Here is a 144,179-nt window from a genome sequence, read left to right on the forward strand (position 1 = left end):
ACGAGATAAAGGTGTACATGGAAACAATTTTTATTATTATTTATAATCGCCGTTTCCTCAGCAATGTTGTTTTTGAAGAGGTGATAACGAGATAAAGGTGAACATGGAGACAATTTTTATTGTTATTTATAATCGCCGTTTCCTCAGAAATGTTGTTTATGAAGAGGTGATAACGAGATAAAGGTGTGTACATGGAGACAATTTTTATTATTATTTATAATCGCCGTTTCCTCAGCAATGTTGTTTATGAAGAGGTGCTAACGAGATAAAGGTGTGTACATGGAGACAATTTTTATTATTATTTATAATCGCCGTTTCCTCAGCAATGTTGTTTATGAAGAGGTGTTCACGAGATAAAGGTGTGTACAGTGTACATGGAGACAATTTTTATTATTATTTATAAGCGCCGTTTCCTCAGCAATGTTGTTTATGAAGAGGTGCTAACGAGATAAAGGTGTGTACATGGAGACAATTTTTATTATTTATAATCGCCGTTTCCTCAGCAATGTTGTTTTTGAAGAGGTGATAACGAGATAAAGGTGAACATGGAGACAATTTTTATTGTTATTTATAATCGCCGTTTCCTCAGAAATGTTGTTTATGAAGAGGTGATAACGAGATAAAGGTGTGTACAGTGTACATGGAGACAATTTTTATTATTATTTATAAGCGCCGTTTCCTCAGCAATGTTGTTTATGAAGAGGTGCTGACGAGATAAAGGTGTGTACAGTGTACATGGAGACAATTTTTATTATTATTTATAAGCGCCGTTTCCTCAGCAATGTTGTTTATGAAGAGGTGTTAACGAGATAAAGGTGTGTAGATGGAGACAATTTTTATTATTATTTATAAGCGCCGTTTCCTCAGCAATGTTGTTTATGAAGAGGTGTTCACGAGATAAAGGTGTGTACAGTGTACATGGAGACAATTTTTATTATTATTTATAAGCGCCGTTTCCTCAGCAATGTTGTTTATGAAGAGGTGCTGACGAGATAAAGGTGTGTACAGTGCACATGGAGACAATTTTTATTATTATTTATAAGCGCCGTTTCCTCAGCAATGTTGTTTATGAAGAGGTGTTCACGAGATAAAGGTGTGTACAATGTACATGGAGACAATTTTTTATTATTATTTATTTATTGAAGAAAAATTGTTCCGAAAATAATTTATCAAAACGTTGGCAGATCCAGCAGCCTCCGCATTCTTGCCCTGGACGAGGAAACAAAGAAGAAGCGCGGTTTCCTCAGCAATGTTGTTTATGAAGAGGTGTTAACGAGATAAAGGTGTGTACAGTGTACATGGAGACAATTTTTATTATTATTTATAAGCGCCGTTTCCTCAGCAATGTTGTTTATGAAGAGGTGCTGACGAGATAAAGGTGTGTACAGTGTACATGGAGACAATTTTTATTATTATTTATAAGCGCCGTTTCCTCAGCAATGTTGTTTATGAAGAGGTGCTGACGAGATAAAGGTGTGTACAGTGCACATGGAGACAATTTTTATTATTATTTATAAGCGCCGTTTCCTCAGCAATGTTGTTTATGAAGAGGTGTTCACGAGATAAAGGTGTGTACAATGTACATGTAGACAATTTTTATTATTATTTATTTATTGAAGAAAAATTGTTCCGATAATTTATCAAAAAAAGTGCACAACTTTTTTTTTGTTTCCAATTGTCAAAACGTTGTGGCCTTTGGAAGTGTTAAGGAATTCAACTCTACTCAACATACTTGGCGCTTGCCAACGAAGTACATCTCAATTTGGTGGTAAAAACGATTCACGACGGGTTTCCTTACTCATTGCTTTGCAGTCTGCATTCAACCCCTTCATTTGTCATCTCATTGACCTCATTTCATCTATCTATAATTCCAGCAGTGTGTGTGTGTGTGTGTGTGTGTGTGTGTGTGTGTGTGTGTGTGTGTGTGTGTGTGTGTGTGTGTGTGTGTGTGTGTGTGTGTGTGTGTGTGTGTGTGTGTGTCGTCTAGCTATAATTCCAGCAATGTGTGTGTGTGTGTGTGTGTGTGTGTGTCGTCTAGCTATAATTCCAGCAATGTGTGTGTGTCGTCTAGCTATAATTCCAGCAATGTGTGTGTGTCGTCTAGCTATAATTCCAGCAATGTGTGTGTGTCGTCTAGCTATAATTCCAGCAATGTGTGTGTGTCGTCTAGCTATAATTCCAGCAATGTGTGTGTGTCGTCTATCTATAATTCCAGCAGTGTGTGTGTGTGTGTGTGTGTGTGTGTGTGTGTGTGTGTGTGTGTGTGTGTGTGTGTGTGTGTGTGTGTGTGTGTGTGTCGTTTACTAGAGCGAAGGAATGGCCTGTGTGGTTGTTGTTTCTGGCACGCGGTTTGAAAGGTTTTTTTTTGTTTGTTTGCATGTACGGCCACGCACGTACAGGCATGCACTAGTATACTTAAAGATCCTATTGTTTTTGTTGAATTACCCTTTTTGCTAAATTAGCACACCTTGGTGAGTGAGTGAGAGTATTATTTTGTTAATAACGTGGTTTTGTCATTTTTGTTCACAAAGGGTATAACAAGCTGGTAGGGGACATGGTTGCTCGCTCTAGATGGAAAGCTGGCAGACGCGACTAGCCGATATTCATGTACATGCTATCAATCAATTTTGCACAATAAATATGATTATCACAGCCCTCTTAGTTTGCGCCCAGAAACCCGCCTTGTGAAATTTCAGGCATGTTTCCAAAGAGACTCTAACAAATGGCAGCCCTGGTAGTTTATCTATTCGCTAAAGATTTTATTTTTTTTATATGATGCTGTAAGACATCTTCCTTGGGCACAAAAAACAGGTCCCTCGGAGGTCCAGTTTCGGAGGTATTGATTTTTTTTGTATAGTCCACAATAAGTGTACGATGTACGATAAAGTATTTTAGCTGTTGCTAAGCAACGGAGGTGTGCATAGCAACCATTCATTTTTGTGTACATGCCCGCCACATTGTACACATTTCACCCAAGTTTCATCAAAATCAGACTCTTTCTCTGAGAGATATTCGCAATTAACCGTTTCTGAAATGCTCGACATGTACTCGCCCAAAACCTATCTCCTCCTACAAATATTTTTTGTTAGGGCTGCAAGTTGGCATGAAGGGAGTGAGATAGATTGCGCACAGAACTGTAAGTTTCGATTTTTCGATTTATTTATTTTAGATTTTTTTTCGATTTTTTTGACCACTTTAAAGGGCCGTTGCTCGGGCCCGGGGTCCCATATTCGAAAGCACACGATTCCCAGAAATATTGGTCCTACCTACCAAATTTCATTGGAATCAGTTGAGTGGTTTAGCCCCTCGGCTTGACCAAAGTTGACAGACAGACAGATGGAAATGTCCAGAATAAGGGTGCTCTAAGAGCAGCCAATTATTTATTAATCATGCCTATGAAACAAGAATGGGCTAAAGTCGCTACTGCCACTCCTGGTGCAGGCGCAAACAGCATCGTGCACCCATTTCCATCTTTGACAAGGAAACATGGTGGGAGATGCAAGTTGCGGCAATTTACCCAAATAGGAGTGTGTTGGTGAAATAGCTAATGTTGTTGGTTCATCAACAACAGTTGCAGCCTTGAAAATGTCTGGAAAGAACTGTGTTTTTCCTTAAATTTGAGGCTGGTGCAAATAAGGTGATTGACAAAGGCATTGTTCTCGGAGGGTTATCCCTTTGAACCCTGAGCTCCTTGGACTTTCGGCTCCCCCACCCTGAGCTCCCTGGCGAAAAATCTGTCCACTTGGGTAGATGGAGGTTTGAATAGCAGCTGGTAAAATGGCCACTAGGGTTCAAAGGGTTAACGTATGAATTATAAGGTTTCTCAAATGATGACTAATGAACGTTGTTGTTATGTATGTAAAGCTATAGCTGCTGTGGTTCGGCCGTGAAATAATAACACACAAACACATAAACACTTGAAAATATTTACAAGATAATGGATCATGTTTTGCCTTGGATCAATGAATGTTCATGGCTACAAAGATGCGTTCCACGTGAATAAAATCTTGGCTTTGTTGAACGAAAATCCTGGGTTAGTTTTTTTTATTTATTTATTTTTTACAGGACATGCATATGATCCAGGAGGATGCTTTCCCTTTGGAAACCCATTGGGAGGGATCAGTTTTTTTTTTTCAGTCAATTCACTGACATCTTGTGGGGTGGCCTTCCTTTTTCATCATGTTTAAATGAGGTCAATTTTGGTCGTTTGCTGCATGTTAATGTGCAGTCTGAAAATATTGTTATTAACTTTGTCAATGTTTATTCTCCATGTGTTGGTGCTGAGAGATTGTGGTTATTCTGCCGTATGCAGAGATTTATGCGCACCTTGCCTGGTAAAGACTGTGTATTCCTTGGAGGTGACTTTAAATTTACTTTCAATGCCTCCCTTGATCAAATGGGTCAGGAAACACATCGTCAGTCGTTCTGCTATGGAATACAGCAGTCAGCAGGTGACAATACTGTTAAACCTGAGAGACATTTGGCATGTACAGCACCCCACAAACACCTCATTTGCATGTACTGTGCCAGTATCAGGGGTGGCTACATCTCGCAATCCTGTCTTGATAGAATTAATATGTCTCACCATTGGTTTAGGAAGGACTATTATTGTGGCATCAAATTTTATGCATTTTAGAGATAATAATCTGGCGTGGATAAAGTTTTCCCTGGCTGAGAAGTTACGGTGCTGACTTTTGGCACTTTAACAATGCCTTAGCCCAGGATGAGGGTTTTTCAGCATTTCTTAAATTTTTGTGATGTTGGATGAGGAAGAAGGGAGACTTTGATTCGTTTGGCCTCTGGTGGGATGTGGGGAAGGTGTGGTTGAAGTTATTATGCCAGGAATAGTCATGGGTTGAGTAAAGCGCTTGGGATGTAGATTGTGTGGCTTCAAGAAGAATCGTTAGGAATAGTCACATGGATTGAGTGAAGAGCTTGGGATGTAGATTGTGTGGCTTTAAGAAGAATCATTGCATCTCAAGCGGTGCCTGACCACACTTACCACTGCTAAATTGCATAGGTACGACAAAAATCAGAATACCCCAAAGGTGCGATGTACTGTGAATGAAGGTCCAAGAGGAATATATGTGCACTCTCGAGTGCAGTCACCCTTTGAGGTTGACTATGCCCTGAGCTATCTCAAAGCTTCAGAAAAATGCAAAGGTCAGTTCAAGGCTACATCCTGTGTTTTGCCAGAAGGCTCTTTGGTCAATGATTTCGAGAGGATTTATGAGTGGATTGAAGCTTTTTTTTTTTGTGCTGTTTTCTGTTTCTTCCTCTTTATCTATCTCAGCTTTATTCAGTTAGAATGTCGATGTGGAGGAATGTGGCTCTCATGGAACAGTCTCTCCATGGCTGTCCCACAGTATCAGGAGTGTCTAGAGGTTCTGGATGAACTGACAGCTACCCTGCATAGTCTCTTACTTGATAAGTCTCCTGGAAATGATGGTTTATCTTGTGAATATAATAACAGGATATGGGACCTAATTGGACCCAATCACCAGTGTCGTCCAGGAAGCTCGTGAAACAGACCAAATGCCACTCTCTTGGTGCCAGGCAATTTGACTTTGATCCCCCAGGCAGATTTGAGGGACGACAACGTTTGGATGAACTGACAACAACCTAGAACGGCATTTGGTAGAGTTAATACCTCCACCAGGCTGAACAGTTTACATTTTGTATTACACTAATCGGCCGGATCTGAATCTGGACTGGAACCAAAATCGAATCCGCTTGTTCTTGTCACCGAACCAACTCATCAACCTGCTTTTGTCATAACTCGTCCACAACTTTTTTCGATATCATACTATACATAGATTTTATTCTCATCTCTCAATGGTGAAGAATCGCATATTAAAAAATGATTGTATCCGGATCTGGATTTGGATATTCACCAAAATTTGAATCGATTCATCCTTGAAATGCACCCAACCTCTTCACCAAATGTCGTCCGAATCCGTCCACAACTTTTTGAGATATTCTGTTCACAGACAAACAAACTAGAAATCACTCAGAGAGTGACACTTGGCAAAGTAGAAAGAACTAGAATATTGCTGAATTGCAGGATACGTGCTGCATAGGCGTGGCCAATGCGCCATTTAGTTACCAATCACAGGACACGTTGCTGCGTGGGAGTGGCTGCATAGGCCGGTGCTAACGAGATAAAGGTGTGTACAATGTACATGGAGACGAGAGCGCATACTTCCACCAGGCTAAACAGGAATGTTTTGTGATCGGCCCCGCAATCCCACTGATTTCCGGATCTGAAACCAGACCTGAACAAAAATGGAATTTACTTGTTCTTATCACCTAGCCTGGTGTTGGCGCAGTGGTTAGGGCAGCGGCTTGGGATCCAAAAGGTCACGAGTTCAAGCCCCGTTGGGCCACTGAATTAATACACCAGGGGGTTGACTCAGCCTGTCATCCTTCCGAGGTTGGCGAAATGAGTACCAGTGCACTGGGCCGGTGTATACCCCGGTTAAAATAGGTGTACCATATCCCTGTGTCGTAAGAGGCGATCAGGGTTGCGTCAGGAAGGGCATCCGGCGTAAAACATGTGCCAAATCACCATGCGGATCATACGGATGATCCGCCGTGGCGACCCCGAACGGGAGTAGCCGAAAGAAGAAGAAGAAGAAGACTTGTTCTTATCACCTAACCCACTCATTCACCGAGTTTTGTCATAACTCGTCCACAACTTTTTGAGATATCGTGATATACTGTCCATAGTTTTTGGCCCCATCTCTCAATGGCCAAGTGTCACTTAAATAAATTAAAAAGTTCTCGTATCCGGCTCCGGATTCGGATCTTCATCAAAATCGAATTGATTTGTCCTTGTCACACACCCAACTTATCCACGAGGTTCCATCCGAATCCGTCCGCAACCTTTTGAGATATCATTCTAAATATCGTTCTCGCCCGATCTCTCAATGGTGAAGAATCACTTATTAATTGTAAGATTTGGATCCAGATACAGATCTTCAACAAAATTGAATAGATTCAACCTTGTCACACACTCAACCTGTCCACCAAGTTTCGTCCGAATCCGTGCATGACCTTTTGAGACATCGTGTTGGATATAATTTTGGCCCTATTTCTCAAAGGTGAAGAATCACTGAAAATTCTAGTGTGTGGATCCTGACTAAAAACGTTTTTTTGGTTTCCATTGTCGAGGCTCGTATAAGAGTGAACACACAGCACAAATAACACGTGGAGCAGAAGAAAAGAGGGACGAGAGAGGGAAGCACAAAATAGTGGGGAACAGAGACATTAGGAGATCTGTGGAAGGGAGAGGGATGTGGTGCGGAACATGGGGAATACAAGATGGACATTACAGGGACTTTCAGGAAGGAAAGCAGGGAATTTTAAGGAGGTGGGTTTGGGGTGGATTAAAGGGGGTAGAAAAGATCGAGGATTTGGATGGGGGGGGGGGCGATAAGAGGTGGTGGTGAACAGCTGTTTTGAAGGCCTGGAGGGAAGAATGGGCCCGAATGGAATTTTGAAGGCCCGTACCATCGAACCCCAACAGCTCTTGCACCTTCTTGCGAAGTGGTCACCACAGCTACCAAGTTTGGTGAATTTCTACCCAACCATTTATGAGGCGATAGCATGACGGATGGACAGTTGGACAGATCGACAGACAGACGAAGCCTATTAAAATATCCTCCATTTGTTTTCAAAAAGGGGGCGGGGGGGGGTAATAAGGCAAGGGTGTCCCCTGTTTGGTGATTGCTACTCCTATGCACTGAACCTTTTCTCCGTTTGCTGAGGCGAAGATTAAGTGGCGTTGTGCTGTCACACAATAATGTTCCTTTCATGCTCTCCACATATGTGGATGATGATCTCATGTTTTCAGGAAGTCTGAGGGATATGCCAACAGTTTATGACTGTCAGCAGGTCTACTCAGCGGCATCTTCTGCTATGATCAATCGGCGAAAGAGCTCTGCGCTTCTGGTTGGCCCTATGCAGATTGAAGAATTCCCCACGCTGTTTCATCAATTAACATGGAGTCATCGTCGTCTGAAATATTTGGGGGCTTATCTTTCTATCTCTCGCAAGGCTTCATCACATGATAACTGGAGTGCTCTGGAGGAAGGAATCTCAGCTAGTTTGAGAGACTGGGTGGGTTGCTGCATGGAAGAACATATTTGATCAAGTAGTTATCACTCCTAAGCTGTTGTTCAAGCTTTCAAGGAGGAGAAGTATTGCAGACCAGTTTTACCTCATGTGCAAAGGAAGATTTTGGATTGTCTTTGGAATGGTAAATGATGGTGCCCTTGGATGTTCTGAGCTTGCCTTATGGAGATAGAGATAGAGAGAGAAAGAGAGAGGAGAGAAGAGGAGAGAAGAGGAGAGGTTTTCTCTGCCTTTGTTGCAATCTATCTATAATTCCAGCAGTGTGTGGTGTGTGGTGTGTGGTGTGTGGTGTGTGGTGTGTGGTGTGTGTGTGTGTGTGTGTGTGTGTGTGTGTGTGTGTGTGTGTGTGTGTGTGTGTGTGTGTGTGTGTGTGTGTGTGTGTGTGTGTGTGTGTGTGTGTGATCGCTGTTTCTCAACAACCGCTGGTCCGATCTAATTGAAACTTGCCAGATATATTGCTGGGGACCTGAGGATGTGCTTTTTCAAGGTTTGATATTAATCGGACAAGTGCTTCCCAAGTTATGGCCATTTATTTACCAACCAATGACAGGAACCGTTGCTGCGGCCATTTTTTTATCAACCAATGACAGGAAGCGTTGCTACGTAGCCGTGGTCGATGGGGAAGAGAAGCTCAGCCGCGTTCGTCATTACGGGTCTTCTCTTCTCTTCTCTTCTCTTCTTCTCTTCTCTTCTCTTCTCTTCTCTTCTCTTCTCTTCTCTTCTCTTCTCTTCTCTTCTCTTCTCTTCTCTTCTCTTCTCTTCTCTTCTCTTCCTGTTTTTCATTGCGAAAAGGCAAAATACGTTGGCGCTAATTGAATAATTGGCTATTAAAAGCCTCCATATTCTTGCCCTGGACGAGGAAAAAAGAAGCGCCGTTTCCTCAGCGATGTTGGTTATGAAGAGGTGCTAACGAGATAAAGGTGTGTACAATGTACATGGAGACGATTTTTATTATTATTTATTTATTGAAGAAAAATTGTTCCAAAAATAATTTATCAAAAAAAGTGCACAACTTCTTTTTGTTTCCAATTGTCAAAACGTTGTGGCCTTTGGAAGTGTTAAGGAATTCAGCTCCACTCAACATACTTGCAAACGAAATACATCTCAATTTGGTGGTAAAAACGATTCACAACGAGGGGTTTCCTTACTCATTGCTCTGCAGTCTGCATTCAACCCCTTCATTTGTCATCTCATTGACCTCATTTCATCTATCTATAATTCCAGCAGTGTGTGTCTGTCTGTCTCTGTGTCTGTCTCTGTGTCTGTCTCTGTGTCTGTCTCTGTGTCTGTCTCTGTGTCTGTCTCTGTGTCTGTCTCTGTGTCTGTCTCTGTGTCTGTCTCTGTGTCTGTCTCTGTGTCTGTCTCTGTGTGTGTCTCTGTGTCTCTGTGTCTCTGTGTCTCTGTGTCTCTGTGTCTCTGTGTCTCTTTGTGTCTGTGACCGCTGTTTCCCGACAACCACTGGTCCGATCTAATTGAAACTTGCCAGCTATATTGCTGGGGACCTGAGGATGTGCCTTTTCAAGATTTCATATTAATCGGACAAGTGATTCCCAAGTTATGGCCATTTATTTACCAACCAATGACAGGATACATGCTGCATAGGCGTGGCCAATGCGCCATTTAGTTACCAATCACAGGACACGTTGCTGCGTGGGCGTGGCTGCATAGGCCGGTGCACGGCCGGCCGACGATGACGTCACGTGCCGTGCTGGTTACGATGGGGATCGATCGGTGCCTTAGTTACCGTGGGGTAGGAGTGCCAATGGTAAACGGCAGCGAATGTCATGGCAAGCAATAACAGGGAGGTAACCTTGATTTTAATTAACTCTGTGTGTAAGTATCACAGCAGTTGTTACTTCAATGCAAGCGATAATTTGTGGAATGATGTGAACATTCCGTACGGGCACGCACTACTTTTGGATAGTGATGACTTACTGTAATCGAATAATTTCTCGATTTCTTATCCGCATTTATAGATAAACATAATGCCCCAATCCAGTCGTCGTTTATGAGAGCGAAGGAATGGCCTGTGTGTTTGTTTGAAAGTTTTTTTTGCATGTACGGCCACGCACATATGGGCACGCGAGAGTGAGGGAACGGCCTGTGTGGTTGTTGTTTCTGGCACGCGGTTTGAAAGTTAAAAAAAAAAAAATTTTGCACGTACGGACACGCACGTACGGCCACGCGAGAGCGAAGGAACGGCCTGTGTGGTTGTTTCTGGCAAGCGGTTTTAAAGTATATATATATATATATATATTTTTTTTTTTTTTTGCACGTACAGCCACGCACCTACGGGCACGTGAAAGCGAAGGAACGACTTGTGTGGTTGTTGTTTATGGCACACGGTTTGAGTTTTTTTGCAAGGGGGGGGGGGAGGGTTTGCACGTACGGCCACGCATCTACGGGCATGCACTAGTATTTATACATTCAGGCAATGGACTATCCAAAGGTATATTTACGCACACCTAATGCTGCCACATAGATGCACAATGGCTTCATAATTTCTTCAGACAAGCGCTCAGTTTGGGGTACAAAAGGCAGGTTGTCCTTATCGCCTCACAAAGCCTTGGTCATGACACATTGCCTTCCTTCTCTCAGGAAGTGCTGAAGGCTTGGAATGTAGGTAATATGGAGAGAGAGAAAATGATCCTCACCCCTGTTTTTAAAAAAAAAAAACTGTTGGAAGAGCCCCTTTTTACAACTAATTTTTGCAGGCTACAACGTTAGCCTCTTACTCGATTGGGAAGAAAATTGGTTTCTTGAGGTATAATGACGGTTGGAGATCTCTTCGATGATGGGAAGAAAGTGCCTCTGTCACCCGAGACGCTTGAAACAATGATAAGGCTAAGGACAGTTTGAATTCCTTCCAGGAAGTAAGAAACTCCTTGCCTCCTCATGATGGCCTGGTTAAAAAACCTGTTCAGGATAGCCCTGACACCTTTCTGGCTTTTGTAATCAGTCCATGGGGTTGTGATCTCTCCTAGTCACCTCCCGTGCATAATATGAGCAAAGTCCCTGTTGCATCTGCTGTGTCCTTTTGTGGACTGCTGCAGATGGTGATATTCCTCCTCGCCATTCATTTTGCTATACTTCGGTTTGACACTCCCTGGCGAGGGTTTCTTCTACCTCCTTTGCCCGTTCCATCACAGTGGGAGTCCTATCTTCCACAAATACCCAGAATGCGGTGGGTGACCTTAAATGGACGGTACTTCAAGAAGCAAGGAGTTCTCGGCACCATTGCAACATTTTTCCGATTCCTGGTGGATGTTGCTTCTGTGTTACATTGGAAACTTTTTTTTTAATGCATACATGCAATGCCCTCACCTTCAACCATTTCTATTTTGCTTGTTAAGAATCTATTATTACATTTCTGGCTTCATTTCTCACTCACACTTTTGATTTTCCGTTATCTTGTCTGAAAAGAAAGGAAGTCGTGGGACCTTCTTGTAAATTTTATTTTGGCCTCGACAATACTGGCAATTTATAAAGCGAGGAAGGCAAAGATTGACAATATAGAGTTACAAGATAGTTCTGCATGCCTGAAAGCTTTGTTGCGCTCATGGATCATTTCGGAGTTCAAGGCGGTGCAATACTCTTGGAATATTGAGAGGTTCGGAGCAATTTGGACTCGTAATGATGTGCTTAGCCTTATTTCTCCTTGCGGCGCTTTGCTTTTCCCAGTATGATTATTAATTTTGTCCTTGTATTTGGTGTCTGTGTTTCCTGTTTCTTCCTCTTTATCTATCTTGGTGGTGCTTTATTTCTTAAATTGCGGTCCACTGCGGTTCTGCTACGGACATGCAGCGACACTAAACAGATAGTTTCTGACTGCCCGGGGTTTCTTGTGCCTTGCGTGCAGACCTACTACTACTACTGCTGCTACTGCTACTACTATAATGGCCACAGTTATTCCCACCTCCTTGTGGGGTTGACCGGGGAAAGTGTTCCATCCAAGTCTTTCACGAACTGGCTGGGAAGGCCTGACGTTTGAAAGAAGGTGATTCAGGTGGGAATGTGTAATTTATTAACCTCTGCCATCGAAGATCGGAGGTTACTGTTTTCACCCCTTTCTGTTTGTTTGTTTGTTTGTTTGTGAACAGTATTACGGAAAAACTCCTTGACGGATTTCGACGAAACTTGGTGGGGGGGGGGGTTAGGTATGGTCCAAGGATCATGCCATTAGATTTTGGACTTGGTCCCCCCCGCCAAAAAAAATTGTTAGAGAAAAAACCATTTTTTTTTTGCATTTCTACATGTTTTAAGTGATTTCCAACCCTCCCCCCCCCCCCCAAAAAAAAAAATTGTTAGAGAAAAAAAAATTTTGGAACTTTTTTCAACAAAATTTAGATTTCTTTTTTTTTGCATTTCTACATGTTTTAAGTGATTTCCAACCCCCCCACCCCCAAAAAAATGTTAGAGAAAAGAACTATAACTCTGTCAGCACTGTTGACATATTTAATGAATAAGATATAAGGTTCACTTGAGTGACCCAGCAGTATTGGCGGCAGAGGTTTTGCACTCTCCCGAGTACTCCCCCTCTAGTTTTGAGTGCCGAGGATAACTTGCTCACTTTTCATGAAAGGCACTCTGGGATCCTTGACGTCCACCAACGACCAGGGATGGTAGATTTGTTCTCCGGCTTGACGTCTTTCTGATGAATGGAACACACATTAATGAGCACCTTGCCTAACATGTGAAACACCAGGGTGGCAGTTCATATCTGGGTAGGGATTCAAACCCAGGCAAGACAGCTCAAAGGTGGGTGCGCATACCTCCAGCCTATCCTGCCAGCCAAAGAAGGAAGGAAATTTCAAATCTACGAATTAAATCCTTGGAGACGATCGAGGTTTTTTAGTCATGCTTAAAGCAGGATGAGTGGGAGTCGGGGACTCCAGAGGAGTGAGATTTCCTCTTTGGGAAGTAAATCTCTAAGTGTAATGCACAAAGGAAACACCGAGTTCACACACGTGTGCGGTGAGTTAATAGATGAAACCCCCCGAGAATAATAAGAAACGCATTGCTCATTTTGCAGTTTGTTATGATAAGGTGCGTTCTTTGTAAAGAGAGAAAGTGACTTGTGAAGGTGGACACAGTAAAGGGGAGATTTGTAAAACTCAAAGTGAAAACAATTCGGTAATCTTAAAAAAAAAAAAACCTGTAGAATTAAAATGAAAAGGAATGACACAGGAGGTCAATATTGGAGGAGGAGAAGGAGGAGAAGGAGATTTAGTAAAGAGTCATTTGTGAGTTTCAATTAGATGACCTATGAGGGGAGTTCTAAAAGTTCTACAAATGAGGTACAATAGTCCAAGATGAGCCAACTTTTTCATTTAAATATAAACAAAAACAAATAAATACATAGATGTTTCCTCATAAATTATTACCACTGCTACCAGAGGTGGAAGTTATGTTTTCACCCGTCTTTTTGTTACTTGGCAAAAAATATATATATATAAAATTTGACAAATATGTTGAGTGTGTGTGTGTGTGTGTGTGTGTGTGTGTGTGTGTGTGTGTGTGTGTGTGTGTGTGTGTGTGTGTGTGTGTGTGTGTGTGTGTGTGTGTGTGTGTGTGTGTGTGTGTGTGTGTGTGTGTGTTTTGTAACATTTTCCTTGATATTCTATCCATGTATATAAATGAGATATTTTGTATTAATATGTCGATTCTTGTGTTGCATTTTGGAGGCGATGATGGTTTTGAAAGTGTTACCATGATATTGAATGAAAATGCAACGTGCTCTCACAGAACAGATTCTCTCTCTCTCTCTCTCTCTCTCTCTCTCTCTCTCTCTCTCTCTCTCTCTCTCTCTCTCTCTCTCTCTCTCTCTCTCTCTCTCTCTCTCTCTCTCTCTCTCTCTCTCTCTCTCTCTCTCTCTCTCTCTCTCTCTCTCTCTCTCTCTCTCTCTCTCTCTCTCTCTCTCTCTCTCTCTCTCTCTCTCTGTCTCTGTCTCTGTCTCTGTCTCTGTCTCTGTCTCTGTCTCTGTCTCTGTCTCTGTCTCTGTCTCTGTCTCTGTCTCTGTCTCTGTCTCTGTCTCTGTCTCTGTCTCTGTCTCTCTCTCCTGTTTGTCCTTTTTTTCCTCCATATAGTTTTATGATTTTTAATCTGGAGATCCCAGACAGCCATCTCCCATCACTCACTGCCACCCACCCCTTCCCCCTACCTTTCATGAAACGTGCCGCTTGTCCGCCTCGCCTGAGAGCTCGCGCATATGAACTTCTAGATCGATCAGTTCATGTCGTCGTTCTTGGTCGTTCCTGCACTGCAATCGACCAGTTCGGTCCCTGTAGGCAGCAGGACTTCCCACAGTTTTTGCTTCTCTTTTCTGGAATATGCAATAAATAGATATCGCCTAATTCTGTATTGGGGCCGACACTTTCAGTTCTTACTTCTCTTGTCGATTTCCCCATTTTTAATTTTTTTTACTTGTCTGTCTTTCAGTTTTAATTATTTTGTGACCTGGCTTGAGAATATCCTTTGAGTTGGATGACCCATAAGTAAACAACATCAACAACAACAAGAATTAGCCTTCTGTCCCATTGTAGTACTGTGCTTTCACAATCTTGTCCCATTGTAGTATGGAGGCTATCTCTCACCATCCCATCCCATTGTAGGATTGTTATGTGTTTGGGGAAGAGGGTAGTTTTTTTATTTTAATGTAAGGCTATAGTATAGACTGTGTGCTTGTGTAGGACAGATTATTTTCCCCTGAAGCAACCATCTTGTCTGTACCTGTTTGTGGTGAGGATGTTGAGGTCACGGAGAGATTCACTTACCTTGGCAGTGATTTTCATGTCTCCGCTGGCTGTGAGCCAGAGGTCAACAGACGTCTAAGTCGGGTCTGGGGAGTCATGGATTCACTGAATCATGGGGTGTGGCCCTGCCCGTACCTAGTCAAGAGGGTGAAAGTCCGAGTCTTCAGGTCCTTGGTGCTTCCAGTCTTTCTCTACGGATGTGAGACTTGGACTCTGACAAATGATCTGAGATGAAGACTTAACTCCTTCGGTACCAGGCCTCTTCGGAAAATCCTTGGCTATTGCTGGTCGGACTTTGTGTCCAATGTGTAGTTGCTGAGAGAGACTCAAATGAGATTTGTGACCTGTATAGTCTGTGAGTGTCAGCTTCAGCTGTATAGACATGTCGCTCGCTTTCCTGACACTGATCCTGCTCACTAGATTTTCTCAGTGAGGGAGCCTCATGAATGGAGAAGGCCAATGGGATGACCGCGTGCCTCGTGGTTGCAGCAGGTTGATCATCTCAAGGAGATGGGGATGGGCCAGGCATCATGCCTGGGGGATGGCTAGACGGAGGCCCCTGGAGTACCGGCAAAAGTGTACGCAGTGACACACTGCTATGGCGCATGCTCCCATACCTGACCTAACCTGATGAATTTGTTTGGGTTAAGTTGTTCTGTTATTGTATGCCAATGGAAGGTGTTGCTGTTTGAGATGGAGAGCTTATCTAGGTCAAGGACATTGCATGATCTGTCCTTCCTGTCTGAACCACTAAGCACCCAGGCAAGGTAAGGTGAGAGGACCCCCAAGAGGGTCATTAATATGAGGGGGCCCCAGCATGCATAAGGATATTGTCACTCTCTTATTCACCCCCTCCCCCTTCCCTCCAGCTTCAGAGCAGTGCTTGATGTCACTGCTGCAGTCAATATTGGTGGACCAAAATGAGGTTAATATCCTGATTTATTAGTGATGGGGTTTAGATCTCTTTCAGCATGCTTGCACATTCTCCACTCAGGTGTGTTAGCAACCAGAATTGGCATTAGGCCGGCCATCTGATACAGTGACTGCTTACAGCATTTTGCAATTCCACACCCGATTGGTTAATTTTAATAGTGAGGGGCTGTAAATGCAACAGCAGGTACGCCATCTCTCATCATGCCGTCTCTTGATAGTATCGGGACTATTTCACCATGCTGTCTGATTGTGGAATAGAAGCAACCTCTCAACATCCTGTCCCATTGTAGTACGTACAGTATCTTTCAGTTTAAATTATTTTGTGAGCTGGCTTGAGAATATCCTTTGAGTTGGATGACCCATTAGTAGACAACATCATCAACAACAATAAATTAGCCTCCTGTCCCATTGTAGTACTGTGCTTTCACAATCTTGTACCACTGTAGTAGTGAGCCTCCCTCTCACCATCCCTTCCTATTAGCATACATCTTCTATCTCTCACCATTCTGTTTCATTTAGTGCACTATTCTATCCATCACCATCCTGTCCGATTGTAGTTGGGGATGTTGTTTGCATTTTTGACACCATCCCATCCCATTGTAGTGCTTCTCCAATACAGCATAATAATTTTGTTACAGTCATTTTCTGGAAAGAAAAAACCTCAGAATCGTGTTCTGAATGCTTCGTATGCTTTAATCCGAACAGTGCAGATTGAAATGGAGGATATTTTAATTCCAACATGAACTTAATATGGGTGGTGGAGTCTACAACTTCAATACTAATAATCTTATAAATATTTTCAAGTGTTTGCATGTTTCTTTGTGCGTTTGTACGTTACTCTTCAATGGCTGAACCGTAGCACCTAGAGACCCAAAATTTTGGATGTTGGAACTTCAGAATCTGGGCAAGGTTCTAAGCTTCCACGCATTGGCTTTCAAGGCCATTTTGAGCCTCACAAAGGTCGCTATAAAGTGTATATTGAGATGTAGGGTCAGACAGGGCTGCTGTTTTACAGCAGCCAAAAGGTAACCACCAGGAGGTCAATAACTCCACAGCTTTTCAATGTCCAACATGTCCCAAATCCACTGCTGGGAAAAGCTCACCCAGCCGGGCAGCACCGTGTACCCCTCCCTTTCTAGTATGTAACAAATAAATGGCTCCGCAAACAGAATGCAATTCTAAGGTACTATGTATGTTTGGATTTGATCAATTGAACAGGCTCCTGTAGAATAATTTTATAGCCTTGTGCCATTCCAAATCAGTGCACAAGCTGGATTTATCAGGGGATAGGAAGAGGGGGTTGGGGGTTTCACCTTGCTTGAGAAATGACAGAAAACGAAGAGTATATAGAGGGCAGAGGGGTCTGTACTCTGTCCAAGGTGGAAATTCAGAAGCATGAGCCCTTCCCACCCCAACCCCAAGTTGTCCACCTGATTCTAACATTGCAACATGCAGCCAGTCGATCAAATCAACACCTCAGATCCAGACCCATAAACCAACCAAATTCTACCTGAATTGTGGTTAAAAATCCACAACATCCATGGAGCCAGGCTAAATGCCCAGCAATAGGGTCTCTGCATGTTAATACTACAAAAAGCCCAACAATTTGTTGGCAGTGTGTCGTCGCTGCCTGAAAGTAGGCACGTGTTCAATGGATGTCGAGTTCGACAGTGAGCCAGAAGAAAACAAAGTCCTCAGCATACATGCAGCACAGATTGTCAATAATTCAGTGTCAGGTGACCAATGGATACAGATAATTGATGTATGGAAAAATCACAAAGTGAAATTCCATATTGACACTGGAGCTCGTTGCAATACACACTCTTTCTGACTATCAAAAACTAACACATACAAGCAGGAGAGCTCTGAATATCAACAAAAATTATTAGAACCTACTCCATGCTCCAAATCCGACTTGCAGAAGTTGTCGATTTACCTGTGAAATGCAATGGCAACACATGTCTCACGACCTTTGAAATCATCAAGTTCAATCAAGAAAATGAGGCTCTTTGCTTCACAGTGCGGCTGTCATCCGTTGAGACTGGAGTACTCCCAGAAGGACTAGACAAGTTCCCAGAACTTATCAAAACAACCGGTACACTAACTGATGCCTCCACCATCAACTTGAAACCCAATGTCAGCCAGCATCTATGGAAAAAAAAAGGATCATCAAGGAATTGAATTAAATGACTGAAAAGGGGTACATCACAAAAGTAATCAAACGAGAGCAATATAAGATGAGAACAATAGAAGAGATAGTAGCATGGCTTATGCCAAAGTATTCCAAGCCAAGAGTCTGTTCTTGCAAGTAAAGATGGATGACAACTCATTGTTTCTCACAATGTTCAACACTCCCCATTGGGAGGTTCTGATGATTGCGGTTTCGATTTGGCCTGAAGTGCTCACCAGAGGTATTTCAACACATGATGGATCAAATGTAAGAGCATGTTGATGGTGCCACTGCTATCATGAAGGCCATCTTGATATTAGGTCGAGACAATGATCACATGACAAAAATCTGCAAAAAGTTGTCAACAGAGCTACAAACTACAACTTGCAACTTAACATGCAAAAATGCAAGATCTGACATCCTGAATCTCCATATGTGGGACATTTGTTAACTGTGGATGGCCTCAAACTGGACCCATTCATAGTGGAAGTTTGCAATCTGCCTCCACCCTAAGACAAGGAAGGCATGAAATGCTTTGTGGGTTTTGTGATACATCTGTCTAAATTCACTCCTAATGTCAAAGAAATAGATGCTGCTCAATCTGTGAGAGCTGTTCAAAACAGATGCCATATTTAAGTGGAAACCTGCTCAGGTGTGTGGCCTTCGACAACCTGAAAGAGTTATGCTGCACTACTCCTGTCTTGAAATATGACGTGAAGCGAACCAGAGGTGGTACACTGTAAGGCAAGTCAGAACGGTCTTGGCATTGTCCTCGTGGAGGAAGGTGGGCCTGTGGCATACAGTTCTCGTTTTTAAAGTAATGTGGAAACCTGCTATGTGCAAATTGAAAAGGAAATTTTGTCAAACCTGCATGCTTGCAAAAAGCTTCATTGCTGCATCTATGGGAAATAAAATACAGTCCACAATGATCACAAACCTTTGGAAGAGATCTTCAAAAAACAATTGGCAGCGGCTGCAATGCGTCCGCAAATAAAGCTGTTAATAATCCAGTCATACTATGCTGAAATATGGCCGAACCTAAAACAAATTGCAATCGCAATGAAGTCAGTCTCATTTCATTTATTAATACTCATGGCACGTTATATCAAAAATTGAGAAATATATATTCAGTGCAACCCATTTTATTTGACATAAAGTAGCGTGTGAGGCACAAAAATGCTTTTTTAGAGTTTTGTTAGCTTTTTCATGCCAATTTTTCTTGGCATGTGGGTGGCACATCATAACCAAAACCTCAGATTGCATAAAGATGTTCCCCGTCTTCTTCGTCTCGGAATATGGGTCGTTAACTCGTGTCGCATAAATAAACAAAAAAAAAAACGGCTCAACTCCAGCAGTTCATACTATCACCACCAGACAACATGTGATCATACTTTCGCCAACGTTCGCCACCAGACAATGTGTGATCTGTGATTGAGATGAATGTTGCGCTGACAGGACAACGTGTGATCAGTATACCCAGCAGTCACTTCGGCCGATACGCTGCAGACAATGTTGACCATAATATCAAGACGCTTGACAGCAATAACACTTTCCACGGGATGAGAATCATTGCATGTGTTACACTGAGCATCACTGAATCAGCGAAAGTCCCCAGAGAAATTATCGCTGAAGGAGATAAAATCTATCGGGCGTATTCAGATCAAACACTTCAAATTGTCAGCAGATGTCTTGCAATCAATTTATTTTGATGCTCAGATGAAGTTGAATGATGACACCAAATCACCTAATGTGGACTTACTATGGAAAACATCATGAACTGTCAGATCACTGTGCCCCGTCTAGTAAGGCATGATACAGTTGATCCACAAGGGAGATCATCCCAGTGAGGTGTCAATCGTCTTCCTCCCCGAGATTGATTTGGATCCAACTGACCTGACCTGTATCAATTCGACACTACATTACATGTGCAACAAAAGTGAACAGAGTTGAGTCACTCCGTTCATGACGTTCGATCAACTGCTCTGGTGGAAAGTTCACAATCATTGAAAGTTAACCCAAGAATAGCCGGTTGAAAATGATTGTGCTACAGCTCAATGTTTTCACACTCTAACGAGTTTTCTCAGGAGCATCGGTCACTTGATTGTCTGGGTCTGGACTTCATGAATTGTTAGAATGTTTTTACACATTTTACACACATCACATACCGTCCCACATATGTTAACCGGGAAAGCCTTTGCCCGTGCGGTCAGGGGACACTTCCTTGTTGATGCAGCGCTGCATAGCATTGTCGTATTGGAGGCATCTGATCCATTAATATCCCTTCCCCCCAGTAAGAAAATCCGGATAGAGAAGACTCCGCTGCCAAACCAAAAAGAGTCGATAAAGTAGATGATTCAGGGATCGGCCACATACCAATTAACTTACAGGGTGTTGCTCACATATATGATGAAATGGTGACTGGTAAATTAGCCCTATCGGATGTTGAGTCGAACGTCATGCAGGAAAAACTGCAGAAAGAAATTGATTCCATGGAGGGCTCTCGCATGGCTCAGCTCTGGCTCCAATCCATGGCCATGTTAGACATTGTGAAGAAATTCCTGCGATGAGTGGACTGGGAACTGGAAAGAACATCTTTAGGCTAAATATGAGATGTAACCTTCCCTAACAGCTTCTGGTCGCAACATGTGCACAAAAATCGCTTTATTTGTACCTTCAATGTGTGATGAAATTACAGGGGGAGCGTCCTGATGTCGATCAGAGGTACCAGGACGGGCTGCACGTAGTGCGAAGAATGGAAAGCTATTGGGCCGGTCTCTCAGCAGACTTGGTGATAGAGCAAGTATGAATGAGAAGTTTGAAGACAACAGGCAGTCTCGCTGGAGGACGTGGGATGTCAGAAGCTCAGTTTTCTGTGTGCTTGTTGTCCAGAACCATATGTTTCTGAAATGAACATTGCTCTCCAACAGTTCACCTCGGTGCTGTATGAGACACGTGAACAGCACAATGATCTCTTGATGTCCCTACAAATGAAAGGCTTCAACAACACGAAATAACTTCTGTCATTCCTTGCTGCAAGAAATCCATTCAACGGCAAACTTGACTTATGCAGCATTGAAAGTGGGGTCGGAGCCTGGAAAGAAGTGAACGTTGATCACGCGAAGGAAATCTGAGAGACTATCGTTAACTGTATGAGGGGACAAGCCATTAAACAATTTGTATTCTGAAAAAAACACCGAGCGGTGAGTCTGGTAACTAAATCATCCATCAAGATCAGTAATGAAGAAGTGCAGATCAATTAAATCCACAGCTTCTGGTTCAGAGATTGATTTTAGTTGCGAACAAGTTTGCTGAACTCACGGATGCCTCAAATATGAACTCTGTTGTTATCCATCGGTACTCTTCAAAGCCAAGGACATAATGCTCCCTGCTGACAAGCCAAAGTTGGCCAAAGCTCGATGGGACTCCAATCCTTTGATCGAAAATCTCTATGACGAAGGAATTCAGAATGTATTGGATGGCGGTGCCTTGGTATGCAGAATTCCATGGGACAGGCGTTCAAAGTTTGAGTAGATTTTGCAACAATACTGGTGCAATGTGCAGAGGAAGTATGTCAGGGCAACCATTATATTTGATGGGTATCTTGATGGACCATCACCAAAGGACTATCCACACATTGTGAGATCTGCCAGCCAAATGGGTAGAAGGGTCAACTTCACCGAGGAAACAACCATGAAAATGAAAGAAGAGGAACTCGTGTTGAACATTGATAATAATAAGCAGCGCTTTATTGATTTCGTCAGTGCCAGATTACAGCTTGTGGGCTGTAGCGTCTCATGCGGAGAGTGACGCTGATTTACTGATTGTGAAGATGGCTGTTGAGGCAGCAAATGCAACTGACATTGTTCTAGTTTGAGATAACATGGACCCGATAGTGCATCTCTGCTATCAGGCAAATGAACAAGCTCATCGGATATATTGTTGTGGGCTGGGGGTCGGTGGCGAGGACGACCACGAGATGGAGCAGTTAGGCCGTCTCCCACCGAACGCCGGAATGGAAAGTCGTTAACCCGGACAACTCCGGAGTCGACGGGTCGCTTAAAGGACCGTGGTCGCCAATATTTTAACGGCGTGAGGTGGGGTCCACTTGTCTAATTCCAATTTACCTAAGTACCCACGCCATCTAACTACCGGGGAAGCCACACCCTCTGCCGACTGTCCGAACTGAGTCGCTGTTACCGACTCGGATCCGGCGTAACCGAACGGAAGTTACCAAAGCTGCGCTGGACCAAATGAACAATTTACGGCACAAACGGCCTCCCTAATTCTCAATAAGCACCGTGCTAAGCCAATGAAAGAAAGCACAGACAACGAGCTGGTACATTTAACAATTGGGGCTTATTTTTAATGGGGAGGGGAGCACAAGGAGCAGAGTTAAACCGACTAAAAGAAATGTAATCAATGTACAAGCAAACACTTAACGGTTTCTACTTGCAGGACTGGGCCCACGGACACACACACACATACACACACACACACACACACACACACACACACACACACACACACACACACACACACGAAATGGACCTCGTCGGGTCTTTATTGGACCCTCCAGCCGAGGAGGATAGGTCAGCTGGGGATCAGAGTCCGGCTGTGCACCTGTTCGCCTCGTGCGGTTTGGTCGGTCTTGTTCAGTGGGACTCAAATCCACAGCTTTGACGCATCACCAAGCACCAGGGGTGAGGGATATGTGACAGACGTCAGCCAGCATGAAGGCGGACGAGACGAAAGAGACCCCTGCTCTGCGAGGACGACCAGAAAACCAGACCAGACGAATGGATCACCAACCGGCCAGGTGAGAGCAGACCAGCGCCAGCGCAGACAGAACGCGCCGAACACTCTCTCTCCCCCTCACGTGCTGGGGCCAGAGGGACCGCCTCTGACGTCACCTCATCCCTCATTGGATGTGGGGGTGTGTCGGTTGCCTCGGTGGCGGCCTTCATTGGGCAGAGGGCATGTCGATGTCTAAGCCCCCCCCCCTTGAAGAGGCTGCGCAATAGTATATGGCGTTCTGGCTTCCCATTGGCTGGCGAGCGTCGGCCGATGTTCGCTCCTCACTGAATGGACAAGAGGGACTCCAGGCCCTTTTATGGAATGAAAACCAGAGCGCCAGTGACCGATGAAACCCTGCCTACGCACGTGTTCGGCACGCCAGCACGCAAGCACGCAAAGAATGCGAATAGTGCTGAAAGCAGAGGGGGGCTGTTGCCGTCGACTACTTTGGAGGGTTGTTGGGGGATTTAAGATGTAAAAAGACCTGACTATAAAATAACCCGCAGCACACACATGAAATTCCCATTAAACACGGGGAGGAATCTAACTATACACATACTTATCGAAATAACTAAGCTTAGGGACTGCTGTCTGTTTGTGTGCAAAAGGCTTCCAAATCCGTAACAATATGTCACGCCTGAACCGAAAACAAATTCCGCAAGTGGTCGATGGTATCTAGATATCACATCACTGAAAGTTGCTCTGGGTAGTGTGACACACCAGAATATACTGTTCATTCATGCGATACAGTGGTGCGATACGACGTTGAGGATCTTCAACCTGGCAAAGGCACCGCACTGAAGCCTGTCGGTGAAAATAATGCCTTCAGGGATGCAGCTCAGGCATTCAACAATCTGCAATCCATCCAGTCAGAAGTTATATTGGCTGGAGAGAGGGCTCTTGTGATAAAATACATTAGAAAGTCTACTGATAATCTGGATCCTCGACTTCTGAACGGATGAGACACCAGAATTATATCTACCTGATCGTGGGGTCAAAGGCTTCAATTCAACCACATATGCTGCCCCCGACTACCGCATCATGCAAGTACCATGGTCTCCGCATTTACCACCAGGTTAAAATATGGAAAGGTCGCTCCATTGATGCAGATGAATGGGGATGAAGATGCAAAGGCGATGTAATGGTACCGATAATGACTGACCTCGAGCCCACGTCTCGATCGCTTCTGGAGCTAACACCCTGTGCTTGCGAATGTAGCTGTACGAACATGAGGTGCAAATGGTGGCAACAAGGTTTGGAGTGGACAGTCGTTTGTTCTGAGTGTGGCAGAGTTTGTCACAATTGTAGTGTGGAAGAGGACATATAGCAACAGTGAGGTAATTACTGTATTTCCGTAAATCAAAGGCTAATCCAGTGGTTGCTCTTTATGAAATCATCGTGGCGGTTTGATGTCATGATAACGTCATAGCTGACCAAGAACATGCCTGGTGTTGGCTTAATGGTTAGTATGGTGGGCTTGGGATCCTAGGGTCCTGAATTCAAATTCTGCTCTACTGTTGAATTAATACCAGGTGGGGTTGACTCGGCCTGCCATCATTCTGAGGTCGGTAAAATGAGTACCAGCTTGCTGGGATGATTGAGCCATTCGAGTATCTGTCGGGGTGGCGACCCATCCAGGATTGTGCCCAATAGCCCAGGAAACTGCTTTGGCAGCACCAGTGCTCTGTACAGAGTATGGTCCCAATGGATTTGGATTTGGATTGACCAAGAATGCAATATTTGAATTCTGCCGGGTTAGTTTCCTACATGAATTGTTAAAATGTCTCACTAGACATATTGCTTGCTCATCTTGGGAATTCTGACTTGCGAATAAGTGTATGTCAAACATTCAGTGCAGGTGTGGATTTGTGCCGTTGTTCTATAAACACTTATGTACGGATGTGAATGTTGGACACCCTATTGTCGGCATATCAAACGCCTCGATCAATTCCATATGCAATGCCTTTGTAAGATTCTTGGCATCACCTCGCGAGACAGAATACCCAACACCTCAATCCTAGACTGCTGTCGCTTCCAAGGAATTGAGTATTTCCTGATGCAAGCCCAGCTTCGCTGGTCGGGGCACCTCACACGTATGGAAGACCTCAGAATCCCGAAAGTGCTTTTCTATGGCAAACTTAAATTTGGTACAGTCATGTGGTGGACCAAGGAAGCATTGTAAGGATGTATTTAAGTCTACACTCAAGTCATGTGCCATTCCAGTTGCCACCTGGGAACATCAGGCCACAAGCAGGTCAGCTTGGCATAACATTTTCGCAAAGGCTTGGACCACTTTGAATGTGGGAAACTTGCTATCAAGAGACAGCGGAGGCAAGAAAGGAAAACCTGCCAATGCCCACCTCCACAAGGAACAGCCTATACCTGCAATGTTTGCAGTCGACGCTGTGGGTCTCGCATTGGACTACACAGCCATCGCGCAACACACAATGCTCGGTGAGCACACCAACGAAGGGGAGAGATTTGAAGAAAGCGACGACTCGTATCATTGTTGTCAATGCATTTATGGGATCTCCACTTTGCAACAATAATTTTTGAGATATCGCAATCTTGATTCCACATTGGAAACCATTTTGAATTTATGTTAATTAGGTCTCTTTCACTAATTATTTCTTTCTAGATTTTTGATATGTTATTACCAAGGCTCTGCTGAATGTGCTGCACTACAAATCATCTCTATTGCAATTTGTTTTAGGTTGAACCATAAATTGACAGAATATAAGCCTTCCGAGGAATGACCTGACTGTTCATTGCAGAAGGGGCACAGAGGTGTACTTATCTGATAAAATATCTCGGGCATATTTTCATAGTAACCAATCTGAAATCGACAACCTGGAGCATGTTTGTGCACTTGATTTCCTGTCAATGACAAAGGAATGGTATCCATAACTACTCGATGCAGAACTAGATTCATAGATATCCAGAACTGTACTCGATGCAGAACTGTACTCGCCGATATCCAGAAATACTCACAGATACCCGATGCAAACTCTAACTGCTAAAAGTAATGATACTCTCTGGACAGCCAGATGGTAGATAGGAGGTACCAATGGCAATCCAGCAATTCTGGGATCCCAGGAGTGAGCTTATAGTGGCAGAGGGGATAATCTATAAAGGCTTGAAGATTGTTGTACCCTCCCATTCTTCAAAGACATATGTTGGAACTCATCCATGAATCACACTTGGGTGTCATAAAATGCAAACAACATGTGTGCAAGTGAAGTGCTGTATTGATCTGCAATGAACTCAGGTATAGAAGGAACTATCAGTCATTGCTCAAAATATGCTGACTTCCAGAATAAACTACTGGCTGAACCACTTAAACCAACCCAAACCCCAGACCTCCCTTTCAGGGTGGTGGGTACAGATATCTTTGAGTTTGAATCAGACATATTTGCTGACTGTGGACTCCTGTTCAAAATCTGTAAAGGTGGATGAATTCAAGGATATATGCAGCCAAACTACAATAGAAACACTGAAATCTCACTTTAGCCAACATGGCATTCCCAGAACTATCCGAAGTGACAACGGTTCTCAGTTCTCATCGGAATAATTCACCAAAAAAAATTCTGAGGATGGAATCAAAATACCGCACTGCAATATGGTCCTTACTCCATGCTGTAATGGAGAGGTGGAGAAAGCTGTGCAAACAGGAAAGAAACTGTGGAAGAAATGTGCAGACAAGTATCGAGCACTCCTTGACTGCAGAACAACTTCACTGCAGGGCATCAATAGGTCTCCATCACACGTCCTTATGGGTCGGCACTCAAGGAATACTTTATCTGCCTCGAGTGGAAATTTTGCCCTGGCCAACTACAACTGTCGTGATGCAAACACCACGTTGATCAGGAAAAATCCAGACAAAAGTTTTTTATATATATATATATATATATATATATATATATATATATATATATATATATATATATATATATATATATATATATATATAATCATGATCAGCCTTCTCAGGCAACACTTGCATCATTGCGAACAGGAAATCCTCATCAGATGCCATGTTTCTCTGGATCTAAACAGTGATCTCCAGCAGTGGTTATGATACATCATCATTTACCACATTCATATGTCATTCAGTCTAGTGACCGCAAATACCGACGCTATCAGAAACAGTTGCAGCACATGACCATTGAGGCTTCCAATCGTAAGAGCTGCTCAGCTACAGAAGATCTGTATATAAATGACTCAAGTAATGCAGAAACGGATAACCTAACTAGCCAGTGGGTCATGATTATCAGCAACCACCTGGGAGTCCTGAGACCAGTGTAGCTCCTACAGGCGTGCACAACCCCCATTCAGTCTCCTTCCCACCAGCAGCTACTTGCACAACCCAAAGAGGTCGAACAGTGCGACCCCGGCCCCTCTCACAGAGGCTGAACGTCTAGAGAACGTTTGACCCCATGGACATCAGCCTGCACTGAATGTATGGACCAATGAGTTGTAAACCTTCAAGTTTATTTGAGTTGTTCAATATTAATGTTTCAATCAGGAATTATTGTGTCTGCTAATAATTGGCCAATCGCTTTGGTCTATTACTTGCCAAATCGAAGATTTTTCAAGTGTATTGGTTAGTCGATTTTGTTATCCTGTCTGTTTGTCAATCGCCTACAGGTCACAATTTTAAACCGATCTTCACGAAACTTCATGACATGGTAGAGTTTGTCATAAGGAAGAGGCCTATTGTTTTTAGGTCAAAAGGTCAACATAGGCCAAAAGGTCAACATAGGCCGAATTTCTAAGATTGTCAATTTTCATCCAATTGACTTGAAATTTGAAGAGGATTTATATTTCAGGTCACTGAATTCAACTAGCCAATTATTTTTGAGGTCAACATCGAGTAAAAGGTCAATAGAGGCCGAAGGTCAACAACGAAGGAGGCATTTCTAAAATCCTAAATTTTCATCTCATTGACCTGAAATTGGAAGAGGATTTGCATATCAGTTCACTGAATTCAACCACCAATTATTTTCGAGGTCAGCATAGGCCAAACTGACAACATAGGCCGAATTTCTAAGATTGTCAGTTTTCATCCGATTGACTTTAAATTTGAAGAGGATTTGCATATTTAGTCGTTGAATTCAACCACCAATTATTTTTGAGGTCAAATTTGTTTTATGCATTTCGCACGTATCATGCTCTGCACGACGTCTTCTTCTTGTTTGTCTGTTTGTCAATCGCCTGCAGTTCGCAATTCTAAACTGACCATCATGAAACTTTACCAAATTGAAGAGGCAGCCTCAACTGAGAATCCTATTGATTTGTGGTTAAAGTTCAAAGGTCATGAGGACAAATTTCTAAAGTCATCATTTTTCATCTGATTGACTTGAAAGTTGAACAGATTTGCATGTTTGTAACTGAATTGGGAAACCAACTATTTGAGGTCAAAAGTTTAAAGGTCAACTCAAGGTCAAACTTCTAAAATCATCAATGTTTATCTGAAAAATTCGTCAATTTTCATCTAATTGACTTGAGAAGTAAACAGCAATTGCATAGTCCATCACTGAATTGGAAAACCAACTGTTTTTGAGGTCAAAGGTCAACTCAAGGTCAAACTTCTAAAAATCATAAATTTCAATCTGCAAAATAATCAATTTTCATCCGATTGACCTGAGCTTTGATTAAGATTGTCAATTTTAATATTAATGAAATGGGCAATTTGATGTATCCATGGCAAACTTTGGAGAGGGGGTGGATTATGCAAGTATCGTGTTCTGGAAGACGTCTTTTTCTTGTTTAATTGCTTATGGTTTATATGTTCCAACTCATGTAAGACCGACGTGAGAGTTGTTCTTTTGTATAGGATAAGACTGTTTTCAGTCACTGTTTTGGTAGGCCCATTATCCTTGGAGACAGCGTTATTAAGTTATATCTTCAATGGCTGACGACAAGACTGAACCGTTCATAAGTAAAGGCCCTGTCACACCTTGACGTTTTAGCCAGCATATCAAAATGTATGTAAAACGCTGGCGTACGCTGAACTATTGATGTTTTTTTTCCAGTTTTGGACGTATTCATAACGAGTTGGACGTATGCATAATGTATTAGTAGCGTACACAGAACGTCTCGATAACTTGTATCAACGAATGCTGAGCGTGTTGGCGGCGTTCACAACCTATGCCCAACGATAGTCTAACTTATGCATAGCGCGGCAGCGTATCGCCGACGATCACGTGGCGTAGCCTATTAAAAGGCTGCGGCTCGACGATTCAAATCATAACCACACTCGACATCGAAGTGTCAAGCCGCTGTCACACATTGACGTTTTAGCCAGTGTATGCCAACATATGAAAAATTTGCCGAATATGCTGGCACACATCGAATACGTTGTGGGTAAGTTTTGTATACGTTAAGAGCACGCTGAAGAACGCTGGCATACGTTGTAGTACGTCGACAAATTTTCAGTATGTTGAAAATTTCTCGACGTACTTGGCGTATGACACACGTTCCGCATACGCTGGCCATAAGTTGTAGGCCCGTTACGCGATCGTTGACACATGTCGACACACATTACTTGTAAGTTACTCATAAGTCGAAACACGTCGATGTAATGTTTAGCATCAGTGTTCCAGACTCCGTTTTTTTTTTTTTCTTCGGCATGACGGTGATGTTGACACTTCGATTTCTAGTGCGGTTATGATTTAAATCGTTGAGCGGCAGCCTATTAATTATATTATGTTATAACCGCACTAGAAATCGAAGTGTCAATATCACCGTCATACTGAAGAAAAAAAAAAAACAGGGAGTCTGGAACACTGATGCTAAACATTACATCGACGTGTTTCGACTTATGAGTAACTTACAAGTAACGTGTGTCGACGTGTGTCAACGATCGCGTAATGTGCCTACAACACATTACTCATAGGTTAGAAATAAGTTTCGGGTACGCTAATCATTACCTCGACGTGTTTCGACTTATGAGTAACTTACAAGTAACGTGTGTCGACGTGTGTCAATAATCGCGTAACGTGCCTACAACTTATGGCCAGCGTATGTGGAATGTGTGAGTCATACGCTGGCATACGTCGAAAAATTTCAAGCATGCTAAAATTTGTCGACGAGCTCGGCATACTACGACGTATGCCAGCATACTACGACGTATGGCAGCGTGCTCTTAACGTATACAAAACTTACCCATAACGTATTCGACGTGTGCCAGCGTTTTAGACAAATTTTTCATACGTCAGCATTTGCTGGCTAAATCGTGAAGGTGTGACAGGGCCTTAACCTTCGTCACCGAGATAATTTCATCGTATTAAGATTCACTACGATTGATAAAGTATGGCTGAAGATGATATGTATGTGCATCAAAAGCTGTTATATAGGCCAACTGACTCACAGTGACATCTCCGCTGGGTAGGCTATTAAAGCTCGCCATCTCCATGTACTATATTTAAACTACAGTTTTATACTTCTATCTCCAGTGAGTGTTTCTTTCAGAAATGTGAAAACTGAAAGGGAGATACAGTGTATGCTCAATTTGTGAATGATGTATGTGACTTATGCACTGTGGATGATATGTAACTTGCATTAATCAAAACACTTCCTGTTCCACCATCTTGAAATCCATGTTATGTTAATGTATGTGACTGCACTGCGGATGATATGTGACAAGAGGCGGCGTTAAGGGCATGCAACCCATGCAATTGCACGGAGCCCCGAGAGAACAAGGGGCCCCTAGATAACAATGGATGCATAATCTTTCCAGACGGGGCACCCGAGGTTGGGCTCTCATTTTTCCAACAAAACATATCTTGTGAGTGGTGATAAATACAGTGCAAAGGAAATGCTCCATTTCAAGGAAGGAAAGCACTGTGACGTAATGAACCAGTTAAAAATGTTTTCCCTGATGTTTAACTCGACAGAACGACAAGAACATTTGTGGGTGAGGTGAGGTGAGCAGAGAAAGAAAGTGGAATAATAACAAAGTTGAATGTATACAAATGCAACCATAAAATTTATATAATTCCTCATGTTAATACATATCAATATTGGTTAACAAATCCACACTACAATTTATTTTATGATCACAAAACAACTCATTAGTAAATGGACTAACCCATGCACAGGGCAGAACATTGCGATATGTTTTATTTAAATCAGAGATGTGTCAAAGTACCTGTCCCGAGGATGAAACTAAACAACCCAAGCAGTGCTGAAAAGCAGAAATAGGTCAACAACAGGGGAAAAGGTTTGGAAATCACTTTCTTCATTACATAAGTGGCAGAACCAGACAAGGATCCTCGGTATCGCACATGTGCTAAGTTATGTTCTATTACCGATCAGCTTGTACAGTGCTCACCAAGTCGCTTAAGCACTCAAGAAAGCACTCCAACGAAACAGTTGATAAGAAACGGCTGGCTAGGCAAGCGATAGCAAGCTGATTGGTAATGGAACACACCCCATGGATCAGCTTTTTGTGTGAGTTTGTGTTTACACCTTGCAGTGTCGGGTGAGATTAGGAGGTTACTGTTATTATAATCGCATAAAATAATTTGAAATTTATCTCTGGGAATGGTCAGAGGGCTTGGGGTACCGTCCATTGTTCCAGAGGTCCTAATCAACGTGCTCAGGAGACTAATACGTACCCCATGTGCATTCGTGCCATGGAGGCAGTGAGATGTGACCGTGCAAAGTTAACATCCTACTACTGATGCCAATTCACACCCCACTCTTCAACACACAGTATCGTAGCAAATCCAATAACGCAAAATTCAAAACAAGAGGGACAAATGCAAATGTTTTACTCAGAAAAAAGAAACACAGGATATACCACGAAGCAATGAATAAATCATGTCACAAAAAAAGGAATTAATAAAATATATGCAGTGATAATAATAAACTAGAGTAATTTGACTGCGTGCAGTCGACGGGTATGCCTCCGCTCTCCTGCACAAACACTTGAGTATTGACATATTTGACCCTTGACCTTTACCATATCTGGCCCAAAATCTAATCACTTAATTGCCCTGTATAACTTTACCTTTGTACCAAGTTTGATGAAATTCTGTCCAAATTTCTTGAGTTAGGGCGTAAACAGTAAAATTTCAGAGTTTGACCTTGACCTTTGACCCTTGACCTTTATCACATCTGTCCCAAAATCTAATCACTTAATTGCCCTGTCTTACTTCACCTTTTAACCAAGCTTGATGAAATTCTACAATTTGCTTCTTGAGTTATCGCGTAAACGAAAATCCGGACGGATGGACGGACAACCCGGAAGCATAATGCCTCCGGCACCCTTGGTGCGGAGGAATAAAAAACATAAAGGACAGAACAGGTGCCAAGACAAAATGAAAAAGACAATTTCACGGCCCACTAGGTATCCCTAGCTAATCCAAAGGGGGGGGGGGCAGAATATCACGAACGAACCGGAGCAATTCCTGCAACACCTTGAAGCCACATGTTGCTTCAGGTCGGCTCAGGTGACACTCAGGAGGAGGAAACGCTTCTGCTCCCTCTTCGATCAACGTGCCCCAATGAGGCTCTCCTCAGCCTCAGTGTCTTCAACACAGATGGTGCCTCCAACAGGTGGCCCTCGGAGGGGTCACTCCAATCCTCAACGAGGTCTGACAGGCCAGGTCTCTCATCACACAGGCCAGACGCGTGTCCTCTGTTCATTCCCACCTCTCTCCCTCTCTCTCTCCCTCTCTCCCTCTCTCTCCCTCTCACCAGTCTTCCCACCTGCCGCAACAGCTCTCGCTTATTCTTCATCACCTCCTTTTTTACTTTTCTTGAAAATCCACACAATACCGCCACACGAGATAATGTGGAGGCCTTAAAAAGAGAATAGAAAGAGAAGGGGAAGGAAGGTCCTGCAGCAGAAGAACCGAAACAAAACAAACTAGCATCCGTTGAAGACAAAGTCTTCGATGTCCCCCTCCATAGTAAATGAGGACAAGTAGCAAAAGGCACCAGTTCAACTTATTCTTGATGTGTGTACCAAATTTCATTAAAAAAAATAGTTAATAGTTTTGCAACTATGCTCTGGAAACAAAGGTTAACCTCAATTATTTGTTAATACCCAACTTGTTTCCATGGAAAGTGACTGAAATTTTTTGGGGGGAAATCTCTAAATATCAAAAGGCACCAGTTCACCACTTGCTTGATATGTGTACCAAATTTCATAAATATATCTTGAGGGTATTTGTAGTTAAGCTCCGGAAACGAAATGTGACGGAGGTATGGATGGCCATACGGACGGACAGACGGACGGAACCCATTTCTATATCCCCTGCCAACTTCGTTGGTTGGCGGGGGATAAAAATAAAATGTAAGAAAGAAACCCATCTTGAGAACCACAGCACAGCAACACCAATGCAATACCGCCCCCACCCCATGAACGTAACACAGAGAGGGGATCACATTAATATTTATATTACTGCCAATTATTGCACTATTGTTTATATTATTTTGCAATACTGTAATGTTAATATTGTTAATACGCTATTATCATTATACTTGTTTTTAATTTTGATATTCGAAGAGGCCTTGTAAAAATTCCACGATAAGGTGGAACGACGCTCAAGCTGCTATATATATATATATATATATATATATATATATATATATATATATATATATATATATATATATATATATATATATATATACACACCTTTCCAATGCGGTAAAAGGTAATAAAACGGGAATACCTCAAGATTTTTTGCAATCGAGTCGAAAGCAACAAAGGCGAAGCGAGTGTGAAAAATAACAAGGAGTCCTCTTATTCGTTTGAGGGTTCTGAAACGTGACTCGGAATACCCTCTTCCACCACCACTATGAATGGCGCTACATGGTACACATTTACGAAGAGAATTTGCCTCACCTCATCTTCGGAACTCCTGGTGAGAGTGGGTGAGGTGGGGGGGGGGGTGGAAATGAAGTCGCTGCAACCTTTTCCATCGTACAGAGTCAGCTTGTCAAGTTTATTTGGTTGAGATTGCTTAAGTAATGACCGAATACTGTCCATAGACGTCAGACAGCTGGACACCACATTGTGCATTTTCGTGTGATGAGAGATTGACAGGGCAGGGCTCCACTGGGCCACGTTTGCATTTTGCAAGGGGCCCCTAAATGACAAACGCCAACTCTGTATGTGACTTGCATTAATTAAAACACTTCCGGTTCCGCCATCTTGAAATCCGTGTTACGTTAGTACGTGTGACTGCACTGAAGATGATATGTGACTTGCATTAATTAAAAACACTTTCGGTTCCGCCATCTTGAAATCCGCGTTACGTTAGTACCTGTGACTGCACTGAAGATGATATGTGACTTGCATTAATTAAAACACTTCCGGTTCCACCATCTTGAAATCCGCGTTACGTTAGTATATGTGACTGCACTGAAGATGATATGTGACTTGCATTAATTAAAACACTTCCGGTTCCACCATCTTGAAATCCGCGTTACGTCAGTATATGTGACTGCACTGAAGATGTTATGTGACTTGCATTAATTAAAAACACTTCCGGTTCCACCATCTTGAAATCCGTGTTACGATAGTACATGTGACTGCACTGAAGATGTTATGTGACTTGCATTAATTAAAAACACTTCCGGTTCCGCCATCTTGAAATCCGCGTTACGTTAGTATATGTGACTGCACTGAAGATGATATGTGACTTGCATTAATTAAAACACTTCTGGTTCCACCATTTTGAAATCCGTGTTACGTTAGTACATGTGACTGCACTGAAGATGTTATGTGACTTGCATTAATTAAAAACACTTCCGGTTCTGCCATCTTGAAATCCGTGTTACGTTAGTATATGTGACTGCACTGAAGATGATATGTGACTTGCATTAATTAAAACACTTCTGGTTCCACCATCTTGAAATCCGTGTTACGTTAGTACATGTGACTGCACTGAAGATGTTATGTGACTTGCATTAATTAAAAACACTTCCGGTTCTGCCATCTTGAAATCCGTGTTACGTTAGTATATGTGACTGCACTGAAGATGATATGTGACTTGCATTAATTAAAACACTTCTGGTTCCACCATTTTGAAATCCGTGTTACGTTAGTACATGTGACTGCACTGAAGATGTTATGTGACTTGCATTAATTAAAAACACTTCCGGTTCTGCCATCTTGAAATCCGCGTTACGTTAGTATATGTGACTGCACTGAAGATGATATGTGACTTGCATTAATTAAAACACTTCCGGTTCCACCATCTTGAAATCCGCGTTACGTCAGTATATGTGACTGCACTGAAGATGATATGTGACTTGCATTAATTAAAACACTTCCGGTTCCACCATCTTGAAATCCGCGTTACGTTAGTATATGTGACTGCACTGAAGATGATATGTGACTTGCATTAATTAAAACACTTCCGGTTCCACCATCTTGAAATCCGCGTTACGTCAGTATATGTGACTGCACTGAAGATGTTATGTGACTTGCATTAATTAAAAACACTTCCGGTTCCACCATCTTGAAATCCGTGTTACGATAGTACATGTGACTGCACTGAAGATGTTATGTGACTTGCATTAATTAAAAACACTTCCGGTTCCGCCATCTTGAAATCCGCGTTACGTTAGTATATGTGACTGCACTGAAGATGATATGTGACTTGCATTAATTAAAACACTTCTGGTTCCACCATTTTGAAATCCGTGTTACGTTAGTACATGTGACTGCACTGAAGATGTTATGTGACTTGCATTAATTAAAAACACTTCCGGTTCTGCCATCTTGAAATCCGTGTTACGTTAGTATATGTGACTGCACTGAAGATGATATGTGACTTGCATTAATTAAAACACTTCTGGTTCCACCATCTTGAAATCCGTGTTACGTTAGTACATGTGACTGCACTGAAGATGTTATGTGACTTGCATTAATTAAAAACACTTCCGGTTCTGCCATCTTGAAATCCGTGTTACGTTAGTATATGTGACTGCACTGAAGATGATATGTGACTTGCATTAATTAAAACACTTCTGGTTCCACCATCTTGAAATCCGTGTTACGTTAGTACATGTGACTGCACTGAAGATGTTATGTGACTTGCATTAATTAAAAACACTTCCAGTTCCGCCATCTTGAAATCCGCGTTACGTTAGTATATATATATATATATATATATATATATATATATATATATATATATATATATATATATATATATATATGTGACTGCACTGAAGATGTTATGTGACTTGCATTAATTAAAAACACTTCCAGTTCCGCCATCTTGAAATCCGCGTTACGTTACGCAGGGCTGCTGAGCAGAACAGAGATCTCTGATGCCAGAGCTGACAATGGCAGGAAAGAATGTCCTGGGGCCCTTTATGAAGAGTTGCCTGCAGACGGGCCAAAGAGTGCTGGGTGTGGCTGCTGGGCCGTTCGACATTCCAGGGAAAATCTCACCCAAGTGCCCAATGTAGAGACGAGTACATCATTCAAGGCTGAAAGTTGTTATTATCCGTGGCCTGTACAAACACACACTTTCAACTCCCTGGTCTCCCCTGCTATGGTGCCGTGCGCCCCGCAGCGAGAGAATTAAAGCGAGAGCGAGTAATGTTACATGGCCCACCGTACCCCCTCTGGGTAAACACGCTTCAATTCCCCTTCTTTCATTCACTCCCTCCGTACGTGCCACTTGATAGCCCAATCGATAGTTAGTATTTGCCAGGAAAGGGGTTGGGGGGGATCATGTCAACCAGAGCCTTAAGTCATACAGCTGCCGGGTGAAAACCTCCTCGAACATACACTTATAAAACACGGGGGACAACTAGTGAAGCTCCATCATCTGGGGACATCATTACGATGTCCATCGGAAATGTACTTCGTGTTCACTTCACACTCGGAGTGACCTTTCAAAATCCTTGGAGCCATTTATTACGTATACTTAATACGGAGGGAGAAGGGGTGATATAAAATTGAAAAAGCCAGAGATTTTAGAAAAATTAGGTGGACAAATCAGGGTGGGGAGTGAGAGGAGGGAACGAAGTTTGGGAGGAGAGAGGATTCAAGGGGAGGAAGGAATAGGTGGGGTGGCGTCACAATTGAGCATTATGTGCATATGTAATAAATCGATGGGCCCTCGTCCACATTGTGCCGGAGCTGTTTCATGATAATACATAAGGAATGTTTCTCCAGTGTTTCACTGACTATTCTGACATCTCAATTGGATCATGGGGTTTTTGACCCGTGCAAACCATTACTTTCCTGAGATCCAAAGGTCAAAGGGCACAAGTAATGCCCAATCGATGGAACATTGTACACGAGTGGTTTATATTTAAGCTTTATCACAATAACATTTTTAAACATCGCCGGAATTATAAAGTTACCATAACACTCCCCCACCACATTCGAACTACGTCTTGGTGGTCAGAGGTTGTTGGTGCACCTTAACTATCCCACCGTTTCTTTCATGAAGAGTAGGAGAGTTATCACCGGCATGATGAACAAATTATGCATTCCTTCCAAAATCACCTTCGTCAGACGGTCAGGCCTGGCCAGCCAGTTCATGAAAGACTTGGGTCAGAATCGTTCCCCCCCCCCGAGGGGGGGGGTGTTTTAGGGTGAGCTTTAAAGAAGTTGAGAAACGTCAAACCATCGTTATCACACTTCTATTTTCCAAGTTTGATTGGAAGAGTTTGCCTACTTTGATGCAGCGTCATGATGCATGGTGACGTCAGAGCTCCATCATATAACAGTCCCAAAATTGATTGCATATTGCAAGTTCTGGTTAGCAAAAAATAGATAATCATGATTGGTCAAAAATGAAATTGATGGGCAAGGGTAATTGGTGGGGGGGGGGGAGGGACATGGAAAATATTTTGGTTATTCAAACGGAGGTTTTAACTTTTCCCAACTACACAACGAGCACGTGACCCCGACTGTTCTGGGGGTAAAAACATCAAAGCGAGTGCTTTGTTTGCGTTGACAAGTCACATGTGAATAGTTCCCATTTTCATGAACAGCATTTTTGCACCATCTCAGTTATGCAGTCTTCCTTCCAGCACCATTGTGTCCCTCGAATGAAGCCTTATCAGATGCAAATTGCCATTACCTAGAGAGTCAGCAGGCCAGGCCTTTCATCGAGCTGGAAAAGTATGAAAATAATAGTTTCCCATGAAAGTAATCCTTCCTTACCGTTGATTCACACGCTCTTGGAACGTTGGTTCCAGGTGGTGATGTTTGTGCGTTACTTGCACTCAACGCTCCAATCATGATATTTATCTTGAACCCTCTATGGATGTTTTGAACCCGTCAATACGCCATCTCTTTATTATGTACTTAAATACATGTAATGCAGAATTATGTATCCTGCACCCCCCCCCCCCCACACACACACACCCTTTGACTCCTCTCTCTCCTCAAACTTAAACTTATTTCCCTTTTAACCCCACTCTCCCAAAGTACTCTACCCTTCTTTACCTCCACCATCCAAGGTGGACGGATGTTATGTTTTCACCCCTGTTTGTCTATCTGTGAGCACGATATCTCAAAAGGTCGTGGATGGATTGGGACGAAATTTGGTGGACAGGTTGGGTGTGCGACGAGGACAAATTGATTCAATTATGGTGATGGTCCGGATCCAGATCCAGCCTATCAGGAGGATACAACTCTTAAAGTGTTCAACCTGGCAGAGGTATGCACTCTGCCGAGTAACGTTCTAGTTCGGTGTGTTTCACCAAGTGTCGCTCTCTGAGTGGTTTCTAGTAGTTCTGTCATTGCTGGATTGAATGATTAAAATACGTTGTAATAACAGATAGCCTTGTGAATACTAATTACAAACAGTCCTTAACAATACAAAATGCAGTCTGTGTTACTTTGACACCGAACACACACACACACACACACACACACACACACACACACACACACACACACACACACACACACACACCTCGGCACACCCTCAACTTTCCTCAAACCCCTATGCACATAACATGTACGTAATATGTAAACGGCTCATTCACGGAAGTTTGTGCATTCACTAAGTTTCCAAAAGTATTGGCACAGCATATTCAGAATGAAATGAGACCTCATAACGTTTACTGTGTGCTTTATATAGGTGTGTAGCAGCAGGTACTGGCACTCAGTTATAATCAAGATGTCACGGGGTAAAGAGTTGACCGACATTCAACGTGGAATGGGCATTGGGTGCCAGAGATTCATGATTTTTCCAGCGTATTGGATCTTCCCAAGTCATCTGTTGCTGATATCCGAGGGAATTGGAAGAAAGTTCGCACTCATATTGAAAATAGGACAGACTAATATTGACAGGTCATGGCAGTGTAACCTTCAAACGGGAAGGGACAACATTATGTGTGACACCTTCTCTCCCAACAATGGGAACAAAGTATTTGTGACAAGGTCAGAGTGCTTGTCGCCAAAGGCAGACCAATACTCCATTGGAAATCAATAACCGGACGTGAATTAATAACTCTGATTGCAAACCCCACGTTGACCTGCTTGGCATTGAAATCTAAGGAGGTGTTCAGTCAGCTGTGATACCAGATTCAAATCATATGCGTATAATCGTATACACTAGCACTGTGTAAAAGTTTGGGTTATTCCAATGATATTCATACTTCAGTGTAAGTTCATCAAATTATCAGCCATATGTGTTTTTATTGTAAACTCGCAAATAAGACCCCTTCTCTTCACTGACGGGAATGTTAAGAGAGGGGTGGGCGGGTGGGAGAGAGGAGGGAGGAGAGAGTGAAAAGTTGGAGGGGTAGAGAGGAGAGAGGAGGAGGGAAGAGAGAGGAGGAAGGAGTGAGGATGGGTGGGAGAGCGAGGAAAGGGGGAGGGGGAGAGAGAGATGGGAGGGGAAGAGAGAGTAGGGAGCCAGACAAGGGGAGGGAGGGAGGGGAGTGTGAGAGAGGAGGGGGGGCAAAGGAGAGTGATGAAAGGGGGTGGGGGGAGGGAGAATTGGTTTGGTCCATCCATCTGTCCATCCCTTTTATCTATCCCTTCCCTCAACCCCCATCCCATCCATTCATCCATCCATTCCCTCCATCCCTTCCTTCCATCCCAGCCCTCTGTCCCATCCCTCCATTCCATCCATTCCTTTCCTACATTCCTTCCTTACATACAACCATTAATAAGGAACAACACTGTGGGGCACAACACAGGCAGGTGATCGTGCAGAGGGACAGTGTGACTTGCATTGCGGCCAAGTTGCTTAAGCACTCAAACAAGCGCTCCAACAAAACAGTTGATAAGGAATGGCTGGCTTGGCAAGTGATTATCGATCGCTGATCCATCATATTAAACACCTCCCGGAGACGCCCAAAATGTCAAACTATGTCCGAATTGAACAAATGAGCACATTTTTAGCAGTTGGAACTGCTGCTAAGTTCAATTCTGGAGTTTAAATTTTGTAATTCGGCTTAGTTTGGAGATTCTAGACATTATGGAGTGTGTGGAAATGAAATAAAGCCAAGAACTCTGGCATCTCCAGGCATTTATAAGCATTGCAATGTTTCCAGCAATTTGTATGATGAACAGGCATTCGATGATATGAGTGAGGAAAGTTTAAAAATAAAAATAAAACTTTATCATTAAGAAACCATTGTGGCCTTTTCAATGTCAAATCATTGTTATGAGGGCCAAAAAAAATGGCAAATTAAGAACCCAGTGAGAGAGAGCAGGCTGAACAAGAATGAGCATTGATAAAGGATAATTAACTAAAGCTGTTAATTATATTCAAAAGGGATGTTTACATTAACCCAAACATCCAATTTTCACTCTTGCACTTTCTTGGAGTCCCTTAGTATGCATGCAAAGTTTCAGGCTGCTAAGTTTCATGGTTTTGGAGTTATGGAGGACACACACACACACACACACACACACACACACACACACACACACACACACACACACACACACACACACACACACACACACACACACACACACACACACACACTGACATTTATTCGTATAGATTAACAGTACAGTTTTTGTAAGTGCGTGTGAACAAAACGGCTTCAGTAAATAACAAGAACAGTGTCATTTCATAGTATGAGTCAATACTTTGTGTGTCCACCCTTTGCCTTCTTGAGTGCCATCACTATTTTACCCATGCTTGCTGTAATCAGTAATCACAAATGGAATCAATGGAACTCATGTCCAGACTCTGGGGTGGCCATTCTAACACTTGGAGCACACCAGTTGTAATCTTGTTCTCCAAATACTGTTTTACTCTGGAAGTGTGTTTTTTATCATTATCTTGTTGGAAAATGAATCCTTTTCTGATGAAACGATTTCCATAAGCAACTGCATGGTGCTGCAGTATCTGCTTGTACTTCTCTTTTGTTCGCGTCACATCGATTTTAAGAAGTTTTCCTGCAATAAAAACTAAGACAACCCCAGAGAGTAAAAAAAAAAATCTCTACTCATGGACTAGCAAGGAGACAGAGGGGGTAAAGGCAATGTCCTGACGGCAGGACAATGTTGGACTCAACAAACAAGGGAATGAATTAGAGAGAGAGAGAGAGAGAGAGAGAGAGAGAGAGAGAGAGAGAGAGAGAGAGAGAGAGAGAGAGAGAGAGAGAGAGAGAGAGAGAGAGAGAGAGAGAGAGAGAGAGAGAGAGAGAGAGAGAGAGAGAATGAATTAAAAAAAAAAAAAAAAAACTAACCTGCAAGCAAGAGGATTGGGTTAATGGAGATACAAAACATTGATGCTAGTGATGAGGGATGACATCAGATGGAGGTGTGCGACTTGCTTGAAGCCAAGGAAGGGAGTTTGCGATTGAAACATTGTTGAAAGGAAGTTCCCCAAATGGAAGAAAAAAGGAGCAAAAGAATGGAGGTGGACAGAAAGCCTGGAATTGTGTGCTTAATCAAGAGCGGGGGGGGGGGTTATTGGAAGAACATGTGCATGCTGAAAGAGCTGGGAAAGGTTAAAAGCTTGATATAGTAGAAGGAGCAAGACAAGAGAAGGTCAGTCTTTGGACTGCCAATGGTAGCATGTAACCCAGTGCTACCTGCCGCATGGTCTGGTTGTCAGCGACTAAACCGACACCCCTTACTGGCTTGTCAGTGGGGAGGGTGACTGACACCCTGCAGGACTAAAAACAACACCTGACAAAGGGCTCCCTTTGCCATCCAGTCAGGAGATGGTCTCTCCTAAAAATACAACACCCATGACCTGGTCAGACCAGATCATGGCAACTCAGGTACCCTAAAAGGGGTAGTGGAACCCTTGATGGAGTAAATGCCATTAAAAGGCAGATGAGCTAGTATTATTCAATGGCAACCAAAAAAACTACACCTGCGGGCAAGAGGATGGGTATGCTGTGTCGCTAAAGCCGTTGCAGGCATGTTCCTCGCCCGGTGGATGACACTGCAGTCCGATTCTACCCCAATTACTTTTGTACCATTTTCATGGTAAAAGTGGGCACTGATTTCTGTTTTTCACTGATTATTCTTAGCAAAAAAAGAAGAAGAAGAAAAAAAGAAACGAAGTGGCAGTAAAAAAAAAACAAAGAACACAAAAGCAACCGATCTTTCTGTAATGTGAGAGCAACAGGACTTATGCTGCAGCTACCTGTCAGTGACATGGGGTATGTAGAGTCATCTGCAAAAAGAGAGGGCTTAACAGAGCATAGGAGAAGGTGTTTATGTCGATGTGGAACAACTCTCTGACTCCTGATGAACAACACCATGGGATTTTTAACCCTGTCCTGACTGGGCTATTTTGGTGGCTGTTTGGAAGTTATCGCAAAAATCGACAAGGGGGGTGGGGGGAGAGGCTTAGCTTCCACTATAGCTATTGTAGCAGATGGGACACCCAGTTCAATGTTCGCTTAAGGGATGGTGGACCTTGTGAACAAATGGCTTACTTGCAAAGCACCAATCAACAGTTTTTAGTCAGGTTCGGAATCAAACCCAGATCAGGCTGATCGAAGGCAAGTGTGCTACATTTACTCCATCAGGTCATACAAATTACCCAAAAGAATGTTATAAAATATATGGCCCTATTAAAATGGATGGTGTGCTGTATCTTCTATGAAGGTTGGGCCTTATTACCAACAACATCTAACCAGATATATTTTGTTTGATTTCCACAATAACATTCAGCAGGTATTCGGAACACAGTTTTTGTTAATACTCCATCGGGTAGTTCTCCAATCAGCTGGAGATGTTGAGATTACTGGAAGTCTGGTTTCCATTACAGCCATTCTTTCTACATCCTCATTCACCAATCGCACAACATCACGTGATATGCATCATATTGCTTCCTCTTGAGGAGCTGAGGACGCGTTCCGATGGCAGCAATCCATCACCACCTTCAGCAAATTTCAATTCAACTGATTATGAATGAAACAGTTCATTATTGCCAATTTTAAACCAACACCACCTCGCAAACTTCCACGTGTATTTCTTGCATCCAACAGTTTGTACGTGCAAATTTCCCATGTTTTGGCTGAAAATTTCATCTCTACCGTTCCATCGTGCATCTATCTTATCTTGGAAGATCAGTTAAATTGAGTTGGCCTTTTTTGTAAATAAAGTCAAGGCTAGTGGAAGAGCTAGAACACTAAATATATCATGACACAACAGAACAAAAGGAACAGCAGTAAGAGGGGAGAAACACCAACATCTGGATTGAAGGATAAAATAGAGGAAGACTTGGACAAACAAGGGAAGTGGGGAGGAAATAGGGGTAGGTGAGGATGTACAGTGTAGTGTGGATAAGATGGATACAGATAATGGGGCAGATAACAGCAATTTTTTGAGAGGAATCGTACAAATGATGCAAGCATCAAATTTGGCACATTTGTTCTCCAGGGGATTCTAATCAAATCTGCCTGATTGGCCATTTGAAAATCCAAATTTTGAAAAATTTGGATTTTCAAATGGCCAATCGGGCAGATGTGATCAGAAAGCCCTGCAGAACAGACATGCAAAATTTGATGCTTGTATCATAATTTGCACGATTTTTCTACTATCTACTACACTAATAAGGAAACTGTCAGGAAGGAAAAACTGGAAGTTTGGAAGGAGGTGGGCTGGGGAGTTAACGAGGGTAGAAAAGATCATAGATCATAGTTTGAGATGGAGGATGATCTGAGATGGTGGTGTGGTTGTGATTGTTGTTTTGTATGCAGCCTTTGGCTGCTGGTTACATAATCTTCTGGAAGCATGGCTGTGCCGCTGTTGCAGTGCTCCTGTTACCAATAAGCTGGTACTCATTTTGCTGACCTCGTAAGGATGACAAGCTGAGTCAACCCACCTGGTGTTATTTCATTTGAGCGACAGGGGCTCAGACTCAAGACCCTAAGATCTTAAGCCAGCCACCTTAACTGTCAAGCCGACACAAGGAATGAGATGGTGGTAAACAGCTATTTTGTACACCTGGAGGGAAGAATAAGATTGAAGAGAATATGGAAGTTGATTCCAGAGGCAGGAAAACAAAAAAGAGAAACAAATGAGTGGAGTTGAGTGTTTTATCAGGGTTGGGTGATGCTGATGTCTTCTACTTGAAACTCTTGTCTTCTGTTTTGTTTTTGGATGCTTTACGAAAAGCAGAAAAGAGAATAACTTAATCAAATTAAATCCCATTGATTTATTTTAGGTTTTAATTTTGCTTCAATCTTCTCATCATTCTTCTCCATTTCCTTCTCTCACCCCTTTGAGAGAACATTCTTCTTTAACTATATGATTAATTATCATAGTCTTCAATCCTTCAGCTCCAATCAGCAATGCTTCAACTCCATTATTACCAACACTTCTATTCTTCCTGCATTTTTCCACTGGTTATACCCACTGCTTCACCCCTCGCTTCCACCTCTCTGCTTTCTTGTTCAATTTTACTGCTGTTGACCCTCCTAGCACAACACTGCATGCCACAGTCATATTATGTAGACTTTGATTATCTTTTAATTATGTTACCTTTTCTGAGTTACTTGGTCAATAACTTTACTTGGTTCAGCTGACAGGTCACTCTGAAAGACTTGCAACAGCCCCCAAACCAGTCCCATCTTTGGAAAGATCTTATTCCAGGGGATATTTCACTAATCCGTATCTTATTCCAGGGGATATTTCACTAATCCGTATCTTATTCCAGGGGATATTTCACTAATCCGTATTTTATTCAAGGGGACTTTTAACTAATCTATCTTATTCCAGGGGATATTTAACTAAACCGTATTTTATTCCACGGGACATTTAACGAAACCGTATCTTATTCCAGGGGACTTTTAACAAAACCGTATTTTATTCCAGGGGATATTTCACGAATCCGTATCTTATTCCAGGGGATATTTCACTCATCCGTATCTTATTCCAGGGGATATTTAACTAAACCATAGTTTATTCCAAGGGATATTTAACTAAACCAGATTTTATTCCAAGGGGTATTTAACTAAATCATATTCTATTCCAGGGGATATTTAACGAAACGGTATCTTATTCCAGGGGACTTTTAACGAAACCGTATTTTATTCCAGGGGATATTTCACTCATCCTGATCTTATTCCAGGGGATATTTCAGTAATCCGTATCTTATTCCAGGGGATATTTAACTAATCCGTATTTTATTCAAGGGGACTTTTAACTAATCTATCTTATTCCAGGGGATATTTAACTAAACCGTATCTTATTCCAGGGGATATTTAACTAATCCGTATTTTATTCAAGGGGACTTTTGACTAATCTATCTTATTCCAGGGGATATTTAACTAAACCGTATCTTATTCCAGGGGATATTTCACTAATCCTTGTCTTATTCCAGGCGATATTTCAGTAATCCGTATCTTATTCAAGGTGATATTTAACTAATCCGTATTTTATTGAATGAGACTTTAACTAATCTGTATCTTATTCCAGGGGGATATTTAACTAAACCGTGTGTTATTCCAGGGGATACTTGACTAATCCGTATCTTATTCAAGGGGACTTTTAACTAATCCGTATCTTATTCCAGGGGATATTTAACTTGACCGTATTTTATTCCCGGGGATATTTAACTAAACTGTATTTTATTCCAGGGGATATTTAACTAAACCATATTTTATTCCAAGGGATATTTAACTAAACCAGATTTTATTCCAAGGGATATTTAACTAAACCATATTCTATTCCAGGGGATATTTAACGAAATCGTATTTTATTCCAGGGGATATTTAACTAACCATATTTTATTCCAGGGGATATTTAACTAAACCATATTTTATTCCAAGGGATATTTAACTCAACCAGATTTATTCCAAGGGGTATTTAACTAAACCATATTATTATCCAGGGGATATTTAACGAAATCGTATTTTATTCCAGGGGATAATTAACTAAACCGTATTTTATTCCAGGGGATATTTAACAAAACCGTATTTTATTCCAGGCGATATTTAACAAAACCGTATTTTGTTCCAGGAGATATTTAACTAAACCGTATTTTATTCCAGGGGATATTTAACAAAACCGTATTTTATTCCAGGCGATATTTAACAAAACCACATTTTATTCCAGGGGTATTTAACTAAATTGTATTTTATTCCAGGGGGTATTTAACTAAACCATATTCTATTCCAGGGGGTATTTAACTAAACCGTATTTTATTCCAGGGGATATTTACCTAAACCATATTTTATTCCAGGGGATATTTAAGAAAACCGTATTTTATTCCAGGGGATACTTAACTAAACCGTATCTTATTCCAGGGGATATTTAACAAATCCGTATCTTATTCCAGGGAACATTTAACTAAACCTTGTCTTATTCCAGGGGGAATATTTAACTAAAACATATCTTATTCCAGGTCAGGTCAGGTATGGGAGCATGTGCCAGAACAGCGCGTCGCTATGTCCACTTTCCGCCGGTACTCCAGGGGCCTCCGTCTGGCCATCCCCCAGGCAGATGCCAGGCCCATCCCCATCTCCTTGAGATGATGGTCAACCTGCTGCAACCACGAGGCATGTGGTCGGCCCACTGGCCTCCTCCACTCATGAGACTCCCTCGCTGAGAGAATCTGGTGAGCAGGATCAGCGTCAGGAAAACGAGCCACATGTCCATACAGCCGCAACTGACGCTCACGGACTATGCAGGTAACAAATCTCATCCGAGTTTCTCTCAGCAACCGCTCGTTGGACACAAAATCCGACCAGCGATAGCCAAGGATTCTCTGAAGAGACCTGGTACCAAAGGAATTAAGTCTCCATCTCAGATCCTTGGTCAGAGTCCAAGTCTCGCATCCATAGAGCAAGACTGGAAGTACCAAGGACATGAAGACTCGGACTTTCGTCCTCCCGCACAGGTACCGGCAGCGCCACACCCCATGATCCAGTGAATCCATGACTCCCCAGGCCCGACCCAGACGTCTATTGACCTCTGACTCGCAGCCAGCAGAGACATGAATATCACTGCCAAGGTAAGTGAATCTCTCCACGACCTCAACATCCTCACCACAAACAGACACAGACAGGACAGCAGCATCCAAGATGTCACCGAAAGCCTGGATCTTAGTTTTGACCCAAGAAACCCGTAATCCCAGCGGCTCCGGCTCCTCATTCAGCACCTCGAGGGCCCCCAAGAGGATGTCTAAAGTCTCCGCAAAGATGACTGCATAATCTGCAAAATCAAGGTCCGAGATCTTGACATTCCCAAACGATGCACCGCAGCTAGATCTCTCCGACATCCTCCCTAAAATCCAGTCCATACAAGTGCTGAAAAGTGTGGGGGCCAGTACACACCCCTGACGAACTCCAGTAACAACTGGAAATAAGTCAGAGATGGAACCACCACACTTCACAGCACTCTCAGTACCAGAGTAGAGTTCAGACATCAGATCGATCAGTTTTGGTGGCACCCCACGAAGACCAAGAATCCTCCAGAGGACATCCCGATTCACTGAATCGAACGCTTTACAGAGATCAACATAGGCTGCAAGCAGCCCCTGCCGAAACTCTCGTCTGCGTTCGGTAAGGACACGAAGGGCAAGGATACGGTCAATCGTTGACCTCTTTGGTGTAAAGCCTGACTGCTCTGGACGCTGGTGCTCAAGCAGATGGTGGCGAACCCTATCAAGAATTATCCGAGCAAAGACCTTGCCCGGCGCTGAGAGCAGCGTCACCCCTCGGTAGTTGTTGCAGTCTTGGCGATCACCCTTCCCTTTCCAGAGAGGGACAACAAGGCCCCTCTTCCAGTCAGTTGGGATGATGCCTGTGTTCTAGGCAGAGCACAAAACTGCATGCAACAACACGAGTGCAGCATTTCCACCAGCCTTGAGAAGTTCAGCATGGATGCCACAGATCCCTGGAGCTTTGCCCCGTTTCAACTGGTTCACCGCAGCCCGTGTTTCCACAAGGGAAGGTGGACCACAGTTGATTTGAGGGTCAGCAACAGGGATTGTAACACCCTTGACATCCAACTCGACAGCTGGGGGATCAGCCTGGTACAACCACTCAAAGTAACCGGCCCAGCAGGCTTTCACTTCAGACTCCTCTGTCAAGAGCCTACCACTCGCCGCTCAAACTGCAGTGCTCCGAGGAATGGGCTTGGATGAACGCAATGCGCGAATTCCCCTGTAAGCGGGACGAGAATCACCTGTCCACAGGTGATGCTCTACCCCCTCACAGATTCCTCGCACATAGGCCTCCTTGTCCACCCTCAGTGCACGTACAGTTTTATGCCTCAGCTCCCTGAACAGCTCAGCTCTGCCATTCAGCCTGGCCCTGCGACTCTGGTCAATGGTATCCAGTGTCCCTTGAGAGACAAAATTCTTCTTTGCCCTGCGGTGAGCTCCAATACATCCACCGGCAACATCAAGGACGGTGGTCTTGAAGGCACTCCACAACTCTCCAGGACCCCCCAAAGCACCCAGACCCCCCAAGTGTCCACTCAGCCTGTTCGCAAACTCCTCAGCTACTCTCTCATCCCTGAGTTTGCCAACATCCAGCCTAGGCTGGGATGGTACCATTCTCCAGGATTTAAGGTGCAGCTTTAGAGTTGTTACAACAAGCCTGTGGTCAGTATTGAGGAACTGAGCACTCCGGTAGACCGTGCAGTTCTGGATCATCCTCCAACGACCGTCAATGAGGACATGGTCAATCTCCTTTGCCACACCGCCAGCGTTGGAATACCAAGTCCAGCGATGAGCTTGTGGGCGCTGAAACCATGAACCAGCCACCCTAAGTCCATGACTTCTTGCAAAGTCAAGGAACTTAGTGCTATTCTGGTTCATAGTTCCTGACCCATGGGGACAAACACACACCTCATAACCATCCCTATCAGTTCCAGTCGATGCATTGAAATCCCCCAAGACTAGAAGTGTATCTCGTCTGGGGCACTGATCAACCACAGACTCGAGTGTGGCATAGAATACATCCTTCACGGTGAGATCACTCGCCTCAGTCGGAGCATAAACAGAGACCAGGGAAATGACACCTAAGGAGTGACGAATCCTTAATCTCATAATACGCTCGTTGACCGGTGTTACCTCAATCTGGTAACTCCGCTCGGTTACGCCGGATCCGAGTCTGTACCTGCGACTCGGTCCGGACAGAGTCGGCCAAGGGTATGGTTTCCCCGGTAGCTAGACCGCGTGGGTACTTAGGTATATTGAAATTAGGCAATTAACCCTACCCCATGCAGTCGAAATATTGGTGTCCACCGTCCGCTAAGGGACCCGTAACCTTTGGAGATATCCAAGGGTCACGACTTAAATTCCAGGTGTTCGGTGGGAGACGACTCCACTGCTCCACCTAGTGGTCGTTTATCACCACCAGACCCCGACCCACAACAATATAACTAAACCGTATCTTATTCCAGGAGACATTTAAGTTTTATTGAAACCGTAACTCATTCTAGGGGACATTTAACTAAACCGTGTCTTATTCCAGGGGGACATTTCACTAATCTGTTCCTTATTCCAGGGGGACATTGAGCGAAACCACATCTTATTCCAGGGGGACATTTAACTCAACCATATCTTATTCCCGGGGACATTTAACTAATGCATACCTTATTCCAGGGGGACATTTAACTAAACCGTATCTTATTCCAGGGGACATTTAACTAAACCGTATCTTATTCTAGGGGACATTTAACTAAACCGTGTCTTATTCCAGGGGACATTTAACTAAACCGTGTCTTATTCCAGGGGACATTTAACTAAACCGTATCTTATTCCAGGGGGATATTTAACTAATCTGTACCTTATTCCAGGGGGACAATGAGCGAAACCACATCTTATTCCAGGGAGACATTTAACTCAACTATATCATATTTCAGGGGAACATTTTACTGAACCCTATGTTATTCCAGGTGGACATTGTATTTGTTGCAACTTTTGCAACACATTGTGTCCTCTGTTGTGATTTCATAATAACACCAATTGACTCTCTCCTGATACTTAATGAATAAGCATAGGAATGTCATTATTTCTTTCTTATTGAAATAGATGAAGAAAATATATACTTTCAAATTAAAACAATTCCATAAGTTTGTTATAAAAAAAAAATTCTTCCAAACGAGATGAAGTGTGTACTTCCAGTAAAACGTTTTATCTCGCTTTGAGGTTAAACAGCTCGTTCTAATGGGTTTGTGGCTGGTGGAGAGTCTAAATCTCTGTACGTGATGACACAAGACAGGCTATCAATAGTACAGAGAGGTGGGTAAAGGTGTCCTCCCATTTACCGCCTCTAAAATGGTCAATTACACTCAAAACAGGTCTGCAAATAAATCATGTTTGATGGCAACAGATGCTCACCATTAAAAATTACACAGCGTCAACTGCAATCTAATGAGACATTCTGAGATGGCCTTCCTTCCAGGCAGTGCTTATGGGGAGGGAGAAATATATATATATAAAAAATAACAGCAAGCTTGACTAGCCTCAGCTCCTTTATGTGGGTTCAGACGATGCCCTTCATTCCAAATCAAAGCCTTCTCCCCCACACCCCCTCATACACCCTCTTGCCTCTGAGTGACGGGTGCGCTTCCCACAAGGGAGCAGCTAATAAATTCAGCAGTCCTGCACAGAGCACAGCAACGGAGCATCGACCTTCATATACCCCGTGGGTATCCAAAGCCCTAGGGTGCAATCTATCAGCCTCGCCGCTCCAGTTCACCTTGATCTTATCAGCCCGGCGGTCTCTATTTAAAATTTAAAGTAGTTTTTCCATGCGTTGTCCTCCCCGCTGGAGAGGATGGCTGCATCGATAGACATCCGGAACAAGGTTGCCCTGTACCAACTCCACCACCCTTATTTACTGTACTTCCCTTTAAGCATCCCAACCCCCTGTCTCCCTGACACCAAATTGTCGAGGCTTCTCCCATTTGATTCATCCTAGGTGGTCAATGCACCCAGGAGTATTGATGGCATTTAGTGGCTGGATCAGTGAAATGCACTTGCTGTTGTTAATATTATTTCTTGCCTTTGTCTGTACTTGTTTTCATACTTCTACTTGTCATCAAAAACGTTTGCTTGCCATCATGGATTGTTTTCTTTTATCGCTTCAATTCCAGTTGACGGCTTGGTTTAAATCAATGCCATATCAACCCATCTGTCTCCTTGATAATAGTAATGATCTTGACAAGGACCCAGTCATTCTCGGTCAGTCCAGGCATCACTACGCGATGGCATTTCGCTGCGACACACTTTCAGACCTCTGTATGGACTCATTCGTTGTTGAGCAGAAAAAGAACCAACTCGACCTTTTTGGTCATGTGCTGCGGCACCAGCTTGAAGAAATATGTATTACAGAGTTTTGGAGAATACAAGGAATAAGTTAAGAGTTGTGTGTACAGAATAACCAGGTTAATGAAAAGGCTAAAGAGTGGTAAGTTCGTTACCTTCAATGGGGGTAGAAGTTTCATGTTCACAGATTAAAATCCTATCTCGTTCATTTATATCAATGTTCATTTATATCAATAACACCTTTTAATATCAATGTCCCTAAAGTTTGTGTAAAAGTCCATTTGTGTCTCCTTATATTATTTGCTTGTCCTGTTTGTGATTATTTACAAGATCTACCACACATCTTAATTATTTCTAAAATTATAATATACAATAGTCGTTTCCTGATGTTCTGCCTGAAAGCAGGATCAGTAGTGCCAAAGCAGGTTCTTGGCAAGGGTTTTACTGGGTGGTTTGCCATTGCCTCCCCAGGAGCAGTTATGGTGGGAATTTGGAATTTGTTCATGGTGCCTGCAATAGTTTGCCTACTCTTCGCAAAGGAAACCGTGAGGTCTTGAATGACCTCCGGTGAATGCTCGCAGACGGGACACCCAGCTTAAGGTCCATCCAAGGGATGGCGCACTTTGAGATACAACGCCTTACCTGCAAAGCACTGAACGGACAGTGTATAGTCGGGTCACGAATTCAACCCATAATGGACAGTTCAAAGGTAAGTAAGTGTGCTACCTCCTGAAAGAAGAAATAATGGCAACTAGCAACTCCAACCATTCAAAAAGTGCCCGAAAGTATTTTCAATGAAAACATTTAAGAATGACTAAGTGAGGTTAATTCATTTTAAACGAGCAGGGATACCTGTTCTAATCCTGCTGGCATTTGGAAGAAATCAAATTTTGTTTTTACCTCCACCACAAAGTTGAAGGAAGTTATGTTTTCACCCCTTTGTCTGTTTGTTACTTGCAAAATTTAAGATTTTTTTAAAACTATATTGGTTAGTTGATTTTGCTATTCTGTCCGTTTATATGTTTGTCAATTGCCTACAGGTTACAATTTTAAACCAATCTTCACGAAACTTCAACAAGTTGTAGATGTAGTCTCAACTGAGAAGCCTATTTATTTTGAGATCAAAGGTCATCTTGAGGTCGAATTTCTAAAATTGCCATTTTTCATCCGATTGACTTGAAATTTGAACAGGATTTGCATATTGTGTCAATGAATTGGGAAACCAACTATGTTTGAGGTCAAAGGGTCAAAGGATAACTCAAGGGCAAACTTCTAAAATCATCAATTTTCATCTGATTAACCAGAAAATTAAGCAGCAATTGCGTAGCACATCAATGAATTGGGAAACAAACTATTTTTGAGATCAGGGGTCAAAGTTCAACTGAAGAACAAACTTCTAAAATCATCAATTGCAATCTGAAAAATAATCATTTTTCATTCGAGTGACCTGAGCTTTGATCAAGATTGTCAATTTAATCTTAATGAAATGGACAATTTGATGTATCCATGGCAACCTTTGGAGAGGGTGTGGATTGTGCAAGTGTCTTGCTCTGCCCGTCTTTTTCTTGTTTCTCTGTTTGTTTGTGTGCAGGATATATCAAAAAGTTGTAGACGGATCCGGATGAAATTTTGGTGGGCAGGTTGGGTATGTGACAAGGACTAACTGATTTGATTTTGGTGAAGATCCGGATCCAGCTACTAGAATTTTTTTTAAGTGATTCTTCATGATTGCGAGATAGGGCAAAAATCGATATGTATCACGCTATCTCAAAAAGTTTTGGATGGATTCGGACAAAATTTGGTGGACAGGTTGGGTATGTGACATGGACAAATTGATTCGATTTTGGTGAAGATCCAAATCTGGATACGATGTTTAAATATATATATATATATATATATATATATATATATATATATATATATATATATATATATATATATATATATAGTAATTCTTCACCATTGAGAGATAGGGCTAAACCACCAGACAGTATAGCATGGTATTAAGAAATTTTTATTTGCCCCGATATGTTATATTGGATCAGGCATTGTATGGCGGAGGTATGCGCTCTACTAAGTGCCCTTCTAGTTTTCTTTTTTGTGGGGACCTAAAACACTTCCCTGCACCCACTAAGGAATGGGATCAGGGATCATTTAACATTAACTTTCACACAGCGCCAAAAACTATAGAGCACTATAGAGCAATGAAACAAAAAAAATCCAACTTTTGTTCTTTTTTGCCTGAAACACTCCCTGATACTCACTGATGAACATCTGAAAGTTTTGCAAAGATCTGTTCAGTCATCTTTGAGAAAAATGGCTGCAGACAGACAGACACACAGACACACAGACAGACAAACATCTCTCGTATAGTATATATTCCTCACATTATGGGCTTAGGGAATTAATTTCTTTTATGCCACTTGATGATGTTGCTTTTGTAAATACTGCACTGTACCTTAAAGCTTCTGCACCTAAGGTCAACATGTTACAGAGTTCTTGTGCAGACTTGTGTCTGTTTCAGATAGTCTACAACACATCCACACACATTGAAATCCAATCCCTGGCAATAAAAGCTAAATGTGTTAAACTATTCAATGATGCAAAAATGATTATTCACTCATCATTCTTCATTGTGAAGTGACGATAGAATGTGTTCCCTCCATCACATTGCATGAATGAAACATCGATACAAAAAATATAAATAAACACCATCTGTGATAATGGATGTGATTGGGCAAGCGGAGTTCGTTTTGAACTGTACACATCATTCCAAATTGGAAACATTGGAGAGATAACCCTAAACCAAGTGAGAGAGTAAACAGGAACATGTGCCTTATTCTTATAAAGCCTGCAGGCATCTTGGTTTGAACATGGTGCTTATCAGACCTTATTGGCTTTACTTGAAGTACCGAATCAGTACATTGACATGTTGAAAGAGTTCCATCCAGAGAGAACTGTTGTGCAGGGTTTCTCTTTTTCAGTACAGTACTCCCTTTAGGGATTCCAACTCTTCGACAGCACAAACAGTTTTGGGGTGTGTTCTCGCAAGTTATCTCAAACCGATCTATGATCTCAGGTATATTTATAACACATACATGGGGTAAGGAAAGGGAGGAGGTGCAAATTGAGAAAACTATGAAAAGGGAGGATGATTGGGGAGAGAAGAGAAGAACAATAGGAGGAGTGCGGAGAGAAGGGAGATAGGTTTGGTAGAATGTATGAATGAAAGGGAGAGGCATGGATGGAACACATGGAGAAGAACAGAGAGGATTAAAATATGGACATTTTTGTATACTTAATAAATAGATGTCTCCATGATGCAGATGCATTCATGTATAATGATATAAATTCAGAAAGTGAAGGTAGTTGGGAAGGTGAGGAGGAGTTCATCTATGTGGTTTCCTTGTGTAAAGATAGATATTCAACAAACAGTAAGTGATGCACCAGCAAGAGGAATATGAATTTATTAAATCTGGATGGTCCAGCTTTGTGCTTGTAGATCCATTATTATCTAAGGGAATGTTGACATGTCGTTATATATAGTCCAGACAGACGGGGTCACGCACCTTGTCCAACCTACATGTGCGATCCAGTGCTTCAGGTGATCCTGTCAGTACATGGCAAGTTATTTCAGGGCACAGACCAAAGCAAAGTCCCAGCCTCCTGACCCCAGCAATGCAGTCTGGTGACATGTTAAATATTGTCCGAAGATTTCACAAACACATGGCCACACCGCCAGCCATAAGGCATCTCAACAATGGCCACGGACAGGAATGTTTGCACAGTCAACAAGTTTCCAGCTTTGAGACAAATTAGCAATAAAAAAGTGCACTGGGACAGCCACCAGACAGCTCGGCATTTTCCAACTACATGATACGAGAACAAAGTAGGCCCTCCATCTCACAGAGTAGTAGTATATGTTTTCACATGGAATTGAGTAATGAAAGATATATATATATATATATATATATATATATATATATATATATATATATATATATATATATATATATGTATGTATCCATCCATCCATCCATCAGGACCATACTCTGTGCAGAGCGTTGGTGCTGCCGAAACAGTCTCCTTGTCTATTGGGTTCAACAGCCGAGTGGGATTTGAGCTCAGTATCCTCGGATCCCAAGCCCACCACTCCAACCATTAAGCTAACACCAGGCACATATATATATATAGTTACGAATTTGGAATTCAATTGCACACAACATACAGGTTCCCTAAGTCAGCTATGTCGATAAGTGCAAGTTCCCTAGATAGCTCACCTTCCATTGTTTAAATGTTTTGAAATCGATTAGATGCGCTGCGGATCGATTTAATAGTTAGGGAGCGAACAATGGAGACGTCCCTCCCCCCTCTTCTGCGAAGAGGAAGAAGAACCCTGCGGTGACGTCAACAACTCCCTCCCACCCGTGGTTGAGCGGGGGTGGATCACAAGGGCACGAGTCACGCTGGGTGCGGGGGAGGGGTGCAAAGGATAAAGAGGACATCTTTTCTTTGTTCAAAGAGAGTTTGTGGGAGTCCCGTGGTAGGGCTGAGTTCGTGGGCTGAGTTCGTGAAAGTCCCGTGTAAAGAGTTCGGGGGAGTCCCGTGGCAGAGTTCGTGAAGAGTCCCGTTCTGAGTCCCGTGTACAGAGTTCGTGTGCTGAGTCCCGTGGGAGGAGTAAGCTTTTTGCTTCGGCTGGCTCAGTGAGCTTCAGCTGCTGCTTTGTTTTGGAAGGAACTTGAGCCAGTTGTTCGGCTCGAGCTGCGGGTGGAGGCTTCTTCCTCTTCTTCCTCTTCTTCCTCTCCTTCCTCTCCTTCCTCTTCTTCCTCTTCTTCCTCTTGGTTCATGGAGCTTTTCGTTCTCCATTTTGTTTCTCGGCTTGGTGCGACGCATCGGCCTCTTCTTGGAATTGGATCCTCGGGGAAGCGACGATTGACAGGAAGGATCGGCGCCTCGTCTCACTGGCACGTGTTGAGAAGCGTGGGAGGATTCGCGGGAGCTCGGGAAGGATCGCGGCGATTGGATCCAGCTCGCTCTCGCTGGAGCCCGGGTCCAGACAAGTTGAAGACCACACGAGGTGGAAAGGTTCGAGTCAAGCTCTGAGTTTCAACCCACCTGTCCTCCGAGCTGGAGCTCGTGATTAAAGGCCTCAGCCACCATTTCGTGTGTGTGTGTGTGTGTGTGTGTGTGTGTGTGTGTGTGTGTGTGTGTGTGTGTGTGTGTGTGTGTGTGTGTGTGTGCATGCGTACGTGTGTCCGTGGGCCCGTCTAATAAGTAAGAACTGCTGTTAAGTGTAAATGACTGTATATAATAAGTAGACGGTTGTAGTTCTTTTGTCGTGCTTTTGTTGCTTGTTTAATTGCATACCTGTTTTGCCTTATTTAATTGCATACGTGTTTCATTATAATAAATGTCCTTGTGTGAATGTAAACCTGCTCGTTGTGTCCATTCCCTCATTGACTGAACATTTCCTGTGTTGGGAGTTAGAAAGCCGTTGGTTTGCCATAATAGGGGGACATTTGGACCGACGGTTCTCGGCGATTACGCCGCTCGGAATCGCGCATGGACAAGCTCGCCTCGGCGGTTTGTTCCGTATGAGTTCTCTAGAGGGTGGAATACCCCGGGAGTTGGATCACGTGGGTATTTAGGTACATTGAAGATTGGCAATCGACCCTACCCCACGTGATCTGCCGATTGGCCTATTTCGGTTCTTGTACAAGGACCCGTCGCTCGGAGTTATCCGGGTGGCGATCTATATTCCGGGCAATCGGTCGGGCTGACTCGACTTGCGGCTCCGTTCAGAGCGGTCGGATGGCGGCTGACCCCCGGCCAGTAACAATATATACAGGGTGTCCCTAAAAAATGACATCATTTGAAACTTGAATATCTAAGTAACTACATGTCCCAGGCAAACGAAAGTAAATAGGCTTCATGTTGAACAATAAAATATTTATTTATCAAAATTCGAACAAGAGATTCAGAGGGATGTAGATTTTATAACCGTTTTCTCAAAACTTCACAAATGTTCAATATGCGCACCGCCTGTGACACGACACACGTCAAGTCGGTGGTCCAGCTCCTGCCAAACACGCTGTAGCATGTCTTACGTAACATTCTCGAGCGCCTCAGTGATTCTCTGCTTAAGTTCCTCTCGGCTTGTAGGAAGAGGGGGGATATAGACCAGTCCTTTCACATAGCCCCATAGAAAAAAAATCACAAGGTGTCAAGTCAGGTGAACGTGGTGGCCATTTCAACAGCACATTGTCATTATCACCGGCACGCCCAATCCATCTTCCTGGTAGATTCTCATCGAGATAAGAATTTAACATTCAACTTAGTTAGTTTCTACACATTTTGTTAAAATTTGAGATAATTTGAGCGACAATTAGCTATGTTATTAGAATACGAAATGATGTCATTTTTTTAGGGACACCCTGTATATATATGTATTTTTTTTATAGTTTTGGAGTTATGGAGGAAACACACTGGTACACACACACACACACACACACACACACACACACACACACACACACACACACACACACACACACACACACACACACACACACACAGCCATATATGTACATCCAAGCTGGTTCACCAATTCATAATTGGGTTATTTAGACGTTAGTAAACCATCAACAAAATTGATGTTTAAAGCAGTAGCAAAAATTAACCTGAGAATACATCACAGTAATGATGGGCCAAATGCCCCCATTTCCTTGTTTGAGGTCAGTTTCTTGATTTTCAGATGTACAAACACACACATACAGACTTGCCTTGTGGAGGTGAGGGGGTGGGGGGGGTGCTTATGCCCATGATCTTACCCTGGGTACCCCGAGCACATGTGCAAAATCTGATGGAGATTGGGCCAGCCATTTTCTTTCGATGATTTTCAGATGTATACACACACACACAAACAGATAATTTCCTTGTGGGGGAGGGGGAATTTTGAGGGGTTTGTTTTTGTGCCCTTGACCTAAACCTGGATACCACCAGCACATATTCAAGATATGGCCCAGCCACACAGGTGGAAATCAAAAGTGGCTTCCCCACCCTCATGGGGAGGGGTATGGGAGGAGGGGGATATTTTTAGACCGATGACTTGACCCTGGGTATCCCCAGCAAGTTTGCAAAATTTGGTGAAAATTGACCCAGCCGGTTTTAGTCTTGGCCAAAAGGGGTTGCAAGACTATTGTATAGCTTGTATCTATCTGTCTGTGTATCTGTGTGTCCGTGTCTATATATTTTCGCTCTAAAAAAATTTGTTCTCTGCAACCGCTTGTCCAATCGATGCAATACTGTAAACAAAATATATCGAGTCTAGATCGAGTATGCTGATTCTGAATCTGATGTCAATTTCTTCAGCACGTCAGGATTTTGAGTTGTACATATGGTCCAATTCCAGTAGCTTCCCCTGTTGGGTGATTTTGAGTGATCATAAATTTTTTTTTTTGTATTTTTGGTTTCAATTATAGCAATACAACTGTTGTAGAATATTATTTCTCCTAAAAGGAGCTTTTAATGCACTTTAAATTATTTAAAATTGATGAAAACTGTCCAAGCTATGAATTTTTAACTAAAATTTTCCAAGCAGCATTACAATTTTGCGTGCCGCTTCCACTTGAGTTTGCAGCATGGGAAGCATTTGTGTTGGTTGTGCAGAACTTTCTTGGGAACCATAGAGCTGAACAGTATGCGGAATTAGTGGACAACATGCTAAAGGCCTTTCAGCGAATGGGCTGTAGGATGTCTCTTAAAATGCACTTCTTGTATTCTCATCTTGATTTCTTCCCACCTAATCTGGGTGAGTTAAGTGATGAGCATGATGAAAGGTTCCACCAAGACATTTCGGTCATGGAAACTAGTTATCAAGGCCGGTTCAACCCAAACATGATGGGTGATTTCTGCTGCTTCCCACAACGGGAGACTAATTCCACACACAAGCGCTAAAGCAAGTGTCTCACACACACTTCTGAACACGTCTGAACGGTGCCTACACTGAGTATATTGAAAGAAAGAGTGTAAACTTGAAGTATTGTTTCTGAATCACTCACAATGGGGCAGATTTCCCAATCAAGTTTACACCCTTCCTCAGGTTACTATGTTATAATGTTTTATTAACTTTTTCTGCAACCTGTTCATATTCTTGGTTTGTATATGACACGTTATACATGGATACCAATCATTGTTCTCTAAATTTGACGTGAAAATAATTACTAAAGCATTAGTCACATTTGCTCTATGGCTACGACATGGCGGCCGTACCCCCCCCCCCCGAATTGACAGAAACGTGCGGCGGCCGCAGAGTTTGAGGTGGCCTCAGGGTGGCCCTATACCGTATGGCTATCTTTTACAGGCCGTAGGGGTCTCCGTGGAATTAAAGCGCGGAGTTATAACTTTTTTCATTTCTAGGTTGGCCGTAACAATTCGACAAGCCAAGCTGTGACATAGATGTGTTCCACGTCGACCGTACGTAGGGCATATGGTGGGCTTGCGTTATTCGTGCGTTTTCCGTAGGCTCTTATCAATGAAAAATGAATTTTGCCAACCCCCAAAAAATTACGGCGGCCGCACTATTTCCAGGTTCGCCTTAGGGCCCCCCTGCGGTCGCCTTGCGGGCACCTTGAGGCTACCTTGCGTCTGCCTTGAAAATTCTATGGCTGCCGCAGGGACGCCCTAAGGTCACCGTGCGACATCAAATCAAAGACCATACGGCACCCCCACGTTTTCGGTCTCCACAATTTCTAAATACCCCGTGCGGCTCCCCAAAAAATAAAAACATATGTGACTGCTACATTGTGTGAACGTGGAAATACTGCGGCCACCCTATAATTGCGAGTGGCCGTAGATTTTTTTAGACCCTACGGCCGCCGAGCTAAATGTGACTGAAGCATAATAGTCTGTCTGCTAAACTGGAAATTTTATCCTAACCTCAATCTCTGATAAAGTTTTTTTTCTCTGTGGATTATTCAACCTGTTGTCGTATAGGGTCTAAGTTAACATCCGAGGGTGGGTGTGAAACTCTCACCCTTGAGCAATTTGAAAAACCCAAGATGGCGGCCAAAATGGCTTCCGCTTATAGAAATGCTACTATCGTGCCCTCAAATTATGCTAGAGAAGCATGTGATACATTAAAATAGGGGTTTCAATAGGTGAGAAACCCAAATTTCTGTACTAGAAACTGGTATGTTTAATAATTTTTTCCATAAATGTACATAATAATGACCTGAGTACCAATTTAGTAACGTCGGAGAACAGCATCTTCGTTCGTTTACGACATGAAATGTGGTTTTATGATACAACATGTTAACAAAACTTAAAAGTAATTACTCCTGCAATTGTTATTCAAAAATACTTTCAGAAAATATTTCAAAATTTACAAATACCATTTTTTGAAAGTTACATACACAAATTTACAAATAAGAGGCAAGCCGATAATGACAAAGTTGAACCAGCATGTCACACTATTGCAATCATTATAATCACATACTGTACCTTTGCAAACCATACTAATTATTAAAGTAACATAATCACAATATCTGTCTTAAAACAATAATTTCAATCATGTCCTCATTATAATCTTTCAACCTGTTGCAATATATGCTCATAAAATATGGTTACTATATGCAGTCATTTGAAATACGGTAACAATTCAATGATTTGAACAATCAGACAGTCGAACAAATAAACATATGCTTCTCAATATTCATCATCAGAGTCATTTTCCACCATTGCATCATTTATCCTGGTGTGATGATTCCAGCATTCATCGTCTCCTTCACAATGGCAAAGCATTGTGCAAGTCATGATAAGAAATTGTCAAGTTTGGATTTGCTGATAGCTCTCCATGCAATTTGATGTACAAGTCATCTCCATATTTCTGACTTGCATCTATAATTGACAAGATTCTCTCAGGTCCACTGTTTTTCTGCAGAGCCTTTGATTCCTGTTCACAGTCTTTTCCATACTTTAATTTGAACACACATTCTCCACACATTGTTCATTCAGGGTACACGTACACGACAAATTATCTACATCTATGAAGCACCACCACCACCACCACCACCACCACCACCACCACCAGAAGTACCTGTAAATAAACATGATGAATTAAGTTTTGGAAAGCAGATCTGTCACATATTACCACAAAATTTGGCATATATATATATATATATATATATATATATATATATATATATATATATATATATATATATATATATATATATATTCAAAATTCTGAAGCACTTACGTCTCTGCTCACACGTCGAAACTTGAAGCCTTTGTTCTTATCTACACAGACATGCACGTGCATCTACTTCTAAAAAACACCATCACCACCACCATCATGCAGAAAGACCTGAAAAAATTGTTCTGTTACAAAATCAGTTTTGAAAATCATGAAGCAGTTGGATTTCCACAATTCAGATCATTTTCAGCAAAACAGCATCAAAGCGCCCTGACTGATGCAGTGCCTGCTTGACACATATTATGCCTGTAAATAGCAGGAAATCTCTTTTTCTGCAACAAATTACAAAGAAGAAACTGGGCTTATGTAGGCCTACAATAATATATGTAGTTGCTGTCATGTTAGTGAAGTCATATGACATTTTGTGTTGGACACCATGGGCCTCTCCGCGCAAGTATTTTCTTCCTAAAATCGCCAATAACTCAAAAAATAACAAATACCCAGTTTTCAAGGCTAAATTTCTGAATTGAGCATCCTATAAAACCCCTATTTTGATGTATTACATGTCTCTCTAGAATAATTTGGGGGTACCATAGTAGTATTTCTAAAAGCGGAAGCCATTTTGGCCGCCATCTTAGATTTCTCAAAATTCCCAAGGGTGAGTGTTTCACACCCACCCTAGGATGTTAACTTAGACCCTATACTACAATAATCCACAGATAAAAAAAACTTTATCAGAGACTTTGAGGTCACCTCATTCTGCAGAGACTATAAGCACCGATATTAGATGTACAATGTGGCGATCTGCAATAATAAAGTATCTAATAGAGCGTGCTGGGTATCATTAATAAAAATAAAAAATGACCGTTTTTACAGCCATTTTTCCCTGCTGTGCAGGGGTTGGCTTTTTCTTGAGGCAATGTTTTATGGCCGGATGCCCTTCCTGACGCCAACCCTAGTCACCTCTTACGACACACAGGGATATGGTACACCTATTCTAACCGGGGCATACACCGGGACCAGTACACTGGTACTCATTTCGCTGACCTTGGAAGGATGACAGGCTGAGTCAACCCCCTGGTGTTAATTCAGCAGCCAACGGGGCTTGAACTCAGGACCCTGGGATCCCAAGCCACCACCCTAACCACTAAGCTAACACCAGGCTTGGGTATCATTAATACATATACATATTTTGAAAACCTGACTAAATCTGGCTAAATTCTGACTGCGGATTTGAAATCAGCGGCCCAGATTTAGCCAAGAACACCTGCCTTTCCCTGAGTAGCAGACGAAAAGTTATTTTTTTTTTTTTGTTGCCCAGTGCCATCATCGATGATCGATACGAAATAGGAGGGACTCCCCATTGGGAATATTTTATTGAAAATGCTGACAACATAGATCACATGGTATGGCCACCATATTTGATTAAAGGAAAAAAATTGGACATTTTCTTCTCTGAAACCACTGCACTTTTGAAAAATTTGGTTGACATTGGCCCAGCCATTTGTTTTTAGATCCTCATTGAGGATCTCTAAGTCTTACTCACGTTGTTGTTCTTCATCTTCTTCTTGTGGACTTTTTTGTTTCACAGTCTACAGTTTTCATCCAAACTTCCTGAAACTTGACATATATATATACCCTGTGCAGACAGTAACCATCTCCGATTTTGAAAATTCCTCCTAGAAAAAAAGTTATGACGTCAAAATATCTCCGCTAATGGAAATCGCCAAAAAAATTCTCTGAAACTAGGCAAGCTTTTTGAATCCTGTTTGCGGGAATCGAACAGGGCATTAGCAGAGATGAATTACCGCACATATGATACATCACTATGACGTCATATCAATTTTTATGACGTCATTCCTATTTTTTGACATTTTTTGTTTCACAACCCATAGTTTTCATCGGATCTTCATGAAACTTGCCATGTATATGCAGAAAGCCCACGCGCAGGCAGTAACCATCTCCAATTTTGGAAATTCTTCCTAGAAAAAAAAGTTGACGTCATAATATCACCGCAAATGGAAATCGCCTAAAGCATTATCTCCGAAACTAGGCAAGCTGTTTGAATTTTGTTTGCGGGAATCAAGCCGGGCATTAGTACAGATAATTTGTCGCAAACCTGATACATCACAATGACGTCATATTTGTTTTTATGACGTCATCATTAAGAGGACGAGGATCTTAGCTCATTTGTGCTTGTTTCCATGATTTTCAAACCTAAATAAACATGGACAATTTCCTTCTGGGAGGGAAGAATTTTATAATTTTTTTGGAGGGTGGGGTGTAGCTTTAAACTTTGCGCCTCTCGGTCCTATGATTCGGCTGTGAAAGAATAACACACAAACACTTGAAATTATTCATAAGATACTTGGTCTCGGAGTGAATTCCACCTGTCCTTTCTACTTCGTTTGGTGGTTTAGGCTGGTTGCAGGGTAATTGGGGTGTGGTACAAACCACTTTGGACTGCACCAAATAATCTCATGGTTTGCTTAGATGAATTTATAAGAGGCACAGGTGTCTATCAGCATGGCAACCAGTTAATTCTGCAGCCTCACGAGCAGTGTAATGTGGCAAATATTTCTGGGAACTTGCTTGGAGCCATCGACTTTGCTGGCGGTTGCAGTTGCTTTGACGTGACCCATGGGACTCAAGCTGGTCAAACCAGAACAGACCCACGGCTGCAACATTTGGTGTCAGAAGTGAGATAAGAACCCTTCCCCTCCTGATCACTGAAACATTTGGAGTCAGGAGTGGAATTGGTGATCAGGATTTGCCTGATCCTCCTGATCACGATAACATTTGGTGATCAGGAGAGTGGAATTGGACTTTAGGTGCAAGAGATCATGCCTCAAAGGTAAATTGACTGCTTCAGCAGCACCCACACCCTGTACAGAGTATGGTCCCAATAAAATGGAATGGTGACAGGCTGGAGGGATAAAATGACACAGGCCAGGCAAAAATGGAGGCAGGTCAAGCCAAGCTGACAGGAAAAATTGTGACCATGGCAGAAAATCTGGCATGCGTAGAGGAAGTGCAGCGGGAGATGGTGGTGAGGGAGGCTAGTGCTCATTTTTCTTGCTGTCAATGAGGGATTTTAGACTGGCATAGGGAGGAGTCATGTATGATAAATGGGGTCATGTCCAGCATTGCTCTCCCTTCCGAGAGCAGACTCGGGAGTCTGAAGGAGGAAGGTGGGGGAGTGTTGTAGGAATGACTCCTGGGGTTAATATATTCTTGTATAGAGGGGATTAGGGTCAAATGTAGGGTATCCAGTAGAGTAATTAAAGTGGAGCAGCAAGGAGAAGGTCAAAACAAATAGCACCAGTAAGAGGAGTAAAGCAAACAAACAGATAGAGAGAAGAAGCTAAAATGTAGCCAAATGAAAATAAAATTGAATAGGGGAAAAATGAGATGGTGAGGAGCTTGGAGGCAAGGCCACAATGGGAAATTAAAAGTGAAAGAGAGGACATTGAAGGATGTGCGGGGGAGAAGGTGAGTGAGACGCACGTGACTCCACAGATGGAAATGGTTCAAGAATCCGTGCTGGAGGAGTCGGGGGAGAGGCATGATCGTGAGGTGGAACCATTGTTGCAAACAGGTGCATGGGCACACAGGGTAATGGTGCAAATAGGGAGATGGAAGCCCAGTTAATGGAGGTCTGGACAGGAACTCTTCACAGTGAGGTGTACATGCCTGGGTGTGTGCGTGTGCGGGCCCTGGGCGCGAGCTGTCAAACCACACCCGAGGTCACGGCATGGGTCGCTGATGGAGACAGCATGGACGAGGTGCAAACCATGTGCTTTGGCACACAGTTCGCTGCCGTGTCATGGGTCAAAGTCATGTGGCTCATGTGTGCTGATACGGATGTGAGAGAGGGGGAGCATGTGGGTGAGTGCACATGTGCACATGTGCACGTCTGGTGAGGAGGGTGAGTGAGGTGCTGGTGTGTGTGGCATGTAGATTGGATGAGGATGAAAAAGAATAAGGAATGCTTTAGGGGGAGCAGCCAGATGTTTTGAGTTCTCAGCGGATTGTTTTTGATGAAACTGGCTGCTCGCTTCCCAGGTTGAAATTTACAGTTTATTGATCTGCAGTTACTTTCGTGCTTTGCCTTGCACTTCAAATTAAAGCATGGATATCACGATCCTATAGCATGTGCTTCCACTCACTGTTGCCCTTTGCTGATGATGTCTTTCCCTCAGTTCCATGCCAACATCACCTTAGACACCGTTGCTCATGAAAATTCAGCAAGTTGAGCTGGCTTTGTCACTGAAGCTCCTGCCAAATGCACCCCAACAATCACCTCTCTTTCAAAGTCACTGAGGTCTCTAGTGGGGCAGATAACAGCAATTTTTGAGAGGAATCATGCAAATGATGATACAAGCATCAAATTTAGCACATTTGTTCTCCAGGGGATTCTAATCAAATCTGCCTGATTGGCCATTTGAAAATCCAAATTTTGAAAAATTTGAAGAAAAAAAAAAACTTCAAAAAAGTCAAGATCACGAATCAATGTTGGATGCTGGCTGAGATTGGTGAATGTTTCAGAAACATCATCGAAGACGTTCCAAGTCTGCCATGCAGTTTTGTTCCCTTTACCGCGGAAGGCAGACACGTCACATCCAGTGGACGCATGGAAGTATGGGATCCCTCGAGCTTTCTCAGGCCCTATTGCAGAAACTACCTCATGGACTGGAATCCATCGCACCTTGGCTCCTTGGGCAAAGGCAATCCACATGTTCTTAAGACCTAGTTCCTGTAAGGATGACAGTACAGATATTGCTATGACGAGTACGTCCGTGTCATTAGCCTTAATGAAAATGGACTTGCTACCATCCATCGTTGCATCCCTGGCATGTACAAATATTTGAGTGTCAGCTTCTTCATGACAACATGGAGACACAGCATCCAGTGACTTCCTTGTGTTGCTTATGGCATCTTCTCCTTTTGTGACAATGACTGTGCTTGTCGTCTGTGCTTCACACATCTTTTCCGCAAGGAAGTGAAACAGCTGTCTTGTGGCTGTCATCTCAAAGAAAGCTTCTCCAGTTACTTGGGGTTTTATTGGTTCCAGTCACTCTTCTTCTGATTCCTTGCCACCTTTTCGACCTTGCCTCGGACTTCAGACTTGACTTCTTGTACACATCAAACACTACGTCCATCCTCTCGTACCTGGCACCATAGGATTCCACCTTTGGGATGATGTCTTCTTTAGCATAATCATCAAATATCTTTGAAGTGTGTGGAGGTAGGGCATTGATAAGTTCTGAGCCATCAATGATGACTGCATCTCCCCTTGGTTCTCTGTCTGGGATGTTCACTTGCGCTTCAAGAATTTCAGCCAGCTGTGACTTCAGATTTTTTTGAAGTTTTTTTTTTTTTTTTTCAAAATGTGGATTTTCAAATGGCCAATTGGGCAGATTTGATCAGAAATGCCAAATTTGATGCTTGTATCATAATTTGCACGATTTTCTACTATCTACTATACTACTCCTATTGCAGCCAAGCTAGCCATAAATATAGGCACCAGGCTTGTGCAGCATTTTTATACATGACCCGAAGCAAGCTGGGATGTTGTTTGTTTAATTAACACATGGGACACACCTGTATGGAAGCCATTGCTTTTAATATACTTGGTGTCCCTCATTTACTCAGGTGTTTCTAATTTTTTGTCCAATATATAGTGCTGAGAGAGTTCACATGAGTTTTCAAAATTTTCACCTTTTGTTGCTTTATAGCCTGGAATTAAGTTGCATTAAATCAGATTTTTCCACCTTTATTTACACATCGTAACCCACAACTTCCAAGTGAAAAACAAATTCTACAAATTTCAGAAAATTAATTAAAAATACAAAACTAGAATATCTTGGTTGGACAAGTGTCCACTCCTGTTATAATAACAATTGTAAATTAGCACAGGTGTAACCAATCACCTTCATAATCACACACCAAGTTAAGTGGCCTTCACCTGTGTTAAATTGCAGTGATTATGATTATTTCAGAATAAAATCAGCTGTTCCTATAAGTTTCCTCTGCTGGGTAGTGTATTCCTCAGCAAAGACAGAACCAGGAGCACCAAGGAACTTTCAAAAAAACTTCTGAGATAAAGTTGTGGAAAGGCACAGATCAGGGGATGGGTATTAAAATATTTCAAAAGCCTTAAATATCCCTTGGAGCACAGTCAAGACAGTCATTAAGAAGTGGAAGGAGTATGGGACCACCAAAACCCTGCCTAGATCAGGCCGCCCCTCCAAACTGGATGACCGAGGAAGGAGAAGACTGATCAGAGGGGCCATCAAGAGGCCAATGGCAACGTTGAAAGAGCTACATGCTTTTATGGCAAAGACTGGTCACTGTGTGCATGTGACAACAATATCCCAAGCACTCCATAAGTCTGGCCTGTGTGGTCGGGTGGCAAGAAAGAAGCCATTACTCACAAAAGCCCACCTTGAGTCCCATTTGACTCTGGAGTGCAAAAAAACTCTCCAGAGATTCTGAAGCCATGTGGCAAAAAGGTTTGGTGGCTGACGAAACCACGATGGAATTTTTAGGCCGAAATGTAAAACACTATGCTTAACATAAACCCAACATAGCACATCACCCAAAGAACACCATCCCTACTGTGAAGCATGGTGTTGGCAGCATCATGTTTTGTGGATGTTTCTCATCAGCAGGGATTGGGGCACTTGTCAGGAGAGAAGGGAATATGGATGGAGCAAAATACAGAAAAATCCTAGAGGAAAACCTGCTGCCCTCTGCAAGAAAGCTGAAACTGGGATGGAAGTTCACCTTTCAGCATGACAACGACCCGAAGCGCACGACGAAAGATACACTGGAGTGGCCAATGAACAAAAAGACAAATGTCCTTCAGTGGCCCAGTCAGAGCGCCAACCTAAACCCAATCAAAAATCTGTGGCTTGACTTGAAGATTGCTGTCCATCAGCGCTCCCCACGCAACTTGACTGAGCTTGAACAGTTTTGTACAAAAGAATGGGAAAATATTTTTCGCTTTTTCTATTTCCTCTTTTGCTTTTTCTCCTCACACTTTTTCTCTCCTCCGAACGTACCTCTCGCTCGTTTTTATATCTCCGGGTCGGCTCCATCGGTCAGTCCGCCCCAAGCTCACCCCGCTCCACTGGTGCATGGTTACCATGACGACCCGTGCGCTCTCAAAAAAGGCGGGCGTCGGAGCCCGCGAAAGAATGTTTCGGAGGAAAAATGAGGGTGGGCTTCAGAGCTCGTGAAAGAAATGTGTATGCACGTGTCTCTCGTAAAGAAAAAAGCTTCCCATAAGAGAGGGGATCTATCCTTTACCCTTTTCAATGCATCACATTTAAGATCCCATTAGACATGGGAATGGGGCTAATCTGAACATGCATTTAAGGAAATAACTGTTTGAGGACCTGAATGTGTGGATGCATTCATCAGACCGGATTCTGAAATCCATAACTAATATATATATATATATATATATATATATATCCATCCATTGGGACCATACTCTGTGCAGAGCGTTGGTGCTGCCTAAGCAGTCTCCTTGGCTATTGGGCACAATCCTGGACGGGTCGCCACTCCGACACAGGATACCACCAAGCTGGCACTCATTTTGCCGACCTCAGAAGGATGACAGGCCGAGTTAGCCCCACTTGGTATTAATTCAGCAGCTGAGCGGGGTTTGAACTCAGGACCCGAGGATCCCAAACCCACCACCCTAACCATTAAGGTGTGTGTGTGTGTGTGTGTGTGTGTGTGTGTGTGTGTGTGTGTGTGTGTGTGTGTGTGTGTGTGTGTGTGTACACACACACACAATATGTATTCTGATTAATCATACTTTGTTATAGAGAGTCAGTGCTGCTGAAGCAGTTTCTTGCGATGGGTTATGCTGGGTCGTTTGCCATTGCCTTCCCAGCAGTTGTGAGGTCAGGCATTTTGGACTTTGTTCAGGGTGCCAGCAATAGCTCTCCTACTCATGACAAAGGACACCTTGGGTTCTTTAATGCCCAACAACAGGACGCCGGTTTAATGTCCATCTGAGGGACAGAACACACATTGATTAATTACCCTGCCTGTGAAACACCAGACACTTTAGAGTTGGATCGGGATTCAAACCCAGGCTAGGCCATCTTGTGTGTACCTCTTGGCCATCACTTAAGCCTGGGAAGGGGAACTCTGACTTCAAACCAAAGGATACCATGTATGGAATGGTGCTGAAAACACAAAGAAACTTTATCGGCAAACATCGAAACAAAACAAGTAGAATAAAACTAGAAACAGAAACAGAAAGTTAGAAAAGAAGTGAATATAGGACAACAGTTAAAAGGAAGAAAGAAGTTGCAAGAGAGGCCAGTAAAGATAAACGTGTTTTACAGCTGCTGCATCATCATCAGCATCATGAGTGGATTGACCACTTACAAAGAATATTGAATTCAGAGGGGAGAAAACCTCAATCAAATCTGATCATCAATCCTGCAAGAGATCTTCATGCATTGCTTGAACCATTGAACCATGATATATAGTTATAAGAGTGAAACAAAAGGAAATGAATGTCACCATACCTGAAGAATGCGTGGGTTGGTAAAAGCAAGAGCAAGCATGTGATGGGACATGGAAATATAAATGGGAATAAAATAAGAGGGACTTGCAAAATGGTAACGGATGAAGGGTGAATTTGAGCTTCATATGGGGTTGCCCTTTATTCTGGAGACTTTGCATAGATGAAAAAGCAGGCCTGCAGCTCAAAGCAAGCCTTGGCAAGAGGCACAGTTTGTTCCAAGATGTTCATACTGTTACTTCTGTGTTCGGATCTGTGTCCCGATGTGTTTCACGGTCTTGCGTGTTGCTTACCATGGAAAACGTAAAGGGTATACATTGCTTTCTCAACCATTCTCTAATGCCCTCACACTCACTCGGCGACCATTAGCACAAAGTCCAAGCCGAATTAAGTTATCACAATCATATGATATGTATATAATTCGAGAAGTATTCGTTACTTGCAAAAATCTATGATGTGCAAGTACATTGGTTTGGTCTGGTCTGTTATTATTCCTCTGGCGATTTCACCGGAGGGTCTAAATGCTTGCTCTCCGTCCATCCGTCCTTCCGTCCCACCTGTGGTTTTTTCAGAATTTTTCCCATACCCTTTAATATATTCAACTAAAACTTGGTACATGGCCTCATTATAAGTTACAGAACACATTCGAGTTTCAGGGAGTTTCGTCAATTTTTCGCAGAGTTTTGCCCTTTTTGGATTTGGAAAATATCACATATTATACATGGGTCAGTGTTCAGCTACCCTGACTCCACCTCACTGCTTTACACCCATTGGCTGGACGTCTGGCCTGACTCCACCCCAATAAAACCATGCGCCACCCTTGCATGAATCAGCACAGATCAGCAGGCCTTTGGCCTGCGTGTTAGTCCATGACCCAGTGCAATGGGAATGATACCAGATATGTAACTCGTACCACTCCTGTTCAATGTGTATACATCAGAGTTCTCTCAGGCAACACCAACCAAATTTACCTTTGCTGATGATCTTACCATCCTACATGCAAGCAAGACCTTCAACGAAATTGAGTACACTCTCAGTCAAGATTCTGCAACAGTGAGCCTGTACTTAAACCAAGAGTACATACGTCTCAATGCTTCCATCTGCAGAATAGCAAGTGGCGAGCAGACTGCAGAAAGTCAAGCTCAATAACATCGCATTCTCCTTCACCCACACACCTACCTACCTTGGCATGAAACTTTATCAGGCCCTCACTTTCAGGCAGCCTGCACAAAAGGTACCAGTAAAAGTATCTGCATGTCAACCTGATCCACAGACCATAGCTACTACTGGACAGACAGCTTTGATATTTTCTATCAACCCAGAGCATCCACTACATACAAACCCATGGAAGAATTTCCCCCTCAAAGATTGAAAAGCCACAGGCCCTTAACCAGAGAGGCCCAACCCTACATCACTTCAGATGATGAGTCAAGCAGACACGTGGCAAATGAGCCAGTGGTGATAGAACCAACCTACCTAAAGGTCATGCACAAACCTCCAAGATGTGACTTGCCACCAAAGGAATGGTGCCGCTTGAATCGGCTCCGAACTGTCGTTGGTCGGTTTTGCGGCAACATCTTTACCTGGGTACTCGTAGAATCACCTTCACGTGAATGTGGCAACCTCCAGACTGCAGACCATCTTGTTCAGGACTGGCAAACTCATCACTTGGAAGAGGAATGGCAAAAGTGATAAAACGTCTGACATCACGTGACTGTGACTTGTTGAGGACAGAATCTTTTAATTAATAGATCCCACACTTGAACTACATGAAGAGGAAGAAGGAAGAATGAGGAGAAGTAGAAGAAGAAGAACACATTGTCTTTCACCTACGGTGAGTTTTTTTTTTTTTTTTTGTATACCTTGTCGAGGCTCGTATGAGAGCTAACGCACAACGCACAGCAAGGGGGGCAATGAGACAAGAAGGGGGGCAATGAGACAAGAGGGGTGGCAGTGGTAAGGACAAAACAGTGGGGGAACAGATGCTGTTGATAAGTGTTTGAGGGGAACAGACAACAGTTTGAGGGGAACAACAGGGGAACAGATGCTGTTGATCTTGTTAAAGTTGCACTCGTCGATTCAAGTTCTATGAAGTTTTGTGTTTTCATTTCAAGGATAAATTTTTAATTCAGGATGATGTATAAACAGGTAAGAAAGTTATTGTTTATAACTGAGCAATGCTCTACTCCACAGGAAGGATGACATGCACCACATGTACGACCATGTACCATATATATATATATATATATATATATATATATATATATATATATATATATATATATATATATATATATATATATATATATATGATCATGTACCATATATTCCAAGATATCCATTTCTTTGCACATTTTCTTTTGTTTTCCCTTTGCAGAAGCACCGTGCTTTGCACACACGTACATTCTACTTGGGCAGATGATTTCCAAAGCGCGTCTGCGGGGAACATTAACATCAGTAACGATCTGTTAATACACAACAAAGTTAATAAAGCTAAAGGAGCAAATAACATGGAGGAGGCAGATTGAAAATTAATGGGAAATCAAATGTGGACCGCTGCCAAGGGTTTCAATGCATCGTTGGAATTTTATTTTTCAAAACATGCCAAGGTCCAGGGATTTCGAATGGAGCAGGTCTTCCATTTTCTGGTCGACGGAAATTCATCAAACATTTCAGCAGGGTGTATGTTCATAGCTCATTGGCCGTGAGGAATGGGCGAGGAAGGAGTTTAAGGAAAGGCAGGACTCCCCGCGTCGCTCTTTCCTCACCGCATAACCTTGGTGCACAGGGTGTTGGCAGTGTGGTGGTGACACCTCTCCCCTCGTTCGTCCTTTACCGGTTGACAGACCGGGCGCTAATTTTAACCGCGGACGTCCGTATAGAGCGAGCCATCATTAAGAGCCCATTCGATGGCGAGAGGACAGGTGGTGCGAGACCCGGTGTGCGGCTGCATTCGAACGGTGACAGAATGAGAAACAGAACTCTTTCTTCATGCACCGATGGAACGACTCAATTGGCTTTTCAAAGTTCACACAGCACTGAATAAAGCATCAACATTTGCTCTCTTACAGCCCTCGGAAACGTTCAAAGCATTTATGGAAGACTTGGTAATAAAGGACCCAGGGCTCAGGCACTGTGGGCCAGGTATATTAATTTGCAGCCAGGTAGGAAAAACAAAAATGGGGGATGAACCAGTGTGACCACTCCTCATTTTCATAAATGCCAAGGTGAGCCAATGAAAAAAAGCCAAGAATTCATAAGGTTTCAGAAAAGTGATGATAATAGAAAACATACAGAAAACCAAGACGTCAAGGTGAACAACGAATAGCCAAGATCTTGTGAAAAAAATCCAAGAATTCATAAGGTTTCAGAAAAGCGATGATAATAGAAAACCTATAGAAAACCTATATGCAAGAAAACCTATAGAAAACCAAGACATCAAGGTGAACAACGAATAGCCAAGATCTTGTGAAAAAAATCCAAGAATTCATAAGGTTTCAGAAAAGCGATGATAATAGAAAACCTATAGAAAACCAAGACGTCAAGTTGAACAACGAATAGCCAAGATCTTGTGAAAAAAATCCAAGAATTCATAAGGTTTCAGAAAAGCAATGATAATAGAAAACCTATAGAAAACCAAGACGTCAAGTTGAACAACGAATAGCCAAGATCTTGTGAAAAAAATCCAAGAATTCATAAGGTTTCAGAAAAGCAATGATAATAGAAAACCTATATGCCAAGAAAACCTATAGAAAACCAAGACGTCAAGTTGAACAACGAATAGCCAAGATCTTGTGAAAAAAGCCAAGAATTCATAAGGTTTCAGAAAAATGATGATAATAGAAAACCTATAGAAAACCAAGACGTCAAGTTGAACAACGAATAGCCAAGATCTTGTGAAAAATGCCAAGAATTCATAAGGTTTCAGAAAAGCGATGATAATAGAAAACCTATAGAAAACCAAGACGTCAAGTTGAACAACGAATAGCCAAGATCTTGTGAAAAATGCCAAGAATTCTTAAGGTTTCAGAAAAATGATGATAATAGAAAACCTCTATGCCAAGAAAACCTATAGAAAACTGAAATGCCAAGAAAACCTATAGAAAACCTATATGCCAAGAAAACCTATAGAAAACCAAGACGTCAAGGTGAACAACGAATAGCCAAGATCTTGTGAAAAAAATCCAAGAATTCATAAGGTTTCAGAAAAGCAATGATAATAGAAAACCGATATGCCAAGAAAACCTATAGAAAACCAAGACGTCAAGTTGAACAACGAATAGCCAAGATATTGTGAAAAATGCCAAGAATTCATAAGGTTTCAGAAAAGCGATGATAATAGAAAACCTATAGAAAACCAAGACGTCAAGTTGAACAACGAATAGCCAAGATCTTGTGAAAAAAAAATCCAAGAATTCATAAGGTTTCAGAAAAGCGATGATAATAGAAAACCTATAGAAAACCAAGACGTCAAGTTGAACAACGAATAGCCAAGATCTTGTGAAAAATGCCAAGAATTCATAAGGTTTCAGAAAAATGATAATAGAAAACCTCTATGCCAAGAAAACTTATAGAAAACCGAAATGCCAAGAAAACCTATAGAAAACTTATATGCCAAGAAAACCTATAGAAAACCAAGACGTCAAGGTGAACAACGAATAGCCAAGATCTTGTGAAAAATGCCAAGAATTCATAAGGTTTCAGAAAAATGATAATAGAAAACCTCTATGCCAAGAAAACTTATAGAAAACCGAAATGCCAAGAAAACCTATAGAAAACTTATATGCCAAGAAAACCTATAGAAAACCGAAATGCCAAGAAAACCTATAGAAAACCTATATGCCAAGAAAACCTATAGAAAACCAAGACGTCAAGGTGAACAACGAATAGCCAAGATCTTGTGAAAAAAATCCAAGGAGTGGTCACACTGGGATGAACTGGAATCTTTGTCGGGGCTTTCACCGTATTTACTTTTGCGTCCGATGGCTACGAACACGCAAACTAACTGGACGTCGGTCGACCGGTCGACGTAGACCGTTTATTGGCAGACGCGGTCTTTGCAGGAGCTGCGGTCAATTTTTGCGACGTTCAAGGCCCTCCAACGACCGTCGGCAAACGTACCTATTCAAGTCGCAAACGTCCCAGGGCCTATTAGCAGCACGACTTGAGAACTTCCACATCAAAGGATGTTACAAGTCCCTGCGACACAGTTCAAAAATCCTGAAAAAGGGGTGATGCTCCATTCATTCTCTCAAGGGTGATGCACCAAGGTGACTTGTGGGTAATTGGCAAAAATGTGCCGAGACAAGCACCAGCCACTTGCAAAGAATTCATCTCTGGCTAGAAAGGGGGGTCCTCCGTGAAAATCCCAGCGAAAAGGTCGTTTATTCTTTATAGATCAGGAGGCTGTTGGAGCATGTGATCCCGAATCCAGGCTCTGCGCGATATTGATCATGCGAGACACTTAATCACTGCGGCTCTTAAATTATGCACACAAAAGGATCTCTCCGAGATTGACCATTAGTACACTCCCTGCAGGGACTGGGGGAGCTCGCGCTTCTGGAAGCCGCACAAATGTTATTAACCCCGTTAAGCTGATAAACCGGACGAGGGACACCCCCCCCCCCCCCGATAATCATGGAAATTAAAACCCTTTTGTTTTGCTTCTTCATCATCACACTTTCAATATAACACTGCAGGTGCAATTAACCGGTAAATGGAAACCGATTGGTTAAGCTATTTCCATACTGACCATTCCACACCACCATGTTGTGGTCACGTGGTGTGTGTGTGTGTGTGTGTGTGTGTGTGTGTGTGTGTGTGTGTGTGTGTGTGTGTGTGTGTGTGTGTGTGTGTGTGTGTGTGTGTGTGTGTGTGTGTGTGTGTGTGTGTGTGTGTGTGTGATTTTTACTTCGATGTACCTCGAACTGTTGGACGGAATGAGTTGAAACCTGATGGTTGAACTCGGGGTGCCCGGGAAGGTTTCATATTCGAAGCCACGAGGGTTCAGGGTGGGAGAAGGATCCCAATTGTCTCGATGTCAATGTGGATCGTCCAACTCAGCCACTGCTGAGTATGAGTGTTACAATTTACAAATGAACCGGTCCCTAATTCTCGGGGAGTTAACCAGTCCGGAAGGACTGCTACCTGTACAGGTGGACATCGCTCGTCATTGTAATTATAGTGTTTGTCATATTGGTGTCTTCGCTCTTCCACGTCTATTCAACGTGCTGTCCCTCCCTCCCCCAATATCTGGGATACTTCATATAGTCCTTTCCCATCTCAGGTAAACGTGCCATGTTCCTCCCAGATATCAGGTAAATGTGTCATCCATCCTCCATCTCAGGTAAATGTGCCATCCATCCATGATTTATTCGACCCTCTCAACTGCTCCCCACTTACCTCTGACATTTCCTCCTCTTTTATTCAATATAGAGGTAAATAATGTGCAAGGAAAACTACACACCTGAGGAAGCCAAATGGACCATCGTGTCTGTGCCACATCCATCCACCCCAAACCCAATCCAACCCTAACAACCAACCACTCAATGGGGAAGGGAAAGGTTGACTTGGAAACTTCTCTCCCTTCTTCTCACTCTTGTACGACTCCGACTCTTCGATATCCTTTTCCATTTTAATTAATTATTAGTTAATTAGCACAAACCCAAACTCGCCCACAGCGTCACTCTCGTTCATCCAAAATAAACAGACGTCCCCCTTTCACTGAACAATTACCTTTCCCATATTTTCCATGTTTCTGTTGAACCACGGAGTTCCTGATCCACTCTCCTCGGGATGTAAACGGGAAACTTGTGAACGCACAACACGAATTGGACAAGCATCGGTTCTTCAATCAAGCGGGAAAAGTTTGCTCACATTGAGCGAGACTCTCCGCACGGAATTGGACACGGTGAACGTGCACCGTGCGGGAGGGACGAGCAGCCCGGAGGGACAGGGAGATCTTGACTGGGAGGGACTGGGAGGCACTGGGAGGGACAGGGAGATCTTGACTGGGAGGGACTGGGAGGCACTGGGAGGGACAGGGAGATTCTGACTGGGAGGGACTGGGAGCCGAGAGCTCCAAACACGCGAGGCATCGCGAATCTGCCGCGGGCTGCACAAGCCGGGCCCGCATGGAAACGCAATAAGTTAATTGGCCAATTAGCGGAGATTAAGCGGATGATTTGCACGAGTCCGCGTGCAATGACGGCGCGACGAGGTTCGCGCAAAGAGGGGCGTTCGCTCCGCAACCCGCAACGCGCGTCCGCTCTGTGTGTGCTTTGTTTGATAAACGCGAGTATCCGATGTACAGGTGCACATTGCATTGGGGAAAAGGAGCCCAAGGAACATGTAGGAGGAGGGGAGAAGGAGGGGGGGAGAAGGAGGAGGGGAGAAGGAGGAGGGGAGAAGGAGGAGGGGAGAAGGAGGGGGGAGAAGGAGGTGGGGAGGGAGGGGAGAAGGAGGTGGGGAGGGTGGGGGAGAAGGAGGTGGGGAGGGTGGGGGAGAAGGAGGGGTATAAGGAGGTGGGGGAAGGGGGAGAAGGAGGTTGGGGGAGAAGGAGGAGGTGGGGAGGGAGGGGGAGAAGGAGGGGGAGAAGGAGAAGGAGGTGGGAGGGAGGGGGAGAAGGAGGTGGGAGGGAGGGGGAGAAGGAGGTGGGGGAGGGGGAGAGAAGGAGGTGGGGGGAGAAGGAGGTGGGGGGGAGGGGAGAAGGAGGGGAGAAGGAGGTGGTGGGGGAGGGAGAAGGAGGTGGGGGATAAGGGAGAAGGAGGGTGGGGGAGGGGGAGAAGGAGGGGGGAGAAGGAGAAGGAGGTGGGAGGGTGGGGGAGAAGGAGGTGGGAGGGGGAGAAGGAGGTGGGAGGGGGAGAAGGAGGTGGGGGGGAGGGGGAGAAGGAGGTGGGGGGGGAGGGGGAGAAGAGGAGGTGGGGAGGGTGGGGGAGGGGGGAGAAGGAGGTGGGGGAGGGGGAGAAGGAGGTGGGGAGGGTGGGGGGAGGGGGAGAAGGAGGTGGGGAGGGTGGGGGAGGAGGGGAGAAGGAGGTGGGGGAGGGGGAGAAGGAGGTGGGGAGGGTGGGGGGAGGGGGAGAAGGAGGTGGGGAGGGTGGGGGAGGGGAGAAGGAGGTGGGGGGAGGGGAGAAGGAGGTGGGGGAGGGGGAGAAGGAGGTGCGAGAAGGAGGGTGGGGGAGGGGGAGAAGGAGGTGGGGGAGGGGAGAAGGAGGTGGGGGTAGGGGGAGAAGGAGGTGGGGGGAGGGGGAGAAGGAGGTGGGGGGAGAAGGAGGTGGGGGGGGGGGGAGAAGGAGGTGGGGGGGGAGAAGGAGGTGGGGGAGAAGGAGAAGGAGGTGGGGAGGGTGGGGGAGGGGGAGAAGGAGGTGGGAGGGTGGGGGAGGGGGAGAAGGAGGTGGGGAGGGTGGGGGAGGGGAGAAGGAGGTGGGGGGGAGAAGGAGAAGGAGGTGGGGAGGGTGGGGGGAGGGGGAGAAGGAGGTGGGGAGGGTGGGGGGAGGGGGAGAAGGAGGTGGGGAGGGTGGGGGGAGGGGAGAAGGAGGTGGGGGAGGGAGAAGGAGGTGGGGAGGGGGAGAAGGAGGTGGGGGAGGGGGGGAGAAAGGAGGTGGGGGAGGGGGAGAAGGAGGTGGGGGAGGGGGAGAAGGAGGGTGCGAGAGAAGGAGGTGGGGGGGGGGAGAAGGAGGTGGGGGGAGGGGGAGAAGGAGGTGGGGGTAGGGGAGAGAAGGAGGTGGGGGAGGGGGAGAAGGAGGTGGGGGGAGAAGGAGAAGGAGGTGGGGAGGGTGGGGGAGGGGAGAAGGAGGAGGGTGGGGGAGGGGGGAGAAGGAGGTGGGGGGAGGGGGAGAAGGAGGTGGGGGAGGGGGGAGAAGGAGGTGGGGGGGGAGAAGGAGAAGGAGGTGGGGAGGGTGTGGGGGGAGGGGAGAAGGAGGTGGGGAGGGTGGGGGGAGGGGGAGAAGGAGGTGGGGGGGGGGAGGGGGGAGAAGGAGGAGGTGGGGGAGGGAGAAGGAGGTGGGGAGGGTGGGGGAGGGGAGAAGGAGGTGGGGGAGGGGGAGAAGGAGGTGGGAGGGAGGGGAGGGGGAGAAGGAGGTGGGGAGGGTGGGGGAGGAGAAGAAGGAGGTGGGGGGGGAGAAGGAGAAGGAGGTGGGGAGGGTGGGGGGGGAGGGGAGAAGGAGGTGGGGAGGGGGTGGGGGAGAAGGAGGTGGGGGGGTGGGGGGAGGGGGAGAAGGAGGTGGGGAGGGTGGGGGGAGGGGAGAAGGAGGTGGGGAGGGTGGGGGAGAAGGAGGTGGGGGGAGGGGGAGAAGGAGGTGGGGAGGGTGGGGGGGGGAGGGGAGAAGGAGGTGGGGGGAGGGGGAGAAGGAGGTGGGGGGGAGGGGAGAAGAGGAGGTGGGGAGGGTGGGGGGAGGGGAGAGAAGGAGGTGGGGGAGGGGGGGAGAAGGAGGTGGGGGGAGGGGGAGAAGGAGGTGGGGGGAGGGGAGAAGGAGGTGGGGGGAGGGGGAGAAGGAGGTGGGGAGGGGTGGGGAGGGGGAGAAGGAGGTGGGAGAAGGAGGTGGGAGAAGGAGGTGGGGGAGGGGAGAAGGAGGTGGGGGGAGGAGGGAGAAGGAGGTGGGGGGGAGGGGGAGAAGGAGGTGGGGAGGGGAGAAGGAGGTGGGGGAGAAGGAGAAGGAGGTGGGGAGGGTGGGGGAGGGGGGGAGAAGGAGGTGGGGAGGGTGGGGGAGGGGGAGAAGGAGGTGGGGAGGGGGGAGAAGGAGGTGGGGGAGGGGGAGAAGGAGGTGGGGAGGGTGGGGGGAGGGGAGAAGGAGGTGGGGGGGGAGGGGGAGAAGGAGGTGGGGGAGGAGGGAGAAGGAGGTGGGGAGGGTGGGGGGAGGAGGGGAGAAGGAGGTGGGGGGGGAGAAGGAGGTGGGGGGGAGGGGAGAAGGAGGTGGGGGGAGGGGGAGAAGGAGGTGGGGAGGGTGGGGGGGGGAGGGAGAAGGAGGTGGGGGAGGGGGGGAGAAGGAGGTGGGGGGAGGGGAGAAGGAGGTGGGGAGTGTGGGGGAGGGGGGAGAAGGAGGTGGGGGGAGGGGGAGAAGGAGGTGGGGGAGGGGGAGAAGGAGGTGGGGGGAGGGGGAGAAGGAGGTGGGGGGGGGAGTGGGAGAAGGAGGTGGGGGAGGGGGAGAAGGAGGTGGGGGGGGGGGAGAAGGAGAAGGAGGTGGGGAGAGGGTGGGGGAGGGGGAGAAGGAGGTGGGGAGGGTGGGGGAGGGGGGAGAAGGAGGTGGGGGAGGGGGAGAAGGAGGTGGGGGAGGGGGAGAAGGAGGTGGGGAGGGTGGGGGGAGGGGAGAGAAGGAGGTGGGGGGGGGAGGGGAGAAGGAGGTGGGGGAGGGGGAGAAGGAGGTGGGGGGAGGGGGAGAAGGAGGTGGGGAGGGTGGGGGGAGGGGGAGAAGGAGGTGGGGAGGGTGGGGGGAGGGGGAGAAGGAGGTGGGGGAGGGGGAGAAGGAGGTGGGGGAGGGGAGAAGGAGGTGGGGAGGGTGGGGGAGGGGGAGAAGGAGGTGGGGGGAGGGGGAGAAGGAGGTGGGGGGAGGGGGAGAAGGAGGTGGGGAGTGTGGGGGAGGGGAGAAGGAGGTGGGGGGAGGGGGAGAAGGAGGTGGGGGGGAGGGGAGAAGGAGGTGGGGGGAGTGGGAGAAGGAGGTGGGGGGAGGGGGAGAAGTAGGGGAGAAGGAGGTGGGGGAGGGGGGAGAAGGAGGTGGAGGGAGGGGGAGAAGGAGGTGGAGGGAGGGGAGAAGGAGGTGGGGAGGGAGGGAGAAGGAGGTGGGGAGGGAGGGGAGAAGGAGGTGGGGGGGGGGAGAAGGAGGTGGGGAGGGGAGGAGGGGGGGGAGAAGGATGTGGGGAGGGAGGGGGAGAAGGATGTGGGGAGGGAGGGGGAGAAAGGTTGTGGGGAGGGAGGGAGAAGGAGGTGGGGAGGGAGGGGAGAAGGATGTGGGGAGGGAGGGGGAGAAGGGGGTGGGGAGGGAGGGGAGAAGGAGGTGGGGAGGGAGGGGAGAAGGATGTGGGGAGGGAGGGGAGAAGGGGGTGGGGAGGGAGGGGGAGAAGGAGGTAGGGAGGGGGAGGGAGAGAAGGAGGGGAGGAGGGGAGAAGGAGGTGGGGAGGGAGGGGGAGAAGGATGTGGGGAGGGAGGGAGAAGGAGGTGGGGAGGGAGGGGAGAAGGAGGGAGGGGAGAAAGGGGGTGGGGAGGGAGGGGGAGAAGGAGGTGGGGAGGGAGGGGAGAAGGATGTGGGGAGGGAGGGGAGAGAAGGAGGTGGGGAGGGAGGGGGGAGAAGGATGTGGGGAGGGAGGGGGGAGAAGGAGGTGGGGAGGGAGGGGAGAAGGAGGTGGGGAGGGAGGGGGGAGAAGGAGGTGGGGAGGGAGGGGGGAGAAGGATGTGGGAGGGAGGGGGAGAAGGAGGTGGGGAGGGAGAGGGGAGAAGGAGGTGGGGAGGGTGGGGGAGAAGGAGGTGGGGAGGGTGGGGGGAGAAGGAGGGAGGGGTATAAGGAGGTGGGGGAAGGGGGAGAAGGAGGGAGAAGGAGGAGGTGGGGAGGGAGGGGGAGAAGGAGGGGGAGAAGGAGAAGGAGGTGGGAGGGAGGGGGAGAAGGAGGTGGGAGGGAGGGGGAGAAGGAGGTGGGGGAGGGGGGGGAGAAGGAGGTGGGGGAGAAGGAGGTGGGGGAGGGGGAGAAGGAGGGGGAGAAGGAGGTGGGAGAAGGAGGTGGGGGGATAAGGGAGAAGGAGGTGGGGGAGGGGGAGAAGGAGGGGGGAGAAGGAGAAGGAGGTGGGAGGGTGGGTGGGGGGAGAAGGAGGTGGGAGGGGGAGAAGGAGGTGGGGGGAGGGGAGAAGGAGGTGGGGGAGGGGGAGAAGGAGGTGGGGGAGGGGAGAAGGAGGTGGGGGAGGGGAGAAGGAGGTGGGGGAGGGGGAGAAGGAGGTGGGGGAGGGGAGAAGGAGGTGGGGGGAGGGGAGAAGGAGAAGGAGGGGGAGAAGGAGGTGGGGGGAGGGGGAGAAGGAGGTGTGGAGGGAGGGGGAGAAGGAGGTGTGGAGGGAGGGGAGAAGGAGGTGGGGAGGGAGGGGAGAGAAGGAGGTGGGGAGGGAGGGGGAGAAGGAGGTGGGGAGGGAGGGGGAGAAGGAGGTGGGGGAGAAGGAGGTGGGGGGAGTGTGGGGGAGGGGAGGAGAAGGAGTGTGGAGGGGAGTGGGGGGGAGGGGAGGAGAAGGAGTGGGAGGATAGAGTGGATATTTTAAATGATGTTCGATCAATATTCACTTGAATAAGCCTTTTTCTCTTGACGTTCATTACGAGCTGTTTTCCCACCCTGGTACAGGTGAGTGAACGACGTGTATTTGAAGTGGAGTTCACCTGCTTTGCTGAGAGCAAACATTGTATCATATGAAGTTGGTAGTGTGTGTGTGTGTGTGTGTGTGTGTGTGTGTGTGTGTGTGTGTGTGTGTGTGTGTGTGTGTGTGTGTGTGTGTGTGTGTGTGTGTGTGTGGGTGTGTGTGTGTGTGTGTGTGTGTGTGTGTGTGTGTGTGTGTGTGTGTGTGTGTGTGTGTGTGTGTGTGTGTGTGTGTGTGTGTGTGTGTGTGTGTGTGTGTGTGTGTGTGTGTGTGTGTGTGTGTGTGTGTGTGTGTGTACTCGCGGAGTGTGTTTACACATTGCGTAAGCATACGAACCCTGCTTCCCCATTGTCTCGGGTTGCTCACCTGCATTTGATCTTTCATTTATTTATTTTCACCTATTTATATTTTCATTTACTGATGCTTTTCAATGGTTCTGAGATTTCTTCCAGTGTATCGGCTTTGATTTCCTTTGGCATGCAAAATTTCAGCTTTCCAAAATTTCATCACCTGGAAGGTACTGAACTTTAACATCAGTCAGTGATTCAGTGGTTGGAATTATATATATATATATATATATATATATATATATATATATATATATATATATATATATATATATATATATATATATATATATATATATATATATATATATATATATATATATATATATATATATATACTGTTGGATCCCACAGATTCACGGTTACCAAAATGTGACCTGCTTTGACATTCGCGGCCTTGTACGTCATGTATTCCCATTTTTCGTGAACAACAAAAAATCCACAATCTTTTGCCTCTTGCTCTCAGAGTCTTTCATGTGCCTTTTTCTCAGGAGTAGCTTCTGTCTGGCCACTCTACCATAAAGCCGAGATTTATGAAGTGCTGCAGAGACTGTTGTCCTTCCGGCAGGTTCTCACATCTCAGCCAAAGAACTCTGTAGTTCTGTCAGAGTGGTCATTGGGTTCTCAGTCATCTCCCTGATAAAGGTCCTTCTTGCCCAGTTGCTCATTTTGGTCAGACATCCAGCTCTCGGAAGAGTCTGTATAGTTCCATAATCTTTCCATTTCCGAATGATGAAGCTCACTCTGCCTTTGGGAACTTTCAACACTCTAGAAATTGTTTTAAACTCCTCCCCAGATCGATGCCTACTCATAATTCTATCTCCGAGTTCTACGGACAGTTCCTTGGACTTCATGGTTGAGTTTCTGCTCTGACATGCACCGTCAACTCTGGGACCTTATACAGAAAAATGTGTTTCTTTCTAAATCTTGTCCAATAAATTGAATTGGGCACAGGTGGAGTCCAATCAAGTTGTGGAGACATCTCAAGGATGATGAAAGGAAATTGGATGCACCTGAGCTCAATTGGAGTGTCATAGCAAAGGGATTGAACACTTATTGATGCAAGACATTTCGGATTTTCATTTTTAATTAAGTTGTGAAAATTTCTGAAAACGTTTTCACTTTGTCATTATGGGGTATTTTGTGTAGATTGTTGACAAAAAATGAATGTTTAATCAATTTTTTTATTTAGGCTGTAGCACAACCATCCATCCATTGGGACCATACTCTGTGCAGAGCGTTGTTGCTGCTTAAGCAGTCTCCTTGGCTATTGGGCACAATCCTGGATGGGTCACCACTCCGACACAGGATACCAGCAAGCTGGCACTCATTTTGCCGACCTCAGAAGGATGACAGGCAGTCAACCCCACCTGGGGTTAATTCAACAGCCAAGTGGGATTTGAACTCAGGGCTCCAAGATCCCAAGCCCACCACCCCAACCATTAAATCAACACCAGGCATATGTAACAACAAAATGTGACAATACATAAGGGGTGTGAATACTTTCTGAATGTACTGTATACTGTACATACATACCAAGAGAACTCCAAGGGAGTGCGTGAGTGAAAATTGTGTGTTTGTTGAATTAAAACACCACTTTGGAAGATAATTAACGGCCTTAATTATATTCTTTATCAGGCGCATCCTCGTACACCTCGCTCTCTCGCGCTGGGGTCTTATTTCGCCATTTTGTTTGGCCTGCTCAACAGTGCCTTGAGTTGGAACAGGCCGCAATGTTTTAATAATGATAAAGCGCTCAAAATGTTTTTTTTTTCCACTTTCCTCGCTCATATCATCGAATAACTCATCTACATAGCTACGAATTGCTGCATCTATCGCTTTTGTAAGTGTAATACTTTTTTAATGAGGACGTGCCACCGTGCAGTGCGGGTGTGGGGAAATCCGTGCATATGTGCGAGTGAAAGGTAGAGGATATCGCCGGTGCACGTGCAGGGTAAGCATGGACCGTGAGGTTGGAGGAACGCGTATGGGGGGGGAGCATGCAAGCAGGCCTTTCCTAGGTAGATAGCATGGATTTTAATTTTAAAATGCTCCTGTCTGGTTTTATGTAGAACATGGCAGTTAAAAATAAAACTTTGCTGTTTGGGAATGTTTTATCGCCACGGAAACACTCTGGTACGATGCCTTCCCTCCCCTTACACTGCCTTCCCTCCCCTCCCCTCACGCCACCTTCCCCTCCCATCACGTCGCCTTCCCCTCCCATCACGACGCCTTCCCCTCCCCTCACGCCACCTTCCCCTCCACTCACGCCACCTTCCCTTCCACTCACGCCGCCTTCCCTTCCACTCACGCCACCTTCCCTTCCACTCGCGTCGCCTTCCCCTCCACTCACGCCACCGTCCCCTCCACTCGCGCCTCCTTCCCTTCCACTCACGCCGCCTTCCCTTCCCATCATGTGGCCTCAGCTTCCCCTCACACGGCCTTCCCTTCCCCTCATGCTGCCTCCCTCGTTCCCTCTCCCCACCCTTACAATCTGGAGTGATTAATGGTTTGCGGGCGGGCACAATTATGATAATTAATGTCATTCTCCAACCTCAGACGAATGTCGTGACATCACTGTCACAATGCATGTACTGTCTGCGGCTCCCAGAAAAGCTATCTCGCAGCTCTATTTACCAAGATGGAATTTCAGATGCTGTCACAAGTGCATGGAAAATTCAGTTACCAACTGGTTTTGCCCTCCTTGGGGCATCATCAGGGCAACATAGCAAGCTTTCATACACCTGTAACTGAAAAGCTTTCGGTTATAAACTAGACACTGTTTGACTCCAAATGATAAACACATGAAACATGTAAGGCTCAAGTAGGAGTTTGTCCAAGTTTCATGTCAGACGAGACAGGGCATTAGCAAATAATGAACAAATCAATGCCATCTATTGGATTTTAACCTCGGTGTCTCAGAATCAGGTACTAAGTATACCAACCAGGTTAATCCAAAAGGAAAGACGACGTTGGAAAATAGAGACACTTGCAAGGTATTTAGCCTGCTGATCATTGCATCATTAGAAAGGAGCTTTCGATGATAGTTGAGCTCAAGACAAACTTGTTTACATTGTTTTTGAGGGAAGGATAAGTGAAGTAGAGAATTAAAATTGGATTGTTTCTCTGCTCATCTGCATAACCAGTCACAAATTTTTTTTTTTTTTTTAAATGGGGAATCTTCAAAAAGAAAAGAAAAGAGAAGACTCTTTAGTAATTAATGCACAGCAAGAAGCAACCAGATGCAAGCTAATCGGGGTCAGAGAAGCATTGTGTTGAGCAAACAGAAGGCTTTTAAAGAAGATGAGAATTCTTAGTCTGAGATTGATTGGGATTGATGAGAGTACGCCAAAGCGAGTGAAAAAGATTGTATATGACAAGTGAATGATCCTTATGAAGAGAGAATTGGAAGGGTTATTGAAGATAATCACAAGTCCATTCCACGGGAAATTTATTTTGCTGATTATCTTACAAAGAATCTTGATGAGACAAATGGCCTTTCATGACAAATATATCATTCAATCAATGCGCATTGAAACTTTTTGTAGTTGTTTTCATAAACAGTTAAAAAAACAAAAAACAACTTTACCTCTGTTAAAAAGATTCACACTAAAGTATTGTTTCATGGAAGGTGGGGAGGGGGATCCATAGCTCGATTGTTGTAAGAGCAGTATGGACCGTGTGTTTTGAGTAGGTTACATTGTCATGCATCAGGGATCTGTCAGAGTAAAGCATCTTGTTACACGTGACACTGAGGAGTCAGCGTATGCATTTGATGGCAGTATAGCCAGGAGAAGATTGTATGGGAAATCCCTCTTGTTAGTGGGTGGGGCCAGGTGAGGACTTTCAGCAACAAGGCACAACGGAAGTGCTTCAACCTTCAAAAGGACTGATCATGATCTGTCTGGCCGGTACACTACAAGCCATGGTGGCGAGACGTGCAGTGGGGCCCAGAAGAGAAGATGGACTTGTTTTTATTGGGGCTGCCTCGTGGGTGGGACGGCCCGGAAAACGGCACCTCTCCCAAGCAGCTGGCAGCCAATCACGGGTCCCACCGCAGGCGAAGGCAGTCCAAGGGTACAAGGCTGGGCCAGATGACCCACCATGGAGAAGCTGTGTAGAAAATACAGTCTCCAAGAGGGCTGGGTCTGCACATGTACATGATCAGAGTAAGAGTGGGATCCTTTTTTTTTTAAACAAAAGATTCTCTCATTCTCTCTCTCTCTCTCATGCCTTGTAATCCCTCGCCTCCACTGCATCACTTATGCACTCTTCCTATTCCCGAGCTGCACCATCACCCTGGACACCACTCATTGCCCCATTAGGCTAGTGGCTAAATGAGGTTTTTGGTGGCATACCCCTACCCAAGGTAGAACAAGTCACAACCTATTTTTTCTTGAAGAGGGATGTTTGGGGAGTTAGAAAATCATGGTTGTGAACCTGAGATCATTTCACAACATTTTGAAAATCACGTTTACATATGTACCACTGCGGACTGCAAAAATGGATTTAATCGCCATAGATGTTGGGTCATATTGGCTCATATATTTGTTAATACTGGTTCTACAAACACAAATTTGGTACCAAAATGTGAGGAATGATGACACACACACACACACACACACACACACACACACACACACACACACACACACACACACACACACACACACACACACACACCCACACACACAGACCCACACACACACACACACACACACACACACATATATATATATATATATATATATATATATATATATATATCTGTAAAAACCATTTGTGATGTAACAAAGGCTTTTGTGTGACCTGCAGGCAAAAATAGTGGAATTTTACTCAACAAATCAGCTTCGGGTTTATCAATAAATATCAACTAAACAATTAATTTCTTCATAACTATTTGAGTTGTATTACTACATATTACATCAAAATAACCCTCTATCCTTCTCCTTTTTAGAAATATAACTCGTAAAGATAAATCAGTTTAATTAATAGAGTTATTACCAAAACCATATGTCACCCCCCCCCCCTAAAAGTAACCGACATTTATTAATTTATAATGCATGTATATGCATTAACCAAACAAGAATGATTTTAAATCCAGTTGCAGAAAATCAATTTTGAGCTTGATTGCCTTTTTCTAAAACCACTGATATATACTTATCTTTAATTATTTCATTTCAGATGCTTGTGCTGACAATTGATCTGCAATTATGGATCTGGAACCACCTGTTGTGAAGCATCGTAAAATTGACACTGACCACTGCATCATATGCTTTAAACCCCTCAACCCTAAAAAGCAAGAAGTTGTAAAGAACCCAACATTTAATGGTTTGAGTGCAATCTTCAAAGCAAGTTAAATCAGAAAAGATGACGTTTACGAAAGTATCTGGCCTTTGCAACAACAACAACAAACTGTGTTCTCCAAAACTAAGACAGTGACAACCCTTGTTCATCTGAAAGATGAATACGTTGGATATTTGGTTTCACTGGGTACCACGAGTGCAGAACAGTATAAAACTTGGAAGTTGAAGGAGCGATTAACTTAATATTATGGTGACCAAATAGTCTGTGTAACATTTGATGGCCACACTGACATCATATGCTCTTCTTCTGTGACCTTATGTGATGCCCTGAGAAAAGCCACGATTCTGCAGAGCATGACTGATGAACCAGAATATGAAGACATCCCGTCTGATGTACCATCAGCCACAGATAGTGAAATGCATACTTTGCATGCTGCAGCTGGTATCCTGATGAAGCACATGGCTGACATCGAGCATGTTGGAAATATGTATGCACCTGTCGAGGAAACAGATATTCAGCACTGTGCAGAATTTGTTCCTAATACACTCTACGACTTTATTCAGTGGTGCACCAGTGAGAAATCACACACGAATGTAACCAGCTGTAGTGATGAAGGTGTTATGAAGAACAACCTGAGGACGATCACCATTTGTCACAATATAATATCACAGAGCCATCGAGTGTACTCCACAATAATGCTTGGTTTAGCCTTGCAGGTGCATCATGAATTGGGAAGCAAGCATCTCATTGACATGCTTCATGAATTAGGACACCGTGTGTCCTATGATGAGGTGAGACGTTTCCTCACGTCTGTAGCTGTTGATCAAACTCCCTCGGAGGATATTTACATCCCCAAAGTTCTTCAAAACCTTCGCTGCACCGACGATGACTGTAGGCAGAGCAGAACATGTCATTGTATCTGTGCAGGACTGACCTGCACTGAATTCTGCTCGTGTAGTGCAGACGATTGTCCAAATGTTGATGATTCTGTTGTCTTTGACGACATCACTGATGAAGAGCGTGACTGAACTTTTAAATCTATTACATGTATTACTTCATGTAATACATGTACATAAGTTACAGTGCATGTTATGAATTCATTATCGTCATATGTGAAATAGCTTATATCAACATGATGTCTATAAAAGTCACTTTCACAATTGTGTCAGAATCTTAAGTCAATTCTTCACGTTGCATATCTGCTTCGGGATTTCTATCGGTCAGCATTAGTGGGGCGACGTATGATTTCAGTTATAACTATATCATTTCAGTGACAATTATATCATTAGATATTTTTTCAAAGGGTAAATAAACTTGGATTATGTTGATGTAACAAGTATGACTGCAAGTCCAATATTTTTGAAGTAATTAATGTGTTTGTTGATATTTATTGGTAAACCCGAAGCTGATTTGTTGAGTAAAATTCCACTATTTTTGCCTGTAGGTCACACAAAAGCCTTTGTTACATCAGAAATGGTTTTTACAGATGTACATATATGTATATGTCATCATTCCTCACATTTTGGTACCAAATTTGTGTTTGTAGCACCAGTATTAACAAATATATGAACCAAAATCTGTCGCGATTAAATCCATTTTTGCAGTCTGCAGTGGTACATATTATGTAAACGTGATTTTCAAAATGTTGTGCCATCATCTCAGGTTCACAACTAGGATTTTCTCACTCCCCAAACATCCCTCTTCAAGAAAAAAAATACGTTGTGACTTGTTCTGCCGTGGGTAGGGGTTCCTCAATTTTAGGCCCCTTTTTAATTTGGCCACGAGCCCACATAGGGAAGTCCTCGCCTGCTTACCACATTGTTTCATGAGTGTGGTCTGTGGCACCTAGTAAGGTTAGGATTGTTAATTATTCATCTTTGTGTGTAAGTTTACGTGTTCCGAAATCCATTTTTATGTCTGTTGACTCACGTGGTTTATTCCGATTTGCACATCCCGTGCACTATTCTCCCCGTACTCATAAATGAACCCTTATAAAGGGAAGAAACGCTTTCCTTCCTTTTGCTTCGTGTGCGTGTTACCATCAAATTCGGTTCTTTTGGGTAACCTTGGGGAACGGTAAAGTTGTAGATTAATTTCAATTGAACGCAGTAGATTGAACGAAATCTTTTGGCGGTTTGTGGGATGAATGATCCCGGCGCAGATGGCCCATGTTAGCGGAGGCTGTCTGATATGACAGTGTATCCCATGGTACTGTTTATATGTATATTCTATGTATTCCACAATTTTTCCTCAATGTATTTACAAAGCAGTTCCACCTGCTGGGCAAAATATTTATCATCAGATAAGTCCCTTATGTAGTAACAGGAAGCTTTGTCTAAGCCTCTACTGCTCATATCTCATCATTGTCCGATCAAATTACATTTAAGGCATCACTCTCGTGATAATGAACACTTGCTTTCCATAGTATGTATTGAGTATTTATTATACAGTACAGTGAACAAATGTGCAACTGGACGTGCAACACGTGATGTTACAATTATCCTCACCTGAACAAAGTGTGGTCCTGGAAATTAACCCGCAAGTCACGTATCTCTCAGAATCTGCTCCATGTCTGCACAAGACAGCCATGTCAACATCCTCTATAATTGGCCACCCATGTGGTCTAAATCAGTTTCGGAATGGCAAGGCGTCATTTCATACCAAATGAGTGGGCTCATATTAATTGAGGTGGGTTCAAGTGGGGATAACTCGGACTACTGTCGCTTCCCATTGCTATGTTCATCACAGTGTGTCTCCTTTAGATGGCCTCGGCATGACAGTTAACAGGGAAGCCTAGTTCAGTCAGTGTAAGGATTGTTATCTTGTCACCCTGGCAAAAAGGAACCGATATTCAACATCTCTATCCCTCCAGAATGATCTGAAAAGAGTAATCGACAATCAGATTTTGACTGAGACAGCTTGTAACAAGGTTCACACCACTGGTAGGAGCTCCCAATAACGCCGACACAGCACCATGGACAGTAGCATATGCAGCAGGCAACATAACATCACACCTCGAGGGTGATTCCTTGGTGCTATGTTCTTTTCACTAACGTGTTTAGATTATGTCTGACTTAACTAATGGATGTACTGGAGTCTGGAGTAAAGGTTGTGAGTGATTTGCAAATCCAAGTTTTCAGAAAGCATGGCAGATGTGGTGAGGTCTTCCTTATGGTCAGGGCTTGCATTCAAGCCACCTTAGGAGCTGATTTTTTTTTTCTACACAAATAAATACATAGCATCACTCACACAATATCAAGACTTAAAATCGAATTGAATATGCTCAGAACATCCTTGTGCTCCCCAGATCCGCCAACAGTCTCTTGATCAATTGGAAGTAGGAGTGATCGAAGAGTGGCGCAACATCCCACAGAGGACATGGATCATTTGATTTGGTCGATGAAAAGACATGTACGAGCTAGTATTGGAGTCAACGGTGGGTCCTTCCCAGTCTTGTTGTACAATACCAAGTGTTCACACCTCCCTCCCTTAAAGTGATTCCTCTCCTACTCCTCCTCCCTTAAACCCCACCATCCAATTAAATTTATTCAATTAATGTGGTGTTGCTACGACACACGTGTAATGGGACAAATTGCCTCCTCTCTCCCACGTCAACTACCTTGTACATCCTCGCATACTGATCAGCATAACGTAAAGACTTTTACTGTGTTCTTCGAAACCAGCTCGGTGCATTTCCAAAATTCAAAGCAAAAGTATACCTTTCATTGTTCAGTCCACTGATAGTTTTCTATTTTATTTTATTGTTCCCCAAAAGGAATTGCTCACCATATCTGCCATTTGTTTACATGACATTTTGAATTCTCAGGTGTTCCTTACAATGGGATTATGCTGTAATAGTTACAAGGAAATTATGTGCAGGAGGAGGCTATTCGGCCCATCATGCCTGTGCCACACCAATCGCAGATTTAATTAATCCATCCATACCCCTTCCCTTAATGTGCAGCCTTTTGACTGCTATGCTCTGATTCTTTCAATGCATTCACCCACATTGTTGGTGATGGTCGCTATTCATTTTTTTATTATTTTTATTTTTTGGCAGACATTGCAGAGAACAAGTTGGAGAAGGTTCAGCCGAGCGGACACAGTGAAGCTGTCTCGCTAGATCATTACCTAAGTACCTCTTCTTAAGAGGATTTTGATCTTATTTATTTGCTAAAGATTCAGCATATTTCATCTTGCTAACCAAGCACTGATTGATGTACCGTATTACTTAAACCAATGGATTCATCTGTATTTACAAATCTCAACTTGGCCGCCTGATGATGCTCGGATGAGAATCGTTCAAATTGAAGATTGGCATCCCTCGCTCTCCCCTTCTTTTGGAATTATTTTGCTGTTTCTATGACAAAAGGAATCTTTTGTAAAACCAGCCCATCCTTCCTTGTCAAAGTCACCAACTATTGTGAATTGACATCAAATTGCTTCGATGACGCCATTCCGAAGCGCCGAAACAGTATTCCTGGCGAGTCTATTTCAGGCAATCTTGTTATATTCCATCTGGATATAATACACCTCCGACTGATTGATTTCTTTTTTGTTCATTTGCATTTAGTATGGAACAATTAAAAGTGGGGAAAATAATCAATACGTTAGAAAAATGACCCATTGGTGTCACATTGCACTAAATTAAAGAGATTTCTGTGGGGCAGCATTAAGGGATGCATAAATTAGCAGCAAACAGGGGTTCGTACGCATCACAAGGTTAACACAACAAATTACTTTATCGATTTTATATTGGAACTACTGTTAGACCGACTCTTTTGGAGAACAGCTAAGGACAAACGAGATGTGGAGTACGGTGAGGGGACCAGGGGGTGGGGGGGTAGTGTTATTTAAAGTCTCTTACTCCAAACTTTGCTTTGTAAGCATTGATTTAGATTTTTTTTAGATTTTAAATAAATGATTGTTATGTGAAGATATATATATTTGTTTTTTTTTAGAGAAATTATTGCAAGACTGATTAGCAAAAAGGTGTTGAGCCCCATGAAAACAATTGTCTCAACAATGAAGCAAGATTGCAAACCATTTTGTGATTTAAACCGTTTCTTTCAAAGTTTCCAGCTTATGGACGATTAATTCTTACATTATCTCATCGACCGACCATAAAATGGCATACACGAACCATACAATATTAATCAATGACCCATATAAGCAAGTAAGTGCATGCATGTAACATACATCATACATATTGCATACGTGTGTGTATATATATATATATATATATATATATATATATATATATATATATATATATATATATATATATATATATATATAAAAACTTACCCCGGGGGAGAGGAACATACATGGACATGTAGGTGACCTGAAGATAAGTTATTTCATCAGTCTTTGTATAGATAGTCCTTGGTCCCTTGTCAAAGGGCTGTTTGGAGAGCATGCGTTGGTTAGACTGTATTTGTTGTTCGTCTTTCGGCTGCTCCTGTTGGGGGTCGCCACAGCGGATCATCCGTTATGATCCGCATACTGATTTGGCACAGGTTTTACACCGGATGCCCTTCCTGACACAACCCTGGTCGCCTCTTACGACACGGGGATGAGGATTGGGTTTCGCCATGATTCCGGGCTGCCCTACACCCTCTCATAGCACGGCCCAGTGCAGAGCTCCCGTCCTCAAGCGATCCTCCAACCCAAGCCTCCGAGTAGCCGGATTAGAGGCGCACGCCACTACGCCCGGTATTGGTTAGACTGTATTTGTCCTGTGTAATGTCTCCCCCCCCCCCTTCCCCCTGTGTGTTTCTTTCAATCTTTCCTCCTTCACTCCATCGTTCTGTTCAATCCCTCTATTACTTTCAATCATCCTTCCATTACCCCCATCGGCCCGTTTCACAGTCCACCAATAAGCTCCCCTCCATCAAACATCCTTTCAACGGTCCCTCATTCACCTCATCGGTCTTGCATTCAATTCCACGCCCGCGTTCGGTTGTCCCTCGGTCGTGCGGAGTTTCTTTCCGTGTTCCCTCCATCAGTGTATTGCTTGGTAACCCATTGGCTGCGGACCAATGGGAGGGGGAAAAGGCTTGTGGGAGGACGAGGAAGAAAGCTGAAGTTAAGAAGAAGAAGCAGAAAGGCGAAGAGAAGCACTCGTGATGAGCTTGCATGAGAAGGGAGGAAGAGCTGTCGTTTTTCTAATGTACACATGGGGCTCTGAGCAGATGGCTCAGAAAGAAGAAAGGAAAGAAGCAGAAAGCTGAGGGAAGCAGAAAGGGGGGGGGAGGGAGAACGGGACAAGTTTGCATGAGCACTACATTAACAGACTGAGAAGGCTCGTGAGGGAAGGAAAAAAATCCTGTGATGGTAAAGAAAGGAAAGTTTCACATCGGTCAAAGATCAACAACTTAGGTGAGATTTCTAAAATCCTCAATTTTCATCTGATTGACTTCAAATTTGAAGACCACTTGCATGTCAGCTTACTGAATTCAACGACCAATTATTTTTGAGGTCAGCACATGCCAAAAGGTCAACAACTTAGGATCACTTTCTAAAATCCTTAATTTGCATATGATTGACTTGAAATTTGATGAATTCAACCACCAGTTAATTTTAAGGTCAAAAGATCAATACAGGCCTAATTTCTAAAATTGATAGGGCCAAAAACTACATCTATATATATATATATATATATATATATATATATATATATATATATATATATATATATATATATATATATATATATCTCAAAAAGTTGTGCAGGAGTTGTGACAAAACAAGGTGGATGAGTTGGTTAAGTGACAAGAACAAACGGATTGGATTTTGGTTCGGATCCAGCCCATCAGTGGGATACAAAACGTGAACTGTTCCACTTGGCAAAGGTATGCGCACTCCCGAGTGCCGTTCCACTTTGTGCTGTTTTGCCAAGTTGTCGCTCTGTGAGTGATTTTACATTTGTTTGTTTGTTGGGTTGTTACTTGGTGAAATTTGTTTTTTTTACCAAGTATGTTGGTCTGTCACGTTTTTATGTCTGTCGGTCTGTTTGTCACACGATTTGTGGCTCCAGTTTTCAAGCGATTGTTCTGAAATTTTTGTGTATGTCGTTGACCGGCCAAGGACAGCAATGCTTGATTTTGGTGAAGATCTGAATGCGGATCTGGATCTGAGAATTTTTTAAGTGATTCTTCACCATTAAGAGAAATGCCAAAAATTACATTTTGCAAAATATCTCAAAAGATTATGGATGGATTTGAACGAAACTTGGTGGACAGGTTGAGTTTGTGACAAAGATGAATCAATTAAATTTTGGTGAAGATCCGAATCTGAGAATTTTAAAAGTGATTCTTCACCATTGAGAGATGGGGCTAAAAACGACATTGCATGTTATCTCAAAAAGTTGTGGACGGAATCGGATTAGACTTGGTGGACATGTTGGGTGTGTGACACGGACTAACTGATTCGATTTTTGTGAAGATCCCAATCCAGATCCGGATCCGATCATTTTTTAAGTGATTCTTCACCATTGAGACAGAGGGCCAAAAACGATATTGCATGTTATCTCAAAAAGTTGTGGACGGATTCGGATTAGACTTGGTGGACATGTTGGGTGTGTGACACGGACTAACTGATTCGATTTTTGTGAAGATCCCAATCCAGATCCAGATCCGATCATTTTTTTTAAGTGATTCTTCACCATTGAGACAGAGGGCCAAAAACGATATTGCATGTTATCTCAAAAAGTTGTGGACGGATTCGGATGAAACTTTGTGGACAAGTTTGGTGTTCGAAAAGGACGAATTGATTCAATTTTGGTGAAGATCTGAAGCCAGATACGAGAATTTTTTTGAGTGATTCTTCATCATTGAGAGATGGGGCTAAAATCTGTGTATAGTATGACATCTCAAAAAGTTGTGGACGAGTGATGACAAAAGTAGGTGGATGAGTTGGTTCGGTGACGAGAACAAGCGGATTCGATTTTGGTTCTGGTCTAGATTCAGATCTGGCCGATTAGCGAAATACAAAATATGAACTGTTCATCTTGGCCAGAGGTCTGTGCTCTACCGAGTGCCATTCGTTTCACCAAGTGTCACTCTAAGAGTGATTTTTTCATGTTACTTGGCAAAAAAAATAAATTAAATTACCTCCGTTTCTTTGTTACTTGGCAAAAAAAATTTAAATAAATTTTATTGACTAAGTTCCCATCATGTGCTGCCTTTTTGGCTGCTGGTTGCATCATTGGTTAGCGGTGTGGCTATGCTGCTGATGCAGTGCCCCTATTTCCAGTATACTGGTGCTCATTTCACCAACCCCAGAAGGATGACAGGCTGAATCAACCCCCTGATGTTAATTCAGTGGAAATGGAGCTTGACACTCAGGATCCTCGGACCCCAAGCCACCACCCTAACCGCTAATCCAACACCAGGCTTATTGACGAAGTGAGTTGCACCTTAAAACTCCTTAGATAAGTGGGGTAGATTAATTTTTAATTTAAACAACTGATTACATACAGGTGAAACCAATTACATTTATTTTGTAACCTTTCAAACAACTAATTTGCTCCTGAAGTGATTTAGGGTGAATTCAGCAAAGGGTTTGAATACTTCTGAAACTGAGCATCGTCTGATTTTCTCTGTTAACTTAACTTTTTCACATTTTATCTGCATTTTTTTTTTTTAGCTTTATCACTTTGGCGTCGTTTGTGCAGACACTGTATTACATTTTATTTCAAAGGATCATGAAATAAGCTCAAGTGGCATCAAAATGTGAAAACATTGGAGAGGGGTGAATACTTTTGCATGCCACTGTATATATTACATTTAACTAGCAGGATATAGTCCATTGCATGAGACCCCAAAATTCTTACTTCGTTGACTGCCCCACCTCCACCCCTCACCCCCTGTTTAGCTCACTTTCTTGGCAAGTAAAAACTTAGTTTCAAAATTTATGAAAATATGTCTACTTTTCATTTTTGCTTGTTTCCAGGTCAGCAATTGCCTGGAACCATGTTCAATTTTATCAGTTTTGCACCTACCCCCATAGGCGTTTTGAATATCATATTGGAATTCAGGATCTCATTTGGTGTTCTTTATCCCCCACAATTTTGTATATGTAGGCAAAGCAAATTCAAATTTGATACTGAATTAGCTCAGATTAGCATTTAAACAGCCCAAAAGAACAAGCACCATTTTAGAATATGTATTGTTATGGTCCAAGGAGGTTACGTACATACGGACGTAATTGATGCCTTTGTTTTATGCTTTGAAGTTAATTTAAATGTGAATGTATACGTTTCAAAACGATCCAACTTCGATTTTTCTTTTATATAGTGAGAGTTGAATTTACAAGACACCCTTGTTTGTCATTTTTTTTCCATTCGCTTTAGCAGCCCTCTGGTACTTGGTGGACTTTTATCTTGCAGGCATTGTAAGTCTTTGTGTACAATACACTTCATTAACCTCCGCCATCGAAGATGGACGGAGGTTACTGTTTTCACCCCTTTCTGTTTGTTTGTTTGTTTGTGAACAGTATTACGGAAAAACTCCTCGACGGATTTCGACGAAACTTGGTGGGGGGATTAGGTATGGTCCAAGGATCGTGCCATTAGATTTTGGACTCGGTCCAAAGTCCAATATGGTGTTATGGCGGCCATTTTGAAAAAATATTTGAATTTTTGTTTTTGCATTTCTATATGTTTTAAGTGATTTCCAACCTCCAAAAAAATGAATTTGTTGGTGAAAAAAACAACAAAATTTTGCAACTTTTTTCAAAAAAATTTCGATTTTATTTGAAAAATATTTGAATTTTTGTTTTTGCATTTCGACATGTTTTAAGTGATTTCCAACCCCCCCCCCCAAAAAAAAACAATTTGTTAGAGAAAAAAAACCAGAAATTTTGCAACTTTTTTTCAAAAAAATTTCGATTTTATTTGAAAAATATTTGAATTTTTGTTTTTGCATTTCTACATGTTTTAAGTGATTTCCAACCCCAAAAAAACAATTTGTTAGAGAAAAAAAAACAGAAATTTTGCAAATTTTTTCAAAAAAATTTCGATTTTATTTGAAAAATATTAGAATTTTTGTTTTTGCATTTCTACATGTTTTAAGTGATTTCCAACCAACTTTTTTTCAAAAAAATTTCGATTTTATTTGAAAAATATTTGAGTTTTTGTTTTTGCATTTCGACACGTTTTAAGTGATTTCCAACCCAAAAAAAACAATTTGTTAGAGAAAAAAAACAGATATTTTGCAAATTTTTTCAAAAAAATTTCGATTTTATTTGAAAAATATTTGAATTTTTGTTTTTGCATTTCTACATGTTTCAAGTCATTTCCAACCCCCAAAAAAACAATTTGTTAGAGAAAAAAAAACAGAAATTTTGCAACTTTTTTTTCAAAAAAATTTCGATTTTATTTTTTTGGCATTTCTACATGTGCGTCGATCTCGTTTAGTTTATTCAATCATGGTTCAGTAGAGTCTGATCCGTTTTGACCTACAATGAATAGGATATCAGATTCACTTAAGTGACCCAGCAGTATTGGTGGCAGAGGTTTTTCCACTCTACTGAGTGCTCCCCCTCTAGTTGTAAATTATAGACATTATTTTGTCATCCTGATGTTTTATTTCTCATTTAGTTCACAAAAACCTCCAATGACAGTTATAAATGGCATGCTATTAGAAATGCTAACCCAAAACTTTGATCCACCTCCTGCTCCTCCAGGTGCAGCACAAGGCTGTAGGTAGCATCATTGGCTGAGGGCATGGCAGTGCCACTGATGCAATACCCCTATTACCAGTACAATAGTGCTCATTTCATCAACCTCAGAAGGATGACAGGCAGAGTTAACCCCACTTGCTGTTAATTCAACAGCCGACAGGGGCTTGAACACAGGACCCAAAGATACCAAGCCAGCCACCCTAGCCACTAAGCCAACAGCAGGTTTACTAAACTGTGCTAAAATTTTACTTGTCAACATGCATTATAGAACTATAAATGTTAAACATCAGTTCACGGAGATCAACTGATGGCTTACGATTTTCTCACACAGTGTTAAAATAGTCCAACAAATATACTTACTCAATATTTATCATGACCTAAAACTTCATCTTCCTTGTCACTTTCATCAATCAGAGGATTTATGCAAGGGTTCACTCTTCTGTTGGAGCAATCTTTTGTACAGCGGCATGCATCGGTACATGACGAATACACTGCATTGCAGGTTCAAAGCTTGGTAGCACAGGGAGTTTTACATCCACAACAGGTATACTCCAGGAGAAAATTTGGAGCTGGCAACTTCACTGTCCAATGAATAGACAGGATATCATTGGATGGAGTCCACCCATGGACAACTGGGCTTTGAGCATCAGGTTCTGACTCCAAAACACGTATCCAGAATGCGCCTTGGTAGTTGGCTCGCTGTGTTTTTCGTCAGTGCATGCTTTGTTGGTGGTAGTTGCTGAGACTGGTGACTCCTCACACAGAAGAGAATGTATTATGCATTATTGATGTTTTCCTGGAAGTCAATACCATGCAATGGGCAGTGAACTGTTCACACAAAGTTAGAAGTTCTTGAGTCACCTGAAATGACTCACACAACATCTGCAATGCCCTCATGGCAACTCCATCCTTCTCAAACAAATCAAGGGCTACTTTCCTTCCTTTTCTGCAGAAGGCACTTGTGTGTCAGTCCTTGTGAAAGCATGGAACCCTATGATGGACTTGCACACATTCTCACCCCAATTGGAGGCTTGATGCTTGATGTCAATAACTTTTTCCTTTTGTTGGGCACCAATGACGAGAAATAATTTGACATAAATATGTTCCTGGTGACAGAGAGCCAGGACTTCAATATCAGTGTCAGAGTTTTTGATTATGATAGTGCCATGGTCATTGTTTCATGCATTTTGTGCATGGAGAAGTAATTTATCATCTGCTTCTTCTTAATTTAAATGTAGGGAAAGGGACCACCTCACACTTAACTCTGTCACCAACTGATGTTAGCCTGTGGCAATCTTTGTCAACAGTCACAATAAGCTCCTTCCCCTCCAGAACACAGACATACCCACGAGACTGCCATTGCTCATGAAGGAACTAAATGATTCCCTGGTTGTTGCGGTCACCAGCTCAAACTTTTTTTGTGTGCGCCCATTCTCTTTTGGGTGTGTGTGTGTGTGTGTGTGTGTGTGTGTGTGTGTGTGTGTGTGTGTGTGTGTGTGTGTGTGTGTGTGTGTGTGTGTGTGTGTGTGTGTGTGTGTGTGTGTGTGTGTGTGTGTTTCTCCTCCATAACAACAAAGCTATGAAACCGAGCAGCCTGAAACTTTGCATGCATACTAAGAAAACTCTAAGGAAGTGCAAGAGTGGAAATTGGGTGTTTGAGTTAATGAAAACACCCCTTTTGAAGATAATTAACGGCCTTAATTAATTATATCCTTTATCCGGCACATCCTCGGTCACCGCTCTCTTCGGGGTCTTGAGGCGTAGCCTGGGTAACCCTGCTCTGGTCTGAAGCTGGCATGTTTTTTGGCCTGCTCAAGCATGCCTTGACTTGGAACAGGCGCAATGATTTCTTCTTTACTTCACGATTTTTTTCACTTTCCTCACTCATATTATTATTAAATGCCTTTGACACCGGTACATATGTGAAAAAAAACCTACACTTCTCACATACTGACTGTGTTTTGGCCCGCGGTGGCATGCTGTCCCTCCGGTGGTGCCTCGCCAGCTGAAATGTATAATTTCATTCAGACGACATCACTTTGTTTAGACTTTTTGTGTATTGTGCTTTCATTATCTTCCCATCACTTCGACACAGATACATAAAAAAACATAACGTTCACATCTCACATTGACTGACTATATTGTGCCAATGGGAGATGTGGGTGGGTCTTCCTTTTTCAGATCTTATATATATAGTTCTTTCCAACCATTGACTCACTGATTCACTCACTCACTGACTCTTATTAAAGATCGGAACCTTCCGGGTGACGGAGAAAGCTGAAATTTTGGACGCCGAAAGAAACCGAAGCTGGTACACAGGAAAAATCACAGAGCCATCAGAAAGCATCTGTAAATGAAAATATAAATAAATGAAAGATCAAATGCAGGTGAGTGACCCAAGACAATCAGTTAGTATGCTTACACAATGTGTAAGCACACTCTGCAAGGGTGTGTGTGTGTGTGTGTGTGTGTGTGTGTGTGTGTGTGTGTGTGTGTGTGTGTGTGTGTGTGTGTGTGTGTGTATGTGTGTGTGTGTGTGTGTGTGTGTGTATGTATGTGTGTATGTATGTATATATATTTATAAATATATATATATATATATATATATATATATATATATATATATTTATAAATATATATATATATATATATATATATATATATATATATATATATATATATATATATATATATATATTTATAAATATATATATATATATATATATATATATATATATATATATATGTAAATAAATAATACATGTGTATATGTTTATGGATGTGTATATATATGTATATATATATATATATATATATATATATATATATATATATATATATATATATATATGTGTGTGTATATTGGTTCACGAGCATCAGCCAGAGTACCCACTATATTTGTTATGTCTGTGTGTCTGTCTGTCTGTCCAGAGCATAACTCCGTGGACTTTGATCCGATTTTGATGAAACTTGGTTATGTGTTCGATATCAATGTCTAGTTGTGTTTTCCTGGATGAGGGGTGCTACGCCAATTGTGGGCGGAGCCATGCCCGAAAAAGAGCCATTTTTAGGGTACAATCGGATTAATTATAATCTATCTTCTCCTTGGAAATTTACTGAATGGAATGGGTTCTTCAGTATTTGAATAGCAAAATGAATTATCTTAAACTTATCATTGTCCGATTTTTCATTTGCGTTACAAGGTCAAAAACTTAGAAAATTGCTAATTTTGACGTAAAAATCATACGACCGCCCAAGCTTTGAGAGCGAGGATGACAATATTTTTATGCATAATCTTGAAGTCATTCCCCACCGAAAGTGTTGAAACCATTTTGCTCTATCTCGAACACCTTGCCCGTGGCGCCCCCTTCAAGTTTGTTTTTCCACTGATTTCATCAAAGTATGGATAATCCGAGGAGTGTGAAATGCCATATGGCCGATATGCGTTATATTGTTCCTGGAATGTTCCAGAGGAAGTTTTGCACCAAAGGTGATAATCCTTGACCTTTGACCTTAAAAGGCCACAAAGGTCAGATTTTCAAAGTTGTGGCAATTGAAATGGGTTTTCGACCTTCTTCGACGAACTAACTCCAATAAGCGATAGCACGTATCCTGTTTCCTTATTTTAATGTCCACATCATTGTTTTGTGACCTGTAAAGGTTATGCAAAGGTCAAATTTTGAAAGTTGTTGAACGAAACCGGGTTTTTGGCATTTTGCAGCTGTTGATTGAAGGCCACTACAATTAATTATAACTTGGTCAAAAATTATTGCATTGTCTCATCCTTGACTTCTGAAACAATTCTTATTCCTCTTTCGGCTAGCTCCCGTTAGGGGTCGCCACAGCGGACCAACTGTCTCCATTTCGCTCTATCCTCCACATCTTCCATTGACACTCCAACCACCCGCATGTCCGCCCTCACCGCATCCATGAACCTCTTCTTTGGCCTTCCTCTTCTCCTCCTGCCTGGCGGCTCCATCTTCAACATCCTTCTCCCGATATACTCCGTTTCCCTCCTGTGCACTTGTCCAAACCATCTCAATCTCGCCTCTCTCACTTTGACTCCAAACCGTCCTACCTGCGCTGTCCCTCTAATATACTCATTTCTTATCCTATCCATCCTCGTCACTCCCAACGAGAATCGCAGCATCTTCAACTCTGCCACCTCCAGCTCTGCTTCCTGTCTTTTTGTTAGTGCCACCGCCTCCAAACCATACAACATAGCTGATCTCACTACCGTCTTATATACTTTCCCCTTCACTCTTGCAGCTCCCCTTCTGTCACAAATCACTCCTGCAACTCTTCTCCACCCACTCCATCCTGCCTGCACTCTCTTTTTCACTTCTCTCCCACACTCTCGGTTACTTTGGACAGTTGATCCCAAGTATTTAAACCAATCCACCTTCCCCACCTCAACTCCTTGCAACTGCACCATACCACCACCCTCCCTCTCATTTACGCACATGTACTCCATCTTACTCCGACTGACTAACATTCCCCTTCTCTCCAGTGCGTACCTCCACCTCTCAAGGCTCGATTCAGCCTGCTCCCTACTCTCCCTACAGATCATGATGTCATCCGTGAACATCATAGTCCATGGAGACTCCAGTCTGATCTCGTCCGTCAACCTGTCCATCACCATTGCAAACAGGAAAGGGCTCAGAGTCGATCCTTGGTGCAATCCCACTTTAACCTTAAACCGGTCCGTCATTCCTACCGCACACCTCACCGCTGTCACACTGTCCTCATACATATCCTGCACGATCCTCAAATACTTCTCCACCACTCCCGACTTCCTCATACAATACCACAACTCCTCTCTTGGCACCCTATCATAAGCTTTCTCTAAATCCACAAACACACAATGTAACTCTTTCTGGCCTTCCCTATACTTCTCCATCAACATTCTCAGAGCAAACATCGCATCAGTGGTGCTCTTTCCTGGCATAAACCCATATTGCTGCTCACAGATCGTCACCTCTCCTCTCAACCGAGCTTCCACTACTCTTTCCCACAACTTCATGGTGTGGCTTAACAACTTTATCCCTCTGTAATTTCCACAGCTCTGCACATCACCCTTATTCTTGAAAATCGGAACCAGTACACTTAATCTCCACTCCTCTGGCATTCTCTCACTTTCCAAGACTTTATTAAACAATCTGGTTAACAACCCCACTGCCATCTCTCCAAAGCACTTCCATGCCTCCACTGGTATACCATCTGGGCCAACCGCCTTTCCACTTTTCATCTTCTTCATCGCAGTCCTCACTTCATCCTTACTGATCCACCCCACTTCCAGATTCACTATCTCCACCTCTTCCAACCTTCTCTCTCTCTCATTTTCTTCATTCATCAGCTCCTCAAAGTACTCCATCCACCTTCTCAACACACTCTCCTCGCTCGTCAGCACATTCCCATTTGCATCCATTATCACCCTAACCTGCAGCACATCCTTCCCAGCTCGGTCCCTCTGTCTTGCCAATCGGTATGAATCCTTTTCCCCTTCTTTTGATGGATTGCCAATCGGTATAAATCCCCTTCTCATACAGCTCGTCATATGCCTTTTCAACCTCTCTTTTTGCCTTTCGCCACCACTTCTTGTACTCCTGCCTACTTTCTTCATCTCTCTGACTATCCCACTTCTTTTTGGCCAACCCCTTCTTCCTTATACTTTCGTGCACTTCCTCATTCCACCACCAAGTCTCCTTATCTTCCTTCCTCTGTCCAGATGTCACACCAAGTACCTTCCTAGCTATCTCCTTCACCACTTCTGCTGTAGTTGCTCAATCATCCCACCCATCTTTACCACCATCCAACGCCTGTCTCACCTCCTCCCTAAATTTCACACAACAGTCTTTCTCCTTCAGCTTCCACCATCTGGTCCTTGGTTCAGCCCTCACTCTCTTCCTCAACCTCACCTCTAAAGTCATCCTACAGACCACCAATCGATGCTGTCGAGCTACACTCTCCCCTGCCACCACCTTACAGTCTCTAATCTCTTTCAGGTTTCATCTCTTGCTTCAGATGTAATCCACCTGTGTGCACTTTCCTCCACTCTTGTACGTCACCCTGTGTTCCTCCTTCTTGAAATACGTATTTACCACTGCCATTTCCATTCTTTTTGCAAACTCTACCACCATTTGCCCTTCCACATTTCTCTTGTTGAGACCGTACCTCCCCATCACCTCCTCATCCTCTTTATTCCCTTCCCCAACATGCCCATTGAAATCTGCTCCAATCACCACTCTTTCATCCTTGGATACACTCTCCACCACTTCATCTAACTCACTCCAGAAATCTTCTTTATACTCCATCTCACACCCCATATGTGGGGCATATGCACTGATGACATTCATCATCACCCCTTCAATTTCCAACTTCACACTCATCACTCGGTCACTCTCCTCACCTCCAATACCCTCTTGACATAATCTTCCTTCAGGATTACCCCGACACCATTTCTCCTCCCATCCACACCATGGGAGAACAGTTTGAAACCACCTCCAATGCTCCTCGCCTTACTCCCCATCCACTTGGTCTCTTGTACACAATATGTCCACCTTTCTTCTCTCCATCATATCAGCCAACTCTCGCCCTTTGCCAGTCATCGTACCAACATTCAGAGTTCCAACTCTCACCTCCACACTTCTACCCTTCCCCCTCTCCCACTGCCTCCGGACTCGCCTTCCCCATCTCCTTCTCCTCCTTCGCCCAGCGGAAGAACAATTTCCACTGGTACCCTGCTGACCACCGGTACCGGTCGTTGGTAACCCGGGCCTCGACCGATCCGGTATGGAAATTCGTTTTGTTGTCTGCATCATAATTTGGCATAGGTTTTTAAGCCGGATGCCCTTCCTGACGCAACCCTGGTCACCTCTTACGACACACAGGGGTATATCTTCTTCTTCTTCCTCTTTCGGCTTGCTCCCGTTAGGGGTCGCCACAGCGGATCAACTGTCTCCATTTCGCTCTGTCCTCCACATCTTCCATTGACACTCCAACCACCCGCATGTCCGCCCTCACCGCATCCATGAACCTCTTATTTGGCCTTCCTCTTTTCCTCCTGCCTGGCGGATCCATCTTCAACATCCTTCTCCCGATATACTCCGTTTTCCTCCTGTGCACATGTCCAAACCATCTCAATCTCGCCTCGCTCACTTTGTCTCCAAACCGTCCTACCTGCGCTGTCCCTCTAATATACTCATTTCTTATCCTATCCATCCTCGTCACTCCCAACGAGAATCGCATCATCTTTAACTCTGCCACCTCCAGCTCCGCTTCCTGTCTTATTGTTAGTGCCACCGCCTCCAAACCATACAACATAGCTGGTCTCACTACCGTCTTATATACTTTCCCCTTCACTCTTGCAGCTACCCTTCTGTCACAAATCACTCCTGCAACACTTCTCCACCCACTCCATCCTGCCTGCACTCTCTTTTTCACTTCTCTCCCACACTCTCCGTTACTTTGGACAGTTGATCCCAAGTATTTAAACCCATCCACCTTCCCCACCTCAACTCCTTGCAACCGCACCATACCACCACCCTCCCTCTCATTTACGCACATGTACTCCGTCTTACTCCGACTGACTCTCATTCCCCTTCTCTCCAGTGCATACCTTCACCTCTCAAGGCTCGCCTCAGCCTGCTCCCTACTCTCCCTACAGATCATGATGTCATCCGCGAACATCATAGTCCATGGAGACTCCAGTCTGATCTTGTCCGTCAACCTGTCCATCACCGTTGCAAACAGGAAAGGGCTCAGAGTCGATCCTTGGTGCAATCCCACTTTTACCTTAAACCGGTCCGTCATTCCTACCGCAAACCTCACCGCTGTCACACTGTCCTCATACATATCCTGCACGATCCTCACATACTTCTCCACCACTCCCGACTTCCTCATACAATGCCACAACTCCTCTCTTGGCACCCTATCATAAGCTTTCTCTAAATCCACAAACACACAATGTAACTCCTTCTGGCCTTCCCTATACTTCTCCATCAACATTCTCAAAGCAAACATCACATCAGTGGTGCTCTTTCCTGGCATAAACCCATATTGCTGCTCACAGATCGTCACCTCTCCTCTCAACCGAGCTTCCACTACTCTTTCCCACAACTTCATGGTTTATCTTCACAACTTTATCCCTCTGTAATTTCCACAGCTCTGCACATCACCCTTGTTCTTGAAAATCGGAACCAGTACATTTAATCTCCACTCATCCGGCATCCTCTCACTTTCCAAGACTTTATTAAACAATCTGGTTAACAACCCCACTGCCATCTCTCCTAAGCACTTCCATGCCTCCACTGGTATTCCATCTGGGCCAACCGCCTTTCCACTTTTCATCTTCTTCATAGCAGTCCTCACTTCATCCTTACTGATCCACCCCACTTCCACATTCACTATCTCCACCTCTTCCAACCTTCTCTCTCTCTCATTTTCTTCATTCATCAGCTCCTCAAAGTACTCCATCCACCTTCTCAACACACTCTCCTCGCTCGTCAGCACATTCCCATTTGCGTCCTTTATCACCCTAACCTGCAGCACATCCTTCCCAGCTCGGTCCTTCTGTCTTGCCAATCGGTATAAATCCTTTTCCCCTTCTTTTGTATCCAACTCCTCATACAGCTCGTCATATGCCTTTTCCTTGGCCTTTTCCACCTCTCTCTTTGCCTTTCGCCGCCACTCCTTGTACTCCTGCCTACTTTCTTCATCTCTCTGACTATCCCACACACAGGGATGGATATATATATATATATATATATATATATATATATATATATATATATATATATATATATATATATATATATATATATATATATATATATATATATATATATATATATATATATATATATATATATATATATATATATATATATAGGTTCGTCATCGTCAAATACCAGGCATATATATATATATATATATATATATATATATATATATATATATATATATATATATATATATATATATATATATATATATAGGTTCGTCATCGTCAAATACCAGGCATATATATATATATATATATATATATATATATATATATATATATATATATATATATATATATATATATATAGGTTCGTCATCGTCAAATACCAGGCATATATAAATACCAGGCATATATATATATAGGTTCGTCATCGTCAAATACCAGGCATATATAAATACCAGGCATATATAAATACCAGGCATATATATATATATATATATATATATATATATATATATATATATATATATATATATATATATATATATATATATATATATATATATATATATATATATATATATATATATATATATATATATATATGCCTGGTGTTGGCTCAATGGTTTGGGTGGCAGGCTTGGGATCCGAGGGTCCTGAGTTCAAACCCCACTCAGCTCTTGAATTGATACCAGGTGGGGTCAACTCAACCTGTCATCCTTCCGAGGTCGGCAAAATGAGTGCCAGCATGCTGGTATACTGTGTCGGAGTGGCGACCCGTCCAGGATTGTTCCTGATAGCCAAGGAGACTGCTTAGGCAGCACCAACACTCTGCACAGAGAATGGTCCAAAAAATGGAATGGATGGATATATATGTGTATATTTCTGTGTGTGTATATATATATATATATATATATATATATATATATATATATATATATATATATATATATATATATATATATATATATATATATATATATATTATATACACACACACACACGTTCTGCAAGTACTCCATTAACATTGTTTCATTATTTTAAGTCACTGATTTATTTTAGAACATACTCATTTAACGTCGTTCTCCATTCTGTTCTCATGTCATTTTACCTCTAATTTAGTGTCAAATGAATGGTTTTCCTTGGTTTTATAAACCATACCATAAATACCAATGTATAAGCCCACCCAGAGTACATGGTATTGGCCTTATATACATCGAGCTGTGCATCAATACACACACACACACACACACACACACACACACACACACACACACACACACACACACACACACACACACACACACACACACACACACACACACACACACACAGAATCCCACTACTAATAAGATAAAGGGGATGTTACTACGAGTCCATCTTCGACAGTAAATGGATATTCATCCATCGGGACCATACTCTGTGCAGAGCGTTGGTGCTGCCTAAGCAGTCTCCTTGGCTATTGAGCACAATCCTGGACGGGTCACCACTCTGACACAGGATACCAGGAAGCTGGCACTCATTTTGCTGACCTCGGAAGGATGACAGTTAACCCCACCTGGTATTAATTCAACAGCCAAGTGGAATTTGAACTCAGGATCCTTGGATCCCAAGCCCACAACCCTGACCATTAAACCAACACTTGGCATTCGAATCGATATACACCAACCTATGTCATTGTGGGGCTGGCAGGATGGCATTGAAGTACACTGTCATCTAAGCCATATCGCCTGGGTTTGAACTTCAGATAAACTATAAACTCATTTCATTCCGGTGTTTCACAGGTAGAGTGATTCATCAAAGGTGTGCTGTCCCTCAGATGGAAGTTGCACTGGTGTCCTGTCTTGCTGGCATTAGTTGGTGGACATTAAAGTTTCCACAGTTTTATTCATGAAGGGTAAGCCTTTTGTCAGGTCAGGTTCGATCTGTGACCTGCTACAGGTACCATGTAAACCTGTACTAACCTATTCCATGGTCGGGTTGTCGGCGACTAAACCGTCTCCCCCACCAGGTTTTCTGGTGAGGAGGGTGTTTGGATATGGACACCCAGCCGGATTAAAAACAAAACCTGTCAAAGGGCGGAGGAGCTCCTTGTGAGCCAACGGCCATCCATATCTAGTGCCCAACTGTGTCTGCAGACGTCCTCCTGCAGTTGGGTTACTTATTCGGAGGTTGGTGGCAGGATTTGCACTCCGGCCACCGTAAAACCCTTCATTCCGCAAAACGCAAAAACGCAAAAAAAATCTGAAAACCCACTCCGTGGGAGTACCTACTGTGCAGCTTCCCTTCGCAGGGCAGCTCACCGGATAACGGGATTGGGGCAAAGCCTTCGGGACTCCCAATCTTTGATAGGAGGGAAACCACGGGGTAACATCCCTGGGTCAGATTGCGGGAGAGTGTGTCGGAGTGGTGCTGAGGTGTCGTCCACCAGACGGCGGTCTCCTTGGGTTAACCTGAGGCGGTCCCTTCGGGTGGGTGCCTGGAATGTCCTATCCCAAAGAGAGGATGATCACCTGTCTCTGTTATCATCTGAGCTCAAGCGTTTGGACATCGGGATTGCAGCTCTCTCTGAGGTTCGGAGACCGGATTGCGGCGAGATAATGGTGGGTGGTTACACCTACTATTGGTCTGGTCGCTTTGATGGTTACCATACCCAAGGAGTTGCTGTAGCTATGTCCAATAAGCTGACCCCAATGATAATTGAGGTAACACCGGTCAACGAGCGTATTATGAGATTAAGGATTCGTCACTCCTTAGGTGTCATTTCCGTGGTCTCTGTTTATGCTCCGACTGAGGCGAGTGATCTCACCGTGAAGGATGCATTCTACGCCACGCTCGAGTCTGTGGTTGATCAGTGCCCCAGACGAGATACACTTCTAGTCTTGGGGGATTTCAATGCATCGACTGGAACTGATAGGGACGGTTATGAGGTGTGTGTTGGTCCCCATGGGTCAGGAACTATGAACCAGAATAGCACTAAGTTCCTTGACTTTGCAAGAAGTCATGGACTTAGGGTGGCTGGTTCATGGTTTCAGCGCCCACAAGCTCATCGCTGGACTTGGTATTCCAACGCTGGCGGTGTGGCAAAGGAGATTGACCATGTCCTCATTGACGGTCGTTGGAGGATGATCCAGAACTGCAGGGTCTACCGGAGTGCTCAGTTCCTCAATACTGACCACAGGCTTGTTGTAGCAACTCTAAAGCTGCACCTTAAATCCTGGAGAATGGTACCATCCCAGCCTAGGCTGGATGTTGCCAAGCTCAGGGATGAGAGTAGCTGAGGAGTTTGCGAACAGGCTGAGTGGACACTTGGGGGGTCTGGGTGCTTTGGGGGGTCCTGAAGAGTTGTGGAGCGCCTTTAAGACCACCGTCCTTGATGTTGCCGGTGGATGTCTTGGAACTCACCGCAGGGCAAAGAAGAATTTTGTCTCTCAAGGGACACTGGATACCATTGGCCAGAGTCGCAGGGCCAGGCTGAATGGCAGAGCTGAGCTGTTCAGGGAGCTGAGGCGTAAAACTGTACGTGCACTGAGGGTGGACAAGGAGGCCTATGTGCGAGGAATCTGTGAGGGGGTAGAGCATCACCTGTCGACAGGTGATTCTCGTCCCGCTTACAGGGGAATTCGCGCATTACGTTCATCCAAGCCCATCCCTCGGAGCACTGCAGTTCGAGCAGAGAGTGGTAGGCTCTTGACAGAGGAGTCTGAAGTGAAGGCCCGCTGGGCCGGTTACTTTGAGCGGTTGTACCAGGCTGATCCCCCAGCTGTCGAGTTGGACGTCAAGGGTGTTACAATCCCTGTTGCTGACCCACGAATCAACTGTGGTCCACCTTCGCTTGTGGAAACACGGGCTGCGGTGAACCAGTTGAAACGGGGCAAAGCTCCAGGGATCTGTGGCATCCATGCCGAACTTCTCAAGGCTGGTGGAAATGCTGCACTCGTGTCGTTGCATGCAGTTTTGTGCTCTGCCTGGAACACAGGCATCATCCCAACTGACTGGAAGAGGGGCCTTGTTGTCCCTCTCTGGAAAGGGAAGGGTGATCGCCAAGACTGCAACAACTACCGAGGGGTGACGCTGCTCTCAGTGCTGGGCAAGGTCTTTGCTCGGATAATTCTTGATAGGGTTCGCCACCATCTGCTTGAGCACCAGCGTCCAGAGCAGTCAGGCTTTACACCAAAAAGATCAACGATTGACCGTATCCTTGCCCTTCGTGTCCTCACCGAACGCAGACGAGAGTTTCGGCAGGGGCTGCTTGCAGCCTATGTTGATCTCTGTAAAGCGTTCGATTCAGTGAATCGGGATGTCCTCTGGAGGATTCTTGGTCTTCGTGGGGTGCCACCAAAACTGATCGATCTGATGTCTGAACTCTACTCTGGTTCTGAGAGTGCTGTGAAGTGTGGTGGTACCATCTCTGACTTATTTCCAGTTGTTACTGGAGTTCGTCAGGGATGTGTACTGGCCCCCACACTTTTCAGCACTTGTATGGACTGGATTTTAGGGAGGATGTCGGAGAGATCAAGTTGCGGTGCATCGTTTGGGAATGTCAAGATCTTGGACCTTGATTTTGCAGACGATGCAGTCATCTTTGCCGAGACTTTAGACATCCTTTTGGGGGCCCTCGAGGTGCTGAATGAAGAGTCGGAGCCGCTGGGATTACGGGTTTCTTGGGTCAAAACTAAGATCCAGGCTTTCGGTGACATCTTGGATGCTGCTGTCCTGTCTGTGTCTGTTTGTGGTGAGGATGTTGAGGTCGTGGAGAGATTCACTTCCCTTGGCAGTGATATTCATGTCTCTGCTGGCTGCGAGTCAGAGGTCAATAGATGTCTGGGTCGGGCCTGGGGAGTCATGGATTCACTGGATCATGGGGTGTGGCGCTGCCGGTACCTGTGCGGGAGGACGAAAGTCCGAGTCTTCAGGTCCTTGGTACTTCCAGTCTTGCTCTATGGGTGCGAGACTTGGACTCTGACCAAGGATCTGAGACGGAGACTTAATTCCTTTGGTACCAGGTGTCTTCGGAGAATCCTTGGCTATCGTTGGTCGGATTTTGTGTCCAACGAGCGGTTGCTGAGAGAGACTCGGATCAGATTTGTTACCTGCATAGTCCGTGAGCGTCAGTTGCGGCTGTATGGACATGTGGCTCGTTTTCCTGATGCTGATCCTGCTCACCAGATTCTCTCAGCGAGGGAGTCTCATGAGTGGAGGAGGCCAGTGGGCCGACCACGTGCCTCATGGTTGCAGCAGGTTAACCACCATCTCAAGGAGATGGGGATGGGCCTGGCATCTGCCTGGGGGACGGCCAGACGGAGGCCCCTGGAGTACCGACGGAAAGTGGACGCAGCGACGCGCTGTTCTGGCACATGCTCCCATACCTGGTAAGCCTGGTATCGTGGGCACCATGAACAAATTACAAGTTCCTGCACTAACTACTGCTGGAAAGGCAATGGTAAACAAACCCTTGCCAAGAAACTGCTTTGGCAGCACCCACGCTCTGTAACAGAGCAGGGTATATCAGAATCAACATATCATTGTGCTTATGATTAGTAAATGTGGATATTCATCTTTCAGTTTTTGTTTAATTTATTTTCCAATACATCTGTCTTGTGTCACATGTGACACAGTTGGCCGGTGTATGCAATATCCAACAAAATTTTTGACAATACATGTTCTGTTCAACCCCAGCATCTCTGTGCCTCTGGCCAATGGGAAAGTGTGTCATGATGCAGCTCAGATCGATGAGTGTTCAGGGGTGGGGAAGCCTTTGTAAGTTTTCTCAATGTTTTCAGGTTGTCTGGTGTTGAACAAAGGTTGGACACAACTCCAGCAGACATATCATATCCAAGATTTTGGCCAGTGGAGGCCCACCTGAGGAGCAGGTAATTTCAACTCCCATGTGTGGGTGTAAATCGGAACAGGATAATATGAAGGCATTTTAGACTGATGCAATCTTGAACAAAATATAGTGTCTGCAAACGTGTCAAACAGTTATTCTGGGGAGGTTTGATCGATGTTAAGGAAAGATTAACCCAAGGGCATGTCTGGCTCGAAGCGTCCTCTGAGGCATTCAAGGTCTACCATGCATCCCCAGGTGCGCAACCATCTGCCGCTCCTGTATCGATTCATCTGCCATGATCCTTTTTTTGTCTTTTCAGCTTGTACCGATCTCACTTTGAATGGATTGCTCATTTTGATTGGAAATTTCCTTCGTTTGATTCATTTTTTTTCTTAAAAATTGTTACTACATCATTACAATGATATGATTGTTGTCTTTCGATAGCTTTTTCAAATAACACATGTTGGGCTTGCTTTCTGTATTTGTCACACGTTAAGTTACAAGCAAAGATCCCTTGCTTAATTATCCCACTTTAAGATTTATGATTTGTACTGGAGGCTTTCCCCAGGTGGTGCTATATGATATACATTTAGATAGAGAGGAATGTGGTCCGAGCCCACCCTCAACCCCCGAACTATGATTTTCCTTTCACCTCCCAAAACATCCCCGTGCACCCCTTGAGTACAACCACCAGTTTTCAACTCATTCCATCCAGCGGTTTCAGAATGCATATCAGTCAAACAAATAAACCCACAAAGAGACACTTCTCAAATTGTATATACTATGATCTTCATCATTGCTTTTCATACATCGTCATCTTGTATTCACATTTTTCTTTTAAATCAATATTTCTTCTTTCTCTTCTTTCTTTCATTCTGGCTTTCTTTACACTTTTATCATGTTATTTAAGACATCAGCAGCATTCACATGGAACTCCTATTTTTGTTTTAAGCCTCATTTTTCTCGATTTTTTTTTCCAAAACTTCTACGCATTGTACCATTTTATTCTTCGATTTTTCTGTTTATTTTTCTCCGATTTATGAAATAAGACATGCCATAAAATATAATGTACTGCATTTTATGGAGACCAATCTTATTGTTGACGAGCAGGGCTACCTGGCATTGCCCGGTGCTGTTCTAATCCTGTTGGCATTTTTAAGAAATTAAATTTTGATTTTTTTTTTTGTGGAGGCTGAAAGCACCTCCCTACACCCATTAAGTAATCGTGTCAGGGATCATTTAATATTACCTTTCACAGATCTACAAAAGCTAAGGTACGATAGAGCGATTAAAAAAAGATGCAACTTTTTTTTCTCTAAATTTTCAAGTAATTTTTTGGCCTACAACACTCACTGATGAATCTCTGAAAGTTTGATAAAGATCCCTTTGTCCATCCTTGAGAAAAATGGCAGCACACGCGCACGCGCGCGCACACACACACACACACACACACACACACACACACACACACACACACACACACACACACACACACACACACACACACACACACACACACACACATACACACACATACACACACATACACACACACACACACACACACACACACACACACACATCTCTCTTACAGTTGGAGATAAACGTTTTCATGAAATTTCGATGCCATCTATGTGAATCTTTCCCTTCTTCAGAAAATGTTTGTTTCTCTGCTGGTTTTGAACAATGATGGAACTGGAGTTTCAAAATTGTGTTTTGGCAACAAAATCCCAGGTGAAGGTTGCTTCTGGAATCAGCCTTTTGTCTGTATCTATTATACATATCAAAAACCTGTTTAACTCTTAATATCAATTCTTCATGGCAGTTGAAAGTGTTGACACAATAGTACTGCAGAGGACAAACCATCCCTTCTACCCCCCCCCCCACCCCCAGAAGCACATCCGTTGTCAAGAAACAACTAGGAGTTCTAAGGTTCTCTATGTGTGGTTTATGGGGACTGAAAAGGAACCATAGGTAAACTATAAAGAGGAATCAAAGATTGCAGACCCTCACCAGGACGTGCTTTGTGTGGTGTTTGTGTGGTTTTTTTTTTAGTACACACTTTATAGACGTACTCGGTTGAAAAAAGATAATGTGTAAAAATTGTGGTCTGTTGGCACATTACGTGCGGACAGACAGAGAGACAAGACCCAAATGCAATACCCTCTCCTCCGGTTAAGGTAATAAATCCTGTGAAGCCAGTGAGACAACAATGATTCAATACACTGGCATTACCACGCTGTCACTATAAAGTACATGTGAACAAGTGTATGATTCAAATGAAATAACATGTTTTTAAAGGCCGTATAAAAAAATTCTGGAAGTCTAATGCTGTCGATGCAGTCTTATACACCATTTTATATAACATGTCCTTGTGATGTCCATCTTGTTTACTCCTGTGTAACCCGCCCATCCCTCTCCCTTCCACAGATCTCCTAATGTCTCTGTTCCCCACCGTTTTGTCCTTCCCTCTCCTGCCCCCCTTGTTGTGCATTCCGTGTGTTAGCTCTCATATGAGCCTCGACAATGAATACCAAAAAAAAAAATGTTCAAATACTGCAAAACTGGAGGTGTTTGGAAACGTCAAGAAAGCAATTTGTGTTCTACAGTGTTCAAGTTATGTGTCGACCTCAAGGCACCACAGCTAGTACACCGGTAACCCAGAGGGTGTCACAGCAGAAAATAAATGAAGACATTGATGTGCCCTTCATGTTGTTTTAAGGGTGAAACCAGCCTGGTGTTGGCTCAGGATCCTAGGGTCCTGAGTTCAAGCCCTGTCGGCCACTGAATGAATACACCAGGGGGTTAACTCAGCCTGTCATCCTTCTGAGGTTGGCGAAATGAGTACCAGTTCCAATGTGTGTACTGGTAGAGGGGCACTGCATCAGCGACAGTCACGCTTCAAGAAATGATAGCTACCCCGGCAACAAAGCTACCATACGACCACCGCCACCAGGGTGAAACCAACATATGACAGGGGACAGAAGAGTAACTTTATAAAGAATATTTATTAATCCATACTGTCTACCTTCAGCACAATACAAATGAAATGTAACACTTTATGACTTTCCCAAGAATCCACAAATTAAATAAGTGCAAACCTCACTGGCAACAATAAAGCCATAAGATAACTCATGACACTCGATGTGGCAACTTAATCTCAAGCAGAAGACCCCCGATTCCTTCTTTACTGGGTATTTCGGATGATTTAATTTGCACCACTTCAAGGTGAGCACGACAGCACAGGAGAAGTGCTGTTGCCTTCTCCTCATTTCCTTCTCATCTTCCCCCTATCTTTCTTCTGTTCTCAAACTGCCAGTGTCCTTTTATTCCTTGTAGTGTAGTAGATAGTAGAAAAATCGTGCAAATTATGATACAAGCATCAAATTTGGCATTTCTGTTCTGCAGGGCTTTCTGATTAAATCTGCCCGATTGGCCATTTGAAAAATTTGAAAAAAAAAAAAATTCAAAAACATTTGAAGTCACAGCTGGCTGAAATTCTTGAAGTGCAAGTGAACATCCCAGACAGAGAACCAAGGGGGGAGATGCAGTCATCATTGATGGCTCAGCACTTATCAATTCCCTACCTCCACACACTTCAATGATATTTGATGACTATGCTAAAGAAGACATCATCCCAAAGGTGGAATCCTATGGTGCCAGGTACGAGAGGGTGGACGCAGTGTTTGATGTGTACAATAAGTCAAGTCTGAAGTCCGAGGCAAGGTCGAAAAGGGGGCAAGGAATCAGAAGAAGAGTGACAGGAACCAGTAAGACCCCAAGCTTTCTTCGAGATGATAGCAACAAGACTGAGCTGTTTCACTTCCTTGCGGAAAAGATGTGTGAAGCGCAGACGACAAGCACAGTCATTGTCACAAAAGGAGAAGATGCCATTAGCAACACAAGGAAGTCACTGGATGCTGTGTCTCCATGTTGTCATGAAGAAGCTGACACTCGAATATTTGTACATGCCAGGGATGCAACGACGGATGGTGGCAAGTCCATTATCATTAAGGCTAATGACACGGACGTACTAGTCATAGCAATATCTGTACTGCCATCCTTACATGAACTAGGTCTTGAGAACATGTGGATTGCCTTTGCCCAAGGAGCCAAGGCGCGATGGATTCCAGTCCATGAGGTAGTTTCTGCAATAGGGCCTGAGAAAGCTCGAGGGATCCCAAACTTCCATGCGTTCACTGGATGTGACGTCGTGTCTGCCTTCCTCGGTAAAGGGAAGAAAACTGCATGGCAGATTTGGAACGTCTTTGATGATGTTTCTGAAACATTCACCAATCTCAGCCAGCATCCAACATTGATTTGTGATCTTGACATTTTTTGAAGTTTTATTTATTTTTATTTTTTTTCAAACTTTTCAAAATTTGGATTTTCAAATGGTCAATCAGGCAGATTTGATTAGAATCCCCTGGAGAACAAATGTGCTAAATTTGATGCTTGTTTCATCATTTGCATGATTCCTCTCAAAAATTGCTGTTATCTGCCGCAGTATTGTGTTGTTGTTGTGACAACAGAAAATTTGCGAGCCAACGTAATATTTGCCAAAGCACAATCAAATGTTTTACTGCTCCGTAACCAAGTATATAATTCAATTCAAATAAAATAAAGATTTTAAAGATCGTATAAAAAAACATGTATTGGAGGTTTACTACCGTTGATGCAGAATATTTTACACCACCTTATTTAACATGTTACATTAGTTATTCGTGCCTGGTGTTTGTGTCCTTTATGACATCCTTTAAAACAGTAAGTTTCCTGTTTGGAATGATTTTCAATTTTGTTTGACTGCCAGGCAGACATGGTAAAAATAATATGGAATAGGCAAAGCCTAGAAGCGAACGTAGAATTCTTCTTGCATTCGCTTCTGACTTTACCTATAACTTGTTCACAACTGTATACTTGCCAACTATACCGTGGTACATGTAAGCGCCGCACAGCTGATGATTTTGATGCAATTTCCAGTTACTTCAGCTTGGATTCGGGATCAGCGATCAAATAATGTAAATATTTTTTTATTATTATTTTAAATATTATTTTAATATTTAAATTTTATTTTAATATTATTTTAATATTATTTTAATAAATAATATTATATAATTATATTATATAATAAAATATAATAAAATAATTATTTTAATAAATAAATAAAAAATATTTTTTGATGATGCAGAAGATATCTTTATTAAAATCAGTGGAGAAAATCTACACCATGTCTGATCATTGGGTCTTTCATGTCTCCGACGATGCCTTTATCTCCAGGGACGCATCATTCCCCATGACAAAAACCGGAAGCAAAAGGGTCATAGCCGACGACACGGAATCCAAATTGCCAGGGTATTGTGTTGTTATTGTTGTTGTTTCCTATTCTCTCATGTGCACGCGTTGAGTATGAAGCTCACTACTTTCGCTATTACCAGTTGTGAGACCAGGGGAAGAGTAAACTATCCAAACATTAATTCTTTCTACATTGGTCCACCACATATATTGAGATAGCCTCAGAAAATTCATGTTCTGCTCGAAATGTTCGTAACTCGACCATAACAATGGAATTAATTATTTGAAATAATCGTTCTTTCAACCAGGAATCATATATTGTGTGTATATACTCAATTTATATAAGACTCAACCCCAGTAGTGTTGCCACATGACTAGACACAACCAGTTATGGTTACATTAAAGGTTGATCCAGTGGCATGCCTGGAGTTGAGCAAAATGGTTCAGTATTAACAAAAGTAATCAATTAAGTTCATACATGAGGATTGATACAATCACAATATTCCAATCATATCAGACGAAGCTATGAATACAAGGAAAATCACTCATACGAAGCCTGTGCATATCCGTGTATTTTGCTAAACATGTCCATGGTCCGTTCGTTGATCGTGTATGCATGTAATCGTGAAAATCTACCAAGTCAATAAGCCTGAACTAGAACCATGTTATTTTGTATTCCTCCCAACCTAGCCCTCCCAAAAAGCATTTAGTCCAATGTAAGTTAAATATTTTTCCGAGAGTAATTACATTGCATTAAACACCAACAACAATTGATTTGATGGCGGAAATAAATGCAGTAATTACGTTCCAATTACTTTGTAGCTATAACTGATGAATTAATCCATTATGAGAAAGAGTAAAGAATAATTTACTGAGGAGTGAAGATGTATCCATAAGAAATAAAAAAACTGTATTTTTAAAAAGCAGCACAGCAGATGTGTGTGTGTGCTTATTATTGTACAGCGCTTATCTTGCTGGACCGGCATGCCGGATGGCTGTTTATTTAATATTTCCTTCAATCTCAATTTAAAGGCATGAATTTTCGATTGAAGTCAAAGTAACGTAATAGCAACGACTCATGAATGCAGCCACCAATATGTATCTGTGTCTGAAAAAACGTTCATAAACAACATGGCGATAACAAAATATTTGCAGGTTCCACCTCTCATCACCCCACCTAGCGCCTGGGAAACTATCCTGATAGGCTGGTGGCATAAAGCCCTCTCTGAATGGACAGATGGAGACTGGATTTAGAGGAGACTCCTTTTAGGCCAAATAAAAAAATATATATCAGTTGATCGTTGAGATTTTAAAATTTTTGTAAAGGAAGGAAGAGGCCCTTGTTTTTTTTTATTATTATTATTTTTTTCAAAATGGCTGCTGGCTTTTAGTACCCGACTAGCTGATTTTTTTTTACCTCCCCTAACGTCACGTCATGTGGATCATATACCTAACACGTCACGTACACACTCACTAAGCCTATTAAAAATATAATCCACAGTTTGAAACAAATATAAAATTTATTTATGGCAAAATGAAAAAAACTACACTTTGTGCATATTAAAATTATTGGCTCTGCCATCTTTCTATATATATTTACAGGAAACATTTAATACACAGATTTACATACGTGGGATGTGGATTCACCAGCACTCCCTGGTCCAACTCCCCACGAGCAAAATCAGCGAAAACATCACATAGCGAACGAGCACCGCCCAGCAATAACTGCTCCCACATACCATGACTCCAGGACTTTAATTTCCATCCGAATTTGCAAATGGATGAAAACCATCTTCAAAAATGAAGCTTAAAAATCATGAAAACGATTCGTCACGTTCGCGCAATTTGTCTACGTTGTAATTTGTCACGCAATTTCCTGGTTTTAAAACCAGTCGTATTTTGCATCATTTTAATTGGAAGTGAGCACTGAATTTTACTGCAGCACCTGTGATGGAGCGTATACACACAGACATTTACACTGATCAGTATGTGTTTCTTGCATACCTCGCACGGAAACGGAAAGTGGCAGTGAACGGAAGGGAGCAGTTCAGCTGTCAGCGCTGCGGCTCGGTCGAAGCCATAAAAAGTTATTATCGGCATTGGGAAAATGATCGATTCAATGAATGGTGTAAGAATCAATCACGAAGATATGTATTTTTAAGTGGTGTAAACCCTTCAATATACCGTATGTCCTTCCTTCCATCTAATCGTCATTAATGAAGAAGAACAACATTTCTAACCCACCGTATTTCGTTCATTTCTAGTTTGTTTTTTTTATGTTGAAGGCTCCAGTCATGGATTAAATAGTCCTCAAGGCCAGGTCTTAAATAAAGGAACTGCATTGATAGAAAAGTAAAGAGAGAATAGTCTAAGAGTGTTTGAGGAAGTAAAAAATCTGCTTTTTGAAAATGGGAAGACCATAAGTGTTTGGGAAGACATGAGAAGGTAAAGAGTTCCAGAGTTTGGCAGTGGAGGGGAAGAAACGAACTTCGTAACGGCCCACCCTTGAGTTGCCAATGGCCACACAATGATCATGTGATGTAGTGGCTTGTCATGTATTCCTTGGTCTTGCTAATGGTGGAGGTACACAAGCAGCAAGTTCTTGCGAGCAGAAACCGAAGTAATATCTGTAGAAAAGAGAAAGAGAGCCGACATTGCGGCGTAATTTGAGCGGATCGAGTTTTGAGGTAACATTGAAAGAGTTGACAAGTCGAATAACTTTGGATTCAATTCTGTCCAGTAAGTATGTGGAGCTGGAACCTCCCCAGATGTGAGAGCAGTGCTCTACACAAGGACCAATCAATCCTTTATGTAGTTGGAGCAACTGTTCAGAGGAGAAGAATCTTTGACATCTGAACAGGACTCCTAATTTCTTCGAGGCAGACTTAGCTATTGGTGTAATGTGTGGATTCCAGGATAAATTTAATGTCAGAGTGATATTTAGTAGGTTTATTGTATCACATGGTGGAGAGAGAGAGAGACAGACAGACAGACAGACAGACAGACAGAATTTTAGAAACATTAAACTTAACTTGATTACATTTGACCCACTGGGAGATCTTGTGCAAATCCGAATTTAAAGAAGTAGCTGTAATGAAACGACATGTAGATCGAGTGAGGGAAGTCGGAGAAGATTTTTGTTGTTGTTTAGTTTTTGTGTTGTTGTTTATTTGCATCAAGACAGTAAGGTCACCCCGCCTTTTAAGGAAGTTACCGTCGGTCCCCCGTGGGCTACTCTTTTTAAGCGGTGCAGCAGCTTCATTGCAGTCTGCACAGCTTCCTTCGACATGGGTGCAATTTTTTTCGGGATGTTTGACAAAATAACAAAAAAAAGGAAGCGGGTGGGGATGATCAACTGGTATTTTTTTTTTATTTGGCCTTATAGTTTAGATTAGCAACTGAACATTCACATATTTACAGATTTTTGTAAATATTTATAATTTTTTTCCATGTACACGTTCCTGGTTACAGGCACTTAACGTGCCACTGCTAAAATAATGTCAGGTCAGGATAATCTGCTAAAATAATTCAAATATTTATTTTCTCCAACTTTACTCTAAAACACATTTACGCAAACAATGCGCATTTTACACAGTGGTTCCACGTTCACCATTGAACAGGAATGCTCATCACCTTGCTAAATCAACAAATTGCCACTGTGATGGTTTCATTGATTGTTTCTACAAGTTCTACACTGTGTTTATGGTATCTAGCAGAGTTCCCACCTAACGGGCGATCTTGTTCCAATCATGAAACTTGTTCTTCTGATGCATACCTTTATTTGGGCGGTATATATGTATACTGAAAGCAATGTATCGGCAAAAAATAATAACCCGGATTACCTGTATGACACAAAAATATACCTGCTGCTTATGTCAAAACACCTCACGATGCTGGAAAACGTGGGGACAGGAATACTGTGCTGTAAATGGTGGAGACTTGTTATACCCTCAACCACCTGAAGCGGCGCGACACAATACACATTCACATAGATCATTTGTGTCTCTCCCCCCACCCCCAAGACCACTGGTAAAGATAAAAACACCCCTATACATGAATTGGGGTCGTGCTGATCCGATGTAGCAAGTCTGGATGTAATCAGCCCAGAACTGTAGGAGGAGTGCGACAAACAACGAAATACAAACACCAGTCTGTGAATTATAGTAAGGATTATAAAAGGAATACTCACATGAGAGTACGGAAAAATCTAGAAACACGACACAAGTCCGCACAGATGACGAGCTTGCCAAACAAACAAAATGGCGTTCTCCTCATCATTGTGAAAAGGGATGGAGCTTTGATGACACGTAAAAAGCACATGACTGGCTTCGGTAGTTTCCAGCACTACACTTTGGAAGACAGGTAGTTCGGTTTGATCAAAATGACATAAAACGGAAAAGTGATTATACACCACCTCTTACAGTACTAAAACATGTATTTATGGTAACGGTGATTATAATCAGTTTATTTCAAACATGGAATTGGAACCATCAATTAAAACAGGCAGACACATGTATTCTTGTCTTTACCAGATACAAGCAAGTAGACTTTCTAAGGAAACAGAGGACAAGTACATTTTAATGCAGGGAATTGCAAAATTGCCAAGCCAAGTCTAGTACCACACACATAGTGGACTGGAAGGGCTGGCAGGATAGTGTAGAGGTATGCACACTCACCTCTGGCATGTCCAGCCTGGGTTTGGTGTTTCATATGCCCCTCATGTATGTGCCACTCATTGGATGGATGTCAAAATTAGCCTCCTGTCTCTGCCATCTTTAGTTGAATTCTGTTAAAGATCCCACATATTCACAATCGCCATGCCCTCTCTATAAGTTTTCCCTCCAGTGTAAAATGACCAAAGCGACTGCTAAAAGGATCATCAAATATTGAAAGGTTTGAGCCGACATGTGTCACAGACCTCGTGAAGGCCACAGTAAGTATCGGCCTCAGGCTTCAGGCCTTTTGTGTTAGCCTATGTAGCAGTACCAGTGCAAATGGAATCTATCTGAGTGATATAACCACAATGTATTATACATGCACAGAGACAGTGGGCATGTTATTGCTTCAAACCCTGGTTATTATTATTTATTTATTTATTTCTGGAGCGATCAATGCGGCAGTCTGTTGCCTATACACCACACAAGTAACTATGTGGCATTCTCTCACGCAAGAGCTTTTACTGTGAAGGTTCCACAGGTCCTTGCTATTTTTCCGACTATTTTCTTTTAAATGACTCGACCAGGGACCATAAAACCCATGTCATTATGAAGGTCTTTGTCTGAGGAGTTCCAGGAATCCCGCGACATTGTGAAAAAAAACATTGGTCATTATTTTTTTTTTACGATGTGTATATTCGATTTTTGTGTCTATAAGACATTGTGAATATAAGATATATAAGAGATTATAAGAGATATAAGCCTGGTGTTGGCGCAGTGGTTAGGGCAGCGGCTTGGGATCCAAAAGGTCCTGAGTTCAAGCCCCGTTGGGCCACTGAATTAATACACCAGGGGGTTGACTCAGCCTGTCATCTCTTCCGAGGTCGGCGAAATGAGCACCAGTATACTGGGCCGGTGTATACCCCGGTTAAAATAGGTGCACCATATCCCTGTGTCGTAAGAGGCGACCAGGGTTGCGTCAGGAAGGGCATCCGGCGTAAAACATGTGCCAAATCACTAGGCGGATCACACGGATGATCCGCTGTGGCGACCCCTAACGGGAGCAGCTGAAAGAAGAAGAAGAAGAAGAAGAAGAAGAAGAGATTATAAGAGATAAGAATATATTTAAGAGATACTAGCGGGGTGTGCTCTCACATTATGGAAGCATACGAACAGTGCTTCCCCATTGTCTCGGGTCGCTCACCTGCATTGGATTTTTCATTTATTTATTTTTATTAATTTATATTTTCATTTACGGATGTTTTCCGACGGTTCTGTGATTTTTTTTCCTGGTGTATTGGCTTCGATGTCCATCAGCACACAAAATTACTGTACTTCCCCATTGTCTTGGGTCACTCACTTGCATTTTTTTCCTCATTTTCTTTTCATTTATGGATGTTGTCCGACAATTCTGTGATGTTTCCTGGTGTAAAGGCTTCAATTTCCATCGGCCTGCAAAATTTCAGCTTTCTACGTCACCGGGAAGGTACCGATCTTTAATGTCAGTCAGTGAGTCAGTCAGTATGTCTGGGGTAAGAAAGAGCTTTATATATTAATACGAGAAGGGCACTTGGAAGAGTGTATACCTCCACCACCCAATGCCTGATCCACGAGAACGTATCTGGCCCAATAATTTTTGAAAAATCTTGCTATATATCGTTTTTCACACGATCTCTCAATGGTGAAGAATCACTTTAAAAATTAAATAACTCTCGTAACCAGATCCAGATTCGGATCTTCACCAAAACTGAATCAATTCTTTCTTGTCACGCACCCAACCTGTCCACCAAGTTTCGTCCGAATCCGTCTCCAACTTTTTGAGACATCGTGCTATGTATAGTTTTTGGGCCCTGTCTCTCAATTGTGAAGAATCACCTGAAAAATTCCAGTCATCGGATCCGGATCTTCACCAAAATCGAATGAGTTCGTCCTTGTCACACACCCATCCTGCCCTCCAAATTTCATCTGGATCCCTCCACAACTTTTTTGCGATATCCTGTATTCAAACAAATACATTGTTTTGTATTTTGTTCATCGAGGTTCTTGAACACTCCATGTATGATTTACCCCACTCGTAAACGTCAACAGCGAATAATTTTGACACACATATGTGGATATAACTGATGGCCAAAATCTGCATATTGCACATCATTCACATAATTACCGCTTTGAAATTAAATTCTGCCATAAATTGGTGCCCCGTGGGTTCAACCACCCTTTCATAGACTCATTCAATCATATCAATAAAAAACGTGGAAAACAATGATCTGTGCCATAACATTTTATTGCATGTCTTTTGTAAGATTACTTGGAATCGAAGGTGACGCTGTGGTTTGTGTGCCTTGAAGGAAATCAAAAATTCCAGGTGTGTAAAGAGCCCTGGATGTCATGAGTAAAGCAAGCATGAGTACCAGATTGTATCAAAAGCATGGAGTGTCTCAAGAATTGGACTCTTGGAGCAAATGTTGATGAGAGAGGGGACTAGGCATGATGATGGAGAAATTTGGAGAGAGGGGTTTACTTTCGAAATTTGATAATCACAAACTTTGTCTTGCAGACAATTCCCATGGAGTCCACACATTATAATTTGAGTCGATGTCCTAAAATGGTTGGGTGAGAAGAGAAGGTGAAGTTCCCATTGTGTTCTGCAAACCAATCATGAGAAGCGAAGGCATGAAGAATGGTGGTATTGAGGTTGTTCTCACTGGTGTCGTTTTAGAGAGTCACACTTGGTGTGCATACCCGTCGTCGCTTCACTGACGGATTCAGGGGCAAATCCAGGAATTGGGTGGGGGGGGGGGGTTCCAAACAACAGAAAATCTAGGTCATATGAACGTTATGAAAACTTTATTGCAGCTTTCAAATAAATGCACATTCACATATTCTTTGATATGCATGTGTTGTGTAAAAAGATATAAAAGTAATTGATTTAATATTTAAATGCATAACTAAAAATAAAATAGCTTTAATTCAATACACTTCAAGTTTCAATGTTATATCATGACTAGTGAGACCTACCTGAGTGATGGTAGTGCCTATATGACATACCAGAAGGAGTTCTGGGTGACCAAGGAACCCCTGGGTTTGCCACTGTAATGGTAAATATTTTTTTGTTGGGAGGGGGGGGTTCCGGGCAACCAGGAAACCCCCCTGGATTTGCCACTGGGATTTAAATCAAAAGACAGAATGTTGTATTTCACATACATGTTGCATGTCTGTCTATCTGTGAATCTCAATGATGATGTAAAATGAAGTGAAACAGACGAAAAAGGATCTCTTTATAATTTGTGGTGGTTCTTGTTGCTGCTGTCGTGTTGGCTGTAGTTGTTGTCGTTTGGCGTTCCTCCTTGTACTTTTACTTCTTTAGCCCGTCCCCCGCGAAGCGGGAGATGGGGTTTTGCAATCACTTCTGTGGGTGTCTGACTGTTTGTTTATGTGTCTGTCCAGGCTGTAACTTTCTTCTTTTTTTTGTTTTGTTTAACCATTTGAGCTTTTGTTATCAAATTGACCTGAAGTTTTAAGAATTTGCATATTGGGTCACTGAATTGGTTCACCAATAAAATGCTCAAAACCGTTTGTTTTGCGGTGAAAATGTGAAAGGTCAAGGTCACAAAATTGTCAAATTCAGTCTGATTGACTTGAAATTTGTGCACTGTTTGCACGTTGGGTCACTGGCAGATTGCTTTTGAGATCAAAAGATTAAGGTCGCCTAAAATCGCCAAATTATTTTTGGTATTTTTACCTCTGCCACCAAACGTGGTGGTGGTGATGTCACCCCTGTGTCTGGTTGTTTGTCTGTGACGAGGACATCTCAAAAAGTTGTGGACGGATTCGGACGAAATTTGGTGGACAGCTTGGCTGGGTGAAATCGAGATCCTATTTTTTTGCCTCCACCGCCGAAGGTGAAGGAGGCTATATTTTCACCCCTTTCTATTTGTTATTTGCAAAATGGAAGATTTTTCAAGTATATTGGTCAGTCAATTTTGTTATTCTGTCTGTCTGTCTGTTTGTTTGTCTCTTTGTCGACTACAGGTCACAATTTCAAACCGATCTTCACGAAACTTCACGACGTGGTAGAGTTTATCATAAGGAAGAAGCCTATTGTTTTTGAGGTCAAAAGGTCAACAACTTCGGTGGGATTTCTAAAATCCTCAATTTTCATCCGATTCACTTGAAACTTGAAGAGGATTTATATTCCAGGTCAGTGAATTCAACCACCAATTATTTTGGAGGTCCACATTGGCCAAAAGGTCAACATAGGCCAAATTTCTAAATCCTCAATTTTAATCTGATTAACTTGAAATTTGAAGAGGATTTGCACATTTAGGCATTGAATTCAACTACCAATTGTTTTTTTGAGGTCAACATAGGCCAAAGGTCACCAACTTTGGTGGGATTTCTAATATCCTCAATTTTCATCCAATTGACTTTAAATTTGAACAAGACTTGCATGACAGCTCACTGAATTCAACCACCAATTATTTTTGAGGTCAAAAGCTATCTGCTAAATTTCTAAAATTGATAGATTGGACCAAAACCATATGTGTCTGTATATGTATATATATATGTATATATATATATATATATATATATATATATATATATATATATATATATATATATATATATATATATATATATATATATATATATATTTGTGTGTGTGTATATATATCTATATATATATATTTGTGTGTGTATATATATATATATATATATATATATATATATATATATATATATATATATATATATATATTTATATTGTTACGTTTGAGGGGGGGGTATGCATTCAAAGGGTAATTAGGATGTTTAATTAGGTATGCCATGCTGTTCGAGTTGTACCAGGATCTCGATGTAATAAGTAGCAATTCAGTGGTGATAAGTTGTCTAGTAAATGTCCATTTCTTTAAGGGGGAAATGATAATTGTCACGTAATTAGATATGGAGATCTTGTTATCTCAAAAATTTATGGACACATATGACAAAACTAAGTGGATGAGTTGGTTAAGTGACAATAACAAGCTTATTCGATTCTTGTTCAGATCCAGCCTATCAGTGGGATACAAAACAAAAACTGTTCATCCTGGCGGAGGTATGCGCTCTACTGAGTGCCATTCTACTTTGTTGTGTTTTGCCAAGTCTCGCTTTCTGAGCGATTTTGTTTTTTACTTATGAAATCTAAAGATTTCGTAAGTATATTGATGACTTCCGTTTCTGTTTGTTATCTTGCCAAAACGAAGTTTTTGCAAGATATGTTAGTCAGCTTGTATGGTTTTTTTTTGTTTGTTTGTCTCTAATCACGTATAAAAAATTCTGCAGAGCACAATTATCATTGGAAATTTTTGTAACTTCGCATATCAGAGGCCTATAGAGGTCCCTTTCAGTGCACAAAATTTTGAAGGTCAAGGTCAAAGGTCAAGGTCACTTTGTCGCAAATCAGGGGAGTCGACGAAACCCTTATTTTTTGAGTAATTTTGATCGGATCGTCTTCAAACTTCATGGGAATATAGTACATGGTCTGGCGCTCAGCTGATTAATTTTTTGGTGGCGATTGGTCTTGACCTTCATATGTTTTTTTTGGGGGGGGGGGTCTGTAATCACGTATAAAAAATTCTGCAGAGCACAGTTATCATTGGAAATTTTTGCAACTTCGCATATCAGAGGCCTATAGAGGTCCCTTTCAGCGCATAAAATTTTGAAGGTCAAGGTCAAAGGTCAAGGTCACTTTGTCGCAAATCAGGGGAGTCGACGAAACCCTTATTTTTTGAGTAATTTTAATCGAATCGTCTCCAAACTTTATGGGAATGTAGTGTATGGTCTGGCGCTCAGCTGATTAGTTTTTGGTAGTGATTGGCCTTGACCTTCATGGTTAGCGCCTGAGGTTAAACATATTTGACCCCAAGGTCAAATTTTCAAGTTTTAGGAACCATATCGTGTAGTACCTCAAATTGAACACCTTGATGAGTGCTTTCTAGATATGTCAAGCTTGAGACATTATGATGTCATTTGGTGACGTTATGAGGCAAACACATATTTTTCATGGTTACTCTGTAGAACGATTCTCATCGGAATCTCTCGTAGGCAGATATTCCTCAAGGAGTCACTCCTGGTGGATAGCAGCTCTGTTCACCTCAGTGTGACCATAAAGAAGTCACACGTGGTCACCTTTTGGCAAGATACGGGTCACCCTGCGGGTGACATTGGTTTTATTTGTTTGTGTGTTTGTTGGTTTGTTTGTTTGTAGGCACGATAACTCGAGAACGGAAGGAGCTACCAATGTCAAATTACACCACGTGATTCAGGAGGGTGATGGCTCACGCTGATTAGATTTTGGTCAAAATCGGTCAAAGGTCAAGGTCACAGTGAGGTCAAATATTCGATTTTTGATGGTTTGGTACAGCTAACTCGAGAACGGAAGAAGCTACCAATGTCAAATTACACCACGTGATTCAGCAGGGTGATGGCTAGTGCTGATTAGATTTTGGTCAAAATCGGTCAAAGGTCAAGGTCACAGTGAGGTCAAATATTCGATTTTTGATGGTTTGGTACAGCTAACTCGAGAACGGAAGAAGCTACCAATGTCAAATTACACCACGTGATTCAGCAGGGTGATGGCTAGTGCTGATTAGATTTTGGTCAAAATCGGTCAAAGGTCAAGGTCACAGTGAGGTCAAATATTCGATTTTTGATGGTTTGGTACAGATAACTCGAACGGAAGAAGCTACCAATGTCAAATTACACCACCTGATTCAGGAGGGTGATGGCTAGCGTTTATTCGATTTTGGTCAAAATCGGTCAAAGGTCAAGGTCATAGTGAGATCAAACATCCAAAACATTCAATTTTTGATGGTTTGGTGCAGAATCATTGTAGAAAATTCTGGTTTGCGTTGCTACCTTCTCTCGAGACAGCTTTTATTAGACAAGGTCAGAGGTCAAGTTGACGATTTCGTAAGTACCAGTCTATGACTGCTTGTTTTTTCATTTGTTTGTCTGTTTGTTTGTGTGGAGGATATCTCAAAAAGGTGTGGACGGATTTATACGAAACTTGGTGGACACGTTGGGTGTGTGACAAGGAAGAATTGATTCAATTGTGGTGAAGATCCGAATCCGGATCTGGATCCGAGAATTATTTGATTTTTAAAATGATTCTTCACCATTGAGAGATAGGGCTAAAACAATATGGAGCATGATATTTCAAAAATGTATTGGCCCCAATATGTTCTAATGGATCAGGCATTGCGTGGCAGAGGTATGTGCTCTACCGAGTGCCCTTCTCGTTTTTAGTTGTTTTCGTCATGTTTAGCATGTGGAAGAAGAAGTCCAAATACCAAGTGGACCCGGGTGGGCTTTGCATTTTCAGATGCTTTCTAGTTTTCTATTGCTTGGACATGAATTACTATATACACTCAGTGTACAAAACATTAGAAACACCTTCCTAATATTTAGTTGCACCCCTTTTGCGCTCAGAACAGTCTCAATTCGTCGGTACATGGACTCCACAAAGTGTCAAAGGTGTTCCACAGGGATGTTGGCCCATGTTGACTGCATTGCTTCCCACAGTTGTGTCAAGCTGGTTGGTCAAGGATCTCTACTCCGAATAGCTCATTACATCTCATCCCTCAAATGTTCAATTTGATTGAGATCTGGTGACTGCTCAGGCCACTGCAGTAAGCTGAATTCACTGTCATGTTCGTGGAACCATTCCTGGACAATCCTTTCCTTGTGGCATGAGGCATTATCCTGCTGAAGAAATCCATTCACAGATGGATACACTGCTGTCCCTAAGGGATGCACCTGATTGTCAATGATGTTCAGATATCCTGTGGCATTCAAACATTGCTCCACTTTTATCAAGGGGTCCAATGGGTGCCATGAAAACACCTCACACCACCACCACCACCAGCCTGCAATGTTGACACGTGGCATGATGGATGCATGTACTCATGTGGTTTTCTCCATACCCTAGACCTCCCATCAGCACGAAACAGCAGGAACTGGGATTCATCAGACCAAACAATGTTTTTCCAAACTTCCAGTGTTCAGTGTTTTCCTTCCTTAGCCCACTGGAACCGGAGGTTCTTGTTTTTTTGCTGAATGAAGTGGAACTCTGTACAGTCATCGGCTGCCATACCCCATTCAGGTCAAGGCACGACGAGTTGTGCATTATTTTATGAGTCTTTCGGCACCAATGTTGTACTTGACTGTCAGTTGACAAAGCATAGCCTGTCTGTTGCTCTGCACAATTCGTGTCAGCCTCCTTTGGACTCGTTCATCAATGAGCCATTTTCAACGACTGACCTGCCATTGGCTGGATGTCTTTTGGGTGGTACATACACATGGCAAATGGTTGAGCATGAAAAACCCAGCAACTTTGCTCAAACTCAAAAACCCAACTCAAACCAGTGTGCCTCGCACCGACTCCCATACCCCATTCAAAGGCACTTAAATCTTTTTTCTTGCCCATTCACCATCTGAACGGCACACACACACACAATCCATGCCTCAATCATCTCGAGGTTTATTAAAAATCTTTCTTTAACCCGTCTCTTCCCTTTCATCGACACTGATTGAAGTGGATTTAACAGGTGCAATCAATAAGGGATCATAGCTTTCACCTGGATTCACCTGATCAGTCTATTTCATGGAAAGAGAGGGTGTTCCTAACGTTTTGTACACTGAATGTATAATTTTGTGTGCTCCTTTCGTGTCCTTCTAAAGGGTTCCTGCTGTCGGAGAACAATAAATGTTAGTTTGAATCGCTCTTAATAAGCTGCCATTTTTGCTTCTTATTCTTCTTCTTGTTCTTCTTCTTAAATCCCAGTAAGATGGGCTTTTAAAACTGGTATCTTTATGATTAAACAGACACAAAGTTTTGTTCCAAGTAAATTGATTACCATTTTTCCATTTACCTTGTTCTTCTTCTTATATCCCAGTAAGACGGGCTTTTAAAACTGGTATCTTTATGATTAAACAGACACAAAGTTTTGTTCCAAGCAAATTGATTACCATTTTTCCATTTACCTTGTTCTTCTTCTTATATCCCAGTAAGATGGGCTTTTAAAACTGGTATCTTTATGATTAAACAGACACAAAGTTTTGTTCCAAGCAAATTGATTACCATTTTTCCATTTACCTTGTTCTTCTTCTTATATCCCAGTAAGATGGGCTTTTAAAACTGGTATCTTTATGATTAAACAGACACAAAGTTTTGTTCCAAGCAAATTGATTACCATTTTTCCATTTACCTTGTTCTTCTTCTTATATCCCAGTAAGATGGGCTTTTAAAACTGGTATCTTTATGATTAAATAGACACAAAGTTTTCTTCCAAGTAAATTGATTACCATTTTTCCATTTACTTTTATTATTCCAACGGGACCATTTTTATTATTCTACGGCAGCAGGAACCGCGACATTAAATCTCGAGGTGGTTCTTCTTCGCATGACTGACGGAGGCACACCTCTTGTCGTCATAGATGAGTTGATGACGTCACTCTGAAACAATACTGGTGTTGATGGTGTGAAATGCGTCTGTAAGAGACACAAAAAACCTGGGTGAAAACACATTTTCATTTTTGGACTGTTCATTTTTGATTATTTGTACACCACTAAAGCTCTGCTCAGTTGTTGATTAGATGTGTATCTTGTCTCCCACGAACTGTGATCATTTTGTGACGTCACTATCAAGTAGGTCCCAATAATAGCACAAATTTAGATTCACGTTTCCTCTTTCTAAATCTTATAACATATGAGGAGCGAACGAGATGTTCACAATAATCCCCAAAAAAAAAACACTAACTTCAAAAACAACGAATCTTCAACAATTTAATTAGTTATGAAACGTTTTCTCTCAAATTCTATAAACTCAAGTATTGAACAATAAAAACCGTTGGTGTTTCTTGGAATATTGTGAGGTTATCTCATTCGTGTAACTTTTGACACACCCCACGTAGGACGCTAATATTGATATACTTATCTGTATCCATGTTTGATTATTTCATGAGTGGAGAATTAAACCTGCCTCTGATTAAGAGTTATCTGCTGTCGGGCGTTAGCGGCTATTGATTTATTACATATATTGATATGGTATCATTTTTAAATCCTCGTGGAGGATCTCGAAGTTACTCACGTTGTTATTCTTCATCTTCTTCTTGTGTAGTTTTTTGTTTCACAACCTACAGTTTTCATCGAAACTTCCTGAAACTTGGCATGTATATGTAAAAATACCCTGCACAGACAGTAATGATCTCCAATTTTGAAAATTTCTCCTTGAAAAAAAGTTATGACGTCAAAATATCTGCGCTAATGGAAATCACCTAAAAAATTATCTCCGAAACGAGGCAAGCTTTTTTGAATTTGTTTGCGGGAATCGAACAGGGCATTAGCAGAGATGAATTACCGCACATATGATACATCACTATGACGTCATATCAATTTTTATGACGTCATTCCTATTTTTTGACATTTTTTGTTTCACAACCCAGAGTTTTCATCGGATCTTCGTGAAACTTGCCATGTATATGCAGAAAGCCCACGCGCAGACAGTAACCATCTCCGATTTTGGAAATTCTTCCTAGAAAAAAAGTTGACGTCATAATATCGCCGCTAATGGAAATCGCCTACACCATTATCTCCGAAACTAGGCAAGCTGTTTGAATTTTGTTTGCAGGAATCAAGCTGGGCATTAGCACAGATAATTTATTGCAAACCTGATACATCACAATGACGTCATATTCGTTTTTATGACGTCATCATTAAGAGGACGAGGATCTTAGCTCATTTGAGCTTGTTAACTCCATCCCCTCTTTTTTTCTCCCCCTACATTAGCTACATACATGCATACATACACCTACCTTCTCTTTCCTCCTGATACTCCTTCCAAACTTCCAACTCATTCAACAGTCCCCTATTGTCCTCTTGCTCTTCTATAATAATTTTTGTCTCCCGCCCCTCCGACAAAGTTAAAATGAGCTCCGACCGACCGTCCGACCGACCAATCATCTGTCCATGTACTTTTGTGTTCGTGATATCTCTAAAACCGTTCAAGATTTAGCTTTCATATTACACAGATCAATTCCTCATACCACCCAAAATGTGGAGGACCTGGAGTATCGGCTTTTTATTTACACTTAATTTTAATTTCTCAATTTAACCACAGCCCTGCCCCCCCTTCCCCCTTCTGCTACCATTATCAGGTGCTTATATAATAAATCTATGGCCCCGTTAATCATTCCTTTATGAAAATTTGTCCCAAAATTGACAAGACACCATCATAAGTGTCTCAGATGAACAGTTTATATATCTCTCTGCTTTTCTCTTGATCGTAAAAGCGTTGTTCATGTGACTGTAATATCCTCCCGTGAAAAAAGATAAACTTATTGAACAGATAAGACAAGTAATAAAGTTGTAACAAATTGTAATTTAAACAGTTATATCCAAATCAGGACAAATATGGTGTATTAATGTAGCGCGGAGGTGTGCAGCATGGAAAGCCTTACATCATTAATCATAACATTAGCAGGCAGGACGGCACCTGCTCTGCACGTATTAGTAATTATAATCCCCACTCGGAGCTTGTCATCGAGCCCCCTGATTCCCCCTCCTTCCACACGACCAGCTCACAAACACAGCTGTGGACTGAACCGACAATAAGCTCAACTCATTATTGAATTGAACTCATTATTGAGTTGAACAACATCATCGCAAGCTGTTTTTTTCCAACTCGAACAGAATCCATGAACTCAAATGGATATTTTTTATGTTATTATTAAGCTCCTGCCAATATGCTGATCTCGGATATACTTAACTTATCAATAGTCGTTGATTGCATTGCACTGTTAATGGTGGTTTGGAGGTGGCCTCAAAATGTGACGCCACTGATGGGTTGTGCTCGGTAAATAGCAGGTGTGTCCACCCCTTAGGGCAATGCAGGAATTGAGGTTCATGGCAGAGCTGAACAACAGAGGGGCTGGTTCAACAAAGTGACACTTATATTTACACGAGGAAGAAAGTAGCAGGTGAACAAGAACGTAAAGATGCACCAGCTTATGTGCAGGTAAAAAGGGTGAGGCGAGCATGATGGAAGATGAGTAATATTCAAAAGAAGTTACAACCTTGTTTTAAGGCAAGTTTAATTGCTGCCCAAGATGGTCTCTGGAATGTTCAGATGAATGGGAAATCTGGTATGAAAGGATTTCCAAGAACTTCAATTTCTGGAGCAAGAACCTCTTCAATGTACACCAGGAATGAAACCCAGACTGGATAGCTTAGGATTGAGTGTGCTACCTCGGAGCTCTCCTGTTAGTTCACCACCTAAATCTCGCACCAACTGCGTAAATGAGACCTCATCAAGCATTGCGTTTATCAGCCCAAGATTTATCCTGTAGTCATTTATGCTGAAGATGAAGGAACATGCTCGACCAAACTTATTAAAAAGATGAATCAATCTCATTATGACCTTTTCTCATAGTTTGCCTATTATTCCTGAGTTTGGTTTCACAATTCATTTGGTTTACTGTCTCAAACCTGTCTGTCATTTGGTGTGCATTCTGTATTCTAACTCCTCAATAAGCCTCAGCTCTGTATACAAAGAAAACCCAACACATACATAAACCCATCACTTAAATGCAACACAACTATTTTATGCCATCGCTGACGAAGTCGAAATCACCGCTGCCATTATGTTTTTGGGTTGTCCGTCCATTCATGCTAATTTTCTCTGTTTTCTCTGCAACTGCTTATCTGATTGACATGAAATTGTCACAATAGGTGTAACTACTCATGTAGAATGTTTTGATGATAATTATGAGGTCATAGGGCACGTGGTGTGGCAGCCATGTTGGGGAAAAAGGGAAAAATTTTGACCTCCATCTCTGAAACTTCTCATTGGAAAAAATTGAAATTTGGCACATGTCAAGTTCTCATTATGGGAAACGAGTGTGATTATTTAATGATGTCATTATTGCATTGGTCGAATGCTTTATCCGATGAGTATGAACATTTTTGAAGGTCATCTTGAGCTGAATTGTATGGGGGGGGGAGGGGATTGATTGTTTGGCAACCATATTTTTTTTTAAACATAAAAACCTTCAAAAATCTTCTCTGAAATGGATGAACAGATCAAACTATACAGGTCTGATTGCCTATCCCTGAGGAACAAAAAGTTTTCCACCGATGATGTCACATGGTTTGTTCCACCGGTCACATGGTTTGGCAGCCATATTGGATTTACCCAAAAAAAACTTTTAAAAATTATGTTCTCCAGAACAGCTTGATAGATCAAGGGGAAACTTCACCCACATGTTCCTTAAGCCTTGGGGACACCAGGATGTTCACGAATAATGAATAGGCCTCATGGTCTGGCAGCCATATTGCATTGAACGAAAATCTTTCTAAAAAGTTATTTCTCTTGAACCGCTTCATCAATTGATGTGAACCGTCAAAGTTATGATCAAGTCGTCGTGGGGAATATGTTTGAAATTTCAACCTGATCGGATGCCTGGTCTGGCAGCCAGAATTATTTCATATTTTAATCTGGGTTCAGGGATTTAAACCAAACTTGGTAAAAGTATGTATAATGATGTAATAATTTGGGTGGAGCCATATCTGATGATGTCACGATGTAGAAGAGTGCCATTCTAATCCATTCATGTAGTATGTATTTAAGATTTTGCTTATTTATGATCGGGCACCCAACTTGCTATGCTCTTGCTAAGTCAGAGTCTGTTTTCGGTATGCAAAGATTTACTAAAACTGCTTGAGCACTTTACCCAAAAAGTTTACAAGAAGTTTCACATTTGACAAACATTCTGTTGAAAAAACGAACAAAATTAATCAATTTCAACCATATGTTGTACATTCATTGGGAGAGTGTCTTTTTGGTAAGTTTCTTTTGACGAGTCATTTATTGCATAGTTACATATCATCTCTGAGCTGTTTCCAAAAATTACTACTATCCCATTATCGCTCCATTGTTGCCAGTTACCAACGTGACCAGCATTTGCCATGACAATAAATAAAGCCCAAGGACGAACACGACAAAGATTTGGCCTCCACCTGGAAAAACCGGTGTTTTCCCTTGGACAACTGCATGTCGCTTTATCACGTGCAACAGATTTCACGACATCTGTTATTATTACATGGCGGTGGAGGTCCACAATGGTGCACATTTGCTGAAAATATTGTTCGCCCAGCAGTACTCTTGTAGTACACCAACAATTACAATTTAAAAAACGCAATACCCTCTCCTCTGGCTAGGGTAACTAGAATCACACTCGGTAGAGCGCATACCTCTGCCAGGCTGAGTAGTGTACGTTTTGTATCCACTGATAAGCAGGATCTGGATTCAGACCTGAACCAAAATCGAATCGGCTTGTTCACATCACCTAACCAACTCATCCACCTATTTTTATCACAACTCGCCCACATTTCATTTTGAAATGTCATGCTATACAACGTTTTTGCCCAAATCTCTCAATGGTGAAGAATCATTTAGAGGATTTAAAAATTCTCCTATTCGGATTCGGGTCTTTCCCAAAATCGAATTGATTCGTCCTTGTCACACACCCAACCTGTCCATCAAGTTTCGTCCGAATCAGTCTACAACGTTTTGAGATATCCTGCTCACAGACAAATAAACAGGGATGAAAACATAACCTCCGTCCACCGAATCAACCTTACACCACCTTACACCAATTGTCTTCATTCCGTGCCTTGATCCGTAGTCAATCAGCATTTTAAATCAAATGATTCATGAGGTTTTCACCAAATACAAAAACATCATTTGTTTCACTGATAAACTCCTTGATATGTGACATTGTTGCACAGTTGCATTCTAGTATTGCAACTTGTTACAAACCAATGTGGTGCACGGTCTGGACATTCTACCACTCTTGGTCTTGTGGACATCATTGATTATGTGAGCAGGAACACAGAAAATGTCCAAAACATCACAACGATCAACTCTACCAAACACATGATTATCACAAGAAACTTGCTGATTTTGGAATAAAACGATCCATGGTCCACTGGATCTGTGATTTTCTTGTGCATAGGAAAGATATCGTCTGTTACCAAGGAGTTCTGTCCCTGTGGAAACCAATGCAAGCAGGTGTGCCACAACACATGCAGTTTTTCTTTGCTGTGGTGTATGATGTGCTGGTTGATGCACAAGGAAACCATTGGAAATATTTAGAAGACATGTCATTTGCTCTTTCTTGGGACAGAAACAGTAACCAACACAACTGTATGCAGAATGCATCGTTATCGCTTGAGGTTTGATGTGAAAACAACCAAGTTCGGTTAAATCCCGACAAAGCGGTATGGTTATCAGGGTGTCTTTCCGCAAAAGACCCCAACCCCATTTCGACTTTATGTAGTGCAACAGAGGTATAAATTAAGTTACCTCTGTGAAGTTACTCGGTGTTCAGATTCAAAATGATCTGAAATGGGAAACACATTCGCAATATTGTTTCAAGGGCAAATCGCCACCGACACATGCTCTGAATGTTGAAAGGCGACCGAATGCCAACCTAAGACTTGGTTACTGTCGACATTGGTTTCATTCGACCTCTTTTTCAAATATGCATGCTAGGTGTGGAATTCCAGTCTTACAGTTTCCCAGGTTAAGATGTTTGTGTGTCCAAAAATGAGAGTTGACAATCATAATGCCATTTTATTCTTTTGACATCGTGCTTGAAGCAACCCACACTCAAGATCTCTCCTCTCATCATGCGTGATGTTATTGTCACTTAGCTTTGCAAATAATTTTACAAAATCCAAATTTTTCAAAAACTATTTTGCTTGTAACGTCTACATTTGATCTCTGAGACAGACGATGCCTTACCATGAACCACAATACCACACTGACCGTTATAAGTCCTTTATCCTTCTATATTTTACTCTGCTTTTGAACTCAAACGGACTCTGTACTTACAATTACATTATTTCGGATGGAACTTGGTGGACGGGTCGAGTGTGTGACAAGGAAGAATTGATTCGATTTTGGTGAAGATCTGAATCAGGATCTGGATACGAGAGTTATTTAATTGCTAAAGTGATTCTTCATCATTGAGAGATTGGGCCAAAATGATATGGTACTGTATAGCATGATATTTCAAAAATGTATTGGGCCCAATATGTTCTCGTGGATCAGGCATTATGTGGCGGAGGTATGTGCTCTATCGAGTGCCTTTCTAGTTTTATCTGTGATTTGTTTCTGATTGTATTTTGTAATAGTTTTGCTTTTATCTGTTATTTTTAGTGATGCCTTGTACATAAATTGTTGATATCTTAAATATAGTTGATGACTCGTGATGACTTTGTACACTTTAACATTTGTATTGTGTTTAACGATTACAATCGTGTCGTGATGTGTTTGATAGTTTAACTTTAGTTATACTCCATAAAAATATATTTCTCAGTGTGTATCTTAGGGTTACTCCAGTTATTGGTAAGTCTTGTTCGATTCTATAGTTTGTAAATGCACACAATTTAGCCAAATGGCTATCAAGTAAAAGTTAAAATAAACAATTCGTGTGTGTGTGTGTGTGTGTGTGTGTGTGTGTGTGTGTGTGTGTGTGTGTGTGTGTGTGTGTGTGTGTGTGTGTGTGTGTGTATGCATATGTATATATATGTTGTTGTTCATCTTTCGGCTGCTCCCGTTAGGGGTCGCCACAGCAGATCATCCGTTATGATCCGCATACTGATTTGGCACAGGTTTTACGCCGGATGCCCTTCCTGACGCAACCCTGGTCGCCTCTTACGACACAGGGATCAGGATTTGGGTTTCGCCATGATTCCGGGCTGCTCTACACCCTGCCCAGTGCAGAGCCCCCGTCCTCAAGCGATCCTCCAACCCAAGCCTCCGAGTAGCCGGATTACAGGCGCACGCCACTACGCCCGGTGTATGTATGTATGTATGTATGTATGTATGTATGTATGTATGTATGTATGTATATATATATATTGTATGTATGTATGTATATGTTTGTATGTATGTATGTATATGTATGTATATATGTATGTATATGTATGTATGTATATGTATGTATGTATAGTATGTATATATATGTATGTATGTATATATATATATATATAGTATGTATATGTATGTATGTATATATATATATATATGTATATATATATATATATGTATGTATATATATATGTATGTATATATATATATATATATATATATATATATATATATATATATGTATGTATATGTATATATATATATATATATGTATGTATGTATGTATGTATGTATATATATATATATATATATATATATATATATATATATATATATATGTATGTATATATATGTATGTATGTATATATATATATATATATATATATATATATATATATGTATATATATATATATATATATATATATATATATATATATATATATATATATATATATATGTATATATATATATATATATATATGTATATATATATATATATATGTATATATATATATATATATATATATATATATATATATATATATATATATATATATATATATATATATATATGTATATATATATATATATATATATGTATGTATATGTATATATATATATATATGTATATGTATATGTATATATATATATATATATATATATGTATATATATATATATATATATATATATATATATATATATATATATATATATATATATGTATGTATATGTATGTATATATATATATGTATATATATATATATATATATATATATATATATATATATATATATGTATGTATATATATGTATGTATATGTATATATATATATATATATGTATGTATATGTATATATATATATATATATATATATATATATATAAAAATGACCGTTTTTACAGCCATTTTTCCCTGCTGTGCAGGGGTTGGCTTTTTCTTGAGGTAATGTTTTATGGTCGGATGCCCTTCCTGATGCCAACCCTGGTCGCCTCTTACGACACACAGGGATATGGTACACCTATTCTAACCGGGGCATACACCGGGACCAGTACACTGGCACTAATTTCGCCGACCTCGGAAGGATGACAGGCTGAGTCAACCCCCTGGTGTTAATTCAGCAGCCAACGGGGCTTGAACTCAGGACCCTGGGATCCCAAGCCGCCACCCTAACCACTAAGCCAACACCAGGCTTGTATGTATGTATGTATGTATGTATGTATGTATATATTGTTGCGGTTCGAGGAACCGCATACCGCTAAAGCAATAGCAACCATCATACAGCGGTCCCGAGACAGTTATTCCATTAATACACGTTCAGATGGTCCCTTCCCCTTTGTCTAGCGGGACAACGGGACAGTGCATTATGTAAACTTCATTGCTAGGTCTGATTAAATCTCTGCACTCATCCCTATTCTTTTTCTACTCTTATTCCTGAGGTAAATCCCAGCCACCTGCACCCTTCGTTGTGAGATGGGTCCTCAGCGAAGGCCCAGCAGGCATTATGCCGGACACCCCCTGCAGAAATCACAGCCTGCCAAACGCATGTGCAGTGGTAATTTCCACCCACTGGACAGAAAGTGCACCCAATACGACGCCCACGCTGCACGGAACACGTACCGAGGAGATGGAAGAACGGCACCCTAAATGCTGGCAACTTTCAGTACACACTCGGCGCACACTTTTCCACCCATTTCTCAAATTAATAATTATATCTATCTTTTTCTTCAACTCAACCTGACATACATAATTATATCCAAACTTTTCCCTCAATTCCCTGACACAGATCAGGGCTGGAACCATGCATCCCACCACCTTTGATAACCGCGAACATGATGCTCGGTGGCGGGCGGATCCGCGCGCTGGCCACGTGCTTAATGGCGGACTCGCACGCTGGCCACGTGCTTAATGGCGGACCCGCACGCTGGCCACGTGCTTAATGGCGGACTCGCGCACGGCCATGATACTATCATAGTGCAGAACGAGGCACGAATAACACACATCTTTGGTCGGGTCTGCACATGGAGTTACAATAACATCTTACCGTCGGTCTTCGCTCACCACGACGACAACAACTGTCTTCCGCGGACAGCAGACATCCTCCCACACCTCCGCCTCGATGTAGCTGCTACCAGGCAGAGGCATGCTGTGCGGCCGGATCACTTGGCGCACCATAGAGCAAGCACATTGACCAGCGCCAACCGTGGGTCGCCGGGGCAAGGCACGGAGTTCGGTGCAAGGCAATTCATGTCACGGTTGTGGTGGAAACGAATTCAATTTCCACAAGTTGGATCAGCATACGAAAGGACAATCTATAATTTAGTATATACAGAGGAAGAACATTGAATGCTTGACTGAAACATTCGAATTGACTTCACTGAAACATAAGCCCAAAGTAATTCTTCTTATACACAACTTGACATTCCAAAGAATGGGAGGGGAGAACTACAGGGTTAGCTGATAAGCATTAGGAAAAATAACTCAAACTGCAATACGTGTCCACGGGGTGAAAGAGAATGACATGATCATGGCAAAAGTTGCAGTGATATCAACCAGGTCACCTTGTTTCATAGCAAGACATTCCTTTTATCAATCTTCAGGTCAAAAGACTCTTGGGTAAAGGGAAACATAACTGACAGCCAATTCGACTATAGCATAAAAATTAGATTTTTAAAGCACCAGCAACAATCATCATCAAGGTTATGGAATCCATCATCGCTTCAGACATGAAATCCTTCCTCTTCTCCAATAGCTTGATTTCCAATCATCAATTTGGTTTCAGACAAGGTCACTCTACCCTGGATATGCTGCTTCTGCTCTCCCAACAATGGATGGAGGTCCTCAATGCCAGACAGGAAATCCGAGCCGTATCCTTGGACATATCACGTGCTTTTGACACAGTCTGGCACCCTGCACTACTCACCAAACTCTCTTCCCATGGTAGTCAAGGCCATCTCCACTCATGGCTCGCAGACTTCCTCTCCTGTCGCAGTCAATGTGTGGCCCTAAATGGAGTTCTTTCATCCCCTCTTCCTGTGCAGGCTGGAGTTCCTCAAGGTAGCGTTCTGGGTCCTGTTCTTTTTCTGGTTTTCATCAATGATCTCTCAGACTCTCTGGAAAATCCTCTATTTCTCTTTGCCGACCACTCCACCCTCTGCCGTACCATCTGTCATCCCTCAGACCGGCAAGCAGCAGCTTCTTCGCTCACTGCAGATCTGGATAAAATCACAAACTGGTCCAACACGTGGAACATGTCTTTCAATCCAGACAAATCTCACACTCTCATTATGTCTCTTCGAAAGGACCGTTTAGAAACCCCCCCCCCATCCACTTTCTCAACAATCCTCTGGAAGAAGTCTTTTCTTTCAAGCTTCTGGGTCTCACTATCTGCCATGACCTTTCCTGGGAAAGTCACATTTCCAACCTCGCCTCAAAAGCCAGTCGCCGACTGGGAATCCTCCGTCGTGCAAAGTCCTTCCTCGGCCCTCTTGAGCTCCTGACCACTTACAAAGCTTTTGTCCGTAGCCTGGTGGAGTACTGCTCTCCCCTCTGGGCTGGTGCTCCTACCTCCCACCTTTCTCGGCTTCACGCTGTCGAAACCAGGGCATTTAAGATCATCGGCATCTCCCGCAATGAAGCTGAGTCTTTGGGCCTCTCACTCAATCACCGCAGGTTGGTCGGTGGTCTTTCTGTCTTCTACCGACTCCTCTCCAGCCTTGCCCCCCCTGCTCTCTCTGCGATTTGTCCCCACCACATTTCCACAGGGCGCTCAAGGTCCGCCAACAACCCCCTTCTGGTAAAACTACCAAAATCACGAATCACTGCTCATCTTCACTCTTTCATTCCTCTTTTTTC

The 144,179-nt window shown here is 42.9% G+C and overlaps 2 long non-coding RNA genes across 3 annotated transcripts in view; one reads left to right on the top strand and one right to left on the bottom strand.

Annotated features, from left to right (window-relative positions):
- The first annotated feature begins 1,159 nt into the window (after nucleotides 1-1,159).
- Nucleotides 1,160-115,764, top strand: LOC147016609 (uncharacterized). Of its 2 annotated transcripts, XR_015049112.1 has the most exons (7): nucleotides 1,160-1,283; nucleotides 11,996-12,142; nucleotides 91,469-91,597; nucleotides 92,222-92,296; nucleotides 113,356-113,445; nucleotides 115,058-115,136; nucleotides 115,296-115,764. It is a non-coding gene; the product is annotated as an uncharacterized LOC147016609 (long non-coding RNA). The 2 variants fall into 2 exon arrangements; XR_015049113.1 differs by lacking the exon at nucleotides 115,058-115,136.
- Nucleotides 115,765-132,704: 16,940 nt separating this feature from the next.
- LOC147016610 (uncharacterized) overlaps nucleotides 132,705-144,179 on the bottom strand; it is a 13,127-nt gene continuing 1,652 nt past the window's right edge. Inside the window, exons 2-3 of the long non-coding RNA XR_015049684.1 lie at nucleotides 142,369-142,636; nucleotides 132,705-132,881 (exon numbers count right to left, since the gene is read on the bottom strand). This is a non-coding gene — a long non-coding RNA (uncharacterized LOC147016610). The remainder of the gene's footprint in view (nucleotides 132,882-142,368; nucleotides 142,637-144,179) is intronic.

The sequence above is a fragment of the Eptatretus burgeri genome, chromosome 11, assembly GCF_056783735.1.
Source record: "Eptatretus burgeri isolate ZD-2024b chromosome 11, Ebu_testis_v1, whole genome shotgun sequence".
Classification (NCBI taxonomy): domain Eukaryota; kingdom Metazoa; phylum Chordata; class Myxini; order Myxiniformes; family Myxinidae; genus Eptatretus; species Eptatretus burgeri.